Source organism: Pagrus pagrus, assembly GCF_965226575.1.
Source record: "Pagrus pagrus genome assembly, chromosome: 3".
NCBI classification, from domain to species: Eukaryota; Metazoa; Chordata; class Actinopteri; order Spariformes; family Sparidae; genus Pagrus; species Pagrus pagrus.
The window spans coordinates 28,135,806-28,279,984 of record NC_140187.1 but is presented as its reverse complement, the minus strand read 5'-3'; the positions used below and the strand labels follow the sequence as shown (position 1 = coordinate 28,279,984).

General features: G+C 41.1%; 4 protein-coding genes across 7 annotated transcripts; 3 read left to right on the top strand and 1 right to left on the bottom strand.

Annotated features, from left to right (window-relative positions):
- Nucleotides 1-29,273: 29,273 nt before the first annotated feature.
- On the top strand, nt 29,274-80,162 carry frmd4ba (FERM domain containing 4Ba). 3 transcript variants are annotated; one of them, XM_084347944.1, is made up of 24 exons: nt 29,274-29,489; nt 54,551-54,616; nt 54,939-55,033; nt 55,240-55,332; nt 55,653-55,737; nt 56,894-56,950; nt 57,313-57,335; nt 61,790-61,873; nt 62,669-62,734; nt 63,220-63,277; nt 64,418-64,504; nt 70,592-70,668; nt 71,232-71,370; nt 73,060-73,201; nt 73,308-73,441; nt 73,531-73,647; nt 74,044-74,272; nt 74,884-74,940; nt 75,044-75,179; nt 75,758-75,922; nt 76,034-76,794; nt 76,889-77,024; nt 77,382-77,630; nt 79,028-80,162. In XM_084347944.1, coding segments are annotated over exons 2-24 (3,057 nt in total). In that variant the 5' UTR covers nt 29,274-29,489; the 3' UTR covers nt 79,029-80,162. The 3 variants fall into 3 exon arrangements, with proteins under 3 accessions (XP_084204070.1, XP_084204068.1, XP_084204069.1); XM_084347942.1 differs by lacking the exon at nt 29,274-29,489 and adding an exon at nt 48,550-48,867; XM_084347943.1 differs by lacking the exons at nt 29,274-29,489; nt 77,382-77,630 and adding an exon at nt 48,553-48,867.
- A 5,046-nt stretch (nt 80,163-85,208) lies between these two features.
- On the bottom strand, nt 85,209-91,116 carry arl6ip5a (ADP-ribosylation factor-like 6 interacting protein 5a). Its single transcript, XM_084349085.1, has 3 exons — nt 90,885-91,116; nt 86,112-86,329; nt 85,209-85,828 (listed from the first exon to the last, which is right to left on the bottom strand). The coding sequence occupies exons 1-3, from the start codon at nt 91,061-91,063 to the stop codon at nt 85,653-85,655; spliced, it is 573 nt and encodes a 190-aa protein (XP_084205211.1). The 5' UTR covers nt 91,064-91,116; the 3' UTR covers nt 85,209-85,652.
- Nucleotides 91,117-91,221: 105 nt separating this feature from the next.
- On the top strand, nt 91,222-104,502 carry trnt1 (tRNA nucleotidyl transferase, CCA-adding, 1). Of its 2 annotated transcripts, none has more exons than XM_084349083.1 (8): nt 91,222-91,335; nt 91,581-91,667; nt 93,178-93,371; nt 94,063-94,201; nt 94,377-94,503; nt 94,621-94,814; nt 101,164-101,417; nt 103,363-104,502. In XM_084349083.1, the coding sequence occupies exons 1-8, from the start codon at nt 91,305-91,307 to the stop codon at nt 103,606-103,608; spliced, it is 1,272 nt and encodes a 423-aa protein (XP_084205209.1). In that variant the 5' UTR covers nt 91,222-91,304; the 3' UTR covers nt 103,609-104,502. The 2 variants fall into 2 exon arrangements, with proteins under 2 accessions (XP_084205209.1, XP_084205208.1); XM_084349082.1 differs by having other exon boundaries at nt 91,249-91,335; nt 91,538-91,667; nt 103,363-104,499.
- A 262-nt stretch (nt 104,503-104,764) lies between these two features.
- On the top strand, nt 104,765-108,600 carry avpr2b.1 (arginine vasopressin receptor 2b, tandem duplicate, 1). The gene is made up of 2 exons (XM_084349084.1): nt 104,765-105,842; nt 106,323-108,600. The coding sequence occupies exons 1-2, from the start codon at nt 104,978-104,980 to the stop codon at nt 106,529-106,531; spliced, it is 1,074 nt and encodes a 357-aa protein (XP_084205210.1). The 5' UTR covers nt 104,765-104,977; the 3' UTR covers nt 106,532-108,600.
- Nucleotides 108,601-144,179: the final 35,579 nt, after the last annotated feature.

The following is a 144,179-nucleotide window of genomic DNA, read 5'->3' as shown; positions in this document are numbered from 1 at the left end:
TTGTTAGCATATAGGCTGCACAGCACATTAGCATGCTAGAATTATTCTCATACCGAGTTGGTTATAGTGAATGCACCGACTAAGTTACTTCCAAAACACGACGCTTGGGCGTGAATGTGTTTAGTAACGTCTGAAAATATAACTACGTTTTCGGGAGTTACTGAATACAATCGCAAGTTGTGTGACGTTGTGTTCGGCGTAATAACTACAACCAACTCAGTATGACAACAGTAAGTAGCATGTTAACGTTACCTCCCGATCACACTGTTCAACAATTACGTTGATTATCTGCATGAACTAAGGAATCTGCAACTTTTCAAGACAAGACGTTCATAGTGTTTTAGTAAGTTACTCATCGTTTACAGTCACTACATAAAAACGTGAAAGCTGACGTTGTGTTTGGTGTAATAACTACAACCAACTTGGTACGACAACAGTAGCTAAGTAGCATGCTAAAGTTACCGATAACAACAATAGCCTAACGTTACCTCCCGACCACACTGTTCAACAATTACGTTGATTATCTGCATGAACTAAGGAATCTGCAACTTTACAAGACAAGACGTTCATATTGTTTTAGTAAGTTAGTCATCATTTACAGTCACTACATGAAAACGAGCAAGCTATCGAAACGGACAGCATTAGCTTATCTCTCGGCTTTATTACGGTTATAAACTGTGGACAAATAGAGCCCCAATGAACACAACATAACAACAAATCAACTCAAAGTAAAAGTCAGTAAGATAATAAATATGTATATATGTAATATGACTTACAAATCCAGTAGCATCAAGGCAAAGTCGCTATCAGTTCTTTCAGCTCGCTCCACCGAGTGTAAGCTGGTCCAATATTTATCCATGTCCGGCTCATGTTATATCACTTTCTCTTTTTCTTTTCTTCGCCTCCTCAGACAATACCTTCTTGGCTTTTTTAGCTGGCTTGGCCATGGCGTTGGTTTACAAAAAATCCAAGTAGCTGCTGGCTAAATCCACCGATGAATAAACATGTCGTACAGCAGGTCGCACTAGACTTCTTTACGTCAGGTATGTACCTACCCGCTCTGGGAAGTTACACAGCGCGGTTCCCCTCAGGCTGCAGAGGCGTTACCATTCATCCTATTAACCGTTATTCTACCACTTAACTGCGTTTAGAAATATTATTTTAAGGTCAAAAAACTACCTAGTGTTGCTTTAAGTAGTGATATAGGTCTATATGATGCACATTTTGAGGTATCTTTCCCTTCTTTATGTATTAATGTTACTATTGATGATGACCATGTTTGAGCCCACTTTCTTGTATCTAATGCATGTCTGTATGCTCTAACCAGTAACAGACTTAATTGGTCTTTAAAAACTTTGCAGAATTCATTTGTAAAACCATCGTCACCTGGAGATTTCCCATTTTTCAACCCCTGTATTTGCTTATGTACCTCTTGTGCCGTTATTGGTTTTGTTAACTTTTCATTATTTACCTGTGTTACTTTTGGTAGTTCCAGATTTCTTAGATATGCCTGAATTTGATCCCGATCTGCACTTACCTCTGCCCTATACCATTTTTCGTAGTAACTAGCAAATTCTTCTGCGATCTGGTCCTTATCAGTTATTATTATAGCTTGTTCTGTTTTTAAATTTATAATGTGCCCTTTCTTGATTTGTTTCTTGAGTTTATAAGCCAGTATTTTTAAGGACTTTGGCCCACCTCAAACATACGTATTTTTTCTAATTGTGTCCATTTTCTTTTAATTGTAGCTTATCTTTATTGCTATTTGTTTTACTGTCTATTCTCTATTGTTTTATGTCCTCAATTAGCTGTTTCTCTTGTGCTCTTCTTGCTTTTTTTCTAGTTGAGGAATATGAAATAATATATCCTCTCAAAACTGCTTTGGCTCCTTCCCATAATGTAATTGGATCTATATCCTCTGTGTCATTTATTTCCACATAATCTTTTATTTATTTTTTAATCGTTTTATAAACTCTAGCTCCTGCAGAAGTGAATTGTTTAATCTCCATAGGCTCTTGCCCTTACTAGTTTGTAATGTTATTGTCAAGGGACACTTTTGACAGCGAAGAGTGGCTGTGGAGGATGAGTGACTCCGAATTTTTTCGAATCAATGTGGGACCTTGGGGCTTCTGGAGATGTGGATTTTGCTGTACAAGCTGTATGGAGCCAGTTTTTTTTTTTTTTTAGGAGACTACTGCAATGGCTCCAAAGCTAATGTGGCCACAATGACAAACTACTTTTAATTAATTTGACTAGGAGTGACGATCCCTTTTGCTGGCTCAAAAGTTACACAATTTGTTTCGCATGTTCGAATCATCTGTTACGCTCACATTTCTTCACACAAATCTAATTCTGTTTTTACAAATCAGTGCCGGTGCACTCTTAAAGTTTAACTTGCAGACAGAATAACATCCAGAATTGTTTTGTGCTCTCAAATCTTTAATCGTCAATGTTCTTCAAGGAGGGGAGCTGGGGGGAGACTGATGAGGCAAACTTTTGGTGACCTTGCTGGCCTTATCTGTCTCCCCAGCCTGGGCAGGAGGGAGATGTTCTATCTTTTTGTTGACTTCGTTATCAGCAAGGTTGGTGTTACAGAATGTGCTTTGTTGGGTAAGAGACAGACAACATAGGATGACCTGGGGGTGAATTTACTTCGAGCATTAACCGGTGCTTGCATTTTGTCAGTGAATCCAAAAAGAAGTGTGGAAGGGGAAAGGGTAGTGTTAAGGCGGGAGGAATTAGGAGATCCATGAGCTGGTTAACAACACGTGACACCAAGGCTGTGATAACGAGAGGGATTTTGAGAACGACTACTTGAGTTCGCCATCGCCTCGAGGAAGTAGATTTGCTCTCTTGCCGAATGCCCTTAGTAACAGTTCTCTCTAGAAAATAACAGCTACAGCAGAGACAGGCCACTTTATCAGGAGGAGGAGCTTGAGACAAAGAGATGTCTTCTCTTCTCCTTACCCTGTGGCTACAGGGTAACATTAGCATGAATCTAACATCCTCCTACAAGAATGAGACACATTGTCCAGTCTGTATGAGATCAGGAACATGCACTTGCTTAAGTAACCAACAATTGGAGCTTAATTTAGCAGCTACATAAACACACAGAGCCTCGTTCTCATTCATGGTTAGGGGATATGCAATAAGCTAAGCTACAACAGAGTGAAACAGTTAAAAAGGTTTAAACAAGATGCTGCCTGTTCACAAGGAGAACATGCAGTATCTTGTAAAGATCACACAGTCCAGCATCGTACAGATGAAGTGCAGTACCAGAAAATAAAATACACAAATTTTGCATTTGGAAAACTCTCTTTCATAACTTGTTCAGACATGTCCTACTTTGTCGAAAAAACCTTATCTCCAAGAATCTACTGGCTACTAGAGATTCAGAACAGAGCTCTAGGTATACTGTGTTTAATAAACAAAAGGCTCTCTTAGCTCAGCTTTGGCTAAGTTTGAGACCTCAGAATGAAAGAGCACAAAGATGGAGCATTATTCCGCTCAATTTGCCTGGAGATCGAAGAAAAGGTCAGTGTAAATCACGAAGGTCTGCACGTGGAGTTGAATCTGATGATTTTTAAAAGTCAAGACTGTTCTGGGCCATCACATATTCTGCAACTGTCTTCGATTCCAGTCTTATGAGGCCGAAGACTTGCTTACAACAAAAAAGTTTCACTCAAATGAAATCCTGTACGTGTTTAAGAATCACAAATACAGAATACAGAAACAAGACACTAGCCCCCTCGTTACCACAGATCATCACGCATGAAGCTATAAAGTCATTATCTGTCAACTGTCGCTGTAATAGTGAAAGGTGGAAGCTTTGTGTTACTTTCTGTACACGCTGCCACAGTTACAAAAGTCCCAATACAGATAAAAGTATATAATATAATTGAAATTAAATACTGTGAAACAGCAGTATTGGGCAAGGTACTTCCAAAATGTAATATATTCCATAATTCCAGTCACTGATCTTGACTACTTTGCTTCGTAAGTGCCTTTTGGAGAATTTTTTAGTAGAGGAGGCAGCAATTTCAGGGCCAATAATTGGTAAATTAATTAAAATTGACTAAAAAGTTCACGTTGGCTAACCAAAGTGTGAGATACATTAGCTCACTGTAATAGTCTTAGAGGCAATAATGTTACAAACAATCATCTGTTAGCTTAGATTGCTTGCTGCGAAACAAACTGTTATACTGTTACACTGTTATACTGCCTATATTTTTGTTTAGTTTGTTTTATGGTAATTCATCCTAACCAGCAAAATATATTAAACTTTAGTATTTGGGTCAAATACTGCCTTGCATGAAATCGCAAAAGATCAGGGTCCCAGGACTGTGGTCCTGAAACTGCTGCCTCCTCTGCTGCAGGAACTTAATATTGAAATGTGTGGTTAATGAACATTTTCATATTAACGAGCGTCCCTATTAATCGGCATACAGCAGCTGGAGCTGTGTGAAGGGAGAGCAGTGGGCAGAGCCCGGAGCCTCTTGAGGGACAAACACCCGAAGTCGAGGAGAGCACAGTGGCTAACACATTTCTTTTTTTTTTCTGGTGGCGTCCTGGCAAAAGTGGCATGATGTAAATAAATCCTTAAAAATAACATCAAACATTTAATTTTGGATGGTAATACCTTATCAGACATTATAACTGAAATAAAATGACCACAATCCTATCAGAAGCATGTTATTTTACTCCATTACAACGTACAGTAATATATTACTGTATTGTACTTTAACAAGATGTCAAGACATTTTCCAGCTGTGTTTGTGGTGACAGAACCAAGAAAGACAACACATGATCTTTAACCCTAATCCCGTGGTGTTGGTGCCTAAACCTAACCACACCATCAGCACAACATTTGTCACAACATAAAATTGGAAACTAAATCTAAAGAAGCGACGTTGCAGTATAAAGAAATTTACAGTGTCAACACATATCTGAAGATGTTTGTACAGATTTGAGGTACTTTTTCTGATGCTTTATACTTCCTCTCCACTTACATTTTGGAGGCAGAAATTGTTCTTTTTTTATCAGCTGCATCAGAGCTTAAATTAATTGAGTTTATCATCAATCAGCTCTAAAAACAAAACACTGATTCTGATAAACAGAAAAATGCTGAATATTGGATTTTAAAAGTGTCCAGGTCGATAATGACTTGACCTCCACTTTAAATTATATACATACATGTAAATAAATGTATAATTTACTTTGACAAATACTTTGATACTTAAGTTCTTTAAGACTTTTACTCCAGTACTATTTGTTTGGGTGATTTTCACTTTTACCAAATTACCATTTTAACACCATATCTTTACTTCTACTCAAGTAGAAGTTTTGGGTACTTTATACAACACTGGTGCCTACATTTATTCTGGCAATTAGGTGGGCCTATTTATAAAACAGTATGGAGAAATAAGGTCATTCCAATAAGGTGTTGTTTCTTGCTACCTGGCAAATGTGAGTCGAGTATTCACTCTTGTTTTAGCTCTGCTCTGTCTGCTGTTAACTTTTGATCGACACACACACCTGCTTCACATCAGCCTTGTTAGCCCTACCCTGTTGCCGGTGTCTCACCACCTGCACCACATCCCCTCATTAGTTCAGTTTGTATTTGAGCCTGTGCTGTTCCCTCACTCTTTGTTGGTTCATCTGTTGTCGACCTCATGTTGGTCCTGTTTTCGACCACACGTCTCCTGTGCCTGTTCCCTGGTCCTCTGGTTTTGTCCACAGTTTTGTATTTTTAGTAGTAGTAGTAGTAGTTTTTTCCTTGGACTTTCCTTTGCCTGTCTTTTGTTACATGCTCTCTGGATTTTGGACTTTGTTTTTCACATTGGACATCAGCTCATTAAGGCTTGCTTCTTGTTTTCAAACTGCCTGCCTCTGTGTGTCCGTGTTTGGGTCCTTTTCTGTAAATTGTTACAGGTTTGTAAAACTTTGCCCAAGGAAGTGACATTTTGGAAGCATTTTTTTAAATAAATACAACAGGTATGTTAATTTCCAGGAGCACAACGTCATTAATATCAAATGGATTCGATAAATGATCTTTATAAGAGTTTTGAACAGTTACATTAAGATTTTCCCTGTTAATGTCTCCTGAGGATTCTTTTTGTTCCATCCAGTGCTGGTGAAGCTCTACCACAGTCATCGTTCTATAACAGCCCTGATCAAATCTAAGAGGGCACTGATGTACGTACAACCCAAATCCTAACGACAACAGTTGCAGCACACAGGAGACACGACAAACTTTCCTTTGGTGAACTGTGAAAGCACAAAGAAGGTCTCATTGTGAATAAGATCTTATTTAATCTCAATCAAGAAGTACAAGCTTACTTGAACTCATGGTGATGTGTTGTGACATGTGACTCTGTGCTAATGCTATGCTTTGGTTTGGGAACAAAAAGCACTTGGTTAGGGTTTGGAAAACAGCATGGTTTGGCTTAATATATCTGTTTTGATCGCCACCATCAGGGCTGAAAGTGGTTCAACTTCTTGTAGAAAAATACAGTAGTTCGTTTTGGTCAGCACGGAATGACCGCAGGTCTCCTTAAATAACATGGTGCAATGAAAATAGATGGAAATATCCCCAGGTGTCTTTAAAAATATCCACTGGTGTGACATTTGGCAGACTTGTTGGCTCAGTTTGAGCTTTCATTTTTCTAGGAACTAGGGAGCACAAAAATGGTAAGGAGTGCAGCTGGCAGCTTCTTAAAAATAATGTCACTTTCTCAACAAAGTTGCTGTGTCAAAGGCATGTTTACATATTCTGTGTCATTTATGTTTACTTATAACACACTTGTAGTATGACAGAGGAATTATCCTTTGTATGTGTTGAGTCCAGAAAAATATGCTGAAAATTTTAAATGCAATTCCTACTATTTTAAACATTTTAAGTTTATATTTTAATTTAAACATAACTCATGCACAGGTAACACCGTACAGTAAGGTTTTTTTAATCAATTAAGTTAAGGGACTATTTTTTTAAGAAAGTTGATTTTTGAGTATTCATTCCTAGCTCGCGAAATACTGATGCTTTGGGATTTGGAATTTGATAGCTAACGTTACGTAGTTAGCTAGCTTCCTTGTTTGGCTGTTGGCTTTCTATAAGCTATGTTGGTTGGTATGTTGCTGATTATGTTCGTTGTAACTGTGAACGTTCGCTAGCTTGCTAGCTAGAAGGCTGAACCAAAAACAAGAAGATGCCCAAACACTGAAGTCTCCTGCACCACCCTCCCTGTCCGACAACACACATTGCAGGAGAGTTTTCAGAGAGGCAAAGCATGGAGCTTAACACTTGAAAGCAGATCATTTGGCAAACACATACACTGTGTGATGATGTGGAAAGCTTGTCCGTCCACAAATTTTGCCCATTTTGTATTATTAGGAGGAAATTGCCTACAGTCAGCGTTTAAAGAAGATGACGTACTCCCCCAGGAAGAACTATTAGCAGCATGTGATCCAAGCTCAGCTAATGATTAATGAAACTCGTGTTGGAACAGTGCATTATTTATGTAACAGTAAATTCACGTCTGGATATAATGCAACTTCATTTATGAAGAAACGTTTCTTTACATTAGAGCTACTTCATCAAATTATTGCTGGTTTCGAGACTATGGTTATATGGATGAGAAAAACAATGAAGCAAGTGTTATCAATTTGTGATCCCCTGAAAATGCTGTCGGGCAAACTGCCTCTCAAATGCGGAGTCTCTTGCCAGTTTTACCCTGGTAAATGAGAGATTTCATTGATGGGAAAGATCAGTATTGTGCTAAGAAGTTGTTTGGCCAAAATCTGATTCCAAAGCACCACTTTATGGACTATCCAAATGAATGCTTTGTTTGTTTGGACCTCTTTCTCCGTTATGGTGAATAAAATATAAAGCGCATGTGGTTTGCAATTTCAAAAATTGCCAAAACTCTCCCTAATAAATGTCAGGATCAACAAATAAATCAAGTTGGTAGCCCATTTTGGAAAAAAACTAATGTCTGCATTGCCTAGCCTATTATCTGAAGAAAGCTGTTATTATACTGGGGGAACTAAAGTAGCCCCTAGATAAAGATTTCATGATGAATAGAATCATGTATGTTACACATTCACTGACCTTAAATGGCCACATACAGGACTCAATCTGTACTACCAATAACAACACAGCAGAATGGGTAGTGCTAATTTGGTAAGATATTCATGGCCTACCCCAGGGTGAGACATTCATTATCTTCTTCTATTCCTCTTCTTCTTATTAGAGTACTTGATGTTCAGTACTTTGATTAGCATTTCTATCTATATGTATGAAAAGATACATTTAGATTACGATGTTAGACCTCTTGTCAGTATTACAAATTTAAGCACTGACAAGCTCTATATGAGTTTGAGGAATGAGACTTTTTTAGCTGTGGTTCTATTGATGTTTTAAATATTGTAATACCAATTAATGTACTGCATGTGATGTTTGAAAAGTGTACTGTAAGAAAGTTGAATATTTGTGATTAAGTCTCTAATGGCTTATGAATGTTTTCTTGTTTTTCATTGTTATTGAAAGAAAACACTGCAGCCAGTAGTATTTAAATTAAACGTCATTGAAACATAATGCACTGGTTATATATAACTGACACACAATGGGCAAAAGTAACATTGTTATGTGTTTACAATGTGCAGAACTAACACATTTACGTCTGAAAGGTAGGGTTGGTAAGTTATTCTGGAAGCGTTCTTCGTCATATTTGTGCAAAATCTTGTAATTTGCGACAGCAATCAATAAATCAAATGTTCTGAAAAGTCAAAGTAAAACTCCAATATCTGTGGCTGTTGCAGGCCTCTTATGAGCCCATCCCATCATCTCAATTCGGCCATATGAAAAGATTAGAATGGCTGCCTGTCTGTCTTCCTACGTGCCTGTGCATGTACTCAGTCCGCATGACTGGAGTCTTCCACAAGGCTAGGCAGATATATTTTTTTTTAAAGCTAGGCTATTAGTGACAAGAAAAAAAATGGAAGAGAAAGTTCAGCCAAAATTTCACAATACTAACTAGCTAGCTTGACAGCAGTGAGTATAAACAATAGGCCTGTCAGTTGTTTACGTTCTTTGTGGTAAGGTTGACACTAAGACAGGAGGTAGTTGGGTATGGTTACCCAGGAATTTCACTGTTTGCATGTGCGTTGCGGAACGGCTCCACTACGGTTTTGCTCCGTGCTCCCTCATCTGTCAACACCCACCGGCTCTGTTTTGAGTGCAGCAAGGCGCAGCACTGCTGGACAGTGGCGTGACCAAGGAGTTACCGTGGTACTGTAATTACAGAATCACGTGTGATCGCAATTGCATGTGTTGTAAACACAACAACAGACAGAGAAAAGGTTAGTGTTTCTAACCAAAGTATTAGAAGAAGGGTGGACTTGGATTTGTCTCTTTTTTGAGATTTTTTTGCTGGCATCAAGATGGAGTGTTTTATTCTGAAAATTAAGCGGATGTTTTGATGATGTTTCGGCGTCTAACTTCCTGTCTGCTCTGTGCTGAATTTGGCTGAATCCGGATCAGAGACGGACCAAACACGGATCTGGTGGAATTAAGGGATTATTGATGACAACAATGTGCTGCACTAACAGTGCACAGCCTGAGCCAAAGAACAAGTGACTGCAGCAGCAGTCTGCAGTCCGCTGACAAAGTAGCACAAAGCACACAGGCACTGAGCAGAAGAACAGAACCACTGAGGCACCAACAAACTTGTTCAGCAGCTAACGTTAGCACAGAGCACACAGCACCTGAACCATGCTAACCCAGTTAGCACAAAGCAAACAGCACATGCTGGGTAGCCTTTTCTGATTGAGGTATGATCATGACAGTTATTTTGCTTGTCTTCATATGATCGTGGCATTAAACAACGTTGTTTATTTATAGATTGTGAGACTAAAAAAGCTAAGAGTATCTAATTTGCAACATTCATGCTCTAATACATCTTCCAGCTGGCCAGCGAGAGCTATGGGGCGGTCAGTGTCGGTGTATTCAGGCAGTGTGTGTTCATGTGTTATGGAGGAGTGGCTCTCAAGTGGCTTTCAAAATTCAGCTTGCTTGTGCTGGTTTCTACCATCTTACCATCCCCAGTTTTAAAAAGTGTAGCACAGCCAGTGTATATAAATGGTTTGCACATTTCCTGTGTTGAAAATCAATACATTAGCTATCATACAGTGTTTAACACATCAGCTTTAGGTTATATTAATTTCCCTATTACCCTTTTCTGCTTAGCTGATGTCTGATTAATAACGGTATATTATCTTGTAGTTTGCCAGTTCATCGTACTTCTTAAAAGAGCTCTAGATTCAACCTAATTAAAAGTATTTGTTCCTGACTTACGAGTGTGTGATCAGACTCTGCCTGCCTTTGTCTCGATCCTTGAACCGGTTTTTCATTCTCACAGGGGTTAAAGGTAACCTGGCTAATTAAGGGTCCCCCTCCTCTTTTGGACAACCTCATCTGAGCTTTATGTTTTCACTTTCATGGTCCAGCAGCTCTGCCTGGTACTTCTAAGCTAATTTTGCCTTGCCTGCACGGATTTGGGGGGGTCTTTGATAATCCACAGACACGTTAGGTTCAAACTGTCAGAGAGAGTTTGCCCAGGAAACTGGGATCGTTGTCTGGACTTTTTACTATAGAATGATACAGTTTGAGGGAAAAGTTCCTCTTAATAGTTTTTCCCAAAATGTTTTCCTGCTTTATCAGAACCCAAACCCTCTTTTACAACAACTGGCAGAAGAGACATTAATTTCTATTCCCACTAAAACCTCAGCTCTGAAATAATATTAGCAAGACACAATGAAGTAATTTTCTCCTTTTGCACAACCACGTGAAAATAGTAACGCATGCTGAGCAATACTGCAGAAGGATTCGATTATCATGCTGAGATAGGATTACGTTGCTCTTCTATCAGTAACCACACACATACGTCAGCCCTTCTTCACACAAGTCAACAGCTGATAACATTCATGGCCTTAAGAGATCGTCTCCATCGCTCAATGGCAGAAACGTCACACCTATACTGCAGAGCATATTAATGATATCACCTACATATATGTGATAATAAGCAGAAATAAACCTTTTTTTTTTTTTACTTGGAGGCACAGAAAATAACTAAACCAAATGTAGCCAGTAATGTATCATGTGTCTGACAGTTGAGGTTTCTCCTTGCGCTTTTGGGAGAGGTAAAATACTTTGTCCTGGTCCTGATCCAAGATAATCTCAAAATGCAAAGATTATATGTAGCCAAGACACTTAATTATCTAATATTGATATCTTAGAGTTTTTAAACCACGTCCAGGATATGTGTGAGGGTTCGTTCTCCTCCAAAAATCCTTTTCTCATCTTTATATTCTCGCGTTTTTATGGTCCATTTGGTCATACCCGGAATGAAATGAATGAAAATTTGTCAGTGTAGTGGAGCAAATAGGATTAAACGTGTTGAATGCCAAATGTCTGGAAACAGGAATTCTGTCAAGAGATAATCCTCCCCATGGATTTAACACAGTGTCTCAGGAGCTGACACAGACGCAAGAATTCCTGGAGCCAAAGTCCATAATCATGTTACATTTGTGATTTAAAGAAATGGAAAATAGTTTGTAATATGAGCGTATCCATCAACACGTCGCCTACAGAACATTGTTACAATCCACATCATGGCTGTCGCTCATACAGGTAGACCAGTGTGTTGGTGGGCTTACCTTGAGGACTTCCATGGGCGGCTGGCTCACAGCAGGCCAATCGTGTGGAGGCGTGACATGGACGCGGAAGGTGTGTTGGGTGTCGTGGTGCAGAAGGTCCCTTGTCTCTCCCTGGTCTTCCCTGCACACTTGACCCTGGCGATGGGCAAACACCGGCTGCTCTCGGAGCGGGACCTGTGACGTCACGGCCGGTGGAGGGTGGGAACTCTGGAGGCGCTTGTAGAGGCCAGGCAGGACCGGGGGAGCACTGAGGACCCCAGCCCACCCAAGGGCAAAGAGAGGAGGGAGTAGTTACACAGAGCAGGCTAAAAAACATTGTGTGCATATGCACAGTCAGTGGCATTTTTCTGAGCCATCCTGAGTCAGTGAGCAATGTGAGGTATTGTAGTGGAGTACAATATGATGATTGAGTGAGAGGGAAGCCAGAGATTCCTTTACGGAGAATATGTTATTGTTCTGTGAATGATTGTGAAAGATGCATTTATGTTTCAGGGAGGTTATGCGATATGAAAGAGGGGTGCTTAACACAAACAGTGCTGTCTAGTACATTTTAGTTAGTTGAACTGCCCAGCTCTATATAAATACAAAAAAATATGATCTCATGTCTCTTTAAAGCTGCATTAACTTTTCAGGGGCAGTGGGATGGTCAGGGTTAGCAGGAACAAGCTATAAACAAGGTAATATGGCTAACAGGAGAAATATTAATTTGGAGTGATGTTTGTGTCGAGGAATGTAAGTTTGCTAGCTGCTAAATGATCCACTTTGTTACTCCAGCTAGGAGCTAACTGCAATAGGATGCTGGACGGTACTGTACAATGGGTTTCTGTGTTTTAAAATGACGCTGTTGCAAATGGTGAGATTAAACCATAGTACAAAGCTTAAAATGTATAATATAAGGTTAACAAAACTACTGAGCTGAGGGAGGGGGCTAATATTCTGAAAAGAAAAAAAAAAGCAATTACATTTGTACATTTAAGAGAAAAAACTCAAGTAAATGTGTTTCCTCATAAATGTATGACTTTATCATTTTAAAAGACATTTAATATTTTACATTTTAGAATATTAAATGGGCTATATGTAAGAATTAGCCTCTTGTCTATTTCATAATCCAAACAAAGTATCACCAGAAATTTGTCTCCACATCTGTTGTAAGAAACAAGGAAATGTGCAGTACCTCCCTTCAGTCTTTCTTCCTTTTTACAACAACAACTAACTTAATAACTTCTTAACACTCTCAGTAAGGTTATACAATTAGCTACCTTTATAAGTAAACACGTAAAAGCCAACCTTAGCAGTGGTTTACCAATCAGTTTGGTAGAAATGTTGCGAGTTCAGCATTAAACTTCATCCCTTAACAAAAGCTGTCTCCAGTGGAGGAAGGCAACCAATGTTTTTGAATGTTATAAACTAAAATTGCTACATATACATTTTTTTTTTTTTCATGCCTCCAATGGCCCTAATACACATTTGTACCATATAGCTGAGAGGGAACTGTAAATTTGGGTGACAAGTCAGTGATTCACAGTCATTTGATCCATTGCTGCATATATAAATATTGATCAGAGCAGCTTTAAGTCTTTATGAGGTTGTCTTAAATCCAAATTACCCTTATGTGATTAGGAAGGAAAGGCAAATCCCCGGCTGAACTGAGGCATTACAACAATTGTTAATTCTGTTAGTTAGCCCACCATTGGCGGCCAAATCTGTTTGGTAAGATTATTAGGTCTAAATTTGGTTTATCCTTCAAACTCCGCTAGATCAGAGTATAATGTTGTGAGGCCTGAGGCAGTACCTCTGCCCTTTGCAAAACACAATGCATCTAATTTCTCTACAGTTTTACTCATGTGCAATAATACACTGAGCAAGAACTCAGTGCTGTTCTTCCACTACTCTCCTCCTGTCCGCTCCGAGTTCACCCTTTCAAATCTGCAGCGTATTTGAGCGGACAGCAGCTGCACATCCCAAACCGAAATGGATCCGGCAGTGCACACGCTGTCAGGATGAGGCATTCCCTGGGAAAGTGATCCTTTTGATAAAACCACCTCAAGTCCTCTCAGCCTGTGATAATCGCACTAATTAGGCTGGCATGTCAAATCCAGCCTCGGTCAATGGCAGCGCTTCAGGACTTGTGGAGAAACTCAATGATCTTTTTTTCAATCCAAGAATATCTTAACTCTTCACAGAAAGATTGTGACAACACCTTTAGGATGTTGTTGACTAGTTCAACTTAACCTACGTAAATCGTATAAAATCCCAGCCCCTGAGGGAAAAGTGTGATCAACTGTGTCGAAGTGATCTGAGCAGTAGTTTTCTGAGTAGCTCTGCAGTAATATTCAGTGTTTGTCCAACTGCCCTAACTATTCACTCAGACTGTTCATGTAAACTTATCTTCTTTCAGCCAGGAGATTATTTTTTCAGAGAAAATAACGTTTACAGTAAAATGAATAAAATAAAGGATTTCATGCACTAACTATAGATAGTGTTTCAGTGATATTGTCTTTACGTGCTTGCTGTTTAGAGTTATAGATGCCCCTGATGTTTCTGTTCAAGTAATATCAGTTGAAAATGTACCCTTTTTAGAGCAACATTATGTTACAGTGTCTTGTAATAGTGTGAATGGTGTCTCTGTCTCAGCCACTCCACCCCCCATCACTTGCTTCAGCACTATGTAACCTCAGTGAGAGGGTAGGATCACAGTGCTACATACATGTTTACTTCAACATACAAGTTTTCAACACATAATGTTGTGACGTAATGAGATTAGTTTGTAGTTAGCACCTACAGTACATCTGACCAACTGTTACACACCTGGGGTTTGTATTTGCAACAGTGGTGTTGCACTCAGAAACTGTGGGGGGCGCCAAATCGCACAAAGTGCCAGTTTCTACATAACGTTGCTTTAAATGACCTTATTAAACCTTATAGCATGTGGAAAAATGGCCTTTTCTTTTAACGCAAACTGGGTTTACAGATTAGATGAAGGTAATCCCGCATGACAGTATTTATATTTGGGGTCTGTTACCCCCCTGTGAGATATAATGTGTCATTTTATGCAGTGGACTTCTGAAACATCACAAAACTCTTTCCATGAAATAAAATCAATGACGTATCAAGGTGATAAAAGAATGTCCACTATGCTTTTGGAGCTTTCTGGGCTTGTGGTCAGGATTCTAAAAAGCGTCAGTATTTACTGAGTTGGGAATGAGACTCAATAATCAACTGTCTTACAAACTGGACCTTTAATGTTGTAGTGTCACATTTAATAGGAAATATATTGTTGAAGTTTATTATAACTCTAAACTTTAATTTACAAAACATCAAACCTGCCTGGGAGACAATAGACAGACTGTGAAAGATGACAGTGCAGTTCATTTTTTTCAAAATTAGGCTTGTGCTGGCTCGTGAACATGTGTTAACAATGGGCGATAATCTCATTTTAAAGGGAACATAAAATGTGCATGTCCAGCTGACCTTGTAGCGTTGGTCATGGCTATGATGCATGAGGAGGCCAGTACAGGCTAAAGCCAAATTTTCAGCCTTAATTGTAAGATGCATGACCGACAGTATTTAGTGAGTTAGTGGGTTAACTATTGTTCTACGTACTACTGTGAAACTAACTGCTTAATTGGAAAAAAATTAAATGGTCAAAGGGCCAGACTGAGGTTTTAAAGGACCACATGCTGCTAGGTCTGCTATAGACTATAGTAATTCTAACAATGTTGTAGTGTACAATAAAAATAAAATTGAAAATTAAAAAACTCTTGTAAGATTTGTATGCAATGTTTCTTCACTTTGCATGTTGTACTGCTAAGTGGTTTTAAAGGGCTATAGTATTTATATACGATCATGTTATTACTACAGTGGGTGATATTTTGGAGAGTATCTTCTACATACCAACACTTACTGTACACTGACCTCGTAACATTCCTGAACCTGTCTACAACCTTGGAGCAACCAAAATAAGTGAGAATACCTGTGTTTATTGACAGGACCATCTCAGGAGGCTTGAGGATGTTAAAAACACAGTTTGTGTTTTGAGTTTCATATTTACTCATTAATAATGTTCATAAAACGTGACTATGTATGTGAAGACACTCTTGTCTCAGCACAATTTGCAAAGAAAGGATGCGATGAATAATGTGGTGAGTCACGCTCTGTGCATAACCACTGTGGTTAGTTTGTTCATCACATCTGGTTTAGGAAATGTGTTTTTTCGCTTAGGATTCAAAATATCTATTTGAAATTATTATCTAAATAAATAAATGGGGTGTAATCAATTAGCTGCACTTACACATGACTCAGCAGACTACTGCTGACTGTTTTACTGCTCATGTGTCCTCTGGCAGAACAGGCAGAACACATAGATTTGTTGCATCCACTAAAATCTTACTGACCAAACAGCACTAACAGTGTCAATCATGCCATATCCCTGTTGAAACACTGTGCTTTAATGAGTTAATACATCACATACAAGCATAAATGTGTTTCCAGCCCCATCACCCCCACTGACTTCCTTTTGAAAAATGTACGATGACCCCCCTGTCTCCTAGCAGATTCTCTTCAGTCGGCCACAGAAAATGATTGGCATGTATGTGTAGCTTTGTCACACCACTGATGTGTTGCCAATAGTTGAATTCGCTCATGAACACCAATCATGGAGGGGTGAAAGCTCATAAGCAAAAACACAAGAAAATGAGGTTTCTTACCTTTTTATTTTCATGTCCGTCACTGATCCAAGGGTCTCCACTTGCTGCTGCTGCTGCTGCTGTTTGAGGAAATGGGTCCTTTTAAAAACTCTTTATGATGACAGCACTTCCTGGTGTGACACAATAATGTCTCACTTGCAAGTTGACACAATGATGAGTCCCAGATGTCTTGAGTTTTGCGGTTAATTTGACATATTTTGGTCTGGGGTAGGAGGATGAGCAGTTCTTTGATTTTGCAACAGTTATCTAGCCCACTATCTTCAATCACTGCTGGATATTTTACCTAAGGTTTAATAAAGTCTTAAAATTGTCTTACATTCTGCCAGACCATGACTCTCCCCTGGCTATTTGGAGCAAGGTGTGAACAATTTGAAGAAAGACAGGCAGAAGAGATTTTTTCTTAATTAAGGCTGAAAACTGATGTTAATCTGAGATTCTGTCAAGCCCACAAGTGATACAAAAATACAAAATAGAGCTTGGATATATGCTTTTATTTGATTTTTGGGGGGACCCGGTTGTTTAGGTTGAATTTTCTATTTCTCTCTTGTCACGATGCTGTGCCTATGCTCTGCTTAGATTTATGCACAAAAAAGGAAACATCATGGGGTGAGGAAACATCATGGTTTGGCTTAAAATACCAGTTGTGGATCACCACGATCCCAGATGGACGCCACAAAAACAGATGGAAATGTCTGCAGGGCCCCTTAAAAAAGCACTCGCCGCCTCTGTCCCCTCAACCTCCTAACCTGAAAGTCAGCTAAGAAGCATATCATGTGAACGTGATATGCCATATCATCATTTCTGTTTGCAGAAACATTAACTGCTAACATGATATCCTGGCGACTGGGCTGGTAATGTCACTGCAGTTATGTAACGTTGCTACATTTCTCATTAGAGTTACAGAAGTAAGTTATTTTATCCCAAGCCATGATGTTTTCCTAAACCTAACTGATTATGTTTAGTGCTTTATCCTAACCAGGTAGTTTACTCACCTAAACCTAACAAAACTGGGACCACACAAAGGTCTGATGTCGTTGGTATGCTGCAGCAGTCATGTTGATTTGGGAGTTGCTGGAAATCAACCTTTTTAGTCAGTTAGGTAGCATGTGCTGCTTTTTACATTTCCACAGAACCAAGCTGTTTTGTTAAGCTTATTGCATTATATTATATTATATATCATATTACAAGCATTTCTTCTATTCTCTGTGCTAACAAGCTAACAATCTCCTGCCTGAAGCTTTACTATGGCAACAGCGGCGCATGAAGCTGCAGCGGCCGGTAGCTCCTCCAAATTATGCAACATTTTTGTTTTCTTGACCGTCATTTTTCAGTCTTTATTGCTGAAACACGCACTGGAGGAAAAGAGTCAGAATAAGAGCCATGCTAATCCAGCTTGGTTTAAGGCTGCTCCTGGCTAATGTCTGGTCATATGAGAAGGAAATTGGACTGGCAAAACAACATGAAATCAGAGACTGCTGTGGCCACAAAAACCTGTCTCCACCACAACATCTTGGATCAAGCTGTTGCAGTCCACAGCTGGACGAGGCGAGGTGGACTAACATCGATGCTTGGTGCTGACTCTCAGTCAAAGTTGATGGAGTGTGTTTCCCAGATGTCGAACTTTTGATATGAAGATGCCAACCACACTATCATCACCATCTTGTCGCTGCTGCTAACATACAGCCTAACGCAGATTCAAAAGATGCACTACCTGTTTATGTGGATTTGTATATAACTGTATGTTCTGTAATTTGTGTAGCATGAAGGAGTTTACAGACTTTCATTTTGTTATGCAACCCTGTGTTGTTCAATGACAAATACATTCCAGTGTTCCATGAAAACCCATTTTACATTAAGTCAAGTTTGATTTAAGGCAGTTAAATCCTTATCCTTATTCCTTATATCCCTAACCTTATTATGCTCCAGTAACAACATAGTGAGGAACCATCGTGCACTGATAACGTCAGGCACAATGAACATAATCAATGGATGTGCTTCTGTGTCTGCTGAGCTCTCACACGTGTTTGTTTCACAGTGGCAACACCAGCGCTGACGCACCAAACAAACCGTGATATTATTGCACAGGGTCAGTGTCCCAATTCACAGTGAGATCAGACTCATCGTATGGGAATTATGATTTATATATTTCTTGTTAGAATGTTGTTTTATAACATCTTTCTAATCTGCAATATTACTTTTGGGCAGCCCAGTTAAGGAACATGGTGTCATGGATATTGGGGAGACAGGAGTCCCTGTGGGTTCAGATGGAAGCAGAGTTGTTTAAACCTCTACCCCTGGTTTCTTTGTTATTTATAAATCACTTTGAAAAGAAAAAGAAAATGGACAAATGTTTTTCTGTTCTTAATACTCTGCTTACATGGAAAGACTGTAGGAAAAAATACGGTATTACCTCTTGTACCTCTATTTACTCCCCTATTTATCAAAACCCAGATCTGAACATTCAAACAACAATCAATATAGGGGAATGGACAAGCTCTGGTTTAATACAATTTAAAAAAATTTTTAAAATGAACACGCAATTAAAATCCTTCAATGACTTAAGATCGGAATACAACATTCCTAACAAAGACTTTTTTAAATATTTACAAATTCGGAATCTTGTTCATTCACTTATTAAAGAAAACAAATTGCGATTTGGAATATCAGAGATAGAAGAAATATTTATGTCCTCAGAGACAATAAAGGGGAAGTGAATTCTATAATATTCTCTTAAAAGGAGGTCAATCATCTTTCCAGATATTAATGAAGATATGGGAGAAGGAGCTAGGGATGAACTTTGAAGAAAACACCTGGTTAAACATCTGTGAAAGAACACATTTCCCATATACTAGTAATAAAATTAAGGAATCTAATTTTAAATTCATCCATAAAATATATCTAACACCGACAAAAATGCACAAAATTTCAAAGGATATTTCAGCAAAATGTCCTAGATGTAAAAGGATGGATGGGACATTTATGCATATGTTTTGGGAATGTGATCTTTTACAAAGTTTTTGGAACTCAATTCATTCTTTTACACAATCTGTTTTGAAAATAAAATATGATTTAAGCCCCAGTTTGTATTTGCTAAATGATTTGTTGAATCTTCAGTTAGATAGGAAAAAATGCAGGATATTAATTATGATTACATACTTTGCTAAGAAATGTATACTCCTATTTTGGAAAGATGATTCCCCTCCAACCTTTAGGATTTTCATGGATCAGATTTCAGTATTTTTACCCTTAGAAAGATTAACTTTGGAAAAAAATAATTGTGGTCATATTTTTCAAGAATTTTGGTTGCCACTACTCTCAAGTTTGGAGAAATTTTCTAAAAGGGACTCTTGATTAGTTTAGTTTAACCCCGAATCTGCACCTTACCTAGATAGGTAGACCATAACATAAAATGTACACTATGTGTATGCATGAGCTATTAAATATGTATGTATATGTGTAGCCTATATATATGGGGATGTATAGGTATGTGTACATGTAGGGCCTATGGGAATGTATGTGTATGGACATGCATGTACATATATGCGTAAATACTCCACTGATATCAGTGAATATGTGTTGCTGCTTTTTTTAAATTTTTTTTTAAAAATGTATTAATGTATTTTCTTTTCTCCTGATGTGTTTGTATTCTGTTTGGGGAAAAAAAAAATAATTAAAAAAAATGTTGTTTTATTCTATATTGTCATCCCAGGAAGTTTGTATTCCACTATCAATGCATACAGGTGGACAAGTGCATGTGGACTATATTGATAATATGACTATGGACTAACTTCAGTTTTTCCTTCCAAGGTTTAAATTTTCCACGATTGAAAATGTACCGCAACTGTTGCGGCATAGTGAAAACAGGAAGCGTGGGCTGTGATTCAGCCGTTTCCATGCTGAAACTTTGCTCTAAATTTGGTGCTCTCTTTTCCACGCTGTTTCACCACCTTCCTCCAGTCGTGATGAATCGAGACCCTGTCAATTACCCTCACAAAGGATTTCACAATGAAGCTGCAGTCCTTAACCTAATTTGGCAGCACATCAACATATTGTGTCAATTCTTGCTGGCCTCAAACTGAGCAACATTAAAACTCCGGCATGGGTTAAGAATCATCTTGCTTCAATGAGTTTATTCAGACATACATGCGGATATTCTTCTTCATTTCTGTTTACCAGAAGATATAGTGCACAAATCAGCATTTAGCACATCAAATAACTATAATGTGTGTCACAGACTGTTTGGAGTTAGAAAATATGGCTTGTCAGACGTGTTTTGCTTCATGCAGTAGTTACTGGAAGAGACTTCCCCTGTGTGTCTTTCTGCGCCATTACTGGGTGGAGCATACAAATTAATTTTGCCGGTCGATGATCGAGGACACGCCTCATTACAAGGCCAGTTGTCTGCACACAATAGGACGATTCAGAGCAACATCGTGTGTTCTGTCCCAGGGATAATGAGTTCTTCACAGGGTCTAATTCAGAATATTACAGATAATACTTCCTTTTCCTAATTATCCTACCCATCAGTGTGTTGGCTAGCAATGCACAATACCACCAGCTGTGACCTAAAAATATTATTTGAGCAATTAAAGTCTCTGATACTTCTTGTCTCATTCAGCCACAAGTGAAGCTAAAGACAGCTGTGCTATAATTCATAAGTTACACGGCTGGCCCTAACTGACAAGTTGAATAGAAAAGAATAAAATGCTTCCTTCATATTTATCCAATCGGCTTCATCCTCAGCCCCACTTCACCGTGGGGTCCCCCAAGGTTCTGTACTTGGTCCCATTTTTTTCTATATGTTCCCATTAGATTTCATCATACAAAAACACACAAAAAAACAACAACACAAAAAACATGTTCTGTTACCACACTGGTCAGTGTCTCCAAGGTGCTGAGGTGGGTCAACCCAGCTATCCAGGCACCAGCGATGCAAACCGAAAACAGTTGTGCTGTGAATATAAATCAAATGCAAATCACATTTCTTCACATTTCAGCTTTCATCATATTTTGGAATGAAAGGAAATTTTGGGTTGCGGTTTTTGGATGCTTTTCACATCCCACATTTCTTTCTTCAAAAAGAAGCATGTTAAGGAAAATGTTCCAGTAACTCCCTCTGCAATTTGTCATTTATCATATCTGTTTGTGTATAGGTTCAACAAATGAGAGACAATGTGATTCAAGTGATATAACCATCTACTTGTATCATTCTCGGAAAAACAGCATATACGCGTGTTTCCAAGCAGTTCATGTGATTCTGCGTCCTTCACTTGGAAAAAGTTATCAGAAAACTTTATATCCACCCACCTTGATAACTGCATTTCCAAACCTCTGTGCTTCCAACCAGTTCAGAATGCAACAGCAAGCTTTAAAATAAAAAAAGGGCCGTGCTCCAAATCCAAGCCCCCTTCCATTTGCTTACTGGCCAACTGTTTGAGGTCAGGATTGATTAATGTTCATGTGTAGCCCTATGACGTCAATAAGACAGTGCTTTTCCCTTTGTCTTTCAAATGAGCATGAAATTGTTTCTGTAATTACTGTATATATGGGTTAGCCACATGTTCACATCCCTGTTACACACTGCATATGTATTCCTTTTGTGGCAGAGCAGATTAGAGTTCATCTGACAGTCGAACATGACTTCAGGGCCTGCATGTAGTAAAGCTGCTGTAAACATGATGGAGCGCAAAGATAGGATAGGATCATGATTTTATAGGCATTAACACACAGACAGAGATCAGGCATCAACAATGATAGTAAGGATTTTTTTTGTCTGTTAGTCTAAATCTCATTCATTCTCCCGGGGAAGATTTTATCTCTGCTGTCCTGATGGTTCGGGTTCAGCAGGGTCATATTAGTTTTGGGTTCAACTTGTTTAACAATATAGCCCCTGTGACTTTTTTTTAAGGTTTTCTAAGGTTTTAAAGGTGGCTTACTCATTCAGCTGTTGCTATAGCTGAAAGTGTTCAGCAGAGGGCGCCAAAGACAAATGAGAAGAACCCAATGTAATTTCAAATTTACTTTAAATGTATTTTGTTTTTGAAATAACAATCTGACTTTCACTAAACAGTCTCTTTTTAGTGTCAGGAATTAAAACTCTGCTGGACTAGGTTTTAAAGATGCACTATGTAGTGATAGGGAGGAAGTTTTAATCAGAGGAGAAAGATCTTCATTGACTGATTTTTCAATGCCTAAACAAACTGAATAAACAAACTCTTCGTTTTCATATCTGAATAAACTGAAGTAACAAACTGAACTTAAAGGACAACACAATTTCATGCTGTTTTACTTTGTTTATACATGGCGGACCCTGCCGCCTTATTATCCTCTGAGAACAGCTTCTTTATTCAGTTTTGGAAAACAAATAATTCTGAGTCTGTATTACCTCATTATTATTGTAGATATTAAAATTCTGAGGTTGAATTTCTTCTCCAAAATGACAAAGCGCCCCTTTAAATACTTGCTAACATATTACAAGACAGTGGTTTTCTTGCTTGTGACCCAGACTCCTGTGAAGCAACGTCTCCTTGCGACCTGTCATCAAAAGCAAATTAATGAAGGAGTGTCTTTTCCTCTCATAACATTTATATGAATAATCATTAGAAGCCTGAAAGAGTAAAAAGACAAAATTTTACAAGAAAGAAGAAGGGATCGGAGAAAAGAGGAACAAAAGCTGCCTGAACTCGGAGATTGCTCCACATGGTGGTACTCTAACAGCCTTTCAGTGGCAGTGTCACTCACTATTGATGAGTGGCCTCAGGACACTGGTGATTGATAGAGGGTTAAGGCATTTATGTGAAGCATAGAAACATGTGTCACATGTCACAGTACATAAGAAAAAGTCCATTATGCATATCTTGTAAAGAATATCTGAAAAGACGCACACGGGGAAATGTTTTAATGAACACAATAAAATCATTAAACAAACAGAAAAGTAAATCATTCAACAATCTAAAAAGAATGAAAGTAAAAGGGTCAGGGAGAGCATCTTGTGTTGTCACATCTGTAGGGTCTTCTGGTTGGTTTCACTTTTCACGAGTGATGTATCCTTACTCAGCTTCCTGATGAGGAACATCTTTCCAGCTGTGCCCTGATAATCCAAACACTGTAAAGGTTTTGATTCTCTCACACTGCGGTCACATTATGTTCCGAGGCGAGCAGCCAAAAGAAACGTCAAAGTCATGAGACTCGATTAACAAGAAACTACGAATTTCAGTACAGTAGTCGTACACATCCTTGTGCAGTCTGCCCTTGAGTTCTCACTGCATGATAACGTAATTACAACAAGACAACGTGAGGAGGAGCAAGGACGCTTGAGGTCCTCTCAGCAGTTATACAAGGTAAAGTCACACAGGACACACATCCATTTCCAAGCATAACCATTTTTGAGACACTAGACATAAAGTATCTTGTTGCAAATCCAGGAAATGTTTGATATGCCGAACACAGAAATTAGGATAAGTCAATTTAACGGAACATAACCCTAACTGTCTGACCCGGGTCAGAAAAGGGCGACTGTAGGATATGTTTTTTAATGCTTACATTATGGTTTAGATTTCAATAATAGATACTGCGTGACTTTGTGTAACATATTATTTTTTATTATTATCTATGTTACAGTATATTATATCACATACAATTTACAACCTCAGATTGAGTTGAATATTGGAGCAAATGTCATTGTTTACAGGATGAGCCCCAAGAAAGTCCTCCAGACAAGAACTTCAGTGGTTTCCTCTGAAGCGCATTTTGAGTTATGATATCTTGTTAAAAGATTATTCTTGCTCTACTCAACCCGAGTAAGACAAGTCAGTGCTTGGGTGAATTATAGCTTCTCTAACAAAGAAATATCCCTGTGGTTTACAGAACCAGATGTTTTCAAGTGGCTCCCCTCCAAGAAGTTAGCTGCAGAGAATTCTGTCCTGGCATGTGTCCTGATGATGATGTTTTCACAGGTAATTAAATCTTTTGATGTAGTTTACTTTCAGGGGTTATTCTGAGTTTTCTGATCATAAACTTTTGTGACAGTGAAAAATTCAATGTTTTGCATATTTTTTTGCGCCCAGCATAGCCTACCGCCCTAACATTGGCTAGCATGCTAGCGATGTTAGTGTTAGCTAGCATTAGCAACATTAGCTACAACAAACTGACAACCACGTGAGAGGGCAGATGATTTGAACAACAGCGGTGTTGTGACTTGAATGCAGTTGAAGGGGGAGATGGAATGCCACATAAGGACTTAATGTTATCAATAACACCTTTAACGTGTACATTGAATACTCACTTTACTGATGCTTCTTGTAGAATAATACAAAAATGATCAGAGATATATATTATAAGAGATGAATCAGCCGAAACAACTGTTGCACCAAGACATACATGAACCTGTTTGACTGTCCGACTTTCTGTGACCATTAGTTAACTTTTATACTTGTGATTTGGATTACCTTTTTCAAAGTTTCATGTTTTTGTCCTGTGTAAAATGTTTTTTTTAATTATTATTATTTATTCTGTGTTAGTGAGAATAAAGCAACCCTCCTCCTTTGTGTGAATGCAGCCAAAGTGCACGCTCCATCCTGTCCACTGTTTTCCTCCCTGCTCTGCCTATGTGTGTGTCAAGCTCAGCCCCACCCTCGGTCAAACAGACACACAGACCTGAGGCTCTTTATACGTCAGTGACAGACTAGAGACAAATCTGTGTATCTGTTTACTGTTATTGTTCAAATCTGTGTATTGCTATTATAAATCTCAACTCAATTGACTGTTTACTAAACTCTCACCTTTAACAGTGATTGTCCAATCATAACTTTGTTACTATCTACCTATAATAATAACCTACGTTACCACCAATGGCAAGGGGCATGTTATTAGCTAAGTGAGACAGAGTTGTCAGCCATTTGTTTTGGTAGTTAGCGCTAGTTCACAAAGGCTAGCTACAGCTGATAAAATCAACTAGCGTCAGTCATCACCCAGACACAAAATCCATGGCTGTGTACTAGAAATGAACCCTAATTTCGTCGACTTTTGTGTAAAATCAATGACCCACTGTCAGAAAAATCCCATGCGGAAATGCTGTCATTGTAAACTGCACATGTGCCACGCAAGAACGGAAAGCTTGACAGGCATAGTAACAGAATCTAAGTAGAGGCGAGGTTTACCAGATGAAAACAAACTGCTTTTAATGGCTGGGACCAGAAAGGGTTAAATTAAGCAATAATTGCACAGTGATTACACATCACACATTATTGCTTTACATACATAGGTCAACATTATTTTACATATCTGTATATTTCTGCCCCCAGTTCTCAAGAAAACGCTCCCAATAAATTCCAGAAGATGTGGGGGAGGGCTTACACTGAGTGAAGAATTACTTAATTCACCGTGACCTGGAAAATACTAAAGACACACTGAAATGACCAAGAAGAAGAAGAATGGAGACTGGTGGCATGAGGACAACAGCACAACAGCTGACCTGCTTAGAGGTCCGATGAGAGGATGAGATGGGATGGAGGGTCAGTGCTCACTTATTGTGGATGGTACTTATTGTCATCCATCCTTTGTTTATCTCTGTGGCCATTCAGGAGTGCATAAAGTTTGCTTTAAAGGGGAGCATGAAAGTTGGAAAGAGTGAATGTCTGTCAAAGCACAAAAGAAGATGACATTAGCAGTCCATCAAGGTCACGGCTGATGGCAGGGGGGCAGAGTTAATCTGTCCTGAAGGGGGTGAGGGGCAATCTGCAACTGAAGACTCAGAAGACAGGATGCACATTGACAATGGGCCAATGAGTGTGGGACAGTATGTCAGTCAGGGGCCGCTCTCAGGAGGGTAGACCTCTCCATGTTAACATCTGTTCCACGAGCACAACATAATCCCCTTGTACTTAAAATTCATAGTTTCCTCCCTCTGCACAAACAAAGCTCCCCTTCGACTCTCAGATGTTTAACTTGGGCTACAAATCTCTGATATTGTGTTATATTTTCACTAAAAACATGACTTTTGCATTTTCTTTTTTCTGTAATTCATGTGTCTGTTTGCACTGTTTAAATATGAATGCTACAAGTATTTTATTCTGCAAAATCGACAAATAACGCACCGCTGTCTTCGTATTATCATAATGCTTATAGGAAGTGTCATCAGAACAATAGCTAGAGAGCTAATCTCAGTGGAAGCCGAGACCAAGCAGAGATTTGGTGTGCATGTGTGTGTGTGGGGGGGGGAGTGGGGGTACTTGGTGCACACATGGCACCGGGGTGAGCCTAATCACGGGCTCGCAGAAATCCTCACAAATGGGGAGGGGGATGGGGGGCTGTCCCTGGGGTGGCTCATTTAGACTTCGAAGAAAGCATTTTGCTCCAGTAGCACAGCCGCCCTTCACCTACACATGAAAACTCATCCTTTTCCTTTCCTTTTTTTTTTGTTTCTCTCCTCTATGTGTATGCACAGCTGAGATAGCGAGGAAACGTCACCTCGTAGCTGCCCTGACATTAGGTTCAACTGGTTTGTAATAAACTGGACGGTTTCATCCCTCCCATTTCCTTTCTCCCGCAGTTTCTGTGGATTACTGGGCTTTTCCATTGTTCAGCCTGCTGTGAAACCACAACAGCGTGGCACTCCTTTCCTTCCCCTTCCAGTGTGGTCACTGGAAAATCTTCAACATGTCCAAAATGTTCCTCGTAATGGTCCAACAAACCTGTAGACCCATTCCTCTGAGTCACAATGATTCTGATTTCAAAAGATTTTTTCATAGATAGATCTTGATCTTAAGGATTAAGAGGTGACATAATAGATGCAAAGGACATTCTGATAATACTATTGATATCATAGCTCATTTAAACCTGCAATATTTTGACCACTTGGGGGTAGTGCAACAAGCTGTAAACACTGACATTTTAGTTGATACAGTAAATGCATTAGAAAACAGTTCCCTATTAATACAGATAGAAGACATGGCACAACATAAGCTTTAATATGGAGACATGTCTGTGATGAATTGAGTCCAATATTCAGTCTCCATGTCGCTCTGTTTTGGTCTCCAACAACTCCTGAGAAAACTCTCTGGCTCTTTAGCAGTTAAATGCTCTACTGTGTTCACCAAGCTAACTCCGTCTGTGTTTTGTGCTTGTTAGTTTGTGTACAGTCTGGATTTCAGAGCTATTTTTTGCTGGAAACACGTCCGCCTGCCTGCCTGCTGCTGGAGATGACACTGATGAGAGTGGTGAGAGTGAAGTGAAACAGAAAGGTTGATGGTAGAAAACCAAAATATTAACTCTAAAATGTTCTCTGGAAAGTCAGGTCAGGTGACATTACAAGAATAATTTGACCCAATACTAATATAAAAATGTTAATTGGTGCAACTTAAAAAAATTATTTAAGCTATGTAAATGAGAGTATGTATAGGTGACATTGTGCCATTCCACCACTCTAAACTCCTCAAACTGATATTGTAATACACCTACACATCTAATAATTGAACAATGGAAAAAACAATTGTTTTATTACACTTAGAAAAAATAGCGGTGTGTATTCTGACAAGAATACCCCACACAAGGCTCCAGGGCAACAATGTTTCTCAGAAAGCTGCTTGATATGTCACTGTCCACCTACATCGTGCATGTGTCCTTTGAAGGGCACATTAGACAATTCAGGCAAAACAGCACTATAAATAGATGAGAGCGTCTACATGTAGTGTGCATAGAATAACATTTCCTAATTATCCACAAATATCCGCAAGCTAGAACTGCTTGTTGCAAATTAAAGGGTAACTCCACCAATTTTAAACATTAAAGTGTGTGAACAGGTCTTGGGGAGTACGACTGCATATGTGAAAGAAGCAGTATGAAGCCTTTAGTGGCTCCAGAGGAAGCTGCATGTGATCTGATAAACTGCCTCCAGTGATGTTACCCAGTGACGTTGCATTGTGGGTAATAAAGGCAGCACAGTGATATGCTTTTATTCAACCCCATCATTTAAATTATTTTTAATTGAAATTGATTTTTTTATTTACATTTTTTATTGCTTATTTTTACAGGACACAATTAAAAGTAGTTGAACCAGAGTTAGCTTGCAGCTAATTAGCAGCTGTTGTCCCTGGGAGTGTTACTTTGAGTCTCTTAATCTGGTAACCGATAAGATGTGCAATTCAGTAACTGATATTCGCTCTGAATTATGTGCCTTTTATTATTTTATTTATTTATATATTAATTTATTGTTGTCTTACTCTGCCTTCTGATGTTACTTTTGTATTTTTCTGCTCCTTATACTTCGAACTGGTATGACTGATTGTTTGTACATTATACTAAATAAAGGGGGGGGGGGGGATAATGGAGGCACCGGGTTTTGAAAAGCAATCCACTCTTCGAACAGTGTTGGACTCATTACGGACCGTTTATAAACAAATCATCAAAAACCAATATAGAGGATCCATGCATTTTCTTTCTTTTCAAAACCTGACGCCTACATTACCCACAATGCAACTTGGTCACCGAGTGACATCACTGCAAACACACTTTAATAGCCCATGTGAAATGAGTGGAGTGACCCTTTAAACGAACTCACTAATGAGCTAGAACACACAACTTGATCTTCAGCTGATGGATGGTCACTTTTTCCTATCAGTTAACGAAAAGTGGATGATTCAGTCCTTCACTTAACTTTTCATTTATCTGCACTGTCGCTGGTGTTTAGCAGCAGAGAGCGCTCCTCCATTGGCCAACAGCAGCGCGCTGAGGGAAATTCATCTGTCCCATCCTGAATGTGTGGTGGAGAGGAGGAGGAGGAGGAGGAGGAGGCGGGGAGTGTGAATGGATGGGACTGACTGACTGACTGGTTGGCTGGCTGGCTGTGCGGAGACAAGGTTATTATGCCGAACAGGCGGCAGCTTGCCCTCCTGGACTTTTCAGCCCGATCTCCGATGAAGTGTGCAGAGAGCCAGCCTTCATTCAACCCAACAGATCTCTTATTGTGAAAGTGTCGGCGGCTCGTGAGAGGGAGAGAGGTGGATTTATCTGAGTGACCGGTGCCGGCTGAGACAATAAAAGTGGGAGCGATCAGATCACAACAAAAGACAGAAGGTGAGAAAGCATTCATCTGTACACAAACACAACAGTCTGGAGCTCATGTCTCATTTATTTTCACCGTAAAAACAATACCCGGTGCTGAGATCACCTGTGACAGCTTTTCTCGCGGTCACACGGTTCGTTTTTTGTTATCTTGCATTTTTAATCACACTTTGCTCCTTTTGGTACTTTGGAGCGTGGTTTTGAGCTATTTTATAGCCTTAAACTGCTTTGTGTGATATTTCATGCACTACTTATTTGGAGAAATGTGCGTCTTGTTTATCATTCAATCTAAAAACAGCGCACATTCTCTCTGTTATGGACGCACGCCTCCTGTGAACTGGCATATTCATGTGTTCACCTGACTCCTGCTGACTGAATGTCAGCTGGCTGTTGAACTGTTGACATGTCAACATCAGAGTGCTTTGCTGATCAGAAACTTGTATTGGAGTTTGCAATGCCCATTTGGACACTAGCAGGAGATTGTGACCACTACCAGTGATGCACCGTAAAACTGAAAGGATGGGGAATACACAATAAGAGTGTGTACTTCTGTGTTTGTTTTTAAGCTCAGATGGATCCGTAACTCTTTCTTTTCCGTTCCTGTGGTCAGCTGGTCTGCTCTTCTCTGTGTGAATATCCTGTTTCCTGGACTAAACAAACAATGGGGAGCCGAGCATGGCAGGCATATGATATCCTGTATGGGTCTTGTGTCACCTCACCCCCATGAAAAATAGAAGTGCGTGTGGTATTGAGGGCTAAAAACAGGATGAATACTACAATGCAGAAATAAAAAGTGTCATCCATCGGTTGTGACACACAGCAGCAGGTCTGGCATGAGGAAACCCAGTGGCATGAGGCGTGTGGGTGACACAGAACAAAGGCACAGGACTGGTTTGTATAGGTGACTATATTGAGTTTGTGGCTCATGAGTGCAACATGTGCCGCCTCTCTTTCTCTCTTTCTGACGCACGCACACAGTCAAACTGCAAAGGCAGCGCTGCTTTGTGTTGACTTTAGTCTAGGGTGTTCAGCTGCTTTTAATGGGGTCAGCGCTTCCGATTCAATAAAGCTATTAAGCGTCACAGAATATTCCAACGCCACTGCTCGACACAGATAGGAGTTATTTGCCAATCAGGCTCCATTAACAGCCTTATCCATACAAGGCGGTCTTTGAAAGGGTAAACACGATTACACACCACATCCAGGCAACCTGGGCAGTGTGACTTGAGCCGATGGTGTGTTCCCACCTCTCCTCACAGCCCCTGTTTTGCGTTAAAAGTTGCTCATCAGCATTTTTCCTCTTCTTTCCCACACATCTTTATTATAACTCTCTTCAGGGAGGTTTGAATAAGAGCATTTGTCAGTTAGGCTATGTGATACTGTTGTCTCGCAGGTTCGCAGAAGTTCCTGTCAGACTGGTTCTGACAGCAGAAGTTTAATCAGTCCAAGTCCAGGTGACAGTATCAGTTAGCATACTGTACATACCAAAAATCTCACCTGATATCAAGGTGATGAAAGCTTTTATGGTGACTGGTAGGTGTTTCATGGCAGAAAAGTCTCTGCCATGCAGTTTGTTTTGAATAAAAGCAGATGACAGATAGACATGTAAAAGCATTGCCTGCAGAGAAACTTAAAGGGTCACATCAGTGATTTAGCATTGTGCATCCATTAAGTTGGGTGAAAAACAAAAGATTCAGAATCGAAGCAGCAGAGGCTAGGAAATCCTGAGTTTTAGCCTTAATATGAGTTCAAATTAAAAACTGGATAACTGGAAAACACTGGATCCTACAGTTCGTCCGTCATGACATCTCCAGGTACTTTTGAGCGCACCGTCCAGAACCACGGAAGAATAATTCAACCATTTTCAGACCCTGTGTAAGACGCCTCATGATAAGTGAACTGAACTTGATCTGCAGTATTAGTAAAGTGCTCCATCAAAGCAAGATTGTAACTTTTGCAGCAGCCACGGCTAGATGCTAAGCTACTGTTAGCCAAATATTGGTTTAGTATTTAGCTACAATAGTAAGTGATTGTAACAGGAAGTCAAAAAGAGTCATGAAGTCAGTTTACTGACTCAATAGTGGGCGTTATGCTGTAAAGCCAAACCGAAAATTTGCTAACATTAGCAACTGCAAACTAACCTACTGATCATACTGGACGAAATAGAATAGAATATTCTTTATTGTCACTATACACATGTACAATTAAATTCATTTCATTAATTAAATAAGGCTGCAGCAGCAAACTGTCTGCATGTTTTCAACTGAGTAATGGTGTATTTTATTACCTTCGCTAAGGAGGTTGTTTTCTCTGCGTCCATTTCTTTGTTTGTCGGTTGGTTAGTTGGTTTGTCAGCAGGATTACACTACTGAATGGATTTCAATGAAACTTGGATGGAGGATGGGTCTTGGCCCAGAATAGACCCAGTGAACTTTTGGTGTGGATCTGGATAAAGGGCAGATTTCAGTCCATTTTGTTGCAGGTCCAAATAAAAATCTGGTTGTAGCGGATTTAAATATGTTAAATTTGATACTGGATGAGGCTTGATCAAATTCAAAGGGACTGTTGGGCCTTGGCAGAGGTATCCACTCTAAGTGTCGTTCTATTTGCTTGTTAAATATACTTTTAGTTTTTGAGAGAAAAATCTTTTATTTATTCTGTCATTTACTGGTACATTATGCTTTCACTTGTACAAAATCCAAGCAAAAATATGTGACATTACTCTGTGATTGACACAAAAACACCAGATTAACGGGTGCTTATCTTTTATCAGAGTTGGAAAACATGGATATTGTGGATTGGCACTTTAATGTACGTAAACAGGCTGGCTGCTGGAGGCCTAATTCAGGGTCAGACACTGTACTATTTTCTAGTGAACGTGTTTGTGGGTCACCAGTAATCTATAGGCTTAGCAGAGGAAATCAATTCAGATCCCCCAGTCCAGAGGGGACATCTGAGTGAAGAGGCTGGAGCCTTGTTTGTTGAGTATGTTTAGTAAAAAAAAATTAGTTCAAAAAGGTTGTCTCTGTCTGCAGTATTTGCTGTAAATGCCCTCGGAGTTTCCAGTGCCTTCAGTAACATAATCCCCGCGAACATAGTTCACACTGAAAGTTGTGTCAACAGGAATCTGTTCCTCATTGGCTGTGAACCAGCTCAGCAGTGTACAGACACTACATCTCTTTTCCTTGTTTCATGTCTGCTTTGTCCCGTCAGACAGGACATCCTTAGTAAAACAAAGAGTCTGGCCCTCAGCTTCTCGTGTAAAACGCAGACATTGTGAAACTCATTGTGTGTTTCGAAATTTACGATTCTTGTATACAAGAAATACCATGTGCAGTGAGTTATATAAGACAAAAATACTGTTGTCTTTTGTTTGATTTTTGTGGGACTTGTCTCTTTTATGTGTGGCTGCACTGAATAACGATGTTCAGGGTCGATTTGTGTGTTTATTCCCCTTCAGAATACAGCAGAAAACACAAGCATCAGCCCTGAAGAGTGGCTCTCAGCTGGTTGGTAATTCCTCAGGGAGCTGGTTTCCATATAATTTAGATGAAAGAGACTGCATTAAAACAAGCTACAATCTGTTTACGGACAGACACTTGTCGGTTTGTGGACAAAAATCCCAGTAAAATGCAGCGCTGAAACCCACCTCCTTATGAATTATTGAGAGAATGGACACAAAGATGGATTTATAGGTTACCCATGTGTAACAGTGGCTGTTGACCCCAGTCCTTCAGAGTAAAAGCTGCCTGTCCCTGGGGAATGTTAGTGGGAAATTAATCACAATTCCAACAGTGCATGGTTTATGCTGGTACAACAACATATACAAATTAGGTAAAACATTAGGCTGATGATGCATCATCATTTACCCAACATGAAGACAACTGTTTTAATGAGAAAGCTATTAGTGGACATGGAGGGCTCAACCCTTCATTGGCAATCTTTATTTGTGTCTTCTGGCCAAGATGTTTGTATGTAGCTGTTACATTCAGCTTTCATAGCTGTATAACATGTTTCTATGTATTTAAGTGAATTAATTGTAATAAAAATGATATTTTATTAATCAGTTATTCTGTCAAAAGATAATTAATTGCCAGCTTTTCTGATAATTGATTAATTGTTAAATTAATTTTTCAAGCTAAAATGTCAAATATTTGCTGGTTCCAGCATCTTAAATTGGAGGATTTGCTTTTCTGTCAATTATAAATGAAGAGTCTCTGGGGATTTGGACTGCTGGCTAAACAAAAGGAGCAATCTGAAGGCATCACTTTGGGCTCTGGGAAATTGTGATGAGCATTTGTCACATATTTTGGCATTTTATAAGCCTAACAATGAATCAATGAATCATAAATATAATCAATAGATTAATCGATAATGAAAAAAATCATTAGTTGCAGCTCTGTATGTTAATGTGAAGAGTAACCGTCAAGCCTTTTCAAATGATTTTGGATGATGGACTACATTGAAAACAACACTTCAAACAGAAGACGGTGAAATCATTAGTTATAAAGAAAAACTGTGTTGGATGTAAACCTGTGTGACGTGTCCCTCCAGAGGCAGTGTAACCAGAATTTCCAAAGAAAACCCCTTTTTTATTGACATCTCTGTAGTTACAGAGCAATCTACTTCCCACAAACCCACACATTTTCCAAAACAAATATGATTAGAAGGAAACATATGCAGGTTGGATTAAATTTTCTTTTGACGTAATGACGAAATGTTGTTAAATAACCTGCCAAGTTGCAAAATGTTGATACTGAACGTATCAGTGAAATTCTCTCCGACAACATATTTGATTTGTTTGTTTTTCTAAAATATCATCTTGCAATTCAATAACCACTTGTAGTGACTTCAGCGTTATTCAACTCTTTATGCTTATGTTTAGGCACAGGCAGCACTTGTTTAAGTTCAAGCAAAGGTCATGATCTGTTTGATACAGGCAAACGACCATATTAGCACAAGACAAGACGTGTTAATGAACATTTAAAATAAACCATGATATTTTAACTAACCAATGGGAAGGGCTTTTGTTGGCTTAGCCTAACCCCAGAGAAGACAAAGGATGGAAACTCCTTTGTACACCCACCATCCCACCCCAACCACTTACCTACGACATCTGTTTGGTACATGAAGTGCCCCATCAATTTGGAAAAAAAACGTTGACTGTGAACATAACCCAGTCAGTAAGTTAAATTTTTCACCATATCGGCAAAAAAACATGTTGTGTATAAATGTAAGTTATGGGAGACAGGGTTGCACAAATAATGAAACATGTTCTCAGTCAAGAGAGCTGTAGTTTTTTTTATCCTGACAGTAAGCGCTGTAGTAGATGCTCCATGAGTCGACTTACACAGAGTGGAACTGTGGCTTGCAGGAAACTCTCACAGGCTCAGGAAGTTGATGTAGGTGCTTATTACAACCAATTCAAGTGTGTTTTGCTAGAAAGGAAGAAGTTCATATGAGGTGCTGTCATGAAGAATGGCCACAATCAAGGGTGTAGTGAAAAGCTGTTTATCCAGTAATGGTTTAAATATGGTCGTACTGGTAACTTAAATCTGTAACAGCACACATTTTCAGGCAGTCTCTCCTGGCAGTCATCCATAATGTTGCACTAAGTTGTTCACAGTGACAGAAGTATTCGTTTAATGAATGAAGATAGAGTTAGAGAGAGAGTTTCAACCCCTTGCTCCCCTCTCAACTCTGGATAACTGGCCAGTTGATGCGTGCAGTGGGCGTGGATGTCGGATTGTCAGTTTTGGAAATTTACAGAAATTAGCAGACAAAACCGATCTCGGAGGATCCGACAACCACTTCTTACTACCTTTCTGCTATCAGGATTGAGGTCTGCATTCATCAACTTTCAACAAGTGAACTTCTCTCTCAAGCCCTCGTAGAAAAAGTAGTGCAACATGACGAATGTCTCTGAGGAGAGGCTTCCTGAGTGCACCATTTTATCCCCATTTGTACAATTAACCGTGTCCCGCTGCCTCATGTGACAGCAGGCTTTTTGCCTGAGTGTGGCCGCACGTAGCAGCTATAAACACTTTTCCTTAAGACACAGGCTGACAGGTTTTACAGCCGACCACTGATCCTTTAAATCTTTTATTATGTGTTTTCACCTGCGAAGCCACAGTACTTCAGGATACCACATGTTGTTTTGTCCCTCCTGATGATCAAATTCTGGATTTCCTGGTAAACATGACTTTACTCAGATATCAAAACACTGTGCGCTGCTGCTGCTGCACAGGTGGGCAGGTGAGACGAAGATCTGCTACCAGATGCAAGCAGGGGCGCACCTGCATCCTGGTGGGTTCACCCACAACCTGAGGCAGCAGAGGTAGCCTTGAACCCAACAGATCTGTGCAGCAGAATATCGCTCATTTTGTTTGTGTTCTCCTCCCCCTCCCTCTTTCTCCTCCTTATGGGTCTCTAAGGCTGGGATGTAAATGCTGTGAGGCTGCGAAAATGAAAATAAGAACAAAGCGAAGCCCTCCACCACCCTTTTTCTCTGTCTGTGCTGCTGCTGGCTTGCCTACGAGGTTTTGGGAAGAGGAGGAGGAGGAGGAGGGGGTGTTTCCTTGTAATTATGCTGCTTGTGTGCCTCTCTCCATCTATCCATCCATCCATCCCTCTCTGTAATTGCTCTCCATTTCTTCCTATTTTCCTCTTAAACACAAACTCACACACACACACACAGTGGAAGAACTGCGAGTTGATGATGTTGAGAGGATGTTTGAAAGCCTGAATGGTAATGACCACAATGAGACTCCCTACACCGTGAGTGTGTGTAGGTAAAGGCGGAGGAGGGGGTGGACGGAGAGGGCCTGAGCTGCTATTATTACCCTCTCAGGCGCAAATAGAGAAGTACACGGCATTGAGTATGGAAAAAAATTCAGCCGTGCTCACCCGGCAGACGTACCCCACAGCCTCGGATCCACGCTGATCGATAGTGCTCAATGCTTAAAACCCCATGTGAGTGTTTCTCACGTTAAGTGCCAGAAGGGATGGAGGCATGGTGAGGAGAACCGCTGGAGACTCCGGTGAATATGTGATGCTCCGAGTCTCACAACCCCCCACAAAGTAATTTTCTGTTCTGTGTTAGATTTGTCTTTTGGTGAGTTAATTTTGTTTGGGTTGTATTGTCAGTGGAGTGGTGGGCACCATTAGGGTGCGGCGTGGCCGACAATTGAAAAGGAGGCTGCATAGGTGCTCGCCCATTAGAGCTTAGCATTCATCATTAATGGAGTGTTACGTGAGCCTCTGTTAATGCTGCAAAGCAACACCCCCACCTGGACTCACACACACAAACACACTCGATCCCAGACACAGCTCACCCTCCACCAACAAATCCCCTGCAGTTTAGAGAGAAAGAAATCATCCAGCTGCAGTCACCTTCACCACTGCAGCTTGGGATGAGGAGGTGGAGGAGCGGGAGGGAGGGGATGGAAGTCATTATCACCTGCCCTGTGGACTGAAACCAAGCGCCCCGCTGGTCCACTCAGACAGGCCGCCCTGAGCTCTGTGACAGGGACAGGAGGCTGTGGGGAAAGACTGCGTGTGAGCACCAACATGGAGGAAAGATGTAGTAGTGTGTGGTGATACAATGAGCAGGAGGCCATGTCAGGGATTCTATAGAAGGAGACGTCTTTGATCTAGAGGTCTTTTCAAGGTTGCATTGTGCTGCTAAGAGGCTTGGCTACTTCCTGTTAAAAAATACATGGATTGTCCTGTACAAGTGTATGTGTGTGTGTGTGTGTGTGTGTGTGTGTGTGTGTGTGTGTGTGTGTGCCCTCTCACCTACTGTACTGTACTCTATTGTAACAGCAGCACACATGTATCAAACAGCTGGATTGGTCACATTCGCAGAAGCGCGCCCTCTCAAGACACCTATTGAATGTGTTCATCAGCAACGTTAACAGTTAACAGCTACAGTCAGTCAGTGGGCAGGAGCTGATGTCAGGACAGTGTTCAGTGATACTGTACGCTGAACTCTGACAGAAAGCTGATATGAAGGCGGTGAGTAGGGCACAGCTGTAACAGGTGTCAAGCACACTGTGAGGAAAGATGACACTGTATCCCCAGGGGATGGCGGTGGTTGGTTAGGCTGGAAAGGAATGGTGGTGCTAGCACATGTGAAAATACATTTATCTATGTCTTCCAGACCAGATAGGGCTTGGAAGCTATGACTTGACAGTAGTGCTGATAATAAATGTTGATAATTTACTCTTTCCTCAAGCAAAATGGCAAATAAATATTACTCTGGGTTCTCAAATATGAGGATTTGCTGCTTTTCTCAGTTATACATCATTGTGAGATAAAATGAGTAAGACATTGATTTTAGTTGCTACGTTAGTTTCTAATTTTATGAAACTCAAACTCATATGAAACCAGCTGAAGCACTTAGGGCCTTTTTTCACTGCGCTGTGGTTGACATTATACAGCATGTCCCTTTAATATCATTGACCCCCGGTAATTTGTTTAAGTGTCCAGATGAATAATGATCCGTAATAATGGCTCAAACGAAATTACCAGCATCCCCTTGTGACACTAATTCTGCCCAGATACAGCTCTTACAGTGCATGTTGGTAACAATGATCTGGATACAGACTACTGTAAAGCTGCCACCGTTATCAAAGAGCATCAGTAATTAGACGAGACCATGCAGAATATAAATATTTCATTTCCAGGAGATAAGAGAAGGTTTATTCTAAATGCTGCCTTTCTCTGTAGTGATAACACTGTGCAGTATATCAAAGTTAAATCAGCATTTAATGTTTTTTTAGTTTAGTTTGTGTTCTTTTTTTTTTTTTTTTCTGTGGTCAGCTTAAAAGATATGGACATAACATTGCCACTTCATGTAATTTTTAAATTTGCCAGCAGACAGAAGATAACATTTGTATTGATTTGCTGTAGTGTTGCTATCCACCTGATGAGTTCAAGTTCAGTATTTACTCTAGTTTTAGCTCTGTTTTGGTCTCCACCAACTCCTGGTAAAACACTGTCTCTTTTGCTGCATCTGAAAAGCTCTGCAGGGCTGCGAGGAACTGCAGAATCAGGCAATAATTCTGGGGGTTTGTTTTGAGGGATACTTTTACATTACACAGCCATTTAAACCTCATAAAATGTTGATTAATATATCTTTGAATGCACATTATGTCATTTCTGCCACTAAGGGTCTCTGAATCAAAACAAAACAAAAGGCATAGGTTGCTTAGAATCAAAGGGCATCTTCATTGTTTAACAACCACCACTGCTGATGAATATCTACTGGGGCGACACAGGAAGAGACAGCCTGTCCTCATCATTGCCATTTAGGCTACTTGACCATGAAACTGTGTTCTATGTAATTTAAGGGTCAGCCTGTGACTTTGTGCTTCCACAGAAACTCGTCTGCTGAGACTATTTGTACGGTTAAAACTTAATTTGTTCACATGTGGTGCCTTTTCTAACCAATTAAATATTGAAAAGCAGTGAGACATGTTTTCCATCTGCCGCGTGGCAGCTGTTTCAGAATATGCGATGGTGTAGCAACAGTATAAAGTATTGAATTAGACGGTCCAGCAGCAGTAAAGCAGGAACAGATGCTCCATTTTGAGGCTCTTTTGCTCTACAAAATGATACAATCCCTGTTTGACTCCCAGTGAGCTCACCAAACCTTCACTTCATGGCACCTCTTGAAATCGTTGTGACAGAGCTGCAACCTTTGAAAGCATTCAGCCCATCGAGAGCTCTTGTACTTATACAGCAGGATAAAAATAGAGTTTTTTTGCCATATTGGTGGCTTGATTCTGACAGCTTATACACTTTTTGTTACAAAGGGATGCCTACTTGTGCCACCCAGGTTCTGTAGTGTGTCTGTACAACACATTGGCTTGCAGAGTGCAAATTTCAAAATACAGTATCTGGATCAGTTGTGTTTTCAGACACATGTTATCTGCACAGATAAGGCCATGTAACTCATCTGATTATCTAGTTGGTAAATTGGATTTAGAGTGATAAGCCGGAGGGTCTCATTACTGTACATCATCTAAATGCAGATATCAAGTGCCAGAACTCTGCTAATTACAGATTGCAGCTGCAAAATGGATTTAGACTCTTGAGTGTGTCTACACGGGATGGAAATGTGATGGTTTGATTGAAGGGAGCTTTTACCCTCGCAGGGGGTGACTCATGACTGTTGAGGGGAGAATTTCAAATATCATTTTGGATTTGGATTAAACCCCAGGGTACATACATTATTGGTGTCAGAGACAATTTACCCAGTTCTAAAATCAGATTACCAAGAGTTTATACAAAACATCTCAGAAATCAAAATTTACATCCACAAATAGGATTTTACACAATTATTGTACAGCCAAACGGGGAATATCTTTGCTCTGGGGAATGCTGTCATTTTGTCAGTTGGCCCAGCACTTCGGTCCAGCATAGAAAATGTCAACAACTATTCGACAGATTGCCAATTAAACTGGTTCAGACGTTAACGTCCCCAGTCGGGATGAATTGTAATAACTTTGGTCATGCCTTGACTTTTCGTCTCGTAGCCTACCATCATCAGGTCAGTCAGCCTTCAGTGAGCATTCCCATCAGCCTCTGTGCACTAAGATGGTGAACACTGTCTTCACCAAACCTACTAAACATCAGTATGTTAGCATTGTCATTGTGAACGTTAGCATACTAATATTAGCATTTACCTGAAAACCCCACTGTGCCCATAAATTGCCACAGGAATGAATCCTGAAACCTGAATAAAAACATTTTTTCACTTCCCTGGTCTCGAGGTCAGTGGGTTTTTTTGAATGGCCTTTCTGTTAGATGCCTGGAACAAAGTCTGTGATTAACACAGGTTCAAGAGATTTTCCTGTTTTGTTTTACAGCAGAAAATATGTCAGTTAGTACGCCACTTGTGAATGCTAAAGTGTTTATAATCTTTAAAAAGATGGTTGCTGACAAGTAACATTAGCTAAATGAGACTACAGTAGCTGTCGGGGCATTAAATATCATTACCCCACACAGGAAGACTCATGTGTGAGTGTATAGTGTAGTAAGAAGCTTAGTTTTGTTCATTTATAGCCTAACGTTAGCTATTTACTACCAACAATTGAATTTAGGCTTCACAAATCATAAAAGTGGTGTTCATCTTTGAAGATTATCTTACTGAACAAAACCCTTAGTATCATAAACTTGTGTTTGCCACAGAGATTATTATCCGCAATAATCCAAAATCCAATTGGAAAAACCCCATAGGCCTTTTGTCAAGGGAACTAGGATGGTGCTAGCCACTAAAGCCGTTATATGGTGCCAGCAGCTGTAGTACATGAAACATTGCTGTTGAGTTTCCAAAAGTCGGCATCTCACAGCAAAACAATCTAAATGGATAAATAGTTCATCAAATTAACTAATTAATTGATTAAGATAGATAATAAAAGTTAAGAGGCAACACATGTTTTTATTTTATTTTATGGCGAACTGTCCCTTTAAGTTAAATGTTGAGGTTCAGTGTTGAGAAGGTGCTCCCTTGGGCAGGATCACAATGATGGATGGAAATTGAACAGATGAAGATTTCGATTCATTGACATTTTATTTACAGTCTACTTCCCACCATGGCGCTGAGTGAAAACAGCTTTGTCCCGTTGTCATTCACAGTGAACTGTTAGTGAACTACGATAGTTTGTCGCATAAATGCCATAAAACATAAGCAAGGGAATGCTTTTATCTCCCGGCTCCTTAGTTCCTGAACTGAAACTCCCTCTTATTTATTCCTCCTTTTAGACACAAGAACAGTTTATTAGACTCCAGAAGCCAAACAGTTTAAAATGATTTTCCTTCCCTGTAATAATGTCACCCCCTCCATCGCCTCAAGGCTCATTATAGCCCCTCACTGGTGGTGTCTCCTCCCTTCCCCCTCCCCTGCTTCATCTCTCTTGCTATCTCTTTGTTTCATTTGGACGCCTGTGGAGATGTCAACAGCGGCCATTCATATTTTCCATCACTTGGCTATGATATTGAAAGCTAATGACACAGGCTCTTTATGTTTCTTCTAAGAAATGTCTGGGCAGAATCACGGCCCCTGGGGGCAACGTTTCGTCGCGGCAGAGAGTGTGCGGCTGCTGGCTGACACGGCGGCCTCTGCCCCCCGCACGCTTCCCCCGCTCTGACCTCCTCCTCTTCGAAGCATCTGGTTTATACACGCACATGGTTTGTCATGGCCTGTGGCCTCCAGCGAGCCTCTGAGCGCCGTCCCGTATGCAGAAGAGGCTCTGGCCCCAAATCCCCAGACCCAACCGTCATGCCAAGAGGTGGATGGTTGCAGCCCGAAGCCCCTGAGCCCTGCCTCTTTCCCTGCCTTCTTTTCTTCTTCTACCCCCTGCTTAGCCACACAAAGCTGGGCTTGACTGTACCGCCGAATTACACACAAAAAGCTTCTCTGTCTCGCCGTTCGTTCGCCAAAAGGAGCTTTATCACATGGTGTTAATTGGCTGTAATTAAGATGTCTTGTGGTTTTTCAAACAGATGCAGTGACAATTTCTGTCAAGATGTATAATGGCAGCCTCTCTCTCACTGGCACGGTTGTCAAATCTGAAGGCCTCAGGGTGGACTTGTTTTAAATTTGTAGTTCCTTTTGTGTTGATTTAATGCTCTCAAAGGAGAGAACAAACGACAGGAAAACCGGGCAGAAGGCACAGTATTTTATTTCCTGGGTACTCGCACATGAGGCTTGCAGCAGCGAAGCCTATTAAAAGGGGGACATACTACATGCATGACCGGAAATTGCCCTCTTTCATGTTTTATAACCTTAATCTGTTCATGTATGATGTATGACTACAAATCGTCCTCCTGTCGAGCGCCATGATATCTGACAGCTGTGTCCACCTGTCCCCTTTCTAACCGCTAGTGACAGTTAGGAAGTTTGACAGGCGTGCAGCCGGGGTCCTGTGAGGCAAGGACGTTATAACTGGGGCTGAACAGTCCTGCGTGTGTGCGTGTTATGCGGTGTGTGTCAGGCATACTGCACAGAATGTCTTCCATTCAGCGTGTCAGCTGCAGTCTCAGTATGTGGCATGGCTCGTCAGCTGTAGGCCCGTGTGGATGACAGCTGTTTGCCTGCCCTGCTCAGGCTCTGTTGCGATCACTCGGAGGCCTTCCCCTTTTAGATAATTAATCTACCACTTACTGTACAAGATAATTGCCATCCCATGTTGAAATCAGCCCAGGGACAAGGAACTGTGATGATCTTGGCAAGGCGGCTGCCCCTGTCATGCCCTGCCTTGTATCCTCAACAGAATCAGGCCTATTAATACTCAACTTCTGGGAGAGAACAAAGCAGTCAGTGTGCTGCCTGTCAGTATTCTTATTAAACCTTCAATCCAGACCCTTATATTAGGGAAAAAGGGTGTGACATTGGCTTAAAGGTAATGGGAAAACCCTCCAGACAGAACAATTTCCCGAACAATTTCCAAATGGATTTCCCGTTTTTGTCCCCAAGGGGTACTGTGAGACACTCGATTTCCCCCATCTGCTGGCTATGAGGGGGCATTGCAGCGTGAACACTAAGTGTGTCAGCCACTGCTGCACTTCCACAACAATTGATTGTACTCCGCCTGAGGGGGAAAGTGTAACAACAGCTTGGAAAAGAATGAGCCTTTAAGTGAGCACACTCTTGTGTGCAGCACGTGACTTGTGTAGAGAAATGGAGTCACACCAGAGTGACATCAGAGAGGGTGACGGACCACGGTGTGAGGTCATGGTGTTTACAGCCGTGGTGCCAGGCTGGAGACAGGGAGAGGGGGGAGATAGGGAGACAGCAGCCATGTATACTGAGGCAATGGACTCTGCCTGTGAAAAGACATTATTTAAGAAGAGCAATCTACCCCCAGAGGAACCATGTCTCAGACATATACTCCTTTATGTTACAACACAACTCGTTTGGCCTTTAGAGCTGGAGCATTTCAGTGTGAAATTGTCATTGTGAAGTCATCAAGGACAAAAACCTGTATATGATCACTCAGTGGTTATTATGTTGATTATCTAAAGGTCTAGTGTGTAGGATTTAGGAGGATCTATTGGCAGAAATTGGATATAATATTCATAATTAGGTTTTCACGCATAATCACCTGAAATGAAGAAGTCCACTGAGTCCTATGTTGCACCACCATGTTTCTACAGTAGCCCAGAATGGACAAACCAAACGCTGGCTCTACAGAGGGCCTTTGCGTTTAAGCGGCCGCTGTAGGGGAGGGTTAGGTGAGGGGTATTTCATTGGTTGCGCTCTACAACCTCAACACTAAATCCTACACACTAGACCTTTAATAGATACATTTTAAAGCTGCTATCATGAATATTTTAATAATAACAATGGATCAATTGACAATGTCTAATGTAAAAGCAGTTATTCATAGTGACTTTTCAGTTTCCCCTCAGTTCTATGGAGAATTTTAGCGTATTTCCACTCTTTTTTGTTTTTAAGGTCCACAGAAGTCGTCTTTTGGTTCACTCTACCCCTCCCCTCCTTATCAGCCTTGTTTCCAGAAAAAGCAGAAAAAGAAAATATCCAATCCAATAAAACCACTGTACGTCTGTGACTAGCTGCTGAGCATAGTGGAGAATTTAGTAGCAGGAAAGCAAAGTGTATACTGAACCTTTTGTCGTGGGTCATGGACTCCATTTGTGTAAAAATGTACTGTTATGGCCCACACACTCCAAACCGACATCAAAGACCTAGTGGCAACGAAGGCCGACTGTTGTGTCATGTCACTTGTGTCTTGGCCAAAAAGTTGTACTCGAACACACCGCAAAGACTACAGCCGACGTCCAACCAGCTTGCTGTTATGCGCCTGTCTGAGAGGAAATACCTCTCCATCCCACCAGGTAGCAGTAGTCTGTATTCGTTATTAAAAAGGGAAACTTGGGATTGTGGCTGTACGAACCGTTTTTCTGATTAAGCTATTCTTGACACCACTATCGCTACTTTAGCATCTCTTATCAAGAATATGTGATAAAAAGTGGCACTGGTGAAGAGGCAGAGGAGAAAAATGAGAACCTAAGTTAAATGCTTGAAATCATGAATACTACTGCAGCCAATCAGAGTGATGAGTCTCACCAAGGGGCTGAGCTGCAGGTTCTACACGCTCAATCAGCCACAAAGCTGCCAACAAGTGCCAAATGAACGAGACATATCGTAAAAACTAGGGCCACGGGTGCTTACCGATGGCCGACGGTCAGCCTGGTGTGTCAGAAGCAGACAAAGTTAGCGACTGGCGAGAGAACACAGTGGAGAATCTAGCAGCTAAAGACCAAGATATTTCCCCCAAGAGTTGGTAGAGACCTAATGGAGCTAGGAGAGTGAATATTAGTGAACAGTGTGTCTACTGGATGTTTAAAGAGGCGACTATAAGCTGACCTGTTCCACATATCTACTTTCATAAGGTGGTAATATGTCAGGTGTTGTGTGGCCAAAGAGCAGTGAAAGAGAAGGTAGTCATGATATTCTCGGTAAAAGATGCTAAAGAGGGTGCTGAGACGTGAACAACTTGAGGATCAGATGGGCTGCTTACTGTGTGCCTCTCAGAGTTAGCACAGACAGTTAATTCCCGCTTTCCCCCGGGATGCCCTGTCTGAGCGTAGACTCCCACAGATTGATTCGAGCCGGGGTCACTCCGCCTTCCTACATCTTCACCCCACAAAGCCCCAATATAGAGTGGAGAAATCAACTGGGATTATCTGCTGCCTGCAGGCATTTGGCATATGTCTGAATATGTGTGTGTGTGTGTGTGTGTGTGTGTGTTCACAAGAAGTGTGCGTGACTCTAGAGACAATGCCTGCATGCCCTTACACTGAAATATAGTCAGTCTTTGTATTTTTTTTTGTTCGACTACACCGCACAGACTTTGTTTCAGCCATTAAATGTATTTAAGTCCTTAAAATCTTACTTTTAATTGGATATTAATCGCACATTTCCAAATGAGACTTCTCTTGAGTGATCGTACCAGTGTTGGAATGATGGCAGATATTTTTTACATATTTTATGTGGGCTCAACTCAGGAATACTGTGCTGCCAGATGCATCAGAAACCCTGCATTTATTAACGTGATGTGGACCAGAACGCTCTACACACGTGGCGATCATGTGTGTGATCACCGGCGGCTTGTGTCCACCATATGTTTGGCTGTCTCGTCCGCTGTCGCTTCGGGCAGCTGTGGCCTCACGCATCTGTCCGTGTTATCATGGTTAGCTGGTTATGGTGCATCTATACCTTCAAAATGGGTCTCTGATGATGAATCCTGTCCTCTAGAAATAGACCTAATCCAGTTCACGCGTGATGGATTACAACATTGATAGTATTTAATCTCGTTATGACAGTGACAATGACACGAGAGGAATCAAACTGTTTCCCTTTGATGCAGCACATGTGCTGTGTCAGTATGATTTCTGGTCAAATGCTGTTTATTATTATTCTAATTGAATTTCATTGTTTCATTTCAATTGTTAGACATTTTTGTCAAATACACTCAATCGCTTTCTTGCCGAGTGTTATATAAGAGGACTGAAATCACTCTTGTGTCTCTATGGTAGGAATGAAGCCACGGCTAGCAGCATGTCAGATTATTTTAGCACAAAGACTGGAAGCAGGTGTGCATGGTATCTACATGTTGTGGCTAAAACTGGAGTGTTGTGACTGTCTGCATCTTCCAGCCATCTGTGGCTCCATATTTTACTTCTTCCTTCTTAATTTCTGTTAACATTTTAGAGGATGCGGTGGTCTTGTTTGAATAAAACTTATTGGGATTGTCAACGAGAAAAAAAACGATGTGTTTGTGTTTACATTGAGTGTGAGCGCACTAACCTGATGCTCCAGCTGGTTTGTTTCACAAAATGGTTTGTTTCACAAAAGAGGACAGGCACTTTCAAAAATTACTTACAAGGAGATCAGCAGTAGGAGAGCGCCACCACCAGCGGAAGCAGTTGGTAAATCAAACTATTACCAAGGCCAGCTGAGAGAAAACATCTTTTCCATTGAGAATAGCCTTCAGTGTTGTTATTTGCTCTTCTGTCAATGAAATACACTCTCCAGGTCTGATATAACTGATGCTATAGCAGCAACACTAACTATTTAAGTAGCCACCATTGTTGTTTTGAAACAAACAGTTGCTTCTCTTGTGTACGTCACACCTAAACCCCGCCCGTCGCTGCCAGTAGTTCCTCAAAGGACGGTGCACGGTTCGACAGCTGTGTTCAGCCACAAATGCATAGCTTGAAGCCTGGCGAGATGGATTTGCAAGATCATATATTCATGTCCATTTTCCTCGTAAGCACCCACATCACAGCCTGTCGATTGATCCGTACAGTGTGAGCATAAAAGACGCAGGTTCTGGCAGTGCAGTGTCAGTTACAGTGGTTTTACAAGGGGTTATGTGCGGTCAGTCACTTCCTGTAGTCTCCACCTCAATCTGACGACAAGACAAGAAGCTGGCTGTTTCTCTCTATTTTCTGACTTATGCTAAGCTAAGCTAACTGTATCCTGGCTCTATAATTAATGTACTTAGATGAGAGTGTTATCAGTCTTCTTATCTACGTATGGCAAGAAAGCAGATGAGCATACTGCACAAAATGTTGGATTTCTTTAGCCTCTAAATGGAGCACCCAGAACTTTTGGTCCCAGGAACTAAGAGGGTTCCTTCAGCCCTGTTGTTGTCAGCATTTCAGTTCCACCATGGTTGAAAGACCTGCAAAGATGAGGCAAATTAGTCTGTTGACGAATGAAAAATGAATCTGTTTTGACACGTTGCTGTCGTTCCATCCGTTGTGCTTTCGTCTGTAACTCCGTTGATGTGTCAAAGCACAATGATCAAAAACCAAACTGGTTTGAGGCTGCAGATTTAAAAAAACAAAAAAAAGGGTAGCTGACATAAAATGCTGCGAGTTCCTGTACTTTCAGAAAGTACTACCCGCCCAAACAGGGACTGTTAAATAATTTCCCCTGAACTTGACCCCCTGGTCCCTGTGGTGGAAACACACGGAGTTCCTCATAAGGTCAGTTGAAACACACATTTTGAAAGTGCAGTACAAAGGTTTTTGTTCCTGCTAAAGATTCATCCATATTCTTCTTTGAGTTTTGCTCATCAGATATCACATATTTTATAAAAGCCCAGTGTCACAGCTGTATAAGCAGTTCACTGCCTCCATAGGCGTGGTAATTGATATGTTCATCCCCAACATGTGTTCTTTGGAGTGGATTTACACTTTACATTACTGCAAGCACTGAAGCAATTACATGCATTGCTGCTCGTGATGGGCGCTTTTGTTTATCATTTGCCTGTGTAGTGTAGGATGACTGAGCACATATGGAAAGTTCTGTAACGGGGAACTGAGTCGTGTTTTCCTGAGTCAGGTGTACAGCTTGTGTGCGACATTTGCTTATTAATCGCAGCTGTACAAAGGAAGACGTCTGGAGTCACAAGCGCGTTTCTTTTTTTATCTTTTTTTTTGTTACTTCAAAGCCTTTCCAAGTGTTTTTTCCTGCAGTTTCACTTTTGGTTTCTTGCCCTGTCAGTTCTATCTCTGCTGATCCAAACAGGAGCAATTATTTTGAGTGTTCCTGCAGAAAATAAAGGGCGGGGGATGTCTCGTCTCGTCAGGAAATCGCTCCCACATCCCAGACAAAGTGACCATTCCCACACCCTTTTTCAAACAATGAAATTGAAATACATGCTTAAGTCAACAATAAAATAAAAGATGAAGTCATTCGAGCCAAGCATCATTTTTTATTTTTTTATTTTGCAGCTAGGAAAAAAAAAGTTTTCACCATTATTTTGCTGCGAGTCTGTGAGGAAATATTTATGGCTTCAGAGGTTGAGTGGCCAGCCGGAGTGTGTTTCCGTGTTTGTATACAACTGTGTTTATGTGGAGGGGAGACGGAGCCTCTGCAGCAGGGGCCTCGTGGTTCTGTCCTGCCCTCCCCTGCACTCTATGAGGCAGTGTTTTGGACCGAGGCCCAGGACCAAGCCTGAGGCACGCTGCTCCGCTCCAGCCTCTCCAGAGCGCCGACTCTCACTGACATTACATCAGCTGGGGGGAGACACAGTAGACCGTGTGTGTGTGCGCTGGAGTGTAGATGCTCCTTTCAGCTTGTTGCTCTGGAGCAAAACAAAGTAGTGTGCACATCCATCTTCCCTCCTGGTTCTGAAAGTGTGAGGTGTCATCAGTGGGGGAAAGAGACAAAAGGCAGCTAGCCATGGCTGTGAACATCATACGTGGAATGGAAGACCTGGTGGCATCGGGCAGCCAGCTCGTCTGGAGCCTGGCACATCAGACCCTGAGGAGGTGGTACAACCGTGGGCTGATGCCATGCAGACGCTTGCTAGAAGTCTGGTTCAGGATTGGAAAATGCTACCAGGTATGGCATCTCCTCGAGAAGAGTTTAAATATAGCGAGCTGTTTGATTGATGATACCTATGCCAGTGCCAGGTGGATTTCTTTGATTATCCATTGCATTTTTTATGGCGTATTGCCTCTAATCTCCCTTTAACTTTCCCTGCGAGTGAAGTGAGTCAGTAGTTTTTCTCATCTGGCTCATTATTGTGTGCATGTGTTTATTTGTGTGAGCGTGAAGAGGCACAGGCTCCCTGTTGGTGAGTCACAAAGGCTGTTTTTAACAAGGCTCCCTCTCCCAGCACATATGGCTGTCATTAGCAAACAGCGTGACCGGCCGTTTGATCTCACTGTCTGGCTGAAGAGGAGAACTTTCAAAGTTGTCTTTGAAATGCATTGTTGCCGGAACACCTGAGCACCGCCTGTGCAGTTAACAACACATCCTAACTTGCGTGTCCCATTTTAACTTGAAAGTGTCGAGCTTCCTCTTTCAGATTTTTTCCAGTACACTGCTGTGGAAATGTCTTCTGTATTGTTGGCACTTAAGTTTAAAACTGTTTTTCCAAAACAGTATTACATAACAGGTAGCCTTATTGTTGCATCATCAGCTCTGCAACAAGGTGGAAAAATGCTAGAGAAATCGACAAGGTGACATTTAAAAAGAAAATTCTCTCAGGTATGAAAATACAACAACCAGCCCCCGGAGTTTCTTGTTGCTTTCTCAGGTGTAACACAAGTATCAGATCCTTTTAACCTTTATGCGACTTACCAGAAACTGCTTTCTTTCACTTCAGTATTACATACACAGTGGTGGAAGAAGTATTCAAAGAATTTACTTAAGTAAAAGTAGCAATGCCATAAAAAGATTCAAGTAAATGTCTTGCATTCCCAATTTCAGCTCAACAGAATATTCTCAAAAAGTACCAAAAGTAAAAGTGTTCACAATGCAGAATGCCCCTCGTCTATTTGTCTGTTGTCTATTATTGCTTCTGGATCGTTATTAGAGATGCATTGTTTTAAAAATTCTGTATTGAAAAAGAGAGCAGTTTACAAATAATTCAGGTAACAGATCAGTAGCACATACTGTATGAAACAAATGTAAGTGAAAATAAAGCTAGATAAAGGACACAAAATAAGGAAAATACAAATAAATATATGTACAAAACATAAAGTAAGAAAATAATAAATCGTGAAAAATAAATTAAAGTAGGAAAATATTACACTAATAGACAGTGGGGTACAAATATCTACCAATATAGAAGTCATTAGAAAATGATTCGTAAACTTATTACTTCTTTGTTGTTTATTAATTTAAGTGATCTAAGTAGTGGGTTTAGTTGTAACAGAAAAAAGTGAAAATATAGGAAGAGATATTATAGATGCATTGGCATATGAGCACTACAATCATCTTGTGACGTGATTGTTGCGCTCATATGTTAATGCATTGGTTGAGGTGTAGATAATTGCAACTGCTTTATATTTTATAAACCAACCATGTGTTTTCTTTGTAAATCTGAAAAGGTAACCCATAACTATAGCTGTTAAATGCAGTAGTGTTGTCAAGAATATCAATATATTGATACATATCAAGTCTGATTATTTGAAGCCGTGTCAGTATCGATACACCGAGGCCAGCTGCACTTTTTCATTCTCTCTTCTCTCTGACAGCGAGTTGACACGCACAGCTGCCTCTTCTGTCTCTACCATGGTCAGAAGTAATTAAACGTAGATGCTGTTGTGTTTAACACACACTACAGCCTTGTTGTATTTATCTTTTAATAAAAATCTAACATTTTATGCCCTCAATGTCAATTCTTACCCTTTGGTATAAAAAAATGGTATCTGATATTGATAGTATTCAAGGTATTGCATGGAACAGGCCAACACTGGAATAAACATACAGCATTTCTGAAATGTTTTAGGGTAAAAGTAAAGGTAGTATCAAATGGAAATAATCAAGTACAGACACTTAAACGTACCACAAGGAACTTTTATGTGGTTATGAGACAGTCTCAGTTTTAAACTGATGCCTCTATATGACCGACAAAGCAAACAAGACCGTCAGTAAGAAGACTGGCTCTGTAGAGTTATTATAGTTAGTCTTAATGCCTGCCACCGGGCAAGATTCCATCATAAAATAAGTAAATGAGTCATAAAAGTGTGTGTTGAGGATGAATTGAGGAGTCTCTGAGGACAGAAGCTGCTTGGGCCACCAGAATCAACAAAAACAGTTTGTCGTAGTTGCTTTGAGTACAGCATCTGTGTAAATGCATTATGTCCACTAGTATTCTGTATCTACTTCACTCAGCTTGCGGTTTCCTCCAGTTAACGGGTGTGGTGTTGAGTTGTAGATGTGGTCAGAGTTGCAGGGGTGGGCCCCGCTCAGCCTGAGTAGGTCAGTGTGACTGGGGGTCATGTGAAAAGAGCACCATCAGGGCCCTCTGCCCCATAATGACAGGGCTTCAGGGGGATGACCTCCCTGACACAGTCCTGACCTCTCTTTTTATCATGGGGAGGCTCGCTCTGAAGCTCAGGTCCTCTCCGCAGCACTCGCAGGTCTGACAGAGCTGTTTTTCAACCTAACGGTGAATACTGCACATCAAAGGCTACACTACATCTCCACTGGGAGTGTTTTAAGAATTCATCTAATGTTAAATTATTTCTTTTCAAAGTGGTTGAGGGTTAAGATTCGGTGAAAAGATGAAAAAGAAGAGATTTGTAGTGACATGCACAGATTTGGAAGGTGAATCTAGAATTCAGTGGCTGTCTGTGAGGCTGAAATCAGACTGTAAAATAAAGGCCTTTGTGTTTATCTCCGTGTTTTGATGTCACTGCCCTGCAACAATGAAGCATTGATAGATGAGTGCTGAGGAGAATTGTGCCCTGGACAGTGACAACAATTTATGTAAGAGTTACTATACTGATTAACCCGGAAAAATCTATGACACGCATGTAGTTAACAGTCACAATTATTTTTCCCTATGAAGACAAATCAAATAAGAACATTATTTCGTGGAGGTTAACTTGAGCAATTTTTTTTGTTTTTCCTGTTTCAGAGATTCTTGCCTCTTCTGGATCACTGAGATATGGTGCTAAATAAATGTCCCGTTGTGCAGCTCAAATCGGTCAGTAGGATGGTGTTGAAATCTGAAGTAGTGAAAAAGCAAGTTAGCGTGACTGCCCAACCCTTTTGTTGGGTACCCACAGAACCGTAAATCTGACAGAGGTTGTGGGCGTTGTGGAACAACAAAGTGAAAAAGTCGCCTGAGCAGTCTAAAAGTGAAATGACAGCTCTGTTGCGGTGCAGGGAACAATGTGTCCTGGCGGACTGAAGTTTAACACCACGCGAGGAGGCGTCATCCCGTCCTGCGGGCACGCTGGACGTCAACATGACCCCCACTTTCCACAAAGGAGGCCAAGCAGTTGGATGCCACATGTTTTTCACTGAAGTCACAGAAATAAAAGGCATCTGGGACACATTCCTGGGCAGCAAACAGCATCCAGTCAACAGGAACACAGAGTTTTCTCGGCACTGAGGTTCCAGACATCAAACAGTAGTAAAATATTTCTGACGCTGGAAGATAATACAGAGGATTCACAGGATGATGGAATAGGACAGCATGTTTTTATAGCAGGACCAACACCCCTTTTTCTGACTCTGTACTGAATTCCCAACCAGTAAAAAGCATATTTTAATGCATTAAAGCGACTATGTGGAGAATTTCAGTGTGATCAAATAGCATCTTTCAGATTTTTTCTGATGGAACAAGTAAAAAATAAAACGCTCCTGATGAAACTGGTGACTTTGGCCCTCTCAAGGAAACTGTCATGCTCAGCACACTGCCATTGTTTTATTTCTGATACAACCACTGGGTGGCACCAATGTGAGGAATTTAAAATAATTCATGTAGGGGCTTTAATTGTGCAGATTTATTTTGTTTTATGAGACATGTTCAACCAGGCCTCGCCTTTATCCATGTGGTGAGTTGATGGTGTGGTATTCATCAAAGGGTCGAGTAAATGACCTCGAACTTTTCATACTTAAACTGAGACAAATTAACTCCTGAAAGAAAAAATAACACAAATGAAACAAATGAAAAGTTGAATTCATAAACAACAAAACACACAATTTTTCAAATCAGTACCTTCATGGTTTTTAGAGCTACAACCTTACTTGGTCTGGTATTACTAGCTTATAGTGGCTAATGTTAGCAAATTTAAAAAACATTGTTATGTAACTTTTATTATTTAGTTAGTTTGATCACTGTTGGATCAAATCCCTTTCAAATGTAGTCAGTTGTTGAATACAATTTACATGGTAAATTCTGTGACTGGGCGTCTTTACTTCAAACTCAAACATTGAAAATATTGCAACTTATACAAGAAACAAAAAAGATGCAGCCACAAAATGTGAGTTCCACAAATACTTTTTTTTTCACTTTAAAAATCTCCAAACTCCCAATGCAAATAAAATGCAATTTGCACATTCAGCATTTCCAGCTGGTCAAATCAAATTACCCTTACAAAAACAGCACTGGCACGAAAATAGGTGTCAATTACGCTGGAGACATGTCACCACCACTTCTCTGAGCTCTTATGTCCCACCACTTATCAACACAAAATGACACCCACAAACCACAGATGTACCGTTGGTATTCTGCAACACATGAAATGTTGTTTTACAAAATGCTCAATTTAAAGACATAATCAAAAATGTAATCATTGACAGTGTAACTATAATATAATCAGATCAATCAATATTCTTTGTGATCTGACTGCATACATATGATAATATGAAATCTGTTACCAACCAACCTTCCTTGTGGTATATTCATATTAACTGTACAGACATGAGGGTGGCATTAATCTTCCTATCTACCTCTCTGTAAGCAAGCTGCGAAAGGATTGAATGAACAAGTCATGCAAATATAAAGTCATGGTGACAGTCCCATAGTCCAATGGCTTATATATACACCGTGTCAGAATTTGTACAAAGGCATTAAGACTGTTTTAAAATATCAGATAATGAGGCTGGATGTTGGCAGCAGTTAACACACTGAAATATGGGCTGACTAATATTCATCAGCACACGATAAAATTTCTACCTTTTCCTACACTGAGAGGCAGTTCTGCTGACTGCAACAGAATGAATCTTAAAGCTATTCTTCTTAAACAATGCAGTGTGGATTCAATTAAAGTTTGCACCAGGACGTCATTGTCTTTCAGTTTTGTTTCTTAACAGTAGAGGATAACGTGGGAAGTTGACATTTCAGGGAGTTTCATTAGAGCAATGTTGCTGCAGAGGAAGGATGTGCGGGGGGAGATATACAATAGCATGTGTGGAGCAAAAGAATCTCTGACTGTTTATGATTCATGGTGCTCTTATAAAGAGCTGATTTATGGCTGAAATATCACTGCTGCATTTTTTTTAACACTTTAAACAAATAAGGATGGTGTTCCTGCATTGACTTTGATGTTTTGGAGCGTGGGCCTCTCATGGACACTTGCCTAGTGGCTCCTCTTACCTATTCATTCAGCACAAAGACAAACGTGACAGCGAGGTGAGTCACTGTTCAACGAGAGAAAGAGCAGCAGCCATTTCATCCTCAGGCTAAAACAGTGGAAGGGCTGCTTTGAGTTGAGAGGCACAGGTGGAGGTGGAGGCTGTGTGCCTGTCATCATGTCTCATGTTATCTGTCTTCCTGCAGATGACCGAAGGCCGTCTGTGTCAGGTTCACCTCCTGGACGGCAGGAAGCTGGAGCTGCTGGTTCAGGTACATGACACTTTCTGCTAACCTCCTGAGTCAAAATTTTGCCACGTACTCTCAAAAATTATTCTGATGTACCTAAATTGTCGTAAATTATTGTAAAGAAGCCTCAATCTTATTTCCCATGTCTCCTATTTACTTTAACTTCAGGCCAAATTGATCTTTTCTGTTTAAGCAGTCACTTTTTCATTGTTTAGTTTGATGAATGTCACGTGCACACTTGTTTTCCAGCTTCTGCGATATTTCATTGGGTTTCTAGCACATAACTTGTGAGTTTGCATGCAAATGATCTCGACTGAACTCCTGTGTTTTCATCTCAATCTTTCAGCCCAAGCTGTTGTCCCGTGAGCTGTTAGATCTGGTGGCCTCACATTTTAACCTGAAGGAGAAAGAATACTTTGGATTGTGCTTCATAGATGACACGTAAGTACATTTCCAAACATATAAGATCAAGTAGTGTGTGTGTTTTTTGTTTTTTTTTGTTTTATTACATTTTATTTTAATTAAAGGGATCGGTTGATTTAGAACCAATCCTTGTTTACATAAGCCTTAAGAGATGGGAACAAGAACAGAGAAATATTACAATAGCAGTATTCCAGCTTATGATTCATTGTGTTCTCTTTGCTCAGTGGCCAGAATAACTGGCTCCAGCTGGATCGTAAAGTCCTTGATCATGACTTCTCCAAGACTTCAGGGCCTTTGGAACTTAAGTTCCTTGTGAGGTGAGTGCTCTCGCTGCAAAAGCTCGCCAAACCTGGAATCAAGTATTCCAGGTTTGGCGAGCTTTGTGCTGTATCAGATACAACAGTATGTAATGACAATTAGTAATGTCAGTGTTTTGCATGTCAGACTGAGTTGTGAATAACAGTGGCCTACTTTGTGGTTAAGTGTGTATTGACAGCTTATTGGCCATCATGGCTCATCCTGACCAGCAGGTGGCAGTGACAGAACGCAGTTTAGGTCCTATTGTATGACTGCCAAATAAAACTGCACTGGCAGTGTGTTTCAGCTGAACCTTGCTGACCCCAAAAACTCTTTGCAGGTTTTATATCGAGAAGATCACCTTTTTGAAAGACAACACAACGGTGGAGCTGTTCTTCCTGAACGCTAAATCTCTAGTGTTTAATGTAAGTGTTTCATGTCTTATGTTTTTCCTTTTTGTATCCTGTCAAATTTCCCTCAGTTCAAGATCATTGCACACAATAGTTGATTAGCTTATGAGAAGATGCCTTATCCAACTATTGATCTGCCATCCCTCTTACCGGCCACCGGCCATAGTCTCATAAAGAACCAGATTTCATTCAGCTGGGGGTTGAAGGTCAGATGTTCAATATGATGCACAGATAGCCTAGGCTTATTGTTGTTCCTACAAAGTATCTATGTTACACAAGAATCACTAAGGCAACATTTTTAAGTTAAGTAAGTATAGCATGATAAGGATATTTCCACTGTTTTTTGATGACTTCATACTCTGTCCTTTTTTATCTCTGTTATAATATTTGATCAATAACATGTTATTCATTAAGTAAATACATTTCTCTGCAATCCATCTAAAACAATATGCACCCACAACATTTACAACTTTAAACTGTTCAAGATCTCACACTGCTACATGTTAGAGCCTGAGAAGTTATTCAGAATGATGCTTTCAAGACTGTTGGAAATGTATATAGATTTTATGGGGTTTGGGGGTTTAAGCGCGATGAGTTAACATGTTCATGTATCTTTTAAATGAATTAAAATGGAATGCAAAAGTTGTAGCAGGACTAGTGATTCCAATTGTTTCCTGTAAACAATTTGATTACATAGTTCAAACTGAAAGGTGGTTGCCAAACGTGGATTTGGCAGTTGGGAAACGTACGAGGAGCACGTGAATGCAGCACTGATCAAACGTTGCAGTGCAGTTTTTTTTTTCGCGGGGAGAGCAGACTGGTCACCATGGGAGACGGAGACTGTTGAACCTGCTTTCGGACCGTACCACTTCACAGACGGGACAGCAGCTTCAGGCAGGACCTCCAATCAGGCTTCCCGGGCACTGGTGTGTGTTTGTCGGCAGTAGAAAATGCCCCGATAACTCAGGTGCTTAAAAACATGACTGAAGTCACTTCAAGGGTAGTTTCAAACACCGTGTTGTCTCTGCGGCAGTGGTTCAGTCGGTAACGGTGGGACCGAGGTACGGGACGGGGGAAGATTTTCTCTCAAGTCAAGTGTGTCGGACAGCCTGCACTTTGTGCGTATGTGTTTTTGAAAACCTGCTTCTTTTTTTATCGTTTTTTACATCAGGAGACCATCGAAGTGGAGAGTGAAAATGTTTTCAAGTTAGCCGCATTCGCATTGCAGGTAAGAAAGAGTTGGTCGCAGGCTTTCTTCACTGAAATGTTGTCGCTCAGCTCAAATGTGAATGAAGACGCTCGGGGGGCACGCAACGTTTGAAAACAGTTGTCTCCTGAGGCTCACTTGGACGGAGCTATTGTTAAAGAAACTGACCATTTTATATTAATATTGACGACTTACTTGCGGTGGTGTGAGTATTAAGAGAAATTAAGTGAACTTGTATAAATCGTGTTGATGTTTGAGGTTACGTTTTCTGCAGAATATGTAAGTTACGTAGCTAATATTAGCTTACTGGATAATTAACGTAACGTTAGTGTTGCCTGGGCTTATCCTGCTTTTACTAAGTGCACTATTTTCCCTTTTTTCAGGAGGCCAAAGGAGATTACACCAGGTAAGAAGTTGTAAATATTAAAACATTAAAGCCCTCAATGAGATAAATGTCATTGACCTTTCATTTGAAACATGTTTTGAGTGAGCAACACAGGATACATTGGCTGGGATGGAACAGTAGTGTCATTAATCAAAGTGCATCTACAAATGCAATGTTTTGCCCTTTTTTAAAGTTCCATGCTCTAAAATTGTGATATTTGTTGGGTTGATATACACAGACATCCATAAATCTTTTCATGAACTAGTGTCTGCAGCTGAATCCAAACTCTGCCCAATTTATTAAGTGTTTCCTTTAATACTCTGACAGGAGAGCAGGGTTTGGTTTGTCTGGTTGTTTGGTCAGTGCTGCAGTATATAAATGATGGCCATGTATAGTGAGTTAATGTTCAACTTGACTCGCTCAGATTGTATTTCATGCTGGACTTCCCTCAGTTAATAATTCCCTTGGTTTTGCTCTGCTGACATTGACCTGAACCCATGCTTGGCTAGCTGCCATCCACATGGTCCAAGCGTTGCCTCTAAATCAGAGCACTTTTGTTATTTGTCTTCCTGTGAAGGCAGATGCATTGTGTTTAAAGTTTCGATAAAACTTTACGAGGGCAGTTGTTTTCCGACATTGTTGTGAATACATCACACAAACATGTCCTATGTGACTTGTACAAATACATGGACTTTATGTACTCGATTTGGTCGATTAGACTGGTGGGAGACTGTGCACAAAACCTCCCTAATCTGTTCTCTAGTGGAGATAATGTTTTCATAGTGGGCCGTGCTGTCAGAGGCTTGACCTGCTGATAAGGTATGTTGTTTTTTTGCCAGCCAGAGAAGTGAAGGGCATTGGTTGCGATTAGTAAACACTGCTCTGTCACAGTGAGTGAGTGACTGAGCAGGTTGAAGCAGCACAACCTGTGTGTTGTCCTAGTGCTTTGCCTCTAAAGGCCTCTCTGTCCTTTATGTGAACACAAAGATATGTGCTCTGTAAGGAATTGCGCGTGTATGCTTTGAATGGCGATACATGCAATGCTGAAAATGCAGTTTGACCCATGTCAAACCGTTGCCTTTGTTCTCGCAAAAAAAAAAGAAAGAAAAAAAGACTTGGCTGCATCTGCTAGCGCTCATTAACTGCCCCATTATTTCCAGGCATGAGAGACCTGATAAATGTTAATGATTATTTATTGCAGCTTTAGTGCAGCTTTATGTCTCAGTGTTATGGCTTGAAACTTCTTCACCCTGGAGTGTAGTGTGCAGTGAGTCTGAACTTTCAGATGATGTGGGTGTGGGGATGGGCTGTACTTTGTCCTCACTCTGAAAGCACAATAAAAGACAACTTGCCAACTACTCTGGTACAATAAGTGAGGATGGGAGTGAGTCCAGATCAAACTGTCTTTTACAACAATTATAGGAACATAATCTGTTTCCTCCTTTTTGAGAAATGTGTAGAAAACATCAAAATAAAGTTAGTATTCTCAGACTTCTCTCACTTGAATAAACAATATTTAACATGATTATTTTGCTAATGCATCCCCCGCTGTCCTGTGGCGGTATTTTTCATTCCTGTCTGCAATGTCCTTTATCTCTACTTCTTTGAGAGAACCGACCCAGTGAATCCCCTTATAAAGTATAGAAATGTGTAGCAAACATCAAAATAAAGTTGTTTCCCTATCACTTTTCTTGCCAGAGTGTAACACTGGCATCAATATTTAACACTATTATTGTGCTGATGCATCCCCGCTGTCCTGTGGCAGTATTTCTCATTCCTGTCTGTCCTTTATCTCTGCTTCTTTGAGAGAACAGGCATGGTAAATCCCCTCATAAAGCATATAATATAAATGTGTCTCCTCTGTATCAGTAAAGGGCCCTGAAGCAGTGAGATTAGCTGTGGAGGAGTTAGGGAGACCTCCTCCTCCTCCAGCCAGCTGCCTTAAGAGGGATGAGCCAGACCCACTGTCCAATGGTAGACAAGTTGGCGTCAGGAGGACTCACTGTAGTCATGTTATTGTGGTGGTGTGGGCCAACCCCCTGCTGTGCATTGAATTAATGCACCATTAGGTTTCACAGAATTCCCTCTGCTTTGCCGGTATTGCATTGCATCTTGCTCTTACTATACTGATCACACTTAATTGCTATTGCTCTCACCACCTGCAGGTAAATGGATTATACCTGGATTGAACGCAACAAGTTGCAACTTTTCTCTGAGGCTTGATGAGAGGGATTGTGGGAAACACAGGAAATTACTGAATTGATTGAAGTCTTTAATTACGCTCAATAATAGTTTAGGAGGAACCAAGCTGGGATTTTTTCTTTCTTTTACAATTGTAATCGACTTTAAAAGAAAGCTATAGACATTGTCTGTGCCACTTTATTAACTGCTGGTAATTTTAAATCAGCTTTGATTAACAAAATGCCAGTTGTGTTCTAATTGTACCCACATGATTCAATATCACACCCAGACAGTTTTTAGCCCTCGGTTCTATTTGCAGGTGCACTCTGTAGTTAGTGGTTCGTTCACAGCAACAGGCTCTCTCATTGTGCTCCCTCCACACAGTCACCAAGTCTCAGCTCTGTGGAATAGCTGACACATGAGTATTATCTCTCCCACACTGGGTAGGCTGGGCTGTGCTGGGCTGGGTCGGCCGGGTGTAGGAATTGCCCCCACGCTGCAGGCTGCGGGGAGATAACCGACGTAGTAATGAATTCCAGATTGCTGACAGGACAGAGCAGCGCGGCTGCAGAGTAGATCTACCCGACAACGGCAGGCCCCAGCTCTCCCCATAAAATGTATGCCATCAAACACGCTGCGAAGTGCCATGGCAGCAAAACCCAGTCAACCTAGGAGAGGTAGCTACAGGGAAGAGTGATTCAAGTGCCTCTGCCCTTGCAGCGGCTCAACTTGTTTTGTTTTTTTGTTTAGTAAGCTGGTTCACATAACTGAATCATTATGCTTCTGTCCCACCATGTCAGTGGCTGTTAAATTCCATTATCCTTTCAAGAAGAAGACATAAATTGATGTTCAAATGTCAACTTAAGGTCAAATGGCCATTGGCCTGAAATCATCTTGTACTTACTTTGTCATGTTGAGATTTAGAGCTGCAATGATTCATCAATTAGTTGTCACATTTTAAATTAATTGCAAACTATTTTTTAAAAAAATCAAGTAAAATGATAAAAGAGAGTAAAACTTCTCTGATTCCAGCTTCTTAAATGTGAATATTTTCTGAGGACAAGACATTTGAGGGCGCCGTCTCAGACTTTGAGAAACACTAATCGCCATTCTTCACCATTTTCTGACATTTAAAACACAGAACAAACAATCAATTAATCCTCAATTAATTGACATATTAATCGACAATTTAAATAGTCGTTAGTTGCAGCCCTCTTGAGGTTGTTGTAGCTGGTACAATAATTGAGGATGTTCTAATAGCTTATATTAAGTATGATCCGACCTACACATTAGAGTTGTGTCTTCAGAGGCAGCTCACTGTTTTGTTACAGCGCTCGGGCTCGTACAATACTTTTCAACACAGGGAGAGGCTGCCAAGTGCTTGTGAATGGCTTTTGTTCGGGTCTCCAGTGGACTGGCCCGCCAAGCCAGAGCACTTTTCTGCAGTAGACACTGTAGACCCAGTACTCCCTCCTACATGATGTTGGAGTGACTCAGACTTGACTATCAAAAACCTTGACTGTAACAAACACCACAATTTGTCTGTACAGATAACATGACCAGTTTGTTTCAATGCTTGAAGACTTTGCTTAACATTTTTGGCAGGGTTTGTGGATGAGATGAACGGTACCTGTTGGATCTGTCATGGTGTGATCATTGGCTAATCTGTCAAATAATATAACGCAGTTTACCCACAGTTCATAGAATAACTGTGGTGTGTGTTACTGTTGAGAACCTGCACGAAACGTCTTTGATATTTTTGAAAAGATCCCTCGCCAGGCCCCTTAAAAGGCTCCCCATGACTTAAAGGCTCCGCATGTGCTTTTATAAATTAAGTCTGGCAAGACATGAGTGAAGCTCAAGTTAAGTCTTGGCAAGCAGTACTACTCTTTATAGATAAGGAAGATGAAAACAATATCCTGACACTGCACCTTTTCCAAAGGTTTGCAAACATGAATTATTGCTGTCATGCCTTAAGATAGAAATTCAAACCACACTGTGAAAGCACAGCCATGTGGAGAAATGGTCTCTGCACATTTTTAGACTTTCTGTAAACATTTACCTTTACTTTCCTTATGGTCTGTTTGCTGGTCTGGAACAGTCAAGGTCATGACTGAATTCTAAATGTAGAGATTCTCATGTGTGCTGGAGTTAGTCATTATAACATGTTTCATCAATGAACAGTGTAATTTTGGTGCTTTGGTGTGTGTATAGGTGTATAACTAGAAAGGACACCCGTTATTGTGGGTAAATGCATTTGTTCTTCTTAACATCTGTATACGATTCTTTTTCAGTGTTGAGACTGCCAGATCAGACCTGAAGCAGCTGCCCGTCTTGCCCACCAGAGTATTAAGGGAGCACCCATCTCTCAATTACTGGTAAGTTATCTGAGCTGTTGAGGTCTCTGAAGACAAACCACAAAGTGCATGAGGGTCAGGGATGGTGGGGGGTCACAGCCCTATAGATACTTGTGGTTCAACCAATGCCACAGCCTTTCCTCTGCAATATACGCTAATGATTCAGCTGTCTCATCGCCTCAGTGGTCAGTAACACCTGGCTGCACAAAGCAGCAGAAGAGCAGTTTTTGGGTGCCTGCGGACCTGCCAGGTATTTGGCAGACAGTTTTGCATCTGATGGGGTGACTAATTAGTGCCTGGGTTGCGTTAATTATGTTTGCTCATTAGCCCTGATAGAGCACAGGGAGGTGCTGACTGCCACAGGCTGTCTAAAGGGTTGCTGTCTCTCGCTTCAATCCACACTGCTGTTTTTGCCCCCCCCCCCCCTCTGGCTAAATGGTCAACTGAGGCTGCGGCGGCCTCTAAAGCGGATACATCATTTTAATATCCAAATTAAAATTATAGTCCTATGGTGTATGGTTGAGCGCATGAACACGCCTGTCTCTCCCCGTCTCTTTCTGTCTGTTAAGCCGCAATGAGTTTGCAGTCTCACTATGCTATTAAAAAGGATGATTACAGTGGGGAAGTAAATGGGATGCATTTGCAGAAAGAGGTAGATGAGAGCCATCAGCAGGCCAGTAGGCCAGACTGCATTTTCTGCATGAGCAGACAGAATTTGTGTCAAAGAAAGGGCCCTCTCACAATTCCTCTGTGGCTGGAATGTGTAACACTTGATGGATTATTCATTAAATGTTTTATCTTTCTATCTATTTACAGTGAGGACAAAGTGATTGAACATTACAAGAAGCTGAAAGGGCTGACGAGAGGACAGGCTATCGTTCAGTAAGTTCAAAACAACTACATTATGAAGAATATTATGTCTCTTTTGCACTGATTCCTCTGATGTTCTCCAGCATGTCTACCAGGCCTTTCTCTTTAACCCCATGTGTCTGCACTGTGGTAGCTGCTGTTATCAGAGGTGTCTGTCACATGCCAGAATGTGTCATTAATTAGACGAGCAGCTTTTAGAGAGGGCAGCCAGCCAGCTTTGGGAGGATGTCAGTCCTCCACTGTGTTTTACTGTAACTCAGAGCCCGCCTAGGTCATTTACAATGCTCGGATGATTTGTGCCCTTGAACTGATCAATGAACCTCCCTCCCTCTGTCACGGCCCTGAAACAAATCGATCAGCCTGTCACTGCAAATGACTGTGGCTTCTCAACGACTGTAGCTTAAATCCCACTCTGTCTGTTGTACAAAAGCCACCAGTTGACAATGATGAAGTGTAATTGGCTGAATTCCTGTTGACCTGTTCTGCTTTGTCTGAAGGTATCTGGCCCTGGTGGAGTCCCTGCCGACATATGGAGTCCATTATTACCCAGTGAAGGTAAAAGTGGTGCCCGGAATCATACAGAAGCTTAACCTTTGAACAAGCTTCTGTCAACATGCTGTCTTCATTTCTTTTTCTGCATCTAATCACAGCCATCAATCTAAGCTTTGTTCACTTAATTTTATTACATTTTGCTTGAATCATGAGGCCTTTTTCTGTTTAAAGTCTGTTCTGAAGCTAAAGCAGCAACACATGTTTGTTACTGTAGGAACACACAGGCCTAAACCGTGGCTGCCTGGGTGGGATAAGAGAACTAGGGAAGTACTAATGTATTGGCCAAACATCGATATCCGTTGATGTTCGCCTAGACGACTGCTATTGGCTTACCAGCATAGTAGTGGCTGGTGTTTATCTGATGTGTCACGTCCATTTTGTGCTGGCACATTCATTAGCTTCTGGCTTGTGACATCCTTGCCATTAGTTTGTAAGGCTATGGAAAGAGTGAAAACCTCTTTTACTGGATTTGCAGGCTAAAAAGGCTTTTGAAATAGTTACTTAAAAAAACAAATATCCTTTACACATGAAGGAAAGTTACATTAAAGATAGTTCCATAAATTTGATCGAATATGATTGGTTTTTAAAGATTTTGAAGGGCTGAATGTCTTTAAAACAGTTCAGTTATTAATTTATAATGAAGAGTTCTTTGTTTCCCTGGCAAAAAAGGGACAACAACAAAATAAAGAACAACAAAAAACATAGGTATCCATTGGCCAAATTGTTATTTTAAACGTCTGTATTGCATCGGCCCAAAATTTCACAATCAGTGCATCCCAAAAGAGAATACAAGCTGAATACACTTTGAATTCAAAAGATTCAAGTGGAAAATCCAGTAAACCATTGTCGCACATGTTCATTTTAGCATATTTTAAGTGATTCCTACCACTTTCCTTACTTTTACTTGCATCCACTAACTTTCCCCGACAAACCCCATTAAATCAAGGCGTCTGAGGAGATCAAACAGTGATGTTAAAATGATTCAGTCTTGCAGAGATTTTTAAGGCCTTTAATGTATTTGATCTCTTCTTGTGTTGCTGTTTCTGTGAGCCTAATGGGGTAATTGCTTTTTTTTTTTCAAACTACCACCAATAAAGCTACCTCTAATGAGTGGTGCTATGGTGTGTGTGTGCTTTCATGCAGGACAAGCAAGAAATACCCTGGTGGCTGGGAGTCAGCTACAAAGGCATCGGCCAGTACGATCTGCAGGATAAACTAAAACCAAGAAAGGTAGGTTGACCTCTTTCACAGCTGCTCTGTTTCCCTCAGCTGTACAGTATTTCATTTTAAGAAGTTACTTCTTCAAAACAAAACTCCACCACTTGAGACACATTTTTGTGTTTGTTGTTTATTTTTGTGAGGAAGTTTTTCCTTCTTCATGTCAAGAATCCAAGGATATGGGATTTCATATGTTGTACACATTGTAAAGCCCTCTGGGACTAACTTTGGGTGCGGACTTTATACAAATAAGCTTGACTCGGTTTTCTTACAGAAAAACTTAATATTCAAACAAGTTAAACTGCTCAAGTTATTAGCTTTTAACTTCTTGTGAAAGTATGTACTATTGAAAAGCTTTGCTAGTTGAGAACACAGCTTTCATCACTGTGCCTCTTGTTAGCTGGTTAATGATCCATCCACACTGTAAATAGGCGTAATTAAGACCCTGGTTCCCATGGCAGTCAGGAGAGAGGGGAAGACAGATGGGGAAAATATTTTGGAGTATCAGTATGTGCTGTGCGAGGTCAAGGCTGTAGGTGTAAGAGCAAATACAGCAAAATACTGGAAACAGTGGAATGATTATAAAAAAGCTCAGCTTGCAAAGTTGAAAGGGGAAAATGTACAAATACACTCTTAGCCAAAAATAGTGGAGCATTGTCCCATTTTTATTATGAAAGCTTATTATTGGACCAGTGAAGTGAACAAGTAAATTAAATTTCTTTTCTTGCAGGAATGTTTTTGCCTGTCTGTCATTTGTAGCTAAAAAGAACAGTGATGCGCTGCAAGAATCAAAACTGTTCTTTATGAACAATTAAAGGTGCACTATATAGTTTTTTGGAAGAAATTTTAATCAGAAGAGAAAGATCTTCATTGACTGATGTGTTATGCCTTTACAATTTCATACTGTTTTACTTTGTTTATATTTGGCGGACCCTGCCACCTATCTAGCTTCAAAGAGTGTTCTGGGGACCTTATTTTCATCTGGCTTGTTTATTCAGTTATGAAAAAACAAAATATTTCTCAGTTTATAATATTGACTAGTTATATTGAAATATTATAAATTCTAAAATAACTAGAAACTACATAGTCCCCCTTTAATGTGAGGTTTACCTTAGTTTAGGAAGAACTGATAAAAGTATGTTTCTTAAACTATCAGACACAACCTAACAGTTTTATGGTGGATATTAATGTGGTTTCTAGAGGGCCTGTCATGTTGTGTTGCATCTGTGAAAATAGTACTTTAAGTACAAAAATGCGCTGCTTCTTTCGCACAGTATTTGAGTTAGTTCTTATTTCTGTGATAACCCCCTCCAGTTTGTTTGAGAGGTGCTATTTAATAGTGTCCCAGCCAAGCATTTCTCCCCAGCCTCTCTCATTAGACTCGTCATAGCTGTTGTTATACAGCAGGAACCTGTTGACATAGCAGGGTGTGCGGTTACACTGAAGCATTAATGGGTACAGCCCTAGTGTGTTTCCCCCTCTCCCTCCCAGTGGAAGGTGTAATTATGGCTCTCTGTTGGAAGTAGCAGGCCTCTGGGACTGGGGTTGGCACTCTGCCAGCCCGGTGGGTGGGTGTGTGGGTGTTTGGAGTTGGGGGACAGCAATAAGGGTGTAGGGGTGTTTGGAGGGTTGAAAACTTCTCCAACTCCTCCACACAAGAAGAGGACGGCCACAATAGTTTCCTGTTGTGGGAAGTAAAGTTGTTGTTTTGAATGACCCTTTTTGTCGCTCTTACTGTGGAAGTGTAAGGCCACTTTCCTTTCACCTTTAAGGGAGACCTCTGTATCTGGTGAATGTTGATAATGCTTCCTGCTTTAGTTCACACTCCCTGCATTCAACCTAGCCCATCCCTCCTTGCCTTCTGCCCAGCCCCTCTCAGTAGGCTGCATTCATTATGGTAATCTATGTGTGTGTCTTGGAGGGAACACAATTGATCAAACAATACAAACCAGTTATCTGTATAGGGGGAGCTGGGGACTGGATTTAGTGGTGGTGCTGGTGGGAGGTCAGTAGTTGTGCATTATTAAAATATACTGTATATATGTAAGTTGCAATTTAAAGCAGTTACAAAAGCTTAACCTCACATTATCTTCTCTGCATGTATGCCAATTTCATCACTCCACTGTTGAATAGCCTGAAACTCAAAAGCCCACTCTCCCTGCTGCGTCTGTCATTTACATTATGTGTAGATGAAATGTATGTAAGTACAATCTGATGTAGATAAAATGCATAGATCTGGAGGGGACTTGGATAAAAACAAGATGCAGCATTTGATTCATGACGAGGATTAGAAACTGCTCAATATGAGAAACAAAAATGGAGGACCACAACAGTGTGGTGTGATTCCAGGACATAAGATGGGACTGAAGCAGATGGCGAGCAAAGACTTAATTCTCTCTTGAATGAAACCAGGAGACTTTTCTGTCTCTCCTCCTCACTCTGTGTCACTCCCAGCGGGTAATGGGACACTCTTTAAGACCACACGCTGGTTCACGTGTGATGAGCCAGCAGAACCAAAATAAATCTCTAGTTTAATATGGGTGACAGTGTCAGCCCTGGGACAATAATGACATGAAATGAAAGGGTTTAGTGAAAAAGAAAGCTGAAACTGAACAGATTCTCTCGCTTGTTATTTTATTTTCATTAAACTCATCCCATCATAAATCCAACAGGATAGACTTCCTTCCGGCATCTTCTTCTTGTCAGGTTTTCACAAAGTTAACCCATGCGTCATGTTGAGGAACTGTACAGTGTTGCCAGTCAGCCAGAGCTGGTCTGTGACGTGTTATGTGAAGGGTGGGGCAGATCTTTTTCTGTACGGCCATATGAGTCACAGCCTTTATCACATTTTCATCCATGTATGATTTTGTGGACTCGTAGCCCTGGGGGTCCTTGGGTTGTGGGTGTGAGCTGTATCTGAACAGCCTGATCCCATCTGAAACCACAGGCATTTCTGGCTCACTTCCACCTGCCTGTAATGAGACGTTTGGCAAAAACAAGGGAGATGAAAATACTAAAAATATGAAGATGAAAAATTCTGTGTATTCACTCAAATCATGAGTGTTAAGCTAGTGTGCTTCCTGGTTCTAATAAATGGTTAATTTTGTTTTCTCTGCATAAAGTGGGAGTAATATTGATGAGTCACTTCTATGTCAACTTGAGAATGATTCTGGGAGCGTTTCCTCTTTAAGGACTGCTTGCAGTCTTGTGATCGTTGAGAATCAGGTGTGTCACGTCCTTGAAATATTTAGGAAGTGGCCTCAGCAGCAGTCAGAGAGTCGTGTAGTTTCATCTGTTTGCTGGCACTCAGATGTGGAGTTTCTCTGATAGGAGGAATGATCCAGTGAAAGGGTTTTATCTGTCATTACAATGTGAATGATGCTAGAGATGCAACTAGGGGGGTGTTAATTGGTGTGAGGTCTCCCTTACAATGGGATGGGCTTTTTGGAGGTGTCCTGCTAGCTGGTTCCCATTGTTCATTAAGTACCATGCATTTTATTTCACTGGCAGAATGACTATGTAATTGATAAGGAGCAGGGTTGACAATTCAGCTTATTGTAAGCGTGTTTTGGCTTGTTTTTCTGTAAAGTCGCTAACACATATTTGTTTGGGCTTGTTTCTCAAGTGTAGTTGCTTCTTTAGGCTTGCTCTCCTGTCAAATAAAGCGGAGTGCCTAGTTTGTCACGTTGCAGGATCTGTCTACAACCAGTTTCCTCCACCCCTCCCTTACAGCTATACACAACTCAAACGTCGGTAACATTTCAAATCAAAATAGCACGATATATGTAGTGGCTTTTTTTAAGCCACTTACCTAACAATGCCAGGGATTAACAAAGAGTGAGTGAATAGCACAGTATTAAAAGACTGGATTCAACCTCCAATGGGGGAATATTGAAAGGCACTCAGGCAGATGCTTTAAGTTTAGTGTGAAAATGTGCACATCATACAAGTTTTAAATTACATTGCCCAGTATTTGGTTTTGGTTTTGAAATGCGAAATAAATTCATACATATAAGGTATACATTGACCATGTTCCCTGTTTTGGGCTTCTTTTGGGCTTGATTCAATAGACATGGTTGCTTGTTTTTCTCACAAGATCTGGCAACACTGACAAGGAATGCTGCATTGGCTGAAACACCATGTTGAGAGGTCTACCATGTGGACAGTTATAAAGACAATATGGTTATGTTTTGACAAGAAACCACAACATTGACATTCGTTGATAATAGCAGTATAGCTTGGGATTAAAAAAAGGTACATTTAGAACTGATTGATTAGAAGCTCCCTGTCAAAGTGTTTAAATACATTGAATGTGTCACTGAATCTCTGAGGTGTCGTGTGTTCATAGAGTTCAGAGTGTGTCTTTTGCCTGGTTAAGTGGCCTAAACAGAGTGCTCCCATACTACATGAAAGGAAAGAGAGGCTCTGCTATTAATGATTAGACCGTAGTAACAGATTCCTGACATGTTTGCTCTGGTGGGTGACATGGTTACAGTCGATTGAACCACACAACAGTGCTTTGTGTAGTATTTACAATATGACAAGCAGAGAACTTCCCAGATGGAAGAGAAGTATTCAAAGTTTGTTTAGGATTTGATTGCTTATCTGTGAATGATGGGAAGTAGAGCAGAAATGAAATGTCTTTCAACAAGGATGAACCCTACCCAGCAAATACTTGTGAACAACCTGCTCATCTGGTCTGACCAAAAAGGAAGTGAGCTGAGAGAGAGAGAGAGAGAGAGAGAGAGAGAGAGAGAGAGAGAGAGAGAGAGAGAGAGAGAGAGAGAGAGAGAGAGAGAGAGAGAGAGAGAGAGAGAGAGAGAGAGAGAGAGAGAGAGAGAGAGAGAGAGAGAGAGAGAGAGAGAGAGAGATGCAGAGCCTTGAAGGCAGTGAGGTATCTGTGATGTCAGACGAGGGGGGTGGTTAAGGGGTGTGGCCAGCTCAGCTGAAACTCTTGCAACACCTATCTGGCTTCAGACAGACAAGAGAGAGTATTGTTCGAGGAAGCTCTAGCCCTGTGGGAAACTCAAAGTCAAAAGGATTCAATACAAACCCAAGGGAACTCCACAGGGATTTGATAAGAGAGAAAAAAAACCTTCACGGTAAGACTTTCATTGTGTCCGACTATTACATGCTTAGCCATTTTAAATAGTCAATGGGTTTTTAACTTTATTTTGTCCATATGCTCCTCTAAATATTCTATCTAGTGTGGTCTTTTCTTCCATATCTGTGATTTAAATACAAGCGCTCTGTCAATGTGATAGCCACACTGTTGTTAAGGCAGAAAAGGAATGTGTTGTTGTTGGTTTGTTGAGTATAAATTAGGCTCAGCAAAAATATGTTTGTCCCAGTGGCAGCGGAGATGTGTCAGCTTATTGCTATTTCTTGCCCCAGGCACATTTTCTCACTCAGGATATGAGATATATAATGTGTTTTTGTAGTTTGGAATAATTTAGGTTGTTACTTCTCGGGTAATAAATGTTCTGTAACATTAATCTCAGCCCCACTGTTGTGCTGCCTCTTTTCTTTTTGGTAAAATGATAGCAGGGAAGAGTTGTTCAAAGACAAGTGGCTCCATATCTGTTCAGTGAGTCCAGTACCAGTGGAGCAGATGTTTTCATCCTGCTTCCTCCATAGCAGAATGTAATGAGAAGCTGGCCTGCCGCCTGGCCCGGTTTTGCTCCTTGCAGTTGCAGCAGCATTATAATTGCTCCTGTGTTTGCCCGTGCCTACACCTGCCTGGCCAGTCTGCTGAGCACCATTCACTGCTTCAGCTGTTATGTTGTTTTTGCTAATGTTGCAAGTTGATCAGAAAAAAACTGTGCTAGAAGGGAGGCTGCTGTGGCTTAAACAAAGCGACTTGTTTTAATAGGTGCCTCCCTGTTTTGTTTTCCTTTTGCAAGATTGATCCCCACTGTACGGGAAGCTTCCAGCTTTCCTCAGTAAATTGATGCAGATGTGTGTTTTACAGCCTATGTGGTATCAAATGACATGACTTTCCATGTACTGTAAATCCACATTTAATCAATAGTCCTGTGTTGGCTTGTGTGTTCAGTGATGTGTAATGTCTCCCTCCCCTCTGTCTCTGTCTCTCTGCAGTTGTTTCAGTGGAAGCAGTTGGAGAATTTATATTTCAGAGAGAAGAAATTTGCGGTGGAAGTGAACGACCCACACAGGTCAGAGAAGGCAAAACACTTCATCTATTTAAACTCATCTTAATAGGCCCTTTCTCTGTTTTTGAAGTGCTCCCATTTTAGCTGCTGTTCCTCTGCTTCTGCTGCCCTTATCCTACACCTTACACACAGTGAAGGGCATCTGCAGCCACTAGCCCATTTAGGACACCATGTTAATAGCTGTAACCTGTCTGCAAATGAGTCTTTTCCTGCTGTTCAAGAGCCACTTTATTATTCTATGGTTGTTATAAGACCCCTACGCCCCACACAGGCTTTATTGTGGCACTTAAAGCTGTTATTAAATCCCACTGTCTGTTTCAAAATGAGTTTGATGTGCTGCTCATCTCATCCTCAGTATATTATTACACAAACACCCACACATTTAATTGGATAAAGATTCTATTTGAATTCCTTTCTAATCTTTGTGTAACACATCTTTTTAAATCTTAATTAAAGCCCCATTTAGCTGCCATCAACTTCAGTATTTGTGTGCAGTTACTGAACGGATTTGCTTTTTGGCGCAGCACAAGTACTGTACTGAGTGTTTGTCTCATTATCCTCTACAGAAGAACAGTGACCAAGCGAACTTTCGGACAGACTGGGCTGGTTATTCACACATGGTATGCCAGCCACTCTCTGATTAAAACCATCTGGGTGATGGCCATCAGTCAGCACCAGTTCTACCTGGACAGGAAGCAAAGCAAAGTGAGTGTCTGCCTGTTCTGTCCTCACTGATTCACTTTGTTCACATCTCCTGCCAACTGACATTTATTTAGAAACAGTCTTTTCACACTGATGCTTGACCCGTATAGAGAGCTCACCTCATGTCAAGTGAACCGCAGAGGCGACCCACCCACAGATCAGAGTCTGTCTGTGTGTGTGGGAAGTCACGCAGGGGGAAGGACTTAATACTGGTGGAGCGCGTGACTGTGTGTGCGTTTGTGTTCTCATCTGGTCAGTTTGTCAAGTCATGTCACCCTATTAGGAACCTAATTTTGAGTGACAACATTGATTCTCATTTAATTGACTTCAGTATGAGCTACAGTGTTGACCTGATTTCATCATTCATTCAAAATGAGCCTTCTGATAGATTAAAACACTCTGAGCCTGTCTTTCTCTTTCTGTTTTAATATGAGCTGAAGTTTTGTCTGAAGCATTATTGTGCAAGTGTCACAGCCTGGTGAAACAGTGACTGTTCATCATGTGATGCACTGCCTGATCCTTGTGCCATGCCTGTGACTTGTGTAAATAGTTTGGCGAAGGGATATCAAAGGCCTCCAGCTTTAATGTAAATAGGTCTCATGTTGGGAAATTGTCCTGTCCTTGCTTTAAAGGGAATGGAATTGCTGTTATCTATCTAACTTGAAGCTTGTAGCTGAAATTAAAAACGCACCAAGAGCTTAATATTGTTCTGAGGGATAGATTTTTATCACTGTGCTGATATAGTAGACAGAATTATATAGTCATAGTAGTAGTGCCTATTATTATTATGCCTATTTCTGTCTTGTCTGAGGCTGAAGACTCACATGTTTAACTCAGAATAAACTACAGTTTGCTACATAAAATGTGAAGTGTTTAGTTTGGAAGGGATGACATTGAGAATATACAGGAAAAGTCCCCATGTGTACAAAGCTAGACCTGCAATGAGTAGTTGACTAATTGATTAGTAGATCAAAAGAAAATTAACTATTTCGATAATCGATTAATCTTCATTTTTCAAGCAAAAATGTCAAACCTTCAGAATCTAGTTCCAGCTTCTTGAATGTCAGGATTTGCTGCTTTTCTTTGTCATGTTATAATAGTATTTTAATAGAGACTTTGGGATTTGGACTGTTGGTTGGACAAAAGAAGCAATTTAAAGATGTCATTTTTCACAGTTTTTGACATTTACAGTCTAAATGATTAATCAGTTAATCATCAAAATAATTTGCATGAATCAATTATCAGAGTAATGGTTGGTTGCAGCCCTTTTCACAGCCTTGGTCCTGGTGCGAGTGTGAAATGTGGTTCGAATGCAGTGAGGAGAAACTCATGCTCTGTGTGTTTTTGGTGTTTATGGTGCACATTTGCTGAGTATTGAGGCTGTTATACAGTATGAGTGGTGTGTGATGTGCATTTTGTGGCAGAGATGGATGAGTGTGTGTGGCTGCAGTCAAATGAGGTTATTCAGCCGCTGTCTCCCTCAAAGGCAGATGGTGTGTCAGTGTTCATCCAGGAATAGAGCTCGCACTGATTGATGAGAGAGCAGTGCTCTTGGAGTACTGAGCATGCAAATGGAGCCGCCACTATCGCAGTGCGCTATCATTAAAATGAAATACTCCCAAATCCCTCCTTCCTCTCCCTCCTCCTCATCCCTGTTTCCTTCTTCCTAACTGTCTCTTCCCTCCCCTACAGTCAAAGATGACCACGACCAGGAGTACAGGAGACATCGCCATGGACCTGACAGAGATCTGTGCCCCACGGATCACCAAACTGTCGAGCATCACGAGCAAAGACCAGCTTATCATGGCCAGCAACGGAAGCCTCATCTCAGCTGGTAAACAGAGAGTTAATTAGCTAATGGCTTCTGTTCCAAGACAGATTGTGAGTGATGATTTATTGCCATAATTTGGAGTTAATCAGACATGTGCTTCTTCTACCAGGTTCTTTGGACTCTGAAGTCAGTGAGGAGCAGAAGAAAGAAAAGGTGGCTGAGCTGAAAAAGAAAGAAAAGGACCTTCAAGACACACTGACACAGAAACTGGAGGAACTGAAGAAGCTCTGCATGAGAGAAGCTGTGAGTGTCTCTCTCTTTCTGTTATTTTTCATAGATGTTTAAAACCTCCACACTCTCAGCTGACTGTTGGCTGTTGTTCTTATTTGCAGGAGATTACAGGACAACTGCCTAAAGACTATCCCCTGGCCACAGGTGAGAAGGCACCTCCAGTACGACGCCGTATGGGGACAGCCTTCAAACTGGATGAACTTTTCCCTTACGATGAGGTTAGTAAGGCTATTGTTGTGTTTTTGTTGTGATGTGTTTCTGTCTTTTACGTAATGTAGCGTGACACAGTTTGCTGAAACACCGTTCTTACACCACTGTGTGTGTTTACCAACAGATCATTTAGATCACTGGACTATGTGAGTCTGAGGATTAAGAGTTTAACATGTGTTTTGAGGCTTGTATTGCATAATGTTTGTTTGCTATCTATAAGTCAAGTGAAAAAAATGAATATTAATGTGAATATGAGCAAGTCAGCACACTGAAAATTAATGTTTTTAGATAAATTCCATGTTGTGTCTTGAAGTCTGTTTCTCTCTTCGGTCGTTGACAGGATGTGTCATTATTTTGGGGAAATTCCCTCATTAACTCTGTGCACGCTGTGTTTTTCCCTGTAGGACCCACATCTGAGGAATCTGGAGAGCAGGTTCGCATTGCAGCAGAAGATCGTGGAAGCTGCCATCAAGTTATCCAACGAGGGTGACCTCGGCAAGACAGTGAAGAAAAAGAGGAGGAACAACTGTCTGGATGCAATGAGGAAGCTGGAGGATATTGAGAAGGAGATCAACGCCTACAGGATCAAGAAGGGAAAGAAACCCACCCAGAGAGCCTCACTGATCTTAGCAGGTAGATGTCAAAAACAACGTAGGCTGACTGACAGGATGTAGACTGCTGGCATGTGTTACCCTTTTCAAAATCCTTGCTGCTACGGGAAACAACAACAACCTCCGTGCTAGCACCCTACACGCTGAAAATATTAAGTCACCCTGAACCTAACCTGGCCACTAACGGTATGAACGTAAACAAGCTAGCAGCTGTTCCCTTTTCTTTCTTGGGGATTTAGCCACTTTAATGCCAGGGCTCGCTTCCCCACATGCAAAACAAGTCCCCCCCAATACCTTTTTTGCACTAGCACCGTCGCTGCATCCCTGGCATAGTGCCACCTTGAGACGATTGCAATTGGTTTAAAGAAATAAACAAGCCAGATAGTTTTTTTCCTTATACCAGTATGATAATAGGTGCATCAAGGGGTTGTCCAGAAAGGTCTGGCTATGCAAGACTTTAAACAACTACACAGACTTTGCTTTACTTGCACATCAAAGCTTGAAATTCATTTTTTAAGGACTATGATTTTTTATTTGACTGTGAAGTGGTGATTGATTGACAAGTCTGTCACTATTTGAAAAGTAGAATATCAGAGGCGTCTCTGAAGACCGTTTTCTCTCCTCTCTTATCAGACGACGTCAACCCTTCAGACCTCAGCTCTCTGTCTGACAGCCTCACTCTGGATGATGGTAAGTGCCCAGGCATAGCCATACACGTTGTGCATCACTCCTTCCTCCCTCATTTATTGCATTTTACATCAATTTTAACCAAGCAATCACACTTATCTCCCAGATGATGAGCTCATTTCCCAGAGGCAGCGGTCCAGGTCGGTTCAGTATTCCCCGAGACCTCATCATGCAGAAACTCTGGACATCCATTACAGCAAAGACAGACGGGCCTCTTCCAATGACCAGCATGCAGACAGCAGGTAAACAGCTAGCATTCACAACCATGAAGGATATTAATATGTTAATATTCCAGTGTGAGTCTTAAGCATGGAGCCAGTACAGACCTGTAGACTAGATCCAGGGCTGCATTCCTGCCAGTCACCTCCTCCCTCCTTCTCCTGCCTCTCCAACAATCTCCCGCTTATCAGCCCAACGCACCGGCTTTAAAAATAGATGGAAAAGAACATGTCGCTGCCTGTGAAGGAGTAGACAACAATCCCAAGCGGAGAGGGAAAGGGAAACAGGAAAGTGGCTCTGGAAACTTAGTGTGAAAGGCTGCTGCTTCTTAAGTGTTAGCAAAATGATATATGTTGCTCTCAGCTTCACAGATTAAACTGATTTTAAACATTTATAATGCACGTTGCTGCATGAAAAGAGAGACCAATGGAGTATGTAATGGCAATCATTCAGGTGTAAGTGATGACTAAAGTGATGCATTCAAGCAAACACGAGGTGTTTTTATTCTCCTTCAGTTTTGAGAGCGAGTGTAGAGAGGGTAGAGAAGTTAATTTGAATAAAAAGCTTCACCCTGAAAACATTGTTCTTATCTGTGTTCCAGATTAAATTACGGCCACGTCCAGGAATCGCTCCACTACAGTCACCGTGATGCCTTATCGAGCCACAGCAGCCCGTTTAAACCGGCTTCCAGACAGCCACGTGACGCACGCAGCATGCCCCCCACCCCCCTCCTCACCCGCAACGCCTACAGCAGCACCCAGCTCAGGTAGGAATTTTTTTTTTTCCCTCCTGAATATCTGCTTCGTCAACAGCTCCTGGTGTGTTTTGGTGCTTCTGAGTCAAAACAGCTTTTCAGTGAAGTGTTTTCCACTTGCAGATCAGAGGACGCTCCACAACATTTCCGCCAGCGCAGCGGTAGTCTGGAGTCCCAGTCCCAGTTCCTGACAGAGAACGAACTTCCTGTCCCAGCGTTCACCCTCTCCCCAGCCCGACGGAGCAACAGCACTGAGGTCCTCGATGATGGCTCCTCCTATACCAGCCAGTCTAGTGTGGAGTACAGCGTCCCTGGCAACCACACACACAGACGTAGAGCGCGCGGCCGCCACAGAAAAGACATGTACGCCAACACGGGCAGCATGCCCAACCTGGCTCAGCCAGACACCCGCTGCTACACCTACCAGCCCCGGGCCCGTCCAACCACGACAGCCTACTACGTCACAGGCTACCCCAGCTACGTAGAGCCAGAGCCTTACTCTAATGGAGTTTATATGTATGACAATGAGATGGAGGGACACTATAATGTTAATCCGTCCTACCACCCGACACCAGCAGCTTATCAAAGCCATGACATGCACAGTCACTACGGTAACGACGAGATAGACGGCATGTCTCAGAATCCGTACGCCACGCTGCGGCCACCTAGGAACCGCCCGGTGCCCCGCAGCAATGAGCACGTCACCAAGAACATCCAGAAGGCTCTGGTGGCAGAACACCTGAGAGGCTGGTACCAACGCAACGCAGCACACAAACAGGCCGCGTACAACTACGACTACGACCGAGGCTCCCAGCAGAGCCTGGGCTATCAGACCATGCCTGCACCGTACAGCCACAACAACAGAAACACCTCCTACTCTGCAGGTTAGACCACACAACCATATGTTACAGACTGTAGTGCATTATGTTTCACATATAAGTCAGATATTTATTGACATGTACCATTTTTCCTCTCCAGTGTCCACAGCGTCCTCCAGCTCAAACTGGCACAGCCACATGAGCAGTAGTGGTATGTCGGAATACGACATGCCCATGCATGCGCCGCAGACCTACTCTTACACGACAGCCCCCTACAGCCACTCCGCCCACAACAGGTGAGAAAAAAAACTTGGCCTCAGCTCCTTATCCAATAAGCCACTCCCTGATCCTCCTTATCCCAGAAGCTAAGCGCTAGTGTTTAATTACCTAGAATGGATGGCTGCAGAAAATATAAGCTGCCGTTTGGTTTTGTTATTCTTTTAACACAACAGTACTGTGGACTGATGTGTAGCCATTGTTACCTTTTCTTCAGCCTAAGTTAGGAAATAAGAAAACATCCTTCTGCTTCACATGACCGCGTGGTTCAACGGTAGGATTATAGGATCTGTGCGGCCAGCAGTCAGTTCTCCCTCTGAGCTTAACACTGGTTCTGCTGTCCTCCTTAACTGTCCACTGGCCCTGCTTTCTTATAGATATGGCGCCTCCCAGCTTTTAAAGGGCTCCTGGCACAGCCCTGATGGCCAGAGGCGCTGTGCCTTTTTCCCTGCTAGCTCTTCCTCCTCAGCTTCCTCCTCCACCTCCTCCCTGCCTTCCTCCTCCTTTCCCTCCTCCTCCTACTCCCCCGGCTGTCGGGTCAGGCAGGTGGCCTCCAGCCCTGCGCAGCCACAATCCTCCAGAGGGCACAGGCTCAGTAAGGTGTCCTTTGTGAAAGGTAGCTCATAGTAAGTAAACAGCAGCAACGGCCGGGACTGTGCGTTTGCTTCTGTTAGTCTGTCTGCAACGTGACTCCATAGTCTGCTTATTGATGTTTTGAAGTGAACTCTGCATTTTTGAGATGTTTGACTGCTCCTTCATTATCATGTATGATAAGGCACCTGCATGGCTTTTTAAAAGAAAACATGCCTGCCCTACTTCCTCTTACAGCTGGCATATTGTCATCCAGTGGTCACATTTCTCTGCAGTATGCTGCTCAGATTGGTTTTGTTTGCCTTCCTCTCGGCCTGTGCAGAGGCTCCCTGCCCATGTGCTGCCATTCACCCTCGACCTTTGCCCCCCTTCTCATGCACAGATGTCCCCCAGAGTTTGAGTGGCGGAGCTGTGATAGGATGGCGTGCCCTGCGGGGCCTTTAGAGAAGTGTGGTGCTGTTGCCTATGCCACTGACCAGGAAAATTAACCCCCTCCCCACAGTAATTAAAGTCCCAGCACAGAAGAAAGGGTGAGAGACAAGAATGTAAATCCCCACGGGGCTATCATGGTGATGGTGATGTGTGTTTTTCTTATGTGGCAGGGACTTGGGCTGGGCAATATAGTGATATCAAATCATTATTGCATAATGAGATTATATCGTCATCATTTTTTCTATACTCTTATAACCTGATAGGGTGTAAACATTGTATTTTCCTGGTTCTGATTTTCTGAACTTCCCAGATGGTTCAACTTGTTCCAATACTTTCCTTTACCCACTTAGTCCATTTATACACATTTCTTATAAATAATCTCTTTGTGTTGATATTTTGTGAAAGTACTTATAGTCGTCCCTCCAACATAATTGATGTATTAGGTCACAAATATAGTTAAATTTGATTTTGTCACCCAGTCCTACCACTTCTGAAGTGCTTTTTTTAGGAGATACATGTTGTGTATCCTGATATAACTATAATATTGCAATATTATAATAAGTCCATATTGCCCAGCCCTAGCAGGGACTGACAGAAAGCTCCAAATCATTTCATGACTCTTGCTGATTCTTTCTCTGGATGTCTTGTGGTGGTGGGACAGCACTTGTGAGGCAGAGGGAAAAAATGTGACCGCTGAATATTGTCGCATTTGAAGGCTATGCGTGTGCATTGTTTGTGTGCATCTGCTTTTTTTTGGCTGAGAATGTTTGACCCTGGGTTTACTCCTAACATACCTGTATCACATAAAGTACAGTTACTTAGTACATTAAGGTTTTTTTTTACATTTCTTCCCTTAGTTCCTGATCTTTGCATTACAAAGCTGAAATATGACAGGAGTGCTTTGACAGCCCAGGGTTAATTCATTCTAGAGTCACAGTTAACAAGCCACACTCAGTCTGCCATCTGTCTAATGTGTTTCAATCTTGTGTGTTTATTACAGATCCTACGTAGATATCAGCCAAATGGACCCACACATCGGTAACCAAATGAACACTAACCTGGAGCCAGATGACCAGATTCACTGGCAAGACTCAAAACCGGGAACAATAGTGTAGTTGCCTATCTGTCATCGTGTTGTACTCATTTTTCACCTTGACAAGTTGTCACTGTGCCTTAGACTGCACTTACCTGTTTTTTGTGTACAAGGGGATCCAAAGAATGAAGGAACTGAACCTCTGGAATTCAGCGTGTAAAGAAAACGAAGTCCTCTCATTTTCCCTTAGCTTGAATGCCAAACTGTTTTTGAAACATAACAAAACCCCACGGGAGCGTCGACATGTCTGGATTGCGAGTGTTTGTGGTGATGGCACTTGTGCACTGAATCTATACCAGGACCTGCTGTGGACTGTGTGGTATAGCCAAAGGGAATGTGGACTAAACTTCTCCAGTGTTTCTCTGAAGAGAGACTGAGGACTATGACCGTCTCTGTAAGAGGATACTGAGCCGCAACGAACACACACACACACACACTTACACACATGTAAAAGCACTGTAAGCATGAAGGATTGGACAAGGACTTTATCAAAATGAAGGATTGAACTCATTAAAAATGAGTCAAAGAGATGGCTACTTCCTGGAACATTGTGCAGTCACCAGATCCGGTTTTATCACAGCGTTGCTTGTACATGTAGCTGCCATAGAGCTTCCTGTACTCATGTTTGTCATCTACAAAGTATTCCCTCTATCTCATTGTCAGTACTTACAATACGATTGAGCCAAATGCTTCTGTCACACCATTTGAGTATTACCTAAAAGTAACCAACTTTGATATCACTGCCACATCTGATCAGTCAGTGCAGGAAGACAGAAAATCCAGTTTTGTTAGTTTATTTTAACATGGTTATTTCATCCATGCTGGAAATCATGGACCGGTGCTCCCAATTAATTTCTCTCAAGAGAATGAAGCTGTATGTAAATGTTGGTATTGTAAATACACTGGTTCTGTCTCTTTTTTTAGAGCATTTTTATGTATTTGAAAAGCATGTAATATATAGTAAACAACTGTTGTTAAGCTGGTTCTTAGTAATTTGTATAATTGCATTTGTTTGAATTAAAAAAAATCAGCATTTGAATCAGCTGTTTGGTTTGCAGGTCGTATTTATTAATAAAAGTTCTTACAGAAACTTCTCAGGGAAACTTAATCCAAAGACAAAAGCCTCATCCCTCTGAGTGCAGAAAAACAGAGGGTTTAAGTCCAAATCCATTAAATTAGGTAATTGAACGTCTGTTCAGCCAGTTCAATTAATTAAATTGGTTTTCGAAGAAAGTACAATGACTATCATCACTAACAGAGGAAATAGCTAAATAAACCTAAAGTCTCATTTACATTTTATTGCTCTGCAGGCTTTGTCACAGTAGCTCAGGATGGTGGTCTTGGAACACATAAAGCTATTCTCCACATATAAATGGTTTGGAAAGTGCTTATCTGGGTGCATTCAAGGAGGCTGATTATAGTTAGAAAGATAACTGCAGAGTACTGGCTACATCCCAGTGCTTTTCTTTTTTCTGGAGCTTGTTAGGATGAATGCAGGGCTGCAATCAGTCACGATGAGAGCTAATTATGAATAAATGATCTGTTTTTAGAAATGCTCTCCTGCTCCAGAGCTCTGTCGCTCTGCTCAATGTTCCCATCGCCTTGCTGGGTTGCCAGGCTGGTTTTCAGTCTCCTTAAGCTGTAAACCAACCAAACCAGTCTTTAAAACCTGTCACGCCCATCATGGCCCATAACCTGTTCTTCTGTCCTCCCAGTGAATGACAAGCTAGTGTTTATAGCACCAAACACTCCCTGGAGGCATCATGTAATGGAAGTCTGCAGTACACATGTATGCTCCCCCCTCCCTCCTAGATTACGCTATAACCCTTCACCTCCTTTCTCTCCCTTCCTTCCCAAGACGGCACATATTTTTCTACCACTATAAGTGAATCCTGCCACTGGTTGCCTCTTAAGGAAGGCCGCAGTTGAGGAGCTTTACTTGCTTGCAGTGTTATGCTTCTTGAGTGAGCTCAGGGGAGGTCTCAGACACTTCCAGCTCCTCAGCTTCACCCCAGGCAGAGGGGGAGTGCTTTGTATCCAGCTGTCTCCCTCTGTCTCTGAGCCTGTGCTGCCTCACACCAGCTGCAGCCAGACATCAGGCGAGGCTGTTCCAGCTAACACTGAACTGCATAAACAATGGGCTCTTATGTACTTTCGCCTCATTTGACACATTAAAACTGTAATATGGAAGAGGATATTAGAGCTGGATTTGAACCTTGTTATTTTCTTTTGTACTGACCAAACTGTCATAACACTGTCTGAAAGCCAGCATCAAAAGTCTGGTCACATTCATCTTATACTGCAAGGAACTTGTAACTGGTTATATAACAGTCTCCGTTTAATACTGATGCCTCTATATGACCTACATTAAGAAACGTGACCACCAGAGAGAGGTTTGGCTATTTTTATATAGTTAATCTTAATACCTGTCACCAGGACAAACTCCAGAAATTAAAACTATTTTTATGGGGATGAATTGAGGTGTTCCAGCCTCAGGAAAGATGCTGCCTTGTAGTCTGGTAATAAGGCAGCAGATACTTCTGTATTGCTAGGTGGAAGCAGAACAGCTGGTTTATAACACAATGTTTTGTGTCAGCCGAGCGCCAGAGCTTTATCTGTCTGTTGGCTTACTATTGTGGACACTTCAGCAAAATTACTATTACTGAACTATCAAATCTGTCAGCAGTAGGCTTACATGTTACCTCAGTGTATGAACGATAACATTACTAAAACATTTAGTTTGTCTCTTACTATTTTATTAATTATTTTTTTCGTAGAAAAACAAAAACGTTAATATTTCTGAAAGTAGGTATTAAAAGTGTCGTTTTGGTATTAGTACTGATACTTAGCTATTGACTGGCCACTAGTATTGAAGCATTTCTAAACAATGCCCATAGAGCAGGTGACAGACTAAACAACTTAACCCCGCCGTAGGACTCAGCCAAGCTCAGATTAAAGTGACTTTAAATCACGTTGGGCTGTGGCTTCCCCAGGATCAGCACATTTACCTTCATCCAGGGGAGTAATGGCTCTTATGAAGGGGGAATAGTTGGATTAGCGGACCGGCCACATGCACTCAACTCTCGTTAATGGGCTAATATGGATGACCTTCCATCACGGCGGCAGTAAAAGCAGCATGGGTGTGTGGGAAGGCTGAAGAGGATACAGCAGACCGCAAAGGTCACAGTGGGTCGTCATTATTGTGTCATATGATCAGCTGTAGTGTAGGTCTGCTGAATGACAGGCTTTTGTTGTTATGAGGCTGGCTAACCAGCTTGGCCAGCAAAAAGCTAAAGCTCCTCAGGCGAGCTGAGGAGGGGGGGAGACATAGGGGTCAACTCAAAGGCAGCACGCTGTTCCAAGTGTGCCTTACCAGACAACATTAAAGGTACCACAAGTAACAGTCTCAATTCATACAGATGCCTCTATATGACCTGCATAAGCAAACTTGACCATCAGCAAGACGATGAGCTATTTTTACATAGTTATTATAGTTACACAGCGATGGATGTATCCCTGTTGGATAAGTCATATCATTTAAATTACTTTTCATGTCGTGTGGTGGTGGCTGATTTGAGGAGTTTTACAGACTGAGAGAAGAAACTGCTCTGTAGTCTGGTGGTACGGCACTAAAGCAAAGTTTGTTCATTCCACCATCATCATATTACAGTTATTAATCTTACATAGCCACAAATACATTACCTCACCGTCATGGATCCTGTAAACTGCTGTTTAAAAAGTAAAATAGTGTTGTGTCGGTTACTGACTTTTAGGTACTTTTTACAAGTAGTGCATGAGTAAAAGTCTTAAAGGAGTACCTGATGTTAAATGTTCTTAAATATCAAAAGTAATTTTCTGACAATGCATGTACTTCAGTATCAAAAGTTAATTATACATATATTATATTTCTGATATTTAGCATTTTTTAGATTATTGGAATCAGTGTTCATATTATCAGATAAGATAAATACATTTTAAAATGTGCTATTCTGGCTCTTATGCAGCATGTTATCTGCAAAGTAACTTGTGACCAAACTTGTCAAATAAATGTAGTGGAGTAATAAGTACAACATTTGAAAATGGACATGATAGTATGATGATGATGATGATGATGAGTACAACTACCTCAAACTTTTACGTAAGTTCAGTACTTCAGTAAAGTATTTGATCAAATGTACATAAATATTAAAAGTAATTGTCCCGCAATAAATATATTTAAGTATAAAAAGTACACGTAATATATTTACATGAATATATAAACTGAATACTATGAGTTGACCGGTTATCAGATCTGATATTCAGCCTTTTTCTGATTATAGGAATTTGAATCCAATCCAAAAAATTTAATTAATTCAAAAATGTACTACTTTAGCTCTGATGCAGCATGCAATCTGCAGAGTAACTAAAGTTATCAAACAAATCTAGTTGAGTTAAAAGTACAATATTTGTTTACAAAGAAGCAGAGTAGTGGAGTGGAAGTATTAAGTAGCAGAACATGGAAATACTCAAACACAGTAGTGTAAGTATATAAAAGTCTTACTTAACTACATTACTTGAGTAAATGTAATTAGTTACTTTCCACTACTGAAAAAACAGTATTCTAAATATTTCAAGTCTTTCTTTCACTCAACAAATGCACAAGCTAGCCAGACTGAGATCTTTAAGACGCATGGTGGTGGAAACAATACCGCTTTTGTCCACAGGGGCCGCCAGAAACAAAACTCGAAGGTTCCTTGTAGCCGCTTTAACTAATGTATTATTGTAGATTACTCTGACGCCTTCATGTTGTGGAAACTAAACAGGAGGCAGATGTTAGAAGTCATAATCCTACATAGGAACAACAGTGATGTTACTTAGCAGCTAGTGTGAAAATGGTACACGTTTGTTTGTGTGTCACACGACTTCTGTTGCCTCACTGAAGGCTTGGTCGGAAGAAATGATGGTTGTTTCAAAATAACAGGTTAGTCACCTAAAAACACCCAGAAAGGATAAGTGTTGTTTTGGACCGTGTGTGAGTACTTCCTCTCCTGGATTACACGTGTGTCAAGGACCAAACAGTGAAGACACACACCTGTTGGGTGTGCAGCAGCACACACGTGCTGGTAGGATCTTTACAGCAGCTGCAGCAGTGAGAACAAGGGCCTCCACTGTGCCCTCGGAGACATGACTTTACTTGACTTTATTGCCACCAGTGCTTTATGTTCACTCCTCCAAAGTTGCACAATATGGATGGAGATGAGGCACCACGGGTAAGGGCATAAATCACTGCTCTAGTAGCGCACAGGGGGAAAATCTGGCAGCTCGAGTCCCAGTTGAACCGGAGAGCTACTGGAATACTGACACCTGAGTGTGCAGAGGTCATTTGAGGGGCTCGTTTCAAAAATACCATGAATTCCTTACAGAGAAATGACGCGGCCTGAAGTGGATTTGTCATTTTGAAAGCAAAGGGTTAACATGGACACTGAAAAAACAGCTCTGAAGTGATTGCTCTTGCCCATCCTTCTTATCTTCATGTTTCCCTCAATCCTTACACACAGCCACTTTAAAACCAAATACAGAGCATTGTGTTCCAGATGGATTCTTGTTATCTGCAGTCAATTTCAAATGGAATCCAATATTTAGAAAAAAAACAGCCGAAGTAGCTGACGCAGCAACTTTCTCGAGTTTGGAGGTGAACGACTGCAGATGAATCCACTCTGTCACTGCGCAGCGCCCAGCTCTACACACTATAATCTACTGCAGCCCATTGATTAGCATTGGGGGTAAGTGGAAAGGAAAGCAAAGTTAGCCAATCCATCACCCAGGGGGTACTGTCAAGATTAAACAGTCCGAGGCGCAGGAGGAATACTGATGGGCACGGGTTAGGACCTCTCGCTCCTTTGAAGTCTTCATTTTTCAATATTGACACAGTGATCTGTGTTTGGAGTCACATGTATTTCAAAAGCTCGAGACAAAGCCGTGCTTTCTCTTTTGTCTGGCTCTTTTTCTTTGCGTGGACGTAAGCTTGGCTGATTTTTATTCAAATGGGTTCTTAAGTAAACTGTTAAACTTTATGCAAGGAGACATTATTCAAAAACTTGAAACAATCCAGCCTGCAGAGCACCTTGGCAGCGATGCGTGTCGAGTGTGCACTTTTTATTCTTTGTTACAAAGCAACAATTTCACAATTTTAGTCGAGCGCAACCTGCCAGGACTGACGGCTGTTTCTGAGACTGATTGAACACAGATTTCGTACATAGGAAGAACTCTGCAGCTGTGTTTCACGGGAACACTGACACATTGCATAGCAGAGATGTGAGATGCCCCCATCACTGTTTGAGAAAAGCATCCTGACAAGTTCTGGCTGGAGTGACAGATACCCTGAGGTAAAGATAAAGCCCTTCAGATTACAAGCTTTGACAGATAAACACACTGTATATGAAAGGAACTTCAAGAGGTTTAGACTGACAGATACATTATTCTGTTACATCCAAGACAAAAAAAAAGAGTCAAAATCTTTGGCCAGAAGATGTGTACGTGTGGGTGAGTCCAGTCACTCCTTCAGTTTTCCCTCCAGAAAGCTCTGGATCTTTTGAAAGTTCTCCTCTTGCTGACCCAGAGCCTCCAGCAAGATGCCCATGGGTGACCTCTTCAGTCCGGCTCCCTCGATCTTGTTCTCCAGTTTATTTTTCATGTTGCGGAGGCGAAGTGAAGCGTGTGCAAATATCACTGAAAAGGCAGATGGGAGAGTGACTGTTGGTGTTTGAAATGTTTGGCAAAAACAAACCTATAAACTTTTGTTCGAGTCACACTATAATAACATCAGTCTGTAAGAATCTGAGAGGGTTCGCTCCAAAACATGTTTCATTGATTGGGAGTGAACTCTGTTGCCTAAGGTTAATTGCATTCTACCTCAAATGCACTGATAATTTCACTGTAGAAGGGTATCCATTATTATTTGATCAGTCAATTAAGTAACTAGGATTATCCAGCATTATCTTGTTGAACTTACAAGTCAGAGGTAAAGTGATTGCAGACATAAACACCATGACGCTCCCCAGCAAAGAGATTAAGAGGTAGCTGGCGACCATGACGGCGATCACGAAAGCTGTGGGGTTCTGCCTCTTAAAGTTGTTGATGATAGCTCGGTTCTCTCCGGCCCACACCGACCCCAGGAAGACGGCCGACACCACGGCCATGGCTGTGAACATCCCCAGAGGGTTCAGGAACCTGCAGGGCAGCAACACAAGACACGTGAGAGCAGACGGCTCAGTGAGAAACTCTTCTCTCACAACTGGAGCACAGGCAGCATCGTGTGTGTGTGTGTGTGTGTGTGTGTGTGTGTGTGTGTGTGTGGTCAGTGGCTCCACCGAGTGGTTGGATGTTGTTTCTACCACAACACGACTGCTTTTAGAGAGAAAGACTGTTCCCATAAAAAAGGACAGGAAAGGACCACAGATAATAACATTTTATGTCAATTTGAATGTATTTTTTCTCCATTATTGGATGTATTTTTTAAGAAACAATATGACTGGTCTTGACAATAGGTGACTGTAAAGGTTTGCGTTTGCATAATAGCGATTCCTGCTCAAAACTGTGTTGTGCAATGATAGCTAAAAGAAAAACAACTAAGGTTAAAACACTAAAGTTGATTAATACATGAGTCAACCAACAATAAATCGGCAACTGTTATGATAAACTTTTTATTGTCATTTTTCAGGGAAAAAATTCAAATAATATCTTGTTCCAGCTTCTCAAGCATGAGGATTTGCCGCTTTTCTTTTTCTTATGTGATAGCAGGATCGACTGATATGTTGTTGTTTTTTTGTTTTTTTTCAGGGCTGATACCGATTATTAGTAATCAAGGAGACAATTAATTGATATTTGGAACCAATATACATTTGCCGTAAAGTACATATTTTAGTTTTCAAATTTAGAATAACCCGTGAGGGAATGTAACTACGTACAAGTTACAAGTTAAGTATTGCAATATTTTGAGGCATTTGTACCTTTTACATTTTCTGTTACATTATACTTAAACTCCATTACATTCTGGAGGGAAATATTGTAGTGTTTACTCAAAATATAAATCAACAATTATGATGTATTACCATAGATTAACCCAGCAGTAAATGAAGTAATTAAGATTAACCTGCAGCAACATTAAAGTGATGAACAGCATTAATGCATCAGTAATTAAATTGCAGCAATACAATATATTTTATTTTGAAAGGGGGCACTTTAGCATTTTCTGTACTTTTACTTTTGGTGAAAAGTGTTCTGATGAGAATGATTTTACTGTGAGATTTTGAATGCATGCACCACCGCCAAAGGTTTTTTAATTCATTTTCTTTCTTTTTTTTTTTTTTAATATGTTCATTCATTTTCTTTATTAGGTTTTGGACTGATGGAGGAAATTAAAATGTGAATTTTAACTATTACTATACTATTAATCAAGAAAATGATTGTGTGTTGACGCCCTAAAAGCTTAAAAACTTTCATTTTCAAATCGGTACATCACATCATGACTTCACAGCTGTGACGCCAAAAAAAGACAATAAAGTCCTCTATGCATTACAGGCAGTGTATTTACTGCTGCAACAGCCATTCACATCACATTTTCCCCCTCATCACACCTACTGCTGCTGTGCTCTCCCTGCACACACACCTTTGATAGACAAGCTTTGTGTGACAAATCCAGCTTTGGCATAACTACAGTGACTACATCAGGCTGAGTTCATGACCTCAGTAAGTGTGATCAAGAGCCTGTCTCACACAGCAAGTTCACCTTACTCAGGCTCTCTTTTAGGTATGTGGCTTCACACACTAATGATCCTGGATAAATCACAGAGATAAGGATAAAGAGAGCAAGGCTTGATGAAGGTGTGTGTGATCAAAGTGTAGCACGAATAAAGCAATTACAGCGTGCAGATATTCTCCCCTTTTAATGTAAAAGACTAACTACTGCCTGAAACTAGGACACGATGTTCCTTCTATATATTTGGCATTTCATTGTTGAATTTTTCAAAAGTTGCCTCAAGTTACCTGACAGGTACTGGTTTCCCAAGGCAGTGACTGATATTTGAGAGTGTATAAAATGTGATAACAATATATCCACCAAGGTTTATTTTACTTCATTATCCCATAACACAAACACACATTTTTTGATAAGGATGCCCTAATTTCTTACAGTGATCAAGATGCCCTGAGCTTGACACTTGAGAATTGAAAAGTGAACTCGCTACAGCCATCTGGTGGACAAACTATGCAATGACAACACAGTTTCTAAATGATCTCAAAAACATCTTGTTTTCATCTAATTTCTTGTTGCTCATCATCTGACATTTGGTTAAATCAATATATCAGCGATAAGCTAAAACCAGCCAATATATTCATTAGGCAGTACCTCATTATTTTCAGCTGTGAGGTCAATTTATTAGACACTAAATAAAACTAACTACCTGATATGCTCTACACCCAGAGTAGGACACTGTCTGAATTTCCAATACAATACAGTGTCATGCAACGCAAAATCTTTCTACTGATTCCTCCTGCAGCGTTAGTTACCTTGGCCACTGGACTTATGAACACTCTTGATGTCTTGCTAAGGAAAGGGAGATCATCACTTGCACTGTGTAATGGTGAGCGTGTTGAATTATTGACATTCTTGGGTGGGTTTCAAACCTCTCTTGACCCGCTGCATTACAGTGTCTCGCATCCTCAAATACTCACTGTGACTGTCGCCTCTTTATAGAATTTCTCACCTCACACCTCCTACTGCTCCACCTCATGGCTGCATTTCCAACTGTCTTCTTCCTCCAATTTTAAGACAAACAGCCAGTGACCAACCTGGCTTGACCCTTTACATGTGACATATTGATTATAGGGTCAAAAAGGTTTGTTCCTCTGCATATCACACACACACAAGGTGAATGTGCCAACACAACACAAACAGCTTCTCCTTCATCTTGAGACTATAATAATCAAAAGACCCTCAGGTGAGAGCTGCACTCAGTGCCGGCAGTTATGTTGAAGGGTGTGGAACCATGAAGTACCTGAAGAACAACTGTAGACGGAGTCGGCATTGGACAACATGCAATTTCCATGTCCCTATTAGCCTGTTCAACATTATTGCAATTCATAATATTATCCCAATAATCATCAATATATTCTTAGACCTTTAAAATAAAAACTAAAATTGCACTAAAACGTGCTGGAATCAGTCACTCCAACCTTACATTGTGTTAGGAAACAATTATTTTTATTGCATCACAGATAGGACACACATCTGTTTTTGTTTTTGTGGGGGATACAATCTGAAAGTCATGCCTTCAGCCATGGTGACAGGCTTAGGCAATTCAAAACAAGTCATGAAACCAATATAGGACTGTGTCAGTGAGCTACACAGCTTTTTGGAGTCATTCATGTGAGGATATTCAAGATTATCTTGATTCATGACCATCCCCATAATTAAAAATTCACCCTAATCAACTTATTGTGTCTCTTATCGCCATCAGTGATAAAATCTTTTATTGTCCCATCCCTAATGAGGAGACCCAGAGTCATCAGGAGTTCAGTGAATGTGCTTTGATCACTACACAGTACAGTGGCATCTGCAGTCTTTTAGACCAGTAAGAGACTATACAGAAACACTGTAACAGATTGGTAAACTTAAGATGATGTATTTGGGTGTTTCAGTATAGTGTGTGTGTGTGTGTGTGTGTGTGTGTGTGTGTTTGTGTGTGGACTCATGAATACATACTATTACAAAACCAGCTTCCTCACACACACTTACATGCCCTGAACACTTTTGGCAATGCAAATAAGGTCCATGCAAAAGAAATTGCATGGTTGAACTGTTTTGAAACTGGGTAAAAATAACAAAGGGGTTGTTTTTTTTTTACGTAACAAGTAAACTGATTGTGTCAACCTTGTTGGTTTGAGGTCATGAGTCAGGATTGACTGAAATGATCAAATACCGGATTATCTCGTTAATCAGGGGTACAGGGACAGCTGATTGACCTGTTGTTTTCTCACAACTGTGCTATCTGCAGCACAACAGCTGACTAGACACGGGGCTTATGAGGCCTTCATGACCATAGCAACAATATGTCATCATACAGCTCAGTGGACGGACCATGACAGGGCATCACTATTTTTAGGAAGCTGGACTTCGGCTGGAACAAAAGCCAAGATATTTTCCTAGATGACAGGTTTAATCTCTTGCTCTGGTCTCACTGAATCTACCTTGTATGGAGCGATCAGACTGGTTCAGAGAGCTGTCTGCAGTAGTCCAGGTCTGTGCTTGTTCTTCAGGGGAATGGAAATCTGGATTTTGGTTCATGTACAGTGTGAGTAAGGGCCCTCACACTGGTTACACACTCCTCTTTCACTTCTCCAATTCAGCTTCTGCCCAGCAGATGAGTACATCGTGGGGGCGTCATGCCATCATATGTTGCATATTTATAGACCAATGAAAAAGTCAGTTGTATATCCCTACACAAACTGTGAGTTACACTGAGAGCACACAGTAACGGTGCATGTCAGCACACAACCTCTCCATTCATTCTTATGGGACTCCTTCCAGCTCTGAGTCAACATCCTGTTTGTACCCTCATTTTAAATCCTTTATAGTACGCTACACCCCAGTTTACACCAACATGGTCACATTACAGAAACAAAATACACGAGATAGGATGACGAACAACTGTAAAAGAGAATTTCGTGACCAAATAAACACTAAACAGCTGCTATATTGATGACATGTCATGCAGCGTTAACTTACCCGACGATGAGGAAAACAGCGACGGCCAAAGCCAAATAGTTTGTCTGATAATACAGCAGGTTGCTGATAACTCTGTTGTTCCATTTCGCCAAATCTTTCGTGTCTGGTTTCGCGAACCTCTCCGAGCCAGGGAAGAAGTCGTCCCAGGGTCTGAGCGGCGTCAGCTCCACTTTAGCCATTACCTCCTGCACCCTTTACTAATCTGACAGCGGTCCACCACAAACACCAGAGAAGTCGCTTTGAGCTACGAGCTAAAGTCTCGCGAGAGGCCACTGGCTGCACGCGCCGTTAAAACCCCGCCCAGTGAGTCTGACGCAACCTCCCGCTATTGGTCAGCACCCGCACGTTAGCGGAACACTTCCTACAGAGCTCCATCATACCAGAGCAGAGAGGGGTATCATGAAGAGTTAGCTGCGTTGTATGTTCGTAATATCTTCTTCTGAAGCTGCAGGTCAGTCCTGTGTGTTATATCTGGTGTGTTGACCACAACGTGTCGGTGTTGCGCATATGCTGGCCGCGCGAGAAGCGTGTGAGCAGTGCACGCGGACCGCTAAAGGTCGCAAGCATGACTTCAGTGACATGTTGCTAGCTTGTTAAAAGCTGACAGAGACACAAACAGAAGCACATGACGACTTTTTTGTTTGTTTGCACAGATGTGGAGCAGATTATTGAGTCCTCGTGTGATTGGTAGAACAGGTTTGTGTTGGAGGAGTCTCTTCACCATGCAGCTGAAGACCAGTGAGTTCCAGGCTCTGTTCAATGATGGACTGAATGGACTAGCAGGTGAGTTGTCAGGTGTGGTTACCCGGTCAGTGAAGGTAGTTAGCGGCAGTCTGTTTGAAAATGAATCAGTACTTCTAACTCTAAAAGCTTGACAAGAGGCTTTGAAATTCATAGATGTGCCCCATGATCTGATCATTCACCACTTACTTTGATGCTTTCAAAAGAAGATATATCATGGATGCTCAGTGTTTACTTAAAGAATAAGATCAAGACAAAATCTGCCAGATGGATATTAGCACATTGCAGATATGGTATTGTGCTGTATGTGCACTGAAAATAAGTGACAGCCAGTTGTCGTAAACATTAGAGAAGAAAATGTGTTTGAGATATTTTACAAACACTGTCTCTCCTATATAGCTCTCCACAGAGTCAAGTCAATTTATCTACATAGCCCAATATCACAAATGTAACTCGAGTGGCTTTCCAATGTCTAAAGCATACAACACCTTCTATCATTAGACAGATTTTGGATATAAGATACTCCCACCAAAAAGTGAATAAACCTCAGGAAGAGCAACAGAGAAGGGATGGATACACATGCAGTAGATGTTGTCAGTACAGAATAGACCAATGTAACATAACAATATACAGAAACGGTAAGACAGCAGCACTGACGTGCACTTTGTATCTGTCTCACTCAGTACAAAGTTTGGTCAACGTTCTTCCAATGGAACTGATTTAAGGGATCACAAAGTTGGAGAGTGCTATGTAATCATGTCTGATGACATGCCATTATCTGATTTTAGTAACTAGTAAATATCGATGAGTATCTGCCCCAAAACCCAGAATCAGTCAGGACCTACGAGATCCAAAATTCAGAATCTACAGGCATGTCCTAAAGGCTGTTTACTGTTCAGAAAAGGGAATTTCTCATGAAAAGATTTTTTTGTTTTATAGTCGACACTTTACCATTTTGCTGTTTTAAATTCTGAAACAGCCAGGGACATAAAGGCATTCTCCAGCTTTTTAGTATTGCACTTCAATACACTTTGGGCACTGGGCCCAAGGCAGATTAAATATGATTAGTCAAACTGATGCAGCAGAGGAAAACATAATCTTTTGTCCCTACTATGGGTAAAGGGCCACAAAAAGTTATGATTTCCCATAATGCAATACTTTCTTTAGAGTCTCTTTGTCTGGTAAATACACATCTTATATACTCTGTACCTCCAGTCAAGAAAGTCAGTTTTATTAATCATGTGATGAACTGGTGGAATGCCCCTTTAATATTCCCTGGACAACACTTAAAATCAATGAGCAGAGTCAAAAAGACAAGTTTCCTAATGGGCAAAGTGAAAACTGCAGTCAGGACATAAATGAAAAAAAAAAATTAAAATGTGTTTGTATTGATTCAAGATGATGGGATTCATTATGTTGTAAAGTTCCTTCTCTGGCTCTGCCCCTCCACCTTTAAGTCAACCAGTGAGATTGTCTCTGCCTCTAGACTCTCTCACTCTGAAAAGTAACATAACTCCTGTGTGTGTGTGCGTGTGCATGTGTGTTTTTCCAGAGGTGTTTGTGAAGCACCAGCATGAACTGAGGATAGCAGGAGGTGCTGTACGTGACCTGCTGTCTGGGAAGCAGCCTGAAGATGTAGACTTTGCCACCACAGCCACTCCAGACGAGATGAAGTGCATGTTCCAAAAAGCAGGGATCAGGATGATCAACAATAAAGGAGAGAAGCATGGGACCATTACAGCAAGAGTAAGAGGCTGAAGATGTAGCTTTCACTTTTTAAATGAATGTCTGGAAAGCTGATTTGAAGACCACTTAAACTGTCTGCCAGGTACTTTAGCAGAAGATTAAACCAGGCAAAGAAAAAGTAGATATTTTCTTGGGGTTCCATGGCTACACATCTACAGATTCAAAAATGTAAACGTTTGAATATCACACGTAAATGTGTGATATTCAAACACATACACTTCAGAGTATATGTGTACAGAAAGACACTAGCAGAGATACAAAGATTATTGTAATTATTGTGTTTGTTCTTCGACCAGTCCGTTGCATCATGCAAGGCTATACTACATTTTCCATTTTCTTCTTCCACGTGCATTTAATGTGATCGATCTAATAAGTGCGTTAATAGATCAGCCATCCTGATGGATTGTGGGAGGAAATTCCACAGCCCGATAACGGGAAACTCCACTTCTGATTGATTTTGTTTATTCCTAGAATATGTAAATAAGTTGCATCTAATGAGTTTTTGTCCATACGGTAGGACAGATGCTACAATGCTCTAATGGAATAAGGTAGACATAACTATATTTTTCTGAATGCCATCTGAAATCTGCACACCCATAAGTTAGACCAGATAGAGAGGGACATTGTACATGTCACAGTCTTTGCTGTGCCCATTGTGATCTTTGTTCTGTTTATTGGTCTTCTGTCACAGCTACACAATGAGAACTTTGAGGTGACCACGTTGCGAGTGGATGTTCAGACTGATGGACGTCATGCGGAGGTGGAATTCACCACTGACTGGCAGAAAGATGCTGAGCGGAGAGACCTCACCATCAACTCCATGTTTTTAGGTATGAGCATGTTTGTCCTCCACTGAATTAAATGTACTGTCTCATCTCTGTTTGCTTATGTTGTGGAGATGCTCAGCCATATGGTGTCAGTTCTGGTGCGTTCACGGGACATTGTCACTCACTATATTACATTTATTACATTTAACCATGTGATGTTGACTTTATCCTCTCACAGGACTTGATGGCACGTTATATGACTACTTTAAAGGATATGAGGACCTGCAGAACCGTAAAGTTCGGTTTGTTGGCAGTGCTGAGCAAAGAATCCAAGAGGACTACCTGAGAATACTGCGCTACTTCAGGTGGCCACATTTTTTTTTTTTTACTTAGAGAAATACTTTCTATGCAAAACAAGCGTAAAAGAAGAAAATAATTGATTATGTTTGTTTGATGTGATTTTACCTTTAATTTCTCCCCAGGTTCTATGGCAGAGTGGCTTTGAAGCCGGATGACCATGAGCCTGAGACACTGACCGCTATCAGGGAAAATGGCCGAGGGCTGGCAGCCATATCAGGAGAACGAATTTGGGTGGAATTAAAAAAGATGGTTGTTGGGAGCCATGCTGCTCATCTGCTGGAGCTGATGTACAGTATGGAGCTGGCCCAGTACATAGGTGAGAGAGGAGGACATAATTTCTTTTATAGAAATCAAACTCATGCTTATGGTACAAACTTAAATATATCAGAATATTCAGCTTCAGAAATGTTGACAATAGTCTTTGTCAAAGATGCATTTGTCGTTTACATGTCTAACAGTAAGTATCTTTCCACCGCCACTTGATGGTAGTTGAGACATTACTTACATTCATGTTGTGACTTCCATTAGATGGAGAGTAGTGGGAAAAGGAGATGACTGTATCTAATACAGTGTCGATAAAAATAGTGTCGGGTGCTCTTGGAAAACAGGAAAAAGTGTGTTTCAAAAACCAGAGGCAATGCAGGCACTCGAACTGTAAGATGTATCAAACGAAGAAGAATTTATTAAAAAGCCTTTACTATACTGGCTAAATGATCAAAAGCAGTCATTATAGAAGCCAACATGTTTTAACAAAACTATATAGTAACAACAGCCAATAGGAGCAATCACATGACCCAGATAATACTGTCACTATTGTTAAATCTGATTATTAATCCCAATCTTAAAGGAGGTATTGTGCCCCCATATATTTTATTATTGTGTTATTCCCATAATGTAACTCAATAGCATCTTCAATAAATGACCATTTCTTTCAAACCCCTCATCTCCAGTTTGTCATGGAGGCTTTAAAAGCTCTCCTGCCCAAGCTGCGATGACCCTGATGATATCATAATGAAGTTATCAATGCTGTTTCTTCTCAGACCATACAAAGCACCCTTTAAACTCATTAGACATTATACAGCTGTTTTCCTCGTGACAAGTAAAAAGTCAACTGAACTTATTGTGTAAAATCTTTGGAGTGCCCCTTTAATCACTTACTAGATTGGTGGATGGGAAAACCTTTCATACTTACATATCACTTAATTTACTTAAATTGCTGAATATCATTTGAGCAAAAATTATACGTTGAATAGAAAGAGCCTACAGAATCTTTTGTCAGAGTTAACAGTGACTAATGGCTGAGGGCTCAATTGTCAGCATTAGGTTTTTTCCCCGCCTCTGCCTGAACTAACTGTTACAAGTGTAATATTATATTTCGCCCTCTGTAACCCACTTTAGTAAAAAGTTCCACTTGTTAGAACTTCAACTCTTTTCTGTCATGAGAGAACGTCTACCCTGCTATTAAGCCATTGTCTGTGAAGTGCAGGCACCATTAAAAGGATCAATGATGTCAAAGCTCAACAGTTCTCCAGAGTCTGATCGTTTGGAGCCGATTCTAAATGGGGACGTATTTAAATGCGATCCGTGAGATGAAGTGGCCTCACTGACTCTTTACTTCTGCTGCACAGTGAACTCTGGTATTAGTCACCACCAGATAGAGATGATTTATAGCCTCTTGATTATTTAGTAACTGCAGAAGACTTCTTCCAAGATATCAATACTTCAGGCACATTATCAGCATAATCTCAGTCAAACGGATTATAATCGTAACAGATATTGGTATGATGTTTTTTAATAATAATAATAATAATAATAAATTTTATTTATAAGCGCTTTTACAGATGCTCAAAGACACTTTACACTTTAGAAAAAAATCATGAAATATACAGTTAAAAACAGTAAGATACAGTAAAAACACAGAGAACAGTATAAAACAAGCACATCAAGATTATAAATTAAAAGCTAATTTAAAAAGGTGCGTTTTGAGCATGGTTTTAAATGTTGGGAGGTGTGTGCAGGTACGGATCGGTATGGGGAGTGAGTTCCAGAGGGAGGGGGCAGCGATGGAGAAGGCTCTGTCTCCCCAGGTTCGGTGCTTGGTCCGTGTAGGTGGAGAGAGGATGTTTCCTTCGGATGAGCGGAGGTCGCGGGAGGGGGTGTGGTTATGAAGTAGGTCTGTGAGGTAAGGGGGGGCTAGGTTATTAAGTGCTTTGTGAGTGAGGAGGATGATTTTGAACTGTATGCGGTGAGTGATGGGCAGCCAGTGTAGGTCACGGAGGACGGGGGTGATGTGGTCTCTGGAGCGGGTATGGGTGAGCAGGCGTGCGGCTGAGTTCTGGATGTATTGCAGTTTCTTGAGAAGTTTAGATGGTGAGCCATGGAGGATGCTGTTACAGTAGTCCAGTCTGGATGTGACAAATGCATGTATGAGGGTTTCTGCAGCAGAGAAGGTGAGTGAGGGGCGGAGACGGGCGATGTTTTTCAGGTGGAAGAAGGCGGTCCTGGTAATATGGTTGATGTGGAGGTCAAACCGTAGTTTACTGTCAAAGATGATTCCTAGGTTGCGGGTGTGTGATGAGGGTGATAGAGTGCAGTTATCGAAGGTGAGGGAGAAGTTGTGACTGGCTTTGGTGCGGGAGGCAGGGTCAATGATGATTATATCCGATTTGTCACTGTTTAGTTGAAGATAGTTTGTTTGCATCCATGATTTAATTTCGGTGAGACAGTTGCTGAGTGTGGAGTGGGTGGTGTTGGTGATGGCTTTGGTGGATATGTACAGTTGGATGTCATCGGCATAACAGTGAAACTGAAGGTCGTGTTGACGGATGATCTGGCCAAGGGGGAGGATGTAGAGAATGAAGAGGAGGGGACCAAGCACCGACCCCTGGGGGACACCTTGTGACAGGGGAGCAGTGGGGGAGGTGCAGTTGTTTATGCTGATGAACTGTTGTCGGTTTGTGAGGTAGGAGCGAAACCAGGAGAGTGCTGTGCCGGTGATGTGGAGAGAGGATTCCAGACGGGAGAGCAGGATGGAGTGGTTTATGGTATCAAATGCAGCTGTGAGGTCGAGGAGGATGAGGATGGTGAGGTGTCCAGAGTCTGATGAGAAGAGGAGGTCATTGGTGACTTTCAGGAGGGCTGTCTCGGTGCTGTGCTTTGAACGGAAACCAGATTGGAAGGATTCAAACAAGTTATTGGAGGTGAGGTGGGTTCTGAGTCGTGACGCGACAGCACGTTCCAGAATTTTTGACAGGAAGGGGAGATTGGAGATGGGGCGGAAGTTATTTGGGTTGTCAGGGTCAAGACCGGGTTTTTTAATGATGGGTGTGATGGCAGCCAGTTTAAGGGTTTGGGGGACAGAACCAGAGGAGAGGGAGGCGTTAATGAGGTCAATGATGAGTGGGGAGATAACTGGGAGGCAGTCCTTGATGAGTTTTGAGGGTATGGGGTCCAGGGCGCAGGTAGAGGTTTTTATTCCGGTCATGATGGTTGTGAGTTGTTCTGGTGATACAGGATAGAAATGGGTCAGGTGCTGGAAAGTGGTGGGCGGGGAGGCAGGTGGTGAAGCAGGGGGGGAGGCAGGTGGGGAGATGGGAGGGGTCCTGGAGGTGTTGAGGTTACTGTAGATGGTGTTGATTTTTGATTGGAAGAATGATAGGAATGATTGGCATTTTTCAGTGGTGAATGATGAGGAGATGTTGTCTTGAGGTTTGAGGAGGGAGTTTATGGTGGAGAACAGAGCCTTGGGGTTGTTGGAGCCAGAGTGGATGAGGTGGGAGTAGTGGGTGGACCGGGCAGCATTGAGTGCTTCTTTGTACTGTTGTAGGTGGTCGGTGTATGCTAAAAGGTGAACTGATAATCCGGTTTTCTTGTAGAGTCTTTCGAGTTGTCTTTTCCGGGTCTTCATTTGGCGGAGTGTTGGGGTGAACCAGGGGGCGGAGTGAGTGAAAGAGACAATTTTTGTTTTTACGGGGGCAAGCTGTTCCAAGCAGGAGGAGAGTGTGTTATTGTAGTAGTTTACCAGGTCAGTGGGGTCGTCAGATGGTGGGGGAGGGGAGGCAGACAGACAATGGGTGAGTGAGGCTGAGAGAGCTGAGGGAGAGATGGATTTAAGATTTCTGAAAGTTATGGTCCGTTTTTGTTTTGTGGTGGGGACAGGGATGTCTATGTTCATGGTGATGGCCAGGTGGTCAGAGATATACAGGTTGTGGCTAGTTAACTGTTTGATGTTGAGATTGGTGGAGCAAACCAAGTCCAGAATGTGACCACGGCTGTGTGTTGGGAAGTTGATATGTTGGGTGAAGTTGAGACATTTTAACAGTTCCAGAAATTCTGTGGCTGGTTTATTGTCTGTGCTGTCGATATGGAGATTGAAATCACCCAGGAGGAGAACAGATGGTGAGATGGCAGACAACTGAGTTAGAAGGTCGGCAAGATCAGAAAGGAAGGAGGGATGTGGTTTGGGAGGGCGATAAATGATTGCTGTGACCAGAGGACAGGGACCGGAGAGTTTGTAGGTGAGGTGTTCAAATGAGGGGGCAGGAGGAATGGAGATGGTGGTTGTCTTGATGTTATTTCTGTAGATGGCAGCAATGCCACCTCCCCGGCCCTCTGTGCGGGGTTTGGCCATGTAGGTGTATCCTGTGGGAGTGACTTGATGAAAAATAATCCAGAGGTTTTTGCCAGGTTTCAGTGAGACAGAGAAAATCCAGGTTATTGTCCGTTATAAATTCACTGAGAATAAGGCTTTTGTTGTTGAGGGAGCGGGTGTTGAATATGGCCAGTTTCAGGTGATGTTGGTTTGTGAGAGGGTGTGAGGACCGGGGAAGTGGACGGAGATTGGCTGGATTAACATGTCTCGTACTGAGTGGACAGAGGCGTCTGTGACTGATGATGGTGTGGATATGAATAACAGGTTGTAGTTGTAATGACTGATGTGGCCGAGGAGGGGAGCTAGAGAGCGGGACCGAGTGTAGTGGAGCCAGTGGGGCTTTGGGAGGAGAAGAAGAGTGAGTGGCGGGGGTGTGGCAGGTAAACAGTCATGCGAGTTCACGTGTTCCAGTGTGGACAGCGTGTTGGAGATTAGCTGCTAGCATGTTGCTTCCGTGCCTGTTTGGGTGGAGGCCATCAGTTTTGAAGAGGGTGGAGCGGTTCCAGAAGAGATTAAAATTGTCTATGAACTTGATATTGCGAGTGGTGCAGGTGGACTGTAACCAGGTGTGGAGGCTGAGAATCCTGCTAAAACCTTCCGCTCCGCGGGCCACGGTGGGAGTCGGCCCGGAAATGAAAACGGACTTCCCACAGCTGCTTAGGAAGTTTAAAAGGTCTAAAAAATGTTTTTTTGTCAGTTCAGACTGTCTAAGAGAGGTGTCATTGGACCCAACATGAACGACCACTCGTTTTATGGAGGACGGGAGAGAGCGCAGCAGCGCCGGGAGTTTATTTAAAATGTCTTGAACTGTGGACCCAGGGAAACAGTGCGTGGCAGCGTTAAAAAAGCGGACATTTCTGATTATTGAATCTCCAACTATTAATGTAGTTGGGGAGAAAAGTGGACGAAGGGATGACGACTGCTGGTTCCCATTTCCCGGGAGAGTGGAGACTGAGTCAGCGCTGTGAGAGGAGGACGTGGAATGAGGACGGACCGGGTTGGCAGCGGGGACGGCGGCCGGGACATGAGAGGGATTTCCCGACACCGGCTTCGGGCGAAGGGGGATCCCAGGGCGGCTGGGCGCGGCCGCTTCCAGGAGCTTTTGACGGGGCGAATGAGTGGAGGAAGCCGGCTTTGATAGCGGAGGGGAATGGTCATTTTGAAGTGGGGGAAATGTGTCCTCGTCCAGGATGGAAAACCTATTGGACAATTTGAGGGCCATAGGTGCTGGTGTGCTTTTCTGGAGAGTATTCCATGATTTCCGACGGGATCCGGGAGCGGGAGTGAAGTTGACCAGCGCCTTGGGCTTTGCTCCTAGCCGGGACCAGTGAGCTGCGACCGTGATGGCAGGATTGTTTGGAGACGTGAGTGGGACAGTTGAGTCGAGTTCTCCCGTGGATGTTGAGTTGGCTGCGGGACCCAGAGCGACGACCATCGAGTCCATGATGTGTTCCTCTTCCCTCAGCTGGTACAGCGTGGACATCCTCCCTTCCAGCTCATCGATCCTCTGGCTAAGCCGGTGGCAGCTGTCACAACCAGGCGAAGTAAGTGGAGCCATGTCACGGTGGGGTCGGTGGAGGTTTTCTGGGGAGGAATAAACACACTGTGGCCAGTAATGGAGTCGGAACAGGTGAAGGGTTGTGGTGGTTGTTGTTGTGGTGGTAGTAGGCCGGGGAGGTCAGCAGAGACAGTAGCACAGGGGGAGACTTACACGCGAGGGCTCCACGGAGGGAGCCCACGGCGGAGAGTAGATTCAGTATACACACAGGTCAGAGTTGGTCAGCGAGACTTACCGGCGCAGGCCCAATAAACTGGGCCTGGTGAGTTGGATCGGCCTCCGGTAAGCTGTGTTGGAGGTCTTCCGTGGAGGTTAGCCCAGTGCTAACTGTGGTTACGCGGTGTGGTGCCGGTCGGGTTTACAGGATAAAAATTTTTAAAAATCTGCACATTATTGTCTTGCTCAGTTTGTGTAGCTGTTGTAAAAGCCACTTCTGCTGCCTCTGCTTCTCCTCAGGTTTGCCTCCAGATGGCTATGTTGAGGAGATGAAGCGAGTGTGGCAGAACGCCAAAGACCACTCTCCCAAACCCATGACCATCCTGGCAGCTCTCTTCCAAAGCCCAGGGGAGGTTGAAAAGATGGACATCCGCCTGAAGGTGTCCAGAGAGGAGAAGACTCTGGCTCTGTTCCTGGTCAAATACAGAGGGGAGCTCTGTAAGAGCCAAGACGAGCCTGACAGCCTCAAACCCTTCACTGACTTTATCATTGACGTAAGTTTTAGCATCCTTCAGACAGTCTGTAGAAACAATCGGATGTCAATTATTCATGTGTTTTATAACAAAAAGAGCAGGAGAGATTTACAGTATAGTCTGGCACTGTGCAGAACAATGTGATCATTAATTGCAGCCATGAGTGGTCAGAGTGTGCATGCTATGTTCTAGACTGGCAGCATTACTCATCAGCATGTATTCTGTTGTGTGCCAGTGATTGTAGCCAGTAATGTCTTAAGATGGCCTAATTAGCATATATTGAAGCTTATTTGAATGGATGAACAGCTGCACTACAGTGAGAAATCCACCCTTAATCACTAACAGTTTAAAATCTGTCTACAAGCATCAACAGTTAAGTAGCTGCCAGATGGAGTTCAGTCATAAGACATGCTTTGAAGTAGAGCTGAAATGATCAGGCAAATTATAGATTAGTTGAACAACAGGAGATTAATCTGCAAATATTCCAATCATAGATAAATCACTTGTCAAACCGTCACTGGTTTGAGCTCAAATGTGAATAAGTGCTTGTTTTCTTAGTCTTCTATGATCGTAAACTAAATACAACCTGTTTTGGATTGTGGGCCAGAGAAAACTAGCAATTTGCTGACGTCGTCTTGTGCTCCGGGAAAGTGTGATTAGCATCTCCACAGAGAACAAACAAAACAATCGATTTTGTTAAGTAACATAATCGGTAGACTAACCAGCCGTGAAAATAATTATAGTTACAGCCCTACTTTGTATTCAAGAGTCACACCCTTTTAAACCCGCTTTCTTGGTCCTGCTGAACCGAGATCCGCCTGCACTCTCCATCACCCACATCTGCATGCAACATGTTCCCACCCATACTAATAGGGTTTTAGCTGAAAGGCATTCTAGGAAATGTTTGCAATCATTAACTAGGACTGAATACTGCAAAATGGATCTAGTGGGTAAATTCCTGGATTCGTTAAAGTCTGAGTCTACCAAATCTCGTATCTGAAGAGTAAAGTATTGAATGTGTTAACTTTCAAGTTTAATTTCTTAGTTTGGTGGATAGTGTGTCTGTCACAGCCACTCTGGCCCCCTATCACTTGTTTCTGCACTATGTAACTTCAGTGAGAGGGTAGGATCACAGTGTTGCATACATGTTTACTTTCAGATACAAGTTTTCAACACATAACATTGTTATGACATAATGAATTTTGTTTATAGTTAGCACCTACATTACGTCTGACAAACTGTGGAGTTTGTATTACGACAGTGGTGTTGCACTGTGGGGGGCGCCAAATCGCACAAAACGCCAGATTCTACCTAATGTTACTTTAACTTTTCTACGAGATAAATAACATAAATATCTTTAAGTTCATAAAGGGATTCTCAATTATTCAGATGTGATGAGCTCATTCAACACTGGATTTAGCTTCAGTAAGAACCTATTGAACTTGAGCCTGAACTCTATCATCAATAGAAGCAGAAATAGAGTTGGCAGGATGAGATAGTACAGACAAAATGGAGGAAAATGACTCATCCCTACAGAACATATGGATGCTTTTATACCTTGAAACGTTTTTTTCACTCTGCTTTTTATTGTTGGTGACGTTGTCCTGCGTGTCTGCACAATGTGCATGAACACACAGGACTCATTTCTGTATTCGTTTGTTTCTCTACGCTCTTCTTACTGGTTTGAAGTGGGCCGAGTCCAGTATCAGAAAAGAAAATGATCTCTATAAAGGAATATTTTAATCAAAACGTAATGAGAGTTGTGTGCTTGTCTGCTGTTGTCACCACTCACAGTCCTGATGAAGCAGATCAGCTGAGTGTTTAAATATTTAACTATGAATAAAGAGGTTTTTTTTCTTTACTTGGTTGTTGCTTATTTAGTCATAAATATTTAATGTTATAGGGTACTTAAAATCTGAAACCAAGTTTTCAGAGGCTTTAACTCACACATTCTGTGTCCTTACAGAGTCGGGAGCTGGATACACAAAGTAAAGTATGTGAGCTGCTGAAGTATCAGGGTGAGGAGAAGCTGCTAAAGGAGCTCTGCAGATGGTCCGTCCCTCGCTTCCCTGTCAGCGGTCACGATCTGAGAAGGATGGGCATCACGTCAGGCAAAGAGATAGGTGCCACCTTACAGAAGCTGCGCGACATCTGGAAGAAGAGTCGCTATCAGATGGACAAAGATGAGCTCCTCAGTTACATAAAGCCTTGACAAGCAGAGCAGAGCCCAGGTGTTTTTGTGCGTCAGACAATAATAACGTGGACACCTCACTCTGTAATTGTGCCGCTCATGTTATTAATTGAGCCGGCTAATGCATATTGCTGAGAAAGGACACTACAAGAGCTGAGATATTCATTAATGCAAGTTCCTTCTTAATTACCCCAGGGCCACTTCTGTTCACCTGCTTCACCATGTGAATGTAAGGAGATGATACACTAGAGGCTGTCAGCATCACAGCTGCTACCATATGAGAAAATGTGGACTGGATAACTGCAGTGGATTTCACCATGTGTGTTATTACAGAGCTCATGTCTTTATGTAAATTCTTTGGTTAAATCATTGGTAAAAAACAATTTTACACATTAAAGTGTGTTCACAGCTCTCGGGGAGTACTACTACTGGTGTGGAAAAAAGCAGTAGGACTCCTTTTGTGGCTCCAGAGAAAGCTGCACGTAGTCTTACATTATGTAATCTTACATAATCTTACATTTTACATCCTCATGTAATCTTATAATTTGACTCCAGTGATGTCACTCAGTGGCTAAGTTGCATTGTGGGTAATGTAGGCAACAGGTTTTAGGAGGGAAAAAGAATATGTTGAAGTTGATCCATGGTTCTGCTGTATCAACTTTGATCATTTGTTTTAAACTGTCCTGAATGATTCCAGCAGTGTTATAGGAGTGCAGTGCTGGAGCAAAACCATACCGGAGTGGAATCTTTGGGTAAGACCAGTGGACTGCTTTTCAAAACCTGGCATCTACATTACCCACAATGCAACATAACCACTGAGTAACATCACTTGAGGATTACATGTAGCTTCCTCTGGAGCCACAAAAGACTTTATACTGCTTTTTTTCACATATGCAGTAGCACCCCCCCCCCCCCCCCCCCCCCCCAAGACCTGTAGACACACTTTAATGTGTAAAATTGGTGGAGTTTCCCTTTAACAATACTTGGATTTTAGAGTTCTCTTCTGTTTAACTGCAGTTCTGTCTTCTTTGTTTTCTGTAAAGAAAGTGTTCTATAAAAAGGTTCTACTTTTTATTGAAAAGACTGACGTGGTGTTTGTTTGTTTTAGTGCATGTACAGCAGAGCACACACTCATGACACTTCCATGTGTTTGGCACCGTGAGAATACTTTGTGTGTGTGCAGGAGTGAGGCTGCTCCTCCTCCTGCAGAGATGAGGAGATATAAAGCACTCTCTCCCTCAGTCACGCCTCAGTGGACGCTCTCAACACTTGTTGCTCACTGGACATTCTCCCAAAGATTTTTGTTCAGATGTCTGCACGTGAGCCGGATTCACCTGGAGTAGTTGTGTAACAGTGTTCAGCTCCTCTTTCTGTATTTGGGGGTGAAAGCATGGCTTGGTTCAGAGTAAACATCAGTAACATCACTTTGGAGAGCGCTCCATCTGAAGATGAGCCGCGGGATGAGCGCTTGGCTCAGTTGGAAATAGCTCTCCTCTCCATCATCTTCATCTTTGCGGGAATCCTAAACTTCGGGGTCTTGTTGGTGCTGTTGAAGCGGAGGAAGCAGCTCTCCAGGATGCGCGTCTTCGTTTTCCACCTGTGCGTCGCCGATCTGGTGGTCACATTCTTCCAAGTTTGTCCGCAACTCATGTGGGACATCACGGACAGATTCGTGGGTCCGGATGCTTTGTGTCGTGTAGTGAAGTACCTCCAAGTGGTCGGGATGTTTGCTTCAACTTATATGATAGTAGTGATGACGATAGACAGATATCAAGCCATCTGCAACCCCATGGTGACTTTCCAGCGGGGCAGAGCGCGCTGGAACGCTCCGGTGTGCGCCGCCTGGTGCGTATCTTTCATCGGCAGCCTCCCGCAGATCTTCATCTTCTCTCGGGTGGAGGTCGCTCCTGGGGTGTACGACTGCTGGGCGCAGTTCATCAAGCCGTGGGGACCGAGAGCGTACGTGACCTGGACCACGCTGGTGATATTCGTGCTGCCCATTCTCTGCGTGACCGTGTGCCAGGTGCGCATCTGCCGCACCGTGTACTTCAACTTTCACATGAAGACGCAACACGTCGGAGAGTTGGTCAGCAAGCCGCTGTCCTCCAGGGCCAGCAGCGTGGCAGGGGTGTCCAAGGCCAGGGTGAAGACTGTGAAGATGACCGTGGTCATCGTGCTCGCCTACATCGTCTGCTGGACGCCTTTCTTCACCGTGCAGCTGTGGTCTGTCTGGGACGTGGAGGCGCCCACTCAGAGTAAGATGACAGGGTTTTGGATCTCACAACATGACAAGAAAAGACACATTCTGGCATAAGAATTGCATTTCAAGGTGAAAACATCCATTTTAAACTACATAGTGCACCTTTGAACCCAATATCCTTGGTAAATCACATACAATACTGTAAAAAAAAAAAAAAAGATATATTAATCCAAATTTTGGAATCCAGATTTGATTCTCCCTCTGTCAGGTAAAAGCTTCACCTGAAAATATACAGTAATCAATAGTAACCCAGCAATTTTCATGATTTAAAAACTAATAATATACACTTAAGGGTACCATCTTCAGAAGTTTCATCAGAAATTGGACAATACCTCAAGTATTGCATGATATTCCAAATATATATTCAGAATATATTTATATGTATAATTAGAATTTTGTCCTCTCTTGTAAAACTGATCAAAGTCGAAGAATCAAAAGGCACAGTTGAATCTCATTTTCTCCTCCATGTTCCCAGCTGCGACCTTCACCATCCTTATGCTGCTGGCCAGTCTGAACAGCTGTGCAAACCCCTGCATCTACCTGCTGTTCAGCTGGAAGCTGCCGAAGAGACTGGTGGTCCTGATGTGTGGGGGTGAGTCCGATATGAAGGAGTCCATCCAGGACGAAGCCACCATGGTCAGCTCCCTGTACATCAGCCTCAAGAGCCTGTCAGACAGCAGATAAAAGCAGTGATGCCGCGGATGCTTTTTCTTACCTCAGGACCAGGAGTCAGTGAAATTCCTTTAATAAATGTGAGGACAAACAGTACAGCAGAACTACAAGTCTCTGCCATAAAAGTATATTGTAGTGAGACCACGTTGTAGGAAAGAAAGGAAAGAACAATGAAATAGTTTTATGTGAAAAAACTCACTATGGCGTACCAGTTTTCATGGGGATATTACGGTGGGACATTGAGTATTACAAAGTTTTCACAAAGTCACTATTACATAACACATTTTTCAAACAGAGGAAAGTATTGTACATTTTCTTTAGCCGTGCCAATGATTTGGTTCTGGAGATGTTGGCCCACCACTTTGGTCCAGACTGAAACATCTCAACAACTACAGAATGAATTGTCATGTTATGTTATACAGACAGTCATAATCCCAAGAGGATGAATCCTACTGACTTTGATGATCCCTAGACATGACCTCACAGCGCTACCAGCTACCAACAAGTCCAAGCTTTCATTTTTCCAGTGTAAGTGTCAATGTCTACTGGATGCAGTGGCACACAATTATGTACAGATATTCATGGTTCCCAGAGGATGAAGCCTGTTGACTTTGGTCATTCCAGACTTTCTCTCCAGCACCACCTGGAGGGTGACATGTGGTTTTGAGTGACATGTCTTGACAACGTTTGGATGGGCTGCTATGAGATGCTTTGGGTCAGATATTTATCATCCCCAGAGGATGAATTGTAATGACTCAGGTGATCCCTCAACTTTCCCTCTAGCGCCATCATCAGGTCAAAATTCTAATTTGTGCAGTACTTAGGTTTATGACCAAATTGGCCCTACTTGCAAAACTAATGACATTAACATCAGCCACAGTTGTTGTTTGTGTTTAGTACTGGTTAGAAAATGTAGTATGTTAACACACTGTACTAAGATGGTGAACATGGTAAACACCATACCTGCTAAAGATGTTAACCTGTCACTTGTCAATGACTATTCAGTTTTTTGCCCTTATTCCAAAAAATACAACATCCCCACTAAGCTGTTTACATGGCTGATGAATATTTATATTCCACTCAAATTCCTGTTCATATGGAGCCGTGTATGCACCAATTAACATGCCCTAACCATGGAAACCACTTGTGTCGTTTTGCTTCTTTGGACACGCATCTGTACACCAGCCTTACAAATTGTCGTCTGGTTGTACACCAGCCTTACAAATTGTCGGCTGGTTGTTTTGTGTACGTATCCATGACAACACACAGAGCTAACCATTAAAAAGTAAAATCCCCAGGTGACACGCATATTCCGAATGCTCTGTACAGGTGTCAAAAAAGAAATGCTCCTATAACCTGAATGACACTGGCATATCATAAATGTCCTAACTGGAGCATGCTACAGTCAGAACCGATCATAATTCTGAATATCCAAAAACAGAACATGCTCTTTCTGAATATATGTGTGCATGTCGACGTAGTCATTGTGCGCATATTAGCATGCTGACATTAGCATTTAGCTAAAAGACCCATCATGCCTAAGCAGAGCCTAGAGAGGCGCTAGCACGGCACATTTTTAGTAATTAATACACAGTGAAATGTGACAACAAATGTTGGGTGAGGATTCCTACAGAGCCCAGTATTCACTTTAAATAATTTTTATCATTAGGCATTACAGTGTGTATCATGCTGTGCTGTCATAAATGTAGAGAGGGGACACCACCTAACATGCCCTTAGTTTGCCTTTAAATCCTGTACTGAACCAAACAAAGAGGAGATGGTCTGAGGCTTGACCTGACCTAATATTTAAATAGCCATCATTAATACATGGTACATTTATAGTAAATTAAACTTGAGTTAATTGTTATTTCACTGTTAAAAATGAAGAGCAATGAAGACCTTTATATACCATTTATTAAGCAGTTGTAAACTTTTTAAATCATCAGTTGCAACTTTTCAATGGCCATCCAAATAATGTTTATAGATGAACTATGAGGTCTTTATTAACCATTTGCAAAGTATTCTAAACACAAGTTGTAACTTTACAATAAACATTTGCATAATAAATGGTTTATAAAGCATGTTTGTAAACAGTGAATAAACTATTGACTAAAGTTAACTTAACTATAAATTCAGCATTTGTTAATAATAGTTATTAGAAAGTGTTACCCTACATTGTATCTGCTTCGGCTAGAATGAATGTGACTAACTGTGACTCTATCGTTGACAAATGGAACAACTTTTCTTCAGGAGCCACAGCAAAATATGGATTATGTTATTTTGTCAGAAACAAGTAAATATGAATGTGAAACAGACACACCATTTGCATTTGAGATGTTGTGTATATTTCATTGCATGCAATCTTTTTTCTGTCAATGAGTTTTATGTAACAGCTGATCTTGTGAAATGATGAGTAAACATTCTCCAGTTTTCAGGAATTCGTCTGTACTTGACGTGATTTCAAAGTGTTTAATTCAAATGTAAATGTGGTTTATAATGTAAATATGTAACAGCTGATATGTATTATATGTCCTTTGAATGTGATTCTTCAGTCTACTCAACATCTGTATATATGGTCATTTGTATGATGACAATCTGTTAGTTGTTGCTTAAGTTATCACACAGTAGATGGGTCTGTGTTTGTGTGCAGAAAGATGCTCTGTGATATTTGTTACACCCTGTTTACATTTTGTCTCTGAGGAGTGATGGTCTCTGAAGTGCTAAATAAATTGATGTAACTTTTCATTTGTCTGTTTTCTTTCTGCCCAACAGCACTGTTGAGAAAAATGTCCCTTTTTTAAAGCTGAAATACTTGTTCGCTCCCTGACTCTCAGACTTGTGTTTGTCCACATTTTATCTTGCTTTTCTGCAGGCCTGGGATTTTCTGCAATATGTCACCTCACCTCAGGTTCCCGCATCTTCCATTTGAAGAATGGGAGCAGGAGGAATCTATCATCTGACAGAAAGACCTTTCTACTGGATAAAAGCTGTGTTTTGTCCGAGTGATATACAGATGTCTCAGTAGCTTTCGCAGGTTATAGCTCAGGCTAGGTGAGAAATATGAGCAAAAGCAGGCATGTGGCAATTCTTACAGAAACGAGAGGGTATTGAATGTCATGTATTTCACTACATGGAAAGGTTGGATTGTATTCACCGAGCTCCAGCAGAAATCCTACAAAGAGTGCTCTGCTTCTATCCTCATTAGAACCTGTCTGGCAGCTGTATGCGACTCAACTCTGACCTTTAACGCTAATACAATGACCAGCAGCCATCAATACAGCATCCCCAGCTGCTTGTCAGAGAGCGGCTGAGATATAGCCAATGGCATCATTCCTAATTTAATATTATCATCTGACAAGAAAATAACACTGTTTTAGAGATAAAGTGAAAATGTTTTCCATTACAGTTTCAGGCCACTGTGGAAATTTTTTTTCTATATGGGATAGACCCAGTACAGGAAGAAGATAGTGACAAATTTACATTTAGATGGGACGAAAAATGAATTACACTTTAAGGTATCATATTTAGACTTTCATTGTGCACACACTTCGTAACAGGGAAAACTAATAGCGACAGAAATCTTCTGTGTCGCTCAACAATAACAAGATGGACCAAAATTCCATTACTTGATGTAGGATATACAACACCAATTCCAAAAAAGTTGGAAAGCTGTGTAAAACATAATAAAAACAGAATGCAATCATTTGCAAAAAAACAGTTTTTACAGACAGCGCTTTTTACGAACTGCATGTAGTAATCTCCTTTATACAATCATGAGTTTCACAAAGTGGTGAAAGTCGCCCCATCCTTGCTCGTGAACAGCTGAGCCTTTCCAGGATGCCCCTTTCATACCCAATCATGATACTATCACCTGTTACTAATGAACCTGTTCAACTGTGGAGTGTTCCAAACAGGTATGAGCATAAGAACATATAGAAAGGGGGAAAAAAATAAGAAAAGCACAATAGGTGTCCTTTAAATATATTGTCTTTGTGCTGTTTTCAGTGGAATCAGGGCTGTGTCACTGAAAGACTGTTGCTTTGAGGATGCGAGCTTTGTTGTTGGGAGTTGGTACCATGTATGGATTTATTAAGAGAACTGGCTAATTGCAATACAGCAACAAAGAACAGTCACCTGCCGTATTTTTCCCATAGACCATCATGAACAAAGGAAATCAATTAAAGTGTAGGCAGTCGAGCTGCAGACAAGGTCAGCTCTTATTCTGTGCTCTTTTGGCTCTGTGGCTCTTTTATCCATGAAGGAATTTGTAAAACTTTGTAGCAAAACAATTTCTATGTGCATGACCTCGTCACAATGTAAAGACCAGTGGTGGAAGGAGTAATCCTTAGTTAAAGCAAAAGTACTGCTGCAACAGTATATACTTCATTAAAGTAAAAGTACATACATCCATGGTACCATGCTGTGACTTCTGCTTCCTTGCAAATCTAAGCAGTGCGTCTGGAGCAATTCAGAGCACTACAGTTTTAGTATATATTTACTGTCCACAGAAATTTACCCATGAGCTCTACTTTGTGTGAGTGCGTTTTTTTACTGAAAACAAAAACGAGAGAACTTTACAGTAGAACTAGACAGCTGACAAATGTTACCACACGACTAACATTAGCCAGGCCTGTTTGTCTTAATCCACAGCCCTCGGCCCCTGTTCAGAGTCAGACATTGAATCTGCACACTCTACCAAGTGTTTGGTCTCGCACAACTGGCATCATGACATGAAACAGTGGTTTCTTGATGGAAAAACCAATTAATCCAACCAGTGCTGCGGGGAGAAGTAACACCGTGTTCTAGCTGTTGTCAAGCTGTGCACTGGAACCACAGAGGAGTTATAACAACAATGGTGACTGCTAGTTTACCACTCCTTGATTAAAAAAAATATAAATTGAATTCATTAATAAGATACAAAGGCTAAAACCACATACGCCTTATAATAGAAAGTTCAGTCAGTACTGTATCTACTCCCCCTCATGCCAATGGAAAGTCTTGGAAAGTCAGTGTTCTCCTGAACAGCTATGTTTTAAAAGAAATGAAAAAAAAACACTCTGTTCAGCTCATTTGATGTAATCTAACTCAAGGTGTTACGATGATGACAAAAACTACCAAAAGAAATTCAGTTTTCTCGTAAAGGTTCCGTCTGTGATCATTATGTAAAGCTGAAAATGATCTAAATGTGCAATCACTGTCAAATAAAACAGCAGATCTTTAGACACTATGTATTAAGAAGCTTTTCACCAGTTACTCTTGTAAACACAGGTCTATTATATAGTAATATAATTTATCTATTATAGTCAAATGAAATACAGCCCAGAGTACCTGATTCTGTATGTGAACGAACCGCATACTTATGTTGTCAAAAAGCAATTTATTGAGCCGTTAAGATGTATGTGCTCCGATTCCGAATGGTTCCTCTTGAGGGATTCAGTGTCCTCAGTGTGTGAAATTGCTTTTTCACATAAGAAACCACTTATACAGATTGCATATACTGTTGTTCATTTCAAAACAACTACCGCTTTTTCATTCCCCACATACATCGGAAGAAAAGTGTTGTTCACTGGTCTGTATGTAAATGAAGAAGTTGGTCAAACACTGAATCATTAAACATAACGGGTACATCTGTGCGTGTGAACTGCGTCTTAGTAGACGTAATCACAGCTGGTTCTGTGATGGTGTATGATCATGCTCCCATCCCCTTTTATCCTTCTTTTATTTGCGCTCTGCATTTTTGTCCCATGGTAAGACTTCATAAACAGAAAAACACACATTAAACACATGCTGATCCATGTATGTACATGCTGTCCAGGACACATTCATTAGCGAGCCATAAATAATCACACAGATGTGTGTTGAGATGATATATATGTGCACGTTTCAGTGAAGTTTCATGTATATTTCACTAATTGCATGATTGGATTTGATTATTTAAACCAAAGACGCAGCCAACCAGAGAGGGAAGAAAAACACCAAAGCTGCTGTGGTGCAGATGTTTCGCTGAGGGGTTGTGACATCATGTGTGAGTTTTCTCATGAAACTTTTAAACTGAGTAAAACGCTTTATAATTCATGCTCCCGACCTCAGCTTAATTAAAATGAAACAGGGCCGTGAGCTCATGATGGCTGCTAGTCCCAGGAATAGGTCTGACTCCTCATTATCTCCTGGGCCTGACAGGTGTGTCCATTCATCAGTGCTGCTGTTAGGCCCAGATGAGGGTTGTATTAGCAGTGAGATATTTCTACTGGCAGGTTTGATGCAGGATCGGTTTGACCAGGGAGTTAGCCCACAGCGACCACACTGATCATATTGGTTCACAAAGTTGTGTCACAGTGGATGTAATTACGATTTTTTGACACAAATTGAGTTTAATTAACAACATAAAAGACAAAACAAATGAGTACTTAATTATTTATCCCCTGTATGTCACACTTACATCAACAGTGGTGCAGCAAATTAGTCACATAAGCTAAATCACCTGTTTCTAATCATCATCCTGTAATTGATATGCTTGATCTTAAAGAAACGTGGGAGCTTTAGCAGATGGTTCATCAATTTCATGGCAAAAAACTGCATCACGAAGACGAAAAAACAAACGACAAGGTAACTGACCATTTGTCAAGCTCCACGTCGCTTTGATACTGTTGCTTCATCTGTCAAGCCTTCTGTCCGCACGTTGGACTGCATCTTACAATGATGACAGAGGCAGACTCAGGCGGAAATGGAGAACATTTCAACTTTCCATCCTCCTTGTGTTTCCCTTTGGTATTAGGCTAATGTTTGCGCCGCTGTCACAAAGACAGCGTTAGCAACATGGCTACTGTCTAAAACTGTAAATTTTATTAATAAGTACACAGGTTTTGTTACTTACTGATCATTGTGGAAGAATGTCTGTTTTTAGTTGTCTCAAGTCCTGGTGGTAGGAGGAAACACATGAACAGGGGAACAGACTTTGACACAACACTGGCGCTCTCCATCCGGTTAATGCCCGGTTTATATCTCTCTCCCTCTCCACCTTCTTCAAAGTTTCCACAGTTACTCCAGTTGTTCTATCGTCACCTGGGGACAGCGGCCGGTGAAAACAATGCCTCTTCCTGTTTTGGTTGCATAACAGCAAAAGCGCTTCCTTTGTGCCGTACTTCAACCTTTGTTTATCTGGGACAAATCTGATGGCAGAGTGAATATCATAGCACACAGATGGTGTCATTTTTCTACACTGTGCAATCATTGTTTACTTCAGTGATAAGTCATAGCAAATAAGTTGTCTATTGCCAGTTATTGCCGGCTTGTTTCAAAGGCATTCAAAATGCTTCAAAAGAGGTCTTAAAACTGCATCTTGAAAGGTGCCTGTCTCCTTTCATTTCAAAGCAGTTTCATCATGCGTTGAATACTCTTAGTGTGTGCTGTAAAACACGGCCTCATGAAAAGGAGCGCAGGGTCAGCGGTCTGCAACTGTAGATTCAACACCCAGGGGTTGGAGAAGTGGCAAAAGCGGTTGATTACTATTAATTGCTTCTAATGCTTAATGTTAACAGTCAACTGCAATACTTTCCCATATATTTATCTTATGGACACCTATAAAGACTAGAAAGTCAGCAGTAATCCTACATACTCACCTCCTTGACACCAATTTGGCCTAGTAAGTTAGACAGATGATCAGTCTATTTGTATATGAATTAGTCTTTTTATAATGTGATTGTTGTTATTGATTTAAAATAATTTCTCTTGGTTAACTGTGTCATTGTTTTTCTCTTGAACACCGACCTGTGGAGCCGAGGTTTAAGTGGCTGTTACCGCAGTGCAGCACAGCTTTCCATTAGCCTTCACAGATCATCTACGCCCTCTCTTCCATGAGTGCTTTCCAGACTCAGAGATTGCTGACAAGTTCCTCAGCTCTAACAAAGACATGATAAATAACAGTGTTGCCCCCTATCTAATGGATGATTTGGCAAGAAATCAAGCGGCTCTTTTTGCTCTCCACTGATGGGGGGACACAGGTGATACAGGTGAGTGTGGTGGTACATGCTGAGCAGTTGTCTGCTGACTGCTCTAATATATGCATGGTTAATGAAATCTCTGTTTCTCTTATTGTAAGTTTTATTTATTATGTTCTGATATGTTTCTTGTTCCCCATAGCTGTCTTACCCTTTCTTTTATATATGTACCGGATGCCCAACCCAGATTTCCTACAATGTGGGACAATACAATTAATCTTGACTTTTCTTGACAAGGGTATTGACAACTAGAGACTGGCTGATGATGCTATATTTAGGAAAATGGATGGAGTACTTCAAGCCACCACATTCCATCAACCATTTGTCAGTAGATAATGCCAGTGTCAACATGAGTGCCAGAAACTGTGTAAAGATTAGGGTCTTGGACCAGAATCCCATTGTGTCCATCCTATGCTGCCCCTGTCATACTGTGCATAACAGTGCACATGCAGGTGGCTCTATTGTATCACTTGTACATTTACTGGTGCAAGGACAGCACCGAGGAAGAGCATGCTTGATGGTAAGCTGTCCTTACTTGACACATTTGGTTTATGTTTTACATATATAAAGCATGAACGGGTAAGGGTCACACAAGGCTGGCCTGACAAAAATTCTCACATGCAATTTGAAAGACTTACTGTTTCCTGTAATTATTACAGATCCCTTCTTAAAGTGATTTCAGTGTATGAGACAAGCGACAAGATCCACAATTCTGCAAAATGCATTTTTCATGAGAGAAAAACACTCATCAAGATGGCTACAAGGAGGCCTATTACAGGGGAGACAGTCGCTGCTTTATGGCAGTGACAGAAGAGAAAGTCACAGTTAAATAAAACACACATGCAGGTGAGAGAAATGAAGTGGGAATGAAACTTCAATTTGGCCCTTGTTTGAATATAAATGCAGTCAAATGTTTAGCTGAAGGTTTGTGAAGGGTAAAATAACTGCAACAAAATACAAAGAAAAACCTGCTGCTCTCTGCAGGAGAGATGAGAGAAAAGATGTGATTTCTAACAAGATAAATATACTAAAGCTCAAGCAATGACTTCAAAACAACAATGTCGTGGAGAGAACAAGCTGGGGTCCAGACCTCAATTCACCTTCTTCAGCTTAAAAATTGCATTCCACTTACAATCCCTGCTCAGTTTGACAGAGCTTTAGCAGCTTACAAAGATAAACGTAGAAAAAGAGTGTTCATGTTTTCAAAACAGACCTGTCCTGCTTGTCATTTGTCTTAAATTTGAACCCTATTGAGATTTTTTTTTTTTTTTACAATGCGTCTAACCCTAACAGACATGTATATCCATGGAGGTGGACACAGAGCTGTACTGATACTGATAATTTTGCCAGTTGTGGTAACTCAGTCAGAACCATTGGTGGACAAACAGCAAAAGCTCCTACACCGTTTGGGTTCACTTGTTCCGGATATAGCTCTGTGCTCTAGTCGAAGCGTTCAGAGTAATGTGGGCACCTGCAGCTGTACCCAGGAACACAGCAGAAGATAGGTGGAGGGTGACTGACTGCCAGATTGTTTGCTGCATCGACCGCAGGCACGCTGACAGGCGGTGGTGAAAAACAACTTACATCAAGCTCAACAGCTTCCATCAACATCAGCGCCCTCAGATCCCACTTCATCTCTTACATTAAAGAACTGGGTCAAGTAGCATGATGTGCTTTCATCTGCACTCGACCACTTTTCCCTCGAATAGTTATATAAAAGATTATTATATTTATTATTATAGATATAGATATATGAAGGGTTTAAAATAAAAGAGGTAACATTGTTTCCCCTATATATCAGAGATCAAGTTTCCATTACAAATCTGTCACATGCATTGATCTGCAGCAGACGTAAGCTTCATCTACGTTATGACTTCTCAAACACTACACTGTCTAATGTCTAATGAGAGGCAATATTGATGGTGATCTTGGCAGAACACAAGAGGAAATAAATGATCAATACAAGGGCAGCATGGGAATGTTGGACCACACTTGAGTGTTGTAGACTCAGTGAGAACCAGAGTGGTGGTACGGCATATCAATAAGACAGAGGCCGTGATGAATTCCAAATGAGATTCATATTCAAGCATAACCTTCATTTATCTTTTTTTTCCTTTTTTTTTTTTTATATATATATCTAGCCACCTGAACGCCTTCTGATCATTAGCAAAGGGTGACTTTTCTCACATTGAACTCATCTGTCTCATGAAAATAGAATGGGAGTCACTCCCTCTTCGTGCCACTCACATATGAGGTCCATTCGTCCTGTCTTTGTTAATTATACATAGACTATTCCAGCACTGTGGAGGATTAATTAGCCATCAGAGAAACAGTCAAACTATGAGAATGTGCATTTTTTATTAAAATCTGCAGCTCGGTGTCTTCTTTCTAATGATAGACGGCAATAATTATACAGTGTTCAATTAAGACTCTCCCAAAGTTTGAGGAGGGTCAACAGAATTATTAAAACTATTGATCATAACAATTTGTTAAATAGGACGGTGGTTGCGTATGGCTTCACTCCAAGTCCCCATTTAGTTGTTTAAGGTGTTCCACAAGGATCGATTTTAGTTCCCCTGCTACAAACTATACTTGATATATACTTAAATAGACAGTTCTTGATTCTGACTGGCTGACAGGTATGGATTAGCTTTAAATGACCGGACACGCGTTTGCCATTCTAAATTAATGCACCCGTATTCAACTCTCATCAAACAAAGCAACAGTGAAGGTCAGCTTGATGGCTTTGAGCTAGGGTTCTTTGTTTAAACTGGGAATAGACAACTTTTTTGCTTCCAAGAGCTTTAATTAAAAAAAATAACACCATCCGCGTATAGATTGGTTCCCTAAAAACCTTGCTTACTATAGAGAGCCGAAGTCACGATTCCTCAGGGGGACCCCATAGGACCTTATTTAGGAAAAACTTTGTGTGGTAGTGAATGGAGAGAGACAAATATTTTTTTAGATCCTGCTTGAATTGCGCCATGAACTACACATATGATGTTTGTCAATTCAAAAAATAACTTTTAAAGTCAAGAAAGTCTCAGTTTGTCATAAATAAAGTAAAATATCATGTAGTTTTATGTTAAACACTCAGAGAACTACATCGTCTCACTCTACCTAAGTCTCCTACACTAACATGTCCGCCAACTCAGCACAGAAAAGGAACTAAAAAAGGTGAAAATCACAATAAAACTGGCAGTATTAACAACTGCAGTTATGTGAAAGGGTAGTTTGTCAGTTTTGTGAGCAAGTTAATATACAGGGCCAGCTCTACAATTTTTAAGTTGTGGGTTTTGGTGACTGTTCAGCGAGTCCTACTTTCTGTTGTTGTCCCAACTGGAATAACTTTGGAAACTTTAAACTGCAAAAGAAAACGAACCCTGCTGATGTCGGAGCAAAGAAGGCGAAGAAGGAGAATGATAGAAACCGCAGTGAGTGGACGGATGGATATTCACTTGTTGGAGAGCTGTGGTGTTGTGTCAAAGTCTGTTACCTCACTGATTTGTGTTTCCTCTTCCTCTGTTTCCACTTGAGACGGTTCAAAACCAGCACTCTTTCTGCCAGAATCTTATCCAGAAGAAAGAATGCTGGTAAGTTACAAAACCTACCTACTTATTAATGCAAGCGGGTGTTTTACTGCCTTTTCATAGCACTGAGATTAAAGTTGTTTTTTGCTTTGGAGAGTAGCCAGGCTGCAAGTGGTAGCCATGTTGCTAACGCTTTCTTTGCGACAGCAGCGGCAACAGCAGCAATACCACATGGAAGAGAAGGTGAGCTGTCTATTTCAGCTTTAACTCATAAAAATAATAATAGAAAACAGACATAAGCTGTGAGAACAATGTCAATTTAATTTCAAACATGTCTTTCAAACAAGACTCCGTGGTAACCTAACAGCAATAATCTCATTAATGTTGGCACTTAGTCATTATCGTGGTGTAGTTTCTTCATATGTTAGCCAACACGGGTCGTGATTGAGTAACGAGACAGTGAAGTAGTCAAATAGATTGCTTCATCTGTTCAGTGCATTCATTATTATTATTATTCATCCATGCACACAGGTCCAACCAAACCTAAGAGAGAGAGAGAGAGAGAGAGAGAGAGAGAGAGAGGAAGCAGCATACTCAAAGGTTAAACTTGAATTACCTGCTGCATGTCAATGAACGCCTGTGCCTTGTGGGGCACAGGTTAATTATCTAACGTGTGATCGAGTGCTTGTTTTGAGCCAATTTATACAGAAAACCTAACTCATTTAATGCTTAAGGCAACTAATGTTTTACTCTCGGAATTCTCTGTTCATCACACATTTCTGCGTGGCTGTGTACATAATGCACATTACACAGTGCAAATGTGTGCATTCATGGGTCTACGTCACCTACAGCAAAATAATGATGTGTCCCTTGGGATTGTGCCGCTTACTATTGCATGCGTTATTGACTTTGAAAGCCACATACCTGGATGTATGTGGTTGACATGGCTACTCGATAAAATCCCCTCCCCCACATGCCACTGCTCTGTGGACAGAGAAGTAATAGTTCTGCCGGATGTTGTTTGTTGCTCGTTAAACATTGTTGGACCTTCCTATGCAAGCGTTAGTGAACGGTAAGTGGCACTCTGCGTGTTAATGCATGGCAAGCCATCATTGCTAGAAAGCGTCATGGGGTGGCATTTACATTACATTCACACATCACACTGAGTCTGAAGGAAAGGATGGCTTTTTCATTTTTACTCTGATTTGAAATAATGTTACAGAAGCTCTGTAAATAAACCTGATAAACCTTCTGGTTTTCTGTTAAGTAGCAGTATCAAACCTGCTGTGTTAAACATCAACTCACCAAGTCCGCTTGATGTTCTTATTAATATAGCAGTAATGTAGCAGGATCCAGAATACATTTGATTGGCTCAAATTACCTGCATGAGCGTATCTATACTGTCACAGAAGAGGGAAAAATAACCCCCTCGTGGTGATTCATCGGGTTCATTCAGCAGAGTCACGGTGGACAATGATCTAACAAGGTCCGGATGATTGAAGCCTGGCAGAAAGTAGATATGTGTTTAATGTTTAAAAAACGATCCATACAGTGTCCATACAGACTCAAAAGATACTGTGCTCTTCGTGTGAAATCCTTCAGCTAACATTACTGACCACATTGTCAGTTCCATCAATCCTGTGAGCACCATGTGCTGTTCTAATGACTACGGATCAAATGAGAATGGCATGACGCCTTTGTTTCATTTTTAGAAACCAGGATTTAATGTTTCTCTGAATTGATGTATATTTTTATAAATACATCAATTTGTCTCCATTTTGCTTTCTAATATGTAATCATCACCACAACGCCCTACAAGTTAGCAAATGATTGAAAAAACGTTTCCTCCTCAACGCCTGACGGGGACTGTCTATCTCGCTTATTGAATGCTCAGCAGAGATGTGCACAGGCTTGGACACCTGTCTCCATTGCCAGATCTAATTGTCAGATTCAGGACACCATCACGTATCATCCAACAGTCAAATCCAGAATCGCTGAGATAGACACAGCAGCTAGACGAGGCAGAAGGGAGCATATGGATCTCTTCTTCCAGGTGAGACTCATGCGACAGTCAATTTGTGGAACCACAGACTGAAATGTTGTTAACTAGGAGCTGCTGTGATTATGTTTGAATGAGTAAAAGTGGGATTTCGACGAATTAAACTTTTCATGGAATTGAAGGATTTTCTAAGTTGCCAGATTTGTTCCAAGCAAAAATATCGGCCACTTTTACATCTCTGATTATGGCCAATGACACGCACAAAAACTTTAATTTAGACTTGTGGGGCAACAGGATTTTTCTACAGTGATAAAATGTAAATAACTACATTTACTCAAGCATGGTATTTAAGTACATTTTTTGTACTTCACTTGAGTATTTCCATTTTATACTTCCACTCCATTACATCTTGGAGGTAAATATTGTACTTTTTACTCTTTATTTACGAATTACTTTGCAGTTTGTTTGCTGCATCAGAGCCAAAGTAGCATTTTTAAAAATTATTAAATGAAATAAACACTAATTACATAATCAGAAGAAAATGCTGAATATCTAATTTACTAATCAGCCAGGTGTTTTTCTCCCATCTTCTCCCTTTAGTGCTGTGAAAAGGGCTGTCTCAAACTTCTTCGGAGCCTGCACAGAATTTGATCAACACCACTATTCCCTACCTCCAAAAACGACAAGGTGCTTCTACCTGCCTGTAGAAGAAGCTAGCAAGGTTAATTTGCAAAAAGCAAATTGAAAAACCCAATCTCCAAATGGTCATTAACCTTCGGATAACACAAGGCAAGGCAAGGCAAGGCAAGTTTATTTGTATAGCACAATTCAGACACAGGGCAACTCAAAGTGCTTTACAGGCGCATACAATTACAGTAAAACATTTAAGATACATTAAAACAAAACATTAAAACAAGTTGAGAAATAGACATTTAAACAAAACATTAAAACAAGTTAAGAAATAGACATTAAAACAAAACATTAAAACAAGTTAAGAAATAGGAAAACAAAAGTCACAGAGAAAAAATAAAAGTCACAGTGCAGTTCAAAGACTTAAAATTGCTTCAGTGAAAGGCTGTGGCAAACAGAAAGGTCTTCAGCCTTGATTTAAAAGAGGTGAGAGTTGGAGCAGACCTGCAGTTTTCTGGGAGTTTGTTCCAGATGTGTGGCGCATAGTAACTGAACGCTGCTTCTCCATGTCTAGTTTTGACTCTAGGGACTGAAAGCAGACCTGAGCCTGATGACCTCAGAGGTCTGGATGGTTCATAACGTGGCAGCAGATCAGAAATGTATTTTGGCCCGAAACCATTCAGTGCTTTATAAACCAACAACAGGATTTTGAAATCTATTCTTTGACTGACAGGAAGCCAGTGTAAAGATCTGAGAACTGGAGTGATGTGATCTACTTTTTTGGTTCTTGTTAGGACTCGAGCAGCAGCGTTCTGAATCAGCTGCAGCTGTCTGATGGATTTTTTAGAGAGTCCTGTAAAGACACCGTTACAGTAGTCGAGTCTGCTGAAGATAAATGCATGGATAAGTTTTTCTAAATCCTGCTGAGACATAAGTCCTTTTATCCTGGATATATTTTTAAGATGATAGTAGGCCGACTTGGTAATTGACTTAATGTGGTTGCTGAAGTTCAGGTCTGAGTCCATTATTACACCGAGGTTTCTGGCTTGGTTTGCAGTTTTCAACATTATAGATTGAAGCTGAGCAGAGACTGTGAGTCGTTCTTCCTTGGCTCCAAAAACAATTATTTCAGTCTTATCTTTGTTTAACTGAAGAAAACTCTGACACATCCAATCATTGATTTGTTCAATGCATCTACTTAGCGTTTGTATGGGATTGTAGTCCCCTGGTGAGATGGTTATGTAAATTTGTGTGTCATCTGCATAACTATGGTAACATATTTTATTGTTTTCCATTATCTGAGCTAGAGGAAGCATGTAAATGTTGAATAGTAGAGGCCCCAGAATGGAGCCCTGGGGTACTCCGCTTGTCATTTTCATCCTTTCAGATGTGTAATTACCAATAGACACAAAGTAGTCTCTATCATTTAGATAGGATTTAAACCAGTTTAGTGCTGTACCAGAGAGTCCCACCCAGTTTTCCAGTCGGTCCAGTAGTATGTTGTGGTCGACTGTGTCAAACGCAGCACTGAGATCCAGTAATACTAAGACTGAAATTTTGCCATTTTCTGTGTTTAAATGAATGTCATTGAGGACCTTGACTAGAGCAGTCTCAGTGCTATGATGTGGTCGAAATCCTGATTGGAAGACATCAAAACAGCCATTTACTATTAAGTAATTGTTCAGCTGTTGAAAAACAGCTTTTTCAATGATTTTACTTAAAATTGGGAGGTTCGATATGGGCCTGTAATTATTCATCACTGATGTGTCTAGATTGTTCTTCTTCAGGAGTGGTTTAATAACTGCAGTTTTCATGGCTTGGGGGAAGACGCCTGAAAGTAGAGACATGTTGACAATCTGTAGCAGATCTGGAGTCATGCAGTCTGAAACTTTTTTGAAGAACCCTGCTGGTAAAATATCAAGGCAGCATGAGGAAGATTTCAAATGTTGTATTATCTCTTGCAGGTTTTTGTCATTGATTTGGTCAAATTGTGTCATGGTGTTAGAGTTGGTTTTCGGTGGACACATGGATAACACGCCTCCTGTACTAGGTACGGTGGCACAGACCGCTTGTCTAATTTTCTGAATTTTGTCAGTGAAGAAGGATGCAAATTCATTACAGGCCCTGGTAGATAGATGTTCAGAGGCTACTGGCACAGGAGGGTTTGTTAGCCTGTCGACAGTAGCAAACAGGGCACGTGCATTATTATTGTTTTTGGTGATAATGTCTGAAAAGAATGACTGCCTTGACTTTTTCAGTTCTAAATTAAAAATGTAAAGTCTCTCTTTATAAATGTCAAAATGAACTTGGAGCTTAGTTTTGCGCCACCTGCGCTCTGCCTTTCGGCATTCCTTTTTTTCCATTTTGACAAGCGTGGCATTTCTCCAAGGAGATTTTTTCTTACCAGAGACCACCTTCACTTTAGTGGGTGCAATGGCATCAATAACATTTGTAACTTTAGAACTGAAGTGATCTACAAGGTCATTGACGGAGAACCTGGAGAGGGGAGGTGTGGAGGAGAAAGCCTCAATGAATATGTCACTGGTGTTTTCAGTGATGTAACGCTTTGAGACGACCTCAGTTTGAACATTTGTGTACACACATATATCACTCTCAAAGAGAACACAGTAATGATCGGAGAGAGCAACATCAGATACCAGAACCTTAGGAATGTTCAGACCCTTGGAGATAACCAAGTCTAGGATGTGGCCCCTGTTGTGTGTGGGCTGCATCACATGCTGAGTGAGTCCAAAGTTATCAAGGACACGACACAGTTCTTTAGTCCATCTGTCCTCAGGTTTGTCGACATGGATGTTAAAGTCACCAACAATTAACACACAATCAAAGTCAGTGCAGATAAGAGACAGTAACTCAACAAGGTCATCAAAAAAATCTGTACAGTATTTAGGTGGCCTGTAGATGTTTAGAAATATAGCCCGAGAAGATGAGTTTAACTGAAGAGCCACATATTCAAAAGAAGTAAAATTTCCATAAAACATTTGCTTGCATTTGAGTAACTCATTGAACAGAATACTAACACCTCCTCCTTTTTTATGCTTTCTAGTCTCACTTATGAAAGAGAAGTTTGGAGGGCTTGATTCAATGTGAACAGCTGCACTGTTGTCTTGGTCTAACCAGGTTTCAGTTAAAAACATAAAATTAAGATTGTGTTTGATGATAAAATCATGTATTAAAAAAGATTTTCCTGCCAGAGACCTGATGTTTAATAAAGCTAAATTAAAAGAGTCAAAACCAGCTGTGCAATCTTTTGTGACAGTTTGTGGCTGACGAGGAATGGGAGCTAAATTTAATAGATTGGCAGATTTATTAAGGCACTTCCTGTGTCTCAGCAAATTCACCATTTTTCTATTACCTGTAAACACAGGAATCGAGGAGACTACCTGAACTCCAAGGGGCCCCGGCTTTTCTGGGGGGAAGACATTAAAGATATCAACTTCGTAGCCTGGACCCGGAATGAATGTTAAATTTGACATTACACTCTTTCTTGGCAATTTAAACATTCTTTTTCTATTACCGATCATAACATGAACTGAAGAAGCTTCCAGTACACTGGGCCCCGACTTTCGCTGGGAATAGTCAGGAGTGACATCTTTAGAGCCTGGACCCATAAAACATCAGCAGTAAGAGACAGAAAGATCTAAGTGTGCTGAGCTCTTATCAGCTTGGGGAGGATGATGCCTGTGTGAAAGGGGTGGGGGTGGTGTGTGTCTTAGCTTCACCGAAGGCTGAGGGTGTTTCAGGGGAATGAGAGGAGAGAAAATTGCAGTAGGGCGGGGGGTAAACTGTGTCCCAGCGATGACCAGCTTGTTCATTTGGTCGGTGAACTCCATGAGGGGGACGAAGGCGACAACATGCCCACAGTAGATGGTGAACTGGGTGGGGTTTGGGGTGGTGTAGACAGTTGAACCTCACAGAGAGAATCCTCTTCCTGTTTGTCCTGACATCTCTCATGAGTGGAGCTCACTTCAGCTGGGGGTTGTGCTCGGTTTCCTTTGTGATTATCTCCTGTTTGTTTCGGCCTGTCTTGCCTCTTGTCCTTGGTGGAGGGAACAGATTGGTGACGCAGGCAGAAAGATATGTTGGACATAAACAGTTTGACTCCTGACCTATTTAGGAAGAGTCCATCTTGCTTAAAAAGATGTCTGCGGTCCCAAAAGAAATTGAAGTTGTCCAAAAAATACATAGAATGGACATTACATGCTTTGGAAAGCCATGTGTTCAGTGCCATCAATCTGCTGAATCTCTCAGCACCTCTTCTGACTGGTGGAAGGGGGCCACTGATTAAAACCTCAACATCCAGGGAGCTGACTGTGTTCAACAGATCAGTAAAATCTTGTTTGAGCATTTCAGACTGCTGCTTCACAATGTCATTCATCCCCGTATGCAAAATGATCTTTTTGACAGTTGGATTTGCTGCAACAATACCAGGGATTCTCGCTGTCATGTCAGGAACCATATCCTTTGGAAAACAGAGAACCTTCATGTTTTCACCGCACATGAATCTCACATCTTTAACAGTGGCATCTCCCACAATCAGAGTTTGGGGCCCAGTCGTTAGCTTTGCCTGCGGCCTGTTAGCTTCTGATTTACGTTCAGACCTTACCCTTCTCTGTGGCGATGAGTGGTACAGGTCATCAGATGGAGATGCGGAATCTCGGCGTAGTGGAGCAAATCTGTTTTGCATTTTGATAGTTTGTTGTACGGGATGTTTGCTGTTGGTCTTTCCTTTAGCAGCTGACCACGGCTGTGTCCTGCTCTGCATTGGAGTAGAGGAGGAGGAGGATGGTAGTGCTGGCCAGCCGGTAGCATCAGAGATCTCCGGGTGGACGGTTCTTCCTGTTATTCTTCCATCCATGTTCCAAGGAGCAGAGTTCTTCTTTGGCTTTGCCCCAAGAGTGTTCCAGGGAGGACTTCCATGTGAAGATTTACTGCGGAGATCACGGCTCTCCCGCTTCTTATCAGTGCTAGGTAGCTGTGTGTTAGCGTTCTCTTTTCCGCTGAAAGGAAGAGTGGTTTCATTTCCACACAGTCCGTTAACCTCCACATTAACTTCTAATCTGTGGATTTTAGTTTCCAACAAAGTGATCTTCTGCATGAGTTTGTGGAAATCGTCAGTGGTGAAGGGTGGCATCCTGTTGCTGGTTAGCTTGCTAGTTAGCTGCTAACAGGCTTGTGCTACCTCTTAGGCCTCGTTCAGAAAGTGTTGAAGAGTTCGGAAAAATTTTTGAAATGAGCCAACAATGTACTTTATCTCCAATAAATTATGCTCCCAGTGGTTTCTAAATATCCAGGAGTCACTGCCTGTAATCTCTCAGTGAAGAAAAAAAAGAATAATAGTGGAAAAAAGGCAAGCAGAAGCGAGAGCAAGCGGAAAAGCGTCTGCACCCAAGCAGATACAACTCCAAAACAGACAAAAACAGAAATACAATTACTGGAACAGCAATTAAAGGTGATTGCCCAAAGGTGGATGATGTAACTTAACATTTGGCAGATGATAGAAAAGAACACAAAGGAAATATTTCATTTAGAAGAAGTGAAATGAAAAAAAATGATTTAATGAAATAAGAAATTGAAAAACTGAGCCTTTGCAGCACCAGCCCACCTGAAGTAGGCCTGATTATGACCTCAGGAGTCAGAGTCATTAAAAAGCAACCTGCTGTATTTTCCAATTTCAGTTTTATCATAAAAACATTGGCACTATTTCATTCGCAGAGCCACTTTGCTCTGTAATTACATGATCAGAAGAAAGCCTGTGTTTACTCATGGAGGCTCAATGGAAATGTTAGTTTTGTCAGAGCATTGTGTGTTTCTGCAGACTCCTTCATTGATTTTCACATGGAACAGCAAAGTGGTTGTTCTCAACTGCGTCTGACCCTATAAATAAGACTCATTTGTACAAAATGAAAAGGAAGTAGATAATATGTGTTCCGAACTGGAACAAAGCCATCAAATGTTGTGTTTCTACAACCTTCATGATTTAGAATTTCCTGTAGCTTTAAGGATTTCTACGAGTAATCTTTTTTCTTTTTTGTAGTTTTACATCTACCAGCAAGAACATGCAGCTAATGAATGAGTGTTGCTCAGCTGGTTGATTTACTTTTACTTTAGTCTCTAGTGTCCCAGTGAGCCCACCTGCACAATACCAGGAGCCTGAAACTAAACCAGCTAAATGGAATTCAGCCATCATTCATTTTATGATATACACCTTTTATTTCATATGCGATGAATGTTATAGGGACCCATTTACATTCGTTACTTCAAATGTTTCATATCTGCATTAAATACTGTCCTTATTTACAGTATGTATAGACCCTCACTGGCCACTTCATTAGGTACACTTACATTATATTGTGAGGTGTTCCTAATCCAACATGAGAAGAGCAGAATATAAGAAACACCACTACCTGCTATGACCTCAAGAATAAACATAAAATGTAGTTAGATGCTTCGTAAAAGTAGAATTCATGGCAGAAGATTATCTTGCCAAAAAAGAAACAAACAGGCAGTGGCAAAGCTGATACAGCAGAATGTGAGCCGTAGTTTCCCTGGTAAACACACCATCCCACACTACACTATGAGTAAACAATTTAAGTCAAGCATAGAGAACGCAAACAACAACAAAAGCAAAAAACAATCTGATTCTTGCAAGAAAACGCTAACTAAGGGGTTATCTTAAAAAAACTATGTCATCCCTGCAGTACTCAATGACAATAGTTTTAGCTAGCTAATACCCATCCATGAACTAACAGAAACATAAGGATGCATTACAGTTATAAGCTTCAAAAGTTGTATTATCTTCATGGGCTGATGGGACTAACTTCAACTTGGGGATGAGATAAAAGCTACAACAGCTTGGTGTACCATCTGTATTATTGTTTCATTTGGGTAGAGTAAAGATTACATCATACACAGTCTTGGAGAGGTAGATGCATGTACACCTTTGCAACAAGGCATCTCAAACCAACTCTCAAGGGCAATTGGATTTCAGTCCGTCTCAGATGCTTCTTGGATGCATTTTCACTTTACTTTTTTGGATAGCTATCCAATTCAACCTGTGCAAATGTGAATGGGGGAGGTATTTTCTTGAAAAAAGTAATGTATCTCCCTGAGATGCCCTTAACAATATCCCACCTTTTGTCAATCACCTGGTCCTGCTCCTCTCTGTGCACCTGTCCTTGATTCCCTGAATGAGCCTGTCCCTTGTTCCTTCAATAAACCCTCAGCATACATGCAGGATAAGGGCATCTCAGGGAGATACATTACTTTTTTCAAGAAAATACCTCCCCCATTCACATTTGCACAGGTTGAATTGGATAGCTATCCAAAAAAGCAAAGTGAAAATGCATCCAAGAAGCATCTGAGATGGACTGAAATCCACAAGCCCTTGAGAGTTGGTTTGAGATGCAGGATACGTTCCCCTTTGTCCTTTGCCACTCCCAGCCTGTCACTATTGTTTCCTGTTTCTGTAAACCTACCTGTTAGCTGTTTTTAACCTGCTGCCAGTCTATGAACTGCTTCATATCTTAGCCCTCTTGGATTAGGTTCCCTGTCCACTTCCCTGTTGCCTAATATTGACAAGAATAATCAGCAGATGTAGATAACATGGCAGATAATACTATTGTCATAGCCCTAATGCACAGGGTTGCACAAAGTGAAATTGGGTCTAGGACTCCAGCCCTGGTTATTGGAAGCAAACAACAAACATCAAATCACAAAAATATAAATAAATAAATAAAACCCTGGATTTGATTTGATTGCTCTGACGCAATTGATACACACAACTGAAAATCAGCAGGGCAACAGAAATACAAGTGAACAAATCACTTTAAATTCAGAGAGGATTCTGAACTCTATAACCTCCTGGAAATCATGACTACAGACAGACAGTTTTTCATTCAATTCATGAGTTCTTGCTGTGCGTTGTTGGTCTCCACATGCTCTTGTTGATTTGTTGAACTTTGACCCTGCTGACTACTTCAATAGGTAGAGGTAGAGTTTCTGTCGGGTGCTGAAATTGTTGTATTTGCCAGTCTTAATGGCAGTTAACGTCACATATTTTTCTCCCTATTTTCTACATTTCTCTCAGAAGAAGTGGCTGAAAGCTCCCCCTTATAGAGAATCAAAAGACACGTTGTAATTATATCAACTGTCTGTTCCCATCTAGATTCAGCCAAGGACAATCTATGTATGGGAAATACAATGCTGCTCTCTCCAGAGTGTTCAATTATGATCGCTGATTCTATTTTTATCATACCTGTTCATCTAAACTTCACTTTAAACTTGGTGTATTTGTAGCCTATGGGGGATTTCTTTAAAAACAATGACAGTATTGCTCAGTGCAGTGAGACAGAAAGCCTGTTGTTGATGCATCATAACCCATTTACCCATCACTGTCACATGTGTAACCTTAGGCAAGAAGTGAGCAGAAGCAAGTTTACTAGGTTAAAATTGTCATATTTCTCCCTTTTCTTTTCTAAGAAGCACTATACACTGCAGTAGATGTCAATAATTATTGACTGTAACATGAACAACGGTACATGTCTGCTGTTTTTTTTTCAGCTGACGGCAGGTTCAGAGCTGATGTGAATGCTACTGAACACTGAGGACTCATCACTTCTGTTTTCATGTTGCCTGATTTTAAATGTTGTTCACATCATTTCTTGCTGTACCAAGTAGCCTGTTTCCCCAGGAGCTTCCTTTAATATCTTCCTGAAATCACCGTTTAAAGAAGAAAAGCTTTGATTTGGTACATTTGCCTTCAAGCAGCATTTCTGAGCCCATCAATTTCAGCCAACCATAAATTGGCAGCACCTAAAGGTGCTATTTGTGATAAAGAATTGATTTTTGAGTCTCATTCCCAACTTGGAAAAATAGAGATGCTCTGGGTTTCCCAACTTGTCAATATCTGAGGCTTTGGGATGGAGGCTGACACATCCTACAACCACAAAGTGTCAAAGATTTTGACAAGTTGGGAATGAGACTCAAAAATCAGCTTTTCTTACAAATGTTCTTACGGCTGAATAGGTTGATTGCCAACATCTCCTAAAACAACATATACCACATTCTGTGACACAACATGACCATTGCAGTGTGATGGCATCACATGAGCCAGACCTTTTTCGTTCAGTCGCATTTTTGTTAGGTTTAGGCAAGAAAAGTACTTGGTAAGATTTAAGAAAAAAAAATGTATTTAAAATAACTGTGTTACTTCTGTAACTTCCATAACAAACATACCTACATTAACTGAGTAACTTAAGTTACATGATGCAGTGAGTTAAAAGAACTCAGCGCTGACTTCTTGGTTTACACTGGAAACAAACAGCTTAAGCCCAATGTCACAGGCCTGATGAATCTGAAATCAAACGAATTTACCAAAATCATATACATTTGCACACATCATGTCCTCACCATACTCTGGATTAATGTGTTAAGTGGTCACTACTGCTTAAAATGATAGATCTTTATTTCATATCAAATTTTCATGCAGCCCTGTAAATGTTATGAGTAATCGCTTACTTTAAACTGAGATCATTTAAACTGTGAAAAGCACTTTTACAGAGTAAATAATTTAATGAGGTTATATTATGCTTTTTGGGTTTTTGCCTTTCGTTTATTGCGTTATGTGGTGTTTTTGTGCATGTAAAAGGTCTGCAAAGTGAAAAAGCCCAAAATCCACGCCAAAGGGAGATACTCTCTCCTACAGAAAACACTGTCCACTCTCCTGCACTGCCTGAAAAGCCTGGTTTGGAGTCGAGCCTTTCTCTCCGTAACTTATGTGCGTCACTATGTAACAGGCGTTATATAAATATATATGTATTTATATATATTTTATGAAATATATACGGCTGTACTGCAGCCATGGTTACCAGCTGTAGTGTCGTTATTTTTGATCACGCTACCTCGTGATGTCTGTTGTGATGTCTCACGCCGTAGCTAAAACGGAGCATTCAAGACAAGTGTGTATGTAAACCTATTCTACTAGGACCCCCAAATAAAAGTATGAACCTGAAAATTAGCATAATATTACCTCTTAAATGTGCTCTAATTTTGATAAAATCATCTGCCTTTATTATTTTTATGTACGTAATAGTTTTGTTTTTTTGTTTGGTTTATTTGATGAATAGCTAGAGTGTAATGCATTGTTATTGCTACACCTCACCTCACCTCACCTCCTCCTATAGTGGTTCATTGTGCACATCAGATTGCTCACTTTTGTAAGGGACAATAGGAACAATATTCAGATCTTATTTTCAGCACTGCTATGCTACATGTGGAAGGAAATTATTGAGCTATAACAGTCAAACAATTACTGACAGCAGCCTATAGATCGTAAGTCAGTTGTACAATCGCCTTTCTGGAAAGTGGACTAATAAAACCAAGATGCATCATTCAGAAAATACTACCACAGGGTATCTGCAGGTTTCAGCAAGTCAAATCTAAGACTTTTTAAGACCTTTTTAATGCCACCTTGAATGAAATTTAAGACCGAAAACACTATAAATATAGGCGATGCCTAGGATCCCGCTGTAATACAACCCAAGCATAGCATGTGTGTCACTCAATGAGACTCATTCAAGTTTACTTTTTGTCCGTTTATTGAACATAAAGTGATACTCAGTGCTCTCTGGTTCAATAGCTGTATGTACAAGTGCAGTTTAACTGCATGTTTCTGACCAAGTTTACAAAAAATACACAAAATATACAAAAACATATAGTACATTTAGTCAAACAGTAGTGTGCTCTGTGGTTCACAGAATAAGTGCAACTGGAAACATCTAACAAAAAAAACAACTGGACCTACTGAACACACACGCATGTCATGATGAGCCTCAGGTGAGCCTCAGTTCTGTGGCCTTAATCTCCAGTTCTGCCTCTATTTTTTTCAGCTCACTCAATTTATCTTTGTATTTCTTCCTAAGGACGTTTGACTTTGTGATGAGCTGAGCCATCAAGGTGCCAGACTTACCCTCAGCTTGCTCAGCAAACATGTCTGCATCCTTCTCCAGAGAGCCACATACCTCCAGGAGAGCAGCTTTCCTCTTCTGCCCTTGTGCAGCACTTGGGCTCTTCCTCTTCTCCAGGTCAAGGTGTTCTCTGTATTTTGACCTTGCTGATCCCACCGAGGTCAGCAGCTCCTTGGTGAGAGGGACATTGGCAACCACCCCACAAACCGCAACATAGTCACAGACCAGTCTCTGGGCAATGACAGTGTCCTCCTGAAGGTTAACAGTCTCCACCTCCTTGTTAATGGAGAAGCCTCTCGAGACCGTTGCCTGCCCATGGGATAAGAGTAGAAGATTCTGACAGGAACCCCAAAGCTCAGGGTAGGGTTGGCTGAGGAAGCCATGCAGAAACACATCAAGCCTGGTTTCTATGGGTCGGAAGGACAGGAAGTGCTCGCTTTTAGCCTTGACAGACAGGAAGTTCCCAAACTGTTGGATAATCACATCACCTGTAACAAAACAGATGAAAGGAAATATGTGAGTTTGATGAATCAAGATACCAAACAGCGTCTCCCATTTCTACATGCTCACACACACATGCACGCACACATACAGTAAGCCCACACACGCTCAACTTGTTTTGCTTTTCTTGGTGATTTTTCATTATTAATTTGATTACCTTGAACAACTCCAAGTCTTTGCAAAGGAATGGCATGACTGGTGCGTCAGTCTGATACTTTGTCAGAAAGGGAGTGAAGATCCTCGAGATAGCCACGAAGAACTGTAGCCTTGGCAAGATGAGTGGATCTTGCTGAGCTGCATCTATGGTGTCAAATGAGGCTGTTCCAGGGTTTGGAACCTTCTTTGTCCTCACTGCATCCACATACTTCACCAGTGATGGCCATACCTTTAATATTTCATCATGTATGTGTGCATTATTTCTGCAATGCAATGTCTATTTTATCATATATTGTGCAGCACCTTGTAATTATGTTTTGATAAGTGCTATATAAATAAAGTTTCATTATTATTACCTCTATGGCCCTTTCCACAACTGGCAGGTTCTCAATCCACCGATGGCCACAGAATGGTAATGGGAAGACCGAGGATTTGGTGAGGGCAATGAAGTCATCCCTCCTCGCTGGTGTATTGTGGAAAAGGAAGTGCATCGCCCTCAACACCTTGGTGGGAGAGAGGGGAATGATGAGTTAACCGTTATCTCTGATGGGGAATGACTTTCACCCATCCATGCACAACACTGATAGCACTGGTGGGACTCCTTCACTAAAAGTGTGTAAAGGAGCAATATTGCAGGCCCTTCCTCCCTGCCATATCAGACTGTACAACCAGCACCGCTGCCCATTAGACCACACACAGTGACAGTGACCCCCCCCCCCCCAGAAAGGGCCTGGCTTTTGTTCGGCAGGCTGCCGTCACATCATGCCTCCTTCGCTCTCTACTTAGTTTTCTCTAATTGTTTAGCCATTGCACTTTTTTAAAATATTAATTTAGATTATTATCACAATTGTTATAAACATTATTTAATTTTATATTTTTTTCTCAGAGGGGCAACTTGAGTCAAGGAGGGCAAATGGGTAGTTGCCTGGGCAACCAAAGCAACGTCCTGAGCACGTCCCTGGACTGAGCATTAATGTACATTATGTGTAAATAGTATTAAACATCTGTAATCATTTTAAATCAAATTCATGCCCCCCTTTTAATCCTGTCAAGTGTCCACTCCCTTGTGGGACTAATGAAAGATTTCTCTTAGTTATAATTATCTTACCTTCTCCAGTTGCCACATGTAGAATCCACATTTGAATGTGTTATGTAGGGTGTGGAGACCACAGCTACCCACAACAACCAGCATACAGCTCAGCGTGCTCTTGCTGTAGAAGAACTTCCAATTTACATTGGGTCCATCCATGGAGATAGACACCATGTTCCTCAGATTCAGCTTCTCCACACACAGCCTTAACCCCCATGGTGCCAACTTGAAGGTCGTTTTGCACAGAATGCATCTGGCCTCATCTGGGTTGGCAACAGACGTGAGCCAACTTTGAAAACGGACGTCGTCCAGCCAACTCTCAATAAATTTTCACTTACCCATAGTCACAGAGTAGCTAGCAAGCATGCAGATAACCATTTATATCAGCAGCTAGTAAGAAAGTAGCCTCTCTACATCTCCTTCTCAGAAAGTCCTGTGAGAAAAAGAAAAAAATATATAACATTAACTAGTCCTGTCCCGACAAATTTAAGACCTTTGAGTAATGTATTTAAGACCAGCATATAACATTTTTAATTAATTTAAAACATTTTAAGGCCTTAAGTTTAGATACATGAATTTAAGACTTTTTAAGGAAGCGCGGACACCCTGTACCAGCATCCCTTTCTTACATCTCTGTTGGATTGCAGGTAAACAAGGGGGATGCATTTTTGTCATTTTGCTAACAAAGGGGATGGCATCTTCCTTTATCCTACCTCAAATTGCCTACTGGTTACGTGTGCCGTTGTGTTACAAATCTCCCTGTTTTTTGCTTCCATAATGCTGGCAAAGTCACACAATCACACACTGGTCAACATGATGCCTGCATTGTTTGGTTCAGTGTATAAAAAAGCAAAACTGGTGTAACGGGCAATCTTTATGGCAAAATTGCGAGAGCTTCATTTAAAAAAGGGCCATTGTGTGTTTGTGTGCTGTCTTCCTGCCTCTTTACCTGTTAAGGGAAATGTTCTCTGTCAAACTTACTTTATTGTCTATACTACTAACAAAGCAACCTCTGCTGTCACGGTGTGTACTGTGGACAGTGGTTTATTGCCTGTTTTCCTTCCCTGTTGTGTTTTCCTTACCTGTTCCCCCCCTACTTTTCGCTTACCTGATCCTCCCTAGTGTGTGCGTGTGGGCGTGGTGTCACCATTGCAGCAGAGAGACGCACCTGTGTTTCATCATCTTATCAGCTGCCTCTACATAACCCTGGTCTTCACCTCTCTTCTGTGCCAGATTGTTCCATCTGGTGCAATCCAGCTTTAATCAAGTATAGTATCTTGTGCTTTTGGTCCTGTGTGGATTTTCATGTTTTCTGACACTGTCTTTTTGCTTGGCTCACGTGCAGATACCTCCGTCCATGTCTCTGCTCAGCAATCAGCCAAACTGCCTTCACCTGCTCACCTGCGATTCCTGCTTCACGCTGGAAACCAAGTGAGATCGGTCCACTCTGGCTCCTGGCTCAAGCCATTCACCTGCCTGCCCTTGTCATCATCAAAATAAACTTGTTAAACTCAACTCCAGCCTTCTTGTCGTCGCTTCTGGGTCTGGCCATTAACAAACGCAACACTCTGCACTGCATCTTGTCAGGCTCACACCAACTGATTCAGATTTTAAAGTTGTTGATTTTTGTCATGCTAGCAGAGGTTCTCAAGGGATGGCAGGGACGGTGGTCCACCATTTACCACCAAATATCTCAACAACTAATGGCTGGACTGCCAAGGACTTTAGGTCCCCAGAGAGTGAACTGTAATCACCCTTGCCACAACCAGATCAAAATTTGTCCAGTACTTGATACGTTCATGAGCAAATACTAAAAACGCTATTGACATTCTCATCATCCTCAGCTATACTTTGTGTTTAGTGCTAATAAGCAAATATCAAAATGCTAACACTCAAGTGGATGATGATTAACATGGTACACATTGTACCTAATAAACATCAGCGTGTTAGCATTATCACTGTGAGCATGTTAGCATATAAAACCAGGATTGTGTCAAAGATGAAAGAAACCGAATATGGTAATCTTGTTTTGTCATATACGCAATTTAGAACATTTCACGAACAATATATCTAATGTTTTACCTCATCAGCTTTGTAGATTTTTGTAAATATATGCTTACTCTAAATGTATTACAAGCAACATGTTTCAAACAAGTTGGGACAAGGGCAACAAAAAAACAGTGGAAGTTGTGAAATGCTTGAAAAACACCTGTTTGGAACATAACACAGGTAAACAGGTTAAGTGTTAACAGGGGACAGTGTCATGATTGGGTATGAAAGACATGAAAGGCTCAGTTTTTCAGAGCAAGAACTGGGTGAGGTCCACCATTTTGTGTGCACAGGATCATTTTACTACATGGTCTCAGATACACTTTCGTAAAACCATTGTTTCAAAACAAAGTCTGTTTGCAAATCACTCATCACTTTCTGTTTTTATTTCTTTTTACAAAACATCCCATATTTTTGGGAATGTGGGTTCTAGTACTAAGCACTGTATAAATACAGCATCACAGAGATATTATAGTAGCCGTATACTCTTAGTATCACACATATTTTAAATCCCACTTATTACAGTCATGACCAATATTCCTGATTTATTACAGACTGAGGCACAACTCACTCCAGGCCATGTTTGTGACGTATATTAGACCTAAGCTGACACATAGTAGCTATGGGACAATGTTGCTATAGAAACAGCAGGAAGTGTCATTCGATTTTGACCTTAAGGTTAGCACAAAAAAATCAGTGACCCAGAATCTAATGAAAACATAGTGTGTAACCTTTAGGTTGCTCACGCTTGACCACTAACAGCGTCCCTTATTGACGACAACCTGTGCTAATCCCACAGACAAAGAATTTCTGTCTCCTTCAATGAGGACAATCTGTGGAAGTGTCATGTTTGTGGGGAAAACAAACCGGTTGACCTGGCTCATGTGACTCCTTGAGAAAATAGTTTGACTCTTAAAATTGTCATTATTACTTAATGTCTTCAAACACCAGCGTTTACTTTCGAGCATTAGAGTGAATAAGCTGTACACCATCACATTGAAGCCGTTTGCCGTTCCTAATTTTTCACCTCTACGACCGTAAATAACCTAGTATGAATAATACAAGCGAGAGAGATGCGTGGCAACAGATTAATTTGAAAGAAGTCGGCCCAATTAATGAAGATGTCGGCGAGTTCTGTGTCTGCCTGTTTCAGAAACACTGCATGGAATCATGACATGAGGAAATCGATGGACGGCGATTCAAGCATGCAATTCTGTGCTGGTGTATAGTCTTGGAGTACATACCCTCTTAAAGTCAATATGAGACACAATTGCAGCAGGTGGTAGAGGCAGTGGAGCAAGAACCCCCATTATCCCATTCACTGTCATCAAACCCTCCAGATGATGGTGTTGAAACAGCCTTGGTCACACTCCTTTTTTCCTCTTTCGTTTAAATTGTTGAATTTTGAAAACCTGAAGAGAGAAAGCAGCATCAACCAAAGACACCAAAGACAGGGACATGAAAATGCAGCACGAGTGAACAAAGTAGCTGTCAGCTATTTCTAACAACGTTCCTGATAGCTCTTGGCAAGCATTGAGTCATGTTAAGCATCAGTTTCAGCAGACATCAAACCCAACGATCCCACAGGAACATGAAAGACACGCTACCTCCTCTTAACCACCGTTTGCCTGAATTTAAAACGGGGCCCTTTTGCATCTGAAAAGATCTTTCAGATGGAATAAAGTGTGGAAAATCTGAGACACCCCTCATGTTTCTGTGGTCCTCAACTGTGCTTCATCAGGCTCCACTGAGCAGGACTGCATATATCAAGAATTCTTGTCATTTCTTCATGCTGCTTCATACTACTAGTACTCCCAAGTCGAATTGCATTGTATAATTAGACCAGAGACATGAAAAGGCACGCAAACTTCATGTGTCGAAACTGCTAATATAACATCAATGCATACCGACTGCATGCAAATGTGAAAAATAAATTACATCAAAACCTGCTTACCTGCTTATAATGTAACTAAATGTATCACGTGTAATAACAGGGCATCATCCCTCACTGGCTTCCCACCAATGAACATAGCCAGTTGCCTTGGGTCAACTCTATCCACTTAAAATGTCCAGACAAAAGAAGTTGAGCCCTGCAAAAGTCCTGTTTTAATTCTATACTAAGCTCCACAGCCACGTCTTCCTCCACTTTCTGCAAACCCATCGCTTCACAAACACACACGAAATGGCAACACATGACATGCGAGCCGCCCGGCTCCCTGCGCCGTGTAATTACACAGTCGGCTGAAAACATTTATTTTTAGGGTCAGTAAACATTTGAGAGAGCAGGCAGTGTTGGTGTTTCACCATCACATTTTTAACAACTCCGGCTTCATTGTCCAGTTTGGGGAGTTTATGATCTGTAGGTGTTTACTTGGGTTGAAAGTGTTTCCAGTTCCAACATCATCCAAGAAAAGACTCGGTGAGAACACTGTGAAAACACCGTTCTAAGTATAACATTTCTAACTAGTTAACCAATATTGAACTCTGCACACAAATACAGTAAAACATGTAAATCAGTTTTATCATTGGCGCTGTGAGTGCATGGATGTGGGAGGCACAATTGGGAGGTCATTCAGGTGTGGCTCATCCTTCACACACACCTACTTCAACTGCCTTAACTAAAGCCACAATCTTTCCTCTACCCCACAGCACCATGAATTGGGTAATGGAGGGCCATTTGCTTCTGCATAGTTATGTGTTTTCTGTAAAACAGGCAGCTAGGGAGGGACTTTTTGGCATTTTGGTGATTACAGTGGCCAATAGTGCTGAATGTGCCTTCTGGACAGGGACAGAAGACAGCCTCTGATAACACAGATGCCAGTTTGTGTACAGGGAGAGTACCAAGCTAGTTTTCCTGCACCTGGCACCCCAAGGCTGGGTCTAGCATAAAAGGACTGCTAACTTAGCTGCATGGCTAACTGAGCAAACTACCAAATGGCTGCTACATTTAACAGCAGTTAGCACTTACTTTAGTAACAAAGCTACTGGTATCTGTCCATGAGGAAACTTCATAAATCACCTCACACTGGAGGCTGCTTGACTCCGGAGGCTGCATACAATCCCGGTCCTGAGGTGATCACTAGGAGGCCGTTGGTTAGCAGCAGTTAGCAGTAACATAACAAGTAAATCTATCTGTCCAGAGGAGCGATCAAGAGAACCAGAAAATATTTTCTCCATAATTTATGATCTAGTTTCCCCCAAATCAGTAAAAAAAAGTTATGTTTTTGTAAGTTATAGTGTTGTTTTTCATACGTTATAAATGTGTTATTGTGCAGAAATCTGAGACTCAAAAACCTCAAAAACATAAGATGCATTTAGATAATGAATAAATAAAAAATAGCATGATGCTAAATGTTATGACTGAACCGAAGCTGGTATAAAATGTAGTTTGTGGTGATTAAATAAATACTCACACTCCTGAGTATCCAAATGACAAAACAAAACATACTGTTCACCGTTGCTGGTAATCACAATTGCCTCATCACTGTATCTTTTTTGGATCATCGTCTTATTCATTCAGATATTTCATTTTATGTTCAAGAAATTCTCTGACAAACTTTCCTTGCATGGGCGTCTTTGTTGTTCTCGGCTGAAATGTGGTGGCAGCATCTTCTTTCAGGGATGCTGTAGCAGATGTGGAGGCTCACTGTGCACCTGCTCTTCCAAACATTGACACAGACAGTCGAATATATCATATTCAACAAATTATTTTTTAATACCATCATTTTCTTTGTTTGGCAAGTCACTCAATTCATTATTCTTGTTTTTTCTGAGGGGGTTGTCCACCACCAGTATGAAATTGCTGTCCTCTGATCTCTGCATTCTCTCTTTTTAAACTTGTTGGAAGGGACAGTTCGCTCCGAAACCTAAATTACATATTGTATTCTCTTACCTGTAGTGCTTTTTATCCATCTAGATTGTTTTTTGTGACATGCAGAGTTTTACCCTCTCTTGAATATAATGGAACTGGATGGCACCCGGCTTGTGGTGCTAAAAGCACAATTGAAAAAGAAAAAAAAATGCATTGACAGCAATGTCACTTTGCAGAAATCGTGACCCGGTTACTTGTGATAATCCACAGACCTTGTTGTGAGCAGTATCCAACGCACGGAAGGAAGCATATGTCTACTTATGGAGGAGGAGGAGAGGCTCTTGCTTTCTTTGCTTTCAGTCGGCAGTCTTTGCTGACTGTTTCCAAATGATGTTTTTCTGGCAAGCATACATACACTTTAACCCTCAGCAGTGCAGCCTCCTTCCATATATAAAAACGAGATAGACAACACATGAGGTAACAGATGCCATTATACACTTTTATACTTGGAAACATATCTAAATATTCCATTCACCCGCCTAATAAATACTGTCCATTGTTGTGTGACGTCTGACAGCTGCTCGTCATGAACTCGGGGTAGCTAGATTTGCCCAGAGTTGACTCCGACTTTAAGTGGTGTTCCATTGTACTTCTTCTAGTGGGAGGTCCGAAATGTTCGAGTCTTGAGTTGTCTGGAACGCAGCATCAGTTCAGTTCAGATGTCATTTTGAATCCATCGAGCAACACGAACAAAACTGCATCCACATGTACTTGTCATCAAAGCAATGATTCAGGTCTGAACCCATTCTTCCTGTTCCTTACCACTCACAGTCAGAAGACATGAAGAGGTAATTTGCTGCACCACAGGCTTTGTGTTTGTTCTTTGATGTGATTATTGAGCCTAAACTCTTGATGTGTACTCTGCCACTGGCATGTGTGCTGTATATACAATATATACAGTACTGTGGAAAAGACGCTGTGCCTGTGTGGTCCCCTCGGTAGAAGGATATTTCTGAAATAGCTTCCAATAGCTCAGTGGTTGTGATACTACATGAGTGTACATTGTGTAGATAAGGGAGATGCTATTTCCAACCTCCTCAACCACCATCACAACCACATCCTTCCTTTTTTTCCTTTCCGCTATTTCTCCACCACAAATGGTGTCTGTACAAAATTTTGACACTTGAGATGAAATAATTTTTAGCAAAAAGACCATCGTGATTTTCCCATACAAGTCTTAACTAATAATACTAACATAGCAACAAAGCAGTGTACTGTGATCTGCAAAAAGAGAGTAAAAGGGAGGACAGTTCCTTAACTCAAATTATTGAAGTCGGACCATGAAGGGATTTTCATAGGAAAAAGAAGGATGCACTGTTGCTAGTCATTTCTGAAATCAAAGATGGATCCCTCCTTCAGTCCCTTTATTTAATATTGACTTATCTTACAAATTAAAAATGGAAAGGCAGATTTAGCCGTATTCAATTCCCCCCCCCCTCTATTTCACAGCAAAAACTACTAAAAAAATCAGATCATCTTGACAGGTAGAGTGGATTATTTCTAGTGCTAGACTCATTGTGGTCTGTTTTCTTCTTTTTTTTAATAAAGGGTTTAAATTAAAAGTAGGTGCTATATTAAAATGATATGGACTGGTGAAACCCATACATGACAGGGATTCGGCAGAGCAGTTACGATTCAAAGCTGCGAGGCCACCTGCTCTCTGACATTTACAGATGAAATGCAGCTTATTCATCAACACATTAGCTCATATATAAAATCAATCAACAATCTTTTTTTTCATTTACTGGTATTTTTTAATTAGATTAGAATCAATGACATGGGAAGAGTGTGCAGGTAAATCCCTTCTTATCTAACATGTGACTGTTGAGTAGTAATGTCTTATTTGTATTCTGTATGAACTGCATTTTGGTCAATGCATGGAAAGCCAGCCTGAAAGCCTGAGCAACAGCAGCTTAGATCAAGTTATGGTATAAACATGAGAAAGGTTGTCACACAAACTCACTGTTTTGAGTAGAAATATATAATTATGCTTAGATCAGACTTATTCAAGTGGTGGCCCGTGGGCTGAAAGTGCCCTAAACAACATTATTCCGGCCCTTTCATCATTTTGTTTGTCGGCTAATTAGCTCATTAATTAGTTGTGTCTTCAGCTTAACACAAAAATACTCTTATTTATAGTCATCTCTCTCATTAAAACGTTTAATGATGCAGAGGGAATTTACTGACAACATACTTCTAAGACTCTGTGTGTGTGTGTGTGTGTGTGTGTGTGTGTGTGTGTGTGTGTGTGTGTGTGTGTGTGTGTGTGTGTGTGTGTGTGTGTGTGTGTGAGTGCGTGTGTGTGTGTGAAAGATCTCGTCAGTAGTCTTACCTGTAATTCAGTCACTTTGTACATTAGAATTGATTTAGCACAGCTGCTTTTGTTTTTAGCAGTGCCGGAGCCAGGTCAGGCATGTGTGAGCTGACCAATCAGAGGGGGGCCTTAAAGAGACAGGCGCTAAAACACAGCGTTTCAGACGAGGAGGAGGCATTAAAGCATGTAAACCTTTCCTAGTTGTAACCCAAAATAAAATGATGGACCTGAAAATGTCTCCATCAACACTAAAGGCCCTTGGCACTTCACTTTTTTCATATCTGGCCCTTATAAAAAAGTAGTTAATCAGGCCTGGCTTAAAAAATTATAAGTGACAATGAATGAGAACATGACTTATCCTGTGTGTGATGAGAGGCAATGTGTACATTGAAGGTGCACTATGTGGTTTTGAGGAAGAAATTTTAATCAGTTTAATCAAAGAAAGATCTTCATTAACTGATTTTTTATACCTAAACAAACTTTGTTTTCATGACTGAATAAACTGAATAAACAAACTGACCTTAAAGGACAATACAATCCCATACTGTTTTACTTTGTTTATATGTGGTCCGCCACATATAAACAAAGTAAAGCAGTATGGAACCTGCCACCTTTCTAGTTTCAAACAGCGTTCTGGGACCTTATTTTCCTCTGAGAACAGCTTGTTTATTCAGTTATGAAAAACATAAATATTTCTGAGTTTGTATTATTACCTCAATGATATTGTAAATACTAAAAAAATTGAGATTGAATTTCTTCTCCAAAACTACATAGTGCCCCTTTAAAAAGTGCACACTATCACCCTACAGACACCTGTTTTTTAGCAAACCATCAACACTAATGAAAAATATCCTCCTGACAAACAAGCCCATCAGTACCTGTCCGTACACGTTTTCCCATGACGATAGTGAGGTCATCAGTGATGTCAGCGTAAAAGAAACAATCACAGCCATTATCTCTGCTGCTACATGATATAAATGTACAATCAATACAGATGGGAAAAGTGAAGCTGACTGCCCACAGGCATGCAGCAGAGCAATAACACTCCAGTAATATCCGCTTCTAATACAATCTATGTCAAGCACAATCTGGCAACAAACAGAGCAGAGAAACAGCTGAAGTGATAAAAGAGCCAACAACAAGAGACAACTGACATTAAGCTCACTGATATTTACAAGTCAGAAACAAAGGGTTACAAAGTCAGCTGTATTTACTATTGGTCAGATGTTTCTAATAAATATATTGCTGCCAGCTGTATATAACACATATTATAGTCAAAACATGCAAAGATAACAGACATTCTCCAGGGTGTAGTTTGTTTCAGAGTGGATTTGGCTTCGCTCATTAGCAACAGGTTCATGCAGCCCAGTGATCAGGTATCAGCAGCTGTTATGTGTTTGTTGAAACAACTGATATATTGAATATAATATAGTGCTGTGTGAAAGAAAATATAAGAGTGCCCTCTAGGGGGCATTGCTAGTCAACACCACTACATTTGAACAGCTCAACCCACAGTCTGCAAAGTGTTTTTGACTTGATTTGATGACATTTATATAATACAGACCTTTGTAGGGATGGGAGGATAAAAGATTTCATTGCAGACAAGGATAAAAGACACTCACACTGAGTTGATCGAGGTCAAATGTCATTATCAAAATAATCGTGAATCGAGGTAATCGTGAATATCCTCACATGAATGACTTGGAAAAGATGTCGACTTTGCTGACATACACTCATATATTGGTTTCCTGATTGATTTTAAATTGCCTGAGCCTGGCACCATGGCTCAAGGCAGGGCAAGCACACTGTGCCCCCCACATAAACAAGTTAAATCTGATGTGTGATCTCTAAAAAAAATGAGTCCCATCTGTGATACAATAAAAATATTTGCTTCCTGCCTGACAAAATGTAAGGTTCAAGTGACTCCAGTATGTTTTATTTGAAAGTTTTTAGAATATTTTGATGATTATTGTTTATGGTTCTACTATAATGAGAAGAAAACAAATAGTTGCAAACAAATCACTGAAAAATAGAAAAATAGATTGGTCGTGGATGAATGGCACACCAATAGGCCTCAGGATCTCGTCACGGTATCTCTGTGCATTCAAAATGCCATCAATAAAATGCACCTGTGTTCGTTGTCCATAACATACGCCTGCCCATACCATAACCCCATCGCCACAATGGGCCACTCGATCCACAACGTTGACATCAGCAAACCGCTCACCCACACAACGCCACACACGCTGTCTGCCATCTGCCCTGAACAGTGAAAACCGGGATTCATCCGTGAAGAGAACACCTCTCCAACGTGCCAGACGCCATCGAATGTGAGCATTTGCCCACTCAAGTTGGTTACGATGACGAACTGCAATCAGGTCGAGACCCCGATGAGGACGACGAGCATGCAGATGAGCTTCCCTGAGACGGCTTCTGATAGTTTGTGCAGAAATTCTTTGGTTATGCAAACCGATTGTTGCAGCAGCTGTCCGGGTGGCTGGTCTCAGACGATCTTGGAGGTGAGCATGCTGGATGTGG

Bases quoted from the DNA above. Each gene is read 5' to 3' on its own strand.
- frmd4ba (XM_084347942.1), top strand. From the start codon at position 48,706: ATGGCTGTGAACATCATACGTGGAATGGAAGACCTGGTGGCATCGGGC. The intron at 73,442-73,530 runs GTGAGTGTCTCT...TCTTATTTGCAG, and splicing joins AGCTCTGCATGAGAGAAGCT to GAGATTACAGGACAACTGCC. The intron at 76,795-76,888 runs GTTAGACCACAC...TTTCCTCTCCAG, and splicing joins AAACACCTCCTACTCTGCAG to TGTCCACAGCGTCCTCCAGC.
- arl6ip5a (XM_084349085.1), bottom strand. From the start codon at position 91,063: ATGGCTAAAGTGGAGCTGACGCCGCTCAGACCCTGGGACGACTTCTTC. The intron at 86,330-90,884 runs GTAAGTTAACGC...GCTGCCCTGCAG, and splicing joins GCTGTTTTCCTCATCGTCGG to GTTCCTGAACCCTCTGGGGA. The intron at 85,829-86,111 runs GTAAGTTCAACA...CTGCCTTTTCAG, and splicing joins AATCACTTTACCTCTGACTT to TGATATTTGCACACGCTTCA.
- trnt1 (XM_084349082.1), top strand. From the start codon at position 91,538: ATGTGGAGCAGATTATTGAGTCCTCGTGTGATTGGTAGAACAGGTTTG. The intron at 93,372-94,062 runs GTAAGAGGCTGA...CTTCTGTCACAG, and splicing joins ATGGGACCATTACAGCAAGA to CTACACAATGAGAACTTTGA. The intron at 94,504-94,620 runs GTGGCCACATTT...ATTTCTCCCCAG, and splicing joins AGAATACTGCGCTACTTCAG to GTTCTATGGCAGAGTGGCTT.
- avpr2b.1 (XM_084349084.1), top strand. From the start codon at position 104,978: ATGGCTTGGTTCAGAGTAAACATCAGTAACATCACTTTGGAGAGCGCT. The intron at 105,843-106,322 runs GTAAGATGACAG...CCATGTTCCCAG, and splicing joins CGTGGAGGCGCCCACTCAGA to CTGCGACCTTCACCATCCTT.